Source organism: Apus apus, chromosome 1 (genome assembly GCF_020740795.1).
Source record: "Apus apus isolate bApuApu2 chromosome 1, bApuApu2.pri.cur, whole genome shotgun sequence".
In the NCBI taxonomy this organism is placed as follows: domain Eukaryota; kingdom Metazoa; phylum Chordata; class Aves; order Apodiformes; family Apodidae; genus Apus; species Apus apus.
Genome location: NC_067282.1, coordinates 183,044,617 through 183,188,795, shown reverse-complemented (window position 1 = coordinate 183,188,795; position 144,179 = coordinate 183,044,617). Strand labels below are relative to the sequence as shown.

At 40.8% G+C, this 144,179-nt stretch overlaps 2 protein-coding genes, 2 long non-coding RNA genes, 1 other non-coding gene and 1 pseudogene across 6 annotated transcripts; 2 read left to right on the top strand and 4 right to left on the bottom strand.

Annotated features, from left to right (window-relative positions):
* Nucleotides 1-7,152: 7,152 nt before the first annotated feature.
* On the bottom strand, nucleotides 7,153-31,363 carry LOC127386464 (hyaluronidase-4-like; annotated as a pseudogene).
* On the top strand, nucleotides 17,644-17,715 carry TRNAC-GCA (transfer RNA cysteine (anticodon GCA)). Its single transcript has one exon. It is a non-coding gene; the product is annotated as a tRNA-Cys (tRNA).
* Nucleotides 31,364-33,549: 2,186 nt separating the features above from the next.
* Nucleotides 33,550-43,997, bottom strand: LOC127386503 (hyaluronidase-1-like). The gene is made up of 3 exons (XM_051623642.1): nucleotides 43,080-43,997; nucleotides 36,722-36,811; nucleotides 33,550-33,978 (listed from the first exon to the last, which is right to left on the bottom strand). Exons 1-3 carry the CDS (start codon nucleotides 43,995-43,997, stop codon nucleotides 33,550-33,552), a joined length of 1,437 nt encoding a protein of 478 aa, XP_051479602.1.
* A 19,854-nt stretch (nucleotides 43,998-63,851) lies between these two features.
* On the bottom strand, nucleotides 63,852-67,183 carry LOC127382632 (uncharacterized). The gene is made up of 2 exons (XR_007889009.1): nucleotides 66,895-67,183; nucleotides 63,852-65,513 (listed from the first exon to the last, which is right to left on the bottom strand). It is a non-coding gene; the product is annotated as an uncharacterized LOC127382632 (long non-coding RNA).
* An 8,673-nt stretch (nucleotides 67,184-75,856) lies between these two features.
* Nucleotides 75,857-78,162, bottom strand: LOC127382630 (uncharacterized). The gene is made up of 2 exons (XR_007889008.1): nucleotides 77,613-78,162; nucleotides 75,857-77,515 (listed from the first exon to the last, which is right to left on the bottom strand). It is a non-coding gene; the product is annotated as an uncharacterized LOC127382630 (long non-coding RNA).
* Nucleotides 78,163-78,663: 501 nt separating this feature from the next.
* On the top strand, nucleotides 78,664-128,007 carry WASL (WASP like actin nucleation promoting factor). 2 transcript variants are annotated; one of them, XM_051614491.1, is made up of 12 exons: nucleotides 78,664-79,138; nucleotides 104,661-104,795; nucleotides 105,915-106,001; nucleotides 106,540-106,636; nucleotides 111,609-111,632; nucleotides 116,410-116,578; nucleotides 119,788-119,830; nucleotides 120,229-120,382; nucleotides 121,195-121,212; nucleotides 123,543-124,060; nucleotides 125,457-125,565; nucleotides 126,989-128,007. In XM_051614491.1, exons 1-12 carry the CDS (start codon nucleotides 79,019-79,021, stop codon nucleotides 127,048-127,050), a joined length of 1,536 nt encoding a protein of 511 aa, XP_051470451.1. In that variant the 5' UTR covers nucleotides 78,664-79,018; the 3' UTR covers nucleotides 127,051-128,007. The 2 variants fall into 2 exon arrangements, with proteins under 2 accessions (XP_051470451.1, XP_051470459.1); XM_051614499.1 differs by lacking the exon at nucleotides 121,195-121,212 and having other exon boundaries at nucleotides 78,665-79,138.
* The last annotated feature ends 16,172 nt before the right edge of the window (nucleotides 128,008-144,179 follow it).

Here is a 144,179-nt window from a genome sequence, read left to right as displayed (position 1 = left end):
GCCAAATGCTCATCTCCATAAATAGAAGCTATTATTTATTCTCTATATTTTGCCAGCCAGAACTGGAAGAAATCTTCCAGGTATTGAAAAAAAAAAGGGTAAATGTGTGTTAATTAGCAAATCTGGCTGCCAATGCACCAGCCAAGGACTTATGGCAGCAATCAAGTAGCCCTACAATTCACCTAGCAGTGCTTCACCCCACTACAGTACAGATGGGACCCCAGAGGTCACATCTCACCTTCACCTTCTCCTTTCCGCCAGAGCTTTGCACTGGTCAGACACTCCATCTGGACACAGCTCAGGTGTGTGTCATGACCATTCCTTCCCCTGCCCAGGGGCTGACCAGCACATGCAGTGTAGCCGTGTTGTTGACCAGAGTGTGGGCAGACCAGGGTGCAGGCAGCCCCGGAGAGCATAGCCTGCCTGCAGGGCTGCACCCAGTATTTCTCCTTTCCCAATCTCTCAAAAGATGTTTCTAGGCAAAACATATACACAAAGTCCCAAATAATCAGAGGACCAAAAGTCTGCAACAACAGTTAATATCTCATTTCTAAATACTGAGGAAGTCATGTTCAGCTGAGGCTTCATATTCTGTAGGGAGTTTGTAGGGTATTTCAATATCATAGAATCATAGAATCATAGAATCTTAGGGATTGGAAGGGACCTCAAAGATCATCTAGTCCAACCCCCCCTGCTAGAGCAGGGTCACCTAGTGCACATCACACAAGAACGCATCCAGGTGGGTTTTGAATGACTCCAGTGAAGGAGACTCCACAACCTCCCTGGGCAGCCTGTTCCAGTGCTCTGTCACTCTCACAGTAAAAAAAATTTTTCGCATATTCACCTTGAACCTCCTATGCTCCAATTTCCACCCATTACCCCTTGTCCTATCACTGGTCATCACTGAGAAAAGCCTGACTCCATCTCCCTGACACTCACCCTTTACGTATTTGTAAACATTAATGAGGTCACCCCTCAGTCTCCTTTTCTCCAAGCTAAAGAGACCCAGCTCCCTCAGCCTCTCCTCATAAGGGAGATGTTCTACTCCCTTAATCATCTTTGTAGCTCTGCGCTGGACTCTCTCAAGCAGATCCCTGTCCTTCTTGAACTGAGGGGCCCAGAACTGGACACAATACTCCAGATGCGGCCTCACCAATGCAGAATAAAGAGGTAGGAGAACCTCTCTTGACCTACTAACCACACCCTTTCTAATGCACCCCAGGATGCCGTTGGCCTTCTTGGCCACAAGGGCACATTGCTGGCTCATGGTCATCCTCCTGTCTACCAGGATTCCCAGGTCCCTTTCTCCTACACTGCTCTCCAGCAGGTCAGCCCCCAACCTGTACTGGTGCATGGTGTTTTTCTTCCCCAGATGCAGAACTCTACACTTGCCCTTGTTGAACTTCATCATGTTTCTCCCCGCCCAACTCTCCAGCCTGTCTAAGTCCCTCTGAATGGCAGCACAGCCTTCTGGTGTGTCAGCCACTCCTCCCAGCTTAGTGTCATCAGCAAACTTGCTGAGGGTACATTCTATACCCTCATCCAGGTTGTTGATGAAGATGTTGAACAACACCGGTCCCAGTACCGACCCCTGAGGGACTCCACTGGTCACACACCTCCAACCAGATTCTGCCCCATTGACTACAACTCTCTGACTTCTTCCTTTCAACCAGTTCTTGATCCACCTCACTACCTGATCATCAAGCCCATACTTCCTCAGCTTGTCTACAAGGATGCTGTGGCAGCCAGTGTCAAATGCTTTACTGAAATCAAGATAAACCACATCTACCACCCTACCATCATCTATCCGCCTAGTTACTTCCTCACAGAAGGCTATAAGATTGGTCAAACATGATCTCCCCTTGGTAAAACCATGTTGTCTGCTCTTAATGGCCCCCTCATCCTTGATATGCCTGGAGATAGTGACAAGAACAAGTTGTTCCATCACCTTTCCAGGGATGGAGGTGAAGCTGACCGGTCTATAGTTACCCGGGTCCTCCTTCTTGCCCTTCTTGTAGACTGGAGTGACATTTGCTACCCTCCAGTCCTCAGGCACCTCTCCAGTTACCCATGACTTACCGAAGATGATGGAGAGTGGACTAGCAATGACCTCCGCCAGCTCCCTCAGCACCCTTGGGTGCATTCCATCCGGACCCATTGATTTATGGATGTCCAGATTACTCAACTGATCCCTAACCCAATCCTCATCTACCATGGCAAACTCCTCCTCTATCTTGACTTCTTCTGGGGCTATATGAATCTGGGGCTCATGGGGAAAGCCTGCAGGAGTAAAGATAGAGGCAAAGAAGGCGTTCAGCACCTCTGCCTTCTTTATATCCTCTGTCACCAGGGCTCCCACCTCATTCATCAGAGGGCCAATATTGCCTCTAGTGTTAGATTTGTTAGCTATGTATTTGAAAAAGCCCTTTCTATTATCCTTAACCTGACTTGCAAGGTTAAGTTCCAAGGAGGCCTTAGCTTTCCTAATTGCCTCCCTACATCCTCTGACAACAGACCTATATTCCTCCCAAGTGACCAGCCCCTCCTTCCATGATCTGTAGATTTTCCTCTTCCACTTGAGTTTGCCCAGTAGTTCCTTTTTTAACCATGCAGGTCTCCTAGCTCCCTTACTAGATTTCCTAACCATTGGGATGCTCTGATCCTGTGCTCGCAAGAAGTGGTCCTTGAATGCTGACCAGCTATCTTGAGCCCCTTTACCTTCTAGCTCCCTGTCCCATGGGATTTCCCTTAACAGTTGATTAAGGAGGCCAAAGTTTGCTTTGTGGAAGTCCAGGGTTCTGATCCTGCTGGGTATTCTGTTCCTTCCACACAGGATCCTGAACTCCACCATCTCGTGATCACTGCAGCCAAGGCTGCCATTGACCACCACTGCTTCAACAATATGTGGAAAGTAATCTGAGTAAGCAACACCATCGTCTAAATTCACATAGCAGAGGAAAGCAATAATACCTTTGAATCATTTGGTTGGTTGGTAGTTGTTTTTTTTTAAAGATGGGCCTCTTCAGAAAATCTTTCATTAAAGCAGGAGCCCAACAGAAAATTCAGGCACTAACTTGGCAGCTGAGGGTTCAAGAGAAATTAAGATTTACATGTAATTCTGCAATTTTCAGAAAATTACATGTCAGACTTCCACAAGCGACGCACAAGGTGGAAGTACATGCAAAAAGATACAAGAGATCTGTCATTTGTTCCACTGTTCTCAAATCAATAACAGTGGTGAATATTCAGTATAAACATAAAATAACTTGTTATATAAAATAACTTGTAGATGAGAGTACTAGTTCCTTTTTAATCCCCTCTACACAAAGATGAGAATAACATAAAAAACCTCTTGACTATTAAACTGACTCATTATTTGTACTTATGAGCCCTGTTCCCATCCATTTCAATACCAAATACAATTTAAAATGAATGTGCAATGTAATCTGTACCGTGTTTAAAATGCTGTATTTAACAACATTATTGCTATGATTTTAACCATCATTTCAGGCAGTTAAGCACCTGAATTTTGCCAAGGCAAATCTATTTTGTGTTTGACTGTCAAGCTGATTTGCAGCAAAGCCCCAGCCTGGGATTAAGATCAGCATCTAGACATTTGGAACTGGTTGAGTGGCAAAGAAAAAACCCTGTCTGTTAGATCAAGCAGCAGAAGCAGGCAAGAAAGTGCAGCATTACCCTTCAGCTGCCTCCAGGCTAATGGGAGTAATACTTTAGAACTGATAAGTTAGGAAGATTGAGACAAGGGTTGCCTACATCAGATCAAAATTTCTGATTTAATTTGAAACATTAACTTAACCTTGCTGTCAGTTGGATCTGTATCTCCTAACTGGCTGCACATGCCAATGGGGTTTGCCCAATTGGATCTAGATGAAGGAACAAGGCCATGAATTTTACAGCCACTTCATGGTATGACTGCAACCAGGTGCCAGTTTCAAACATCTGTCTTTTGCCAGGGTGATAGTAAATAGAAGCAAAAAGAGAAGATATCAACATAAAGCCAGTGGGAAACATGGTACAACACGTCAATACCAGAGGATACTACAAATGGAGGCTCCAAATTACCTGAAATTCCTAAGTAGTGTCCGGTTTACCATTTCAAAGTGACACAAGGAAGAGGCTAGGAGGATGATCAGCAGGCAATAATGTCAGAGCAGTTTTCTTTATGTCCTATTCTCATTCACAACCAGAAAACCATTTCAATGGCCTTGGCTGCCTCTGCTATAATACTAGATATGCCTAAAATTGTACATGGCTTCAATTATTAGTGAGATACATACAGATTTTTAACTAGCTCTTTGTTAAGTTTTTGGCTAGGTGGAAGATTGTTCACATACCTCATCCCTCTCAAATATTGCTCAATACTAAATCAGGTAGGATACTTACTGGTTACCTAAATACTTAGCAGCTTATGAAAACGTTTAACAACTTAGAAAATAAGCTCTTTTAGGTATCCTTTTTATTTAGGTGTGCCCTGGCTCGAGAGCACCAGGACAAAAGCCACCTGCAGCCGCACGGGCCTGAGGCCAGAGGGACGCAGGGGCTGAGGCCCTGCCCAGCACAGGTCATAGACCTCCCGGTAGTGCCTGAGCCGGCAGAGCAAGATGTGACTTTGAAGACCCAGCAATAGCATAAATATTCCAGTGTTTGTTATCAGTCCTAGCTGGGACATTTACTGCTAGTTAAAAGAGAACTTACTGAAGGAAATAAAAATCAGTAACAGTAGCTTCATCCTGGCTCACACCAGGACAATGCCTGGGTTGGTCCTGCAGCAGGACCTTGGACTCTCTAACCAAAACTGCTATCTCCAGCAGTGACTGCCCAAGTGTTACTAACCTCAAAACCTTCAAAACCCCACTGCTCCTGAAACGGTCCTCAGGACATGTCCTCCTTCTAAAAGGACTAGCTTCTAATTTGGTTGTCCCAGTTGACCCGTGAATATGGATCCATGTTTGGATACCAAGGTTTATCATGACGCTTATATAGTACGCATTAATGTATTATAGGCAGTTGCTAATTAACACATTCACAGAATAATTCGTAATTTCATCTTATAAAATAATGCTGTCTTTCCCATTTAGTTACTATAAGCAGTAAGAAGCGACCTTAACAAAGACAGCAAGAAGAGTCAAAACATTTAATCCTGTGCTGCTAAGAGAACATTAAGAGACATTTGGTTTCCTGTTAGAGTGTAATTCATTCCTACAGCACAAGCAGAATGTCAAATGAATAATTTTTACACCTTTCTCTTGAAAAATCCACCACAATCAGCACTTTCATTTTAACAAACTGCATTTTTCTGAGAAAGCTCTTCCAGGGAAAAAAAAAAATAAAAAAAAATTCAACCACAATATCTTTGGCTTTCTTTACTATAAAAATATGCTTTAGAAAATGTGTAGTGGTCTCCTTCATTTTATAAAAAATAAATAGCTTGTCCTTTTTTTTTTAAAGAAGAATAATTCTAAATTCAATTTATTTCTTATTGATTGGATGTGGATTATTCATAGCCTCCTCTAAATTAAATGGAACTGAAAATATTCCTTTCTGCAGTGGAGTTTTGTCAAAAAAATTAATGAAATTTTTTCTCACCTGCCTTGAAGAGCTCTATTAACATAGTGTTTGTACACCTTACAATCATTTGTTTAACATAGTTATTACAGGTTAGATATGAGGATAATAGCATATGTTTAAAGAATGAAAAACTGCTAAGGGGTGCAAAATCTCAAAGGTCTAAGGCTGATGGGTTCTTTAAGGTTCTAGGACAAAAGAAATAACAAAGACCAGTGGGATGGTATGTTTCACATGTTTGCCTGGGTCAAATGAAAAGAGCACAGAACTCAGCACAGGTCACTTGTTTGTCTTACAGCTCTTTGCCTGTTCTTTTTCCAGTTACAAAGATTCTAATATAAATGCACAATTATTTCACATATATATCATATGTGTGCATATGCATATTTTCATCTATAGTATTAATAACCACATGGTTTGTAATTGTTTCATTTATGTAAGTTCTCCTTCAATATTGAACCTATGTGAAGCTGAGAAGCCAGAGGTTCTCAGAGTGCCCTGGAGATGTGCCAGATATGCTTTCTGCTCATGATTGCCTCTAGAAGAGCATTCTTCTCCCTGCTGACTGGAAGGAGACCCCTCGAAACCTTTCTACCCCTTCCAGAGAACAGATCTTAGAATGGCAGCTGGGGCATAGGTAAGTTTTCTGTTGAAGATGATAAATTTGACTGATCCTTGTTGATTGCATCTCTGTAACAGCTGTGGGATGCTTTCATTAGCTTTAAATTTAAAAGTCACTGGAGTGTTATCATAGATTGAAGATGGAAGCAGACCAAGCTGAGATGGAACTTATTAATTTTATTTTAAATTGTCATGTTGTAAAAAAACCACAAGGAAACTTTTTGTTGTTGGATTAGACTATATGCATTGGACCAGATGATCCTTCAGTTCCCTTCCAGCCTGGCATTCTATGATTCTGTGATTCTTTCTTAGTAAATATCCTCCTCAACAGGGTACAGCTTGTCCTTATTTGTTTGGTTGGTTTTGTTTTGGTTTTCCCTGATCTCCTGACTCTTTTATTCTTTTGTATCTAGTGGAGAGCTCAAAGCACGAACACCTCCATCATGCAGGACGTGAAAGAGGAAAACATGGACTTGAATTCACTCATAGGGAAAGGTAACTAGAAACCTCCCCTCCCATCTTCCATTTTCTGGGGGGTGCTCTATCCAGTATGCCATCCAGTAAGAGACAGATATAAGTAGACTCTTCCTCTCTTTACATGGGGTAAAAGCGAACCTTGTGCTGTTTTTCTGTTTTTTCCAGTAGTAGTGGGCCTCTGCTGTCCTGGTCGTGGCAGTCACCTGTGCCTCTAGCCTCCTAAACAACCTAAACTTAAAAGCTGGGGTCAATACATGTTCCTATAACCTGTACGTCTTTAACTCAGCCTTAGAGGTGCCCCTCTCTGTGCATTATGGCCAATACGCCTCAGGTCACGGCTGCAGGGTTCGGGTTACCTCTGGGACCATGACATGTCCCAGCTGCAGAGAATGTGAGAATTTTTGATGTATCCAGTCCACCCACCATCCCTCTTGACCGACTGAAACCAGCCCTTTGATTAAGAAGCAGTTAGGAAAGATCTATCAAAGGCAAAGTAAGCAGGCAGATTGCTGCAGATCTTTTGGGTGAGACAGAGTCTGCTGGGCTCCCTGGATGGCCATCAGCAACTTTAACTGCTCCACAGTCAGTTCCTTCATAACTCTGATAACAGTGGCAGATAAATGTCTCTGCCATTATTTCCAGGGCTTTATTTGATGTTTCTGCTCTCACAATAAATCCTTGGTCTTCTGAGGCACCTACCTGGAAGCTCCTAGGATTCAAATGTAGGACTCAAATGTCAAGGCTCTCCAAGTTCTTCACACATATTCATTGTCCATTTTGCTGGAAACACACCTGCTGAGCACCTCAGCTGCTGCTGTGACATTGATAATGTAGGGCCCTAATTCAGAATCAACAGATTTTTGCATTTTTGTGCTCTTGCTTTTTAAATAGTAGAAAATAAATTTTAGCTGATGTGAAACAAACCACTCGATTTTTTCCTTTCTCTTTCAGAAAAATATGCAATATGTAAGCATCATTCGTTCATTCATTCAGGATAATTTAAATTTGACTAATATAAGGGATTATTTTTCATACAGAAAATATAACCCAATGGAGGTGCAAAGGGCTTTAGCAACCTGCAGTCCCTGGATAACACCACAGCCTGTAGATCTACAAAGAAGCCATGATGTACACTAGAAACTCAGATGGTGACAGCATGGCTGTGTGGCAAGAGCATGGGGGTCCAGAGCTGATGGAGATGCCTTTGTTGGAAGGAAGTCCACCCTCCTATTCACATTAACTCTGACAGAAACCACAGCTGAATATTTACAAAAATTGGCTGAAGTTATTGAATTTACTGAGGACAACTGAACACTTATTTTCAGCCATTCATTCTCATGCTGGATGTTTTTTTTATACGATCTGCCAGGAGAAGAGCAGCCCAGAACACTGATTTCACACAGCTTTAAGGACGAAGTAATTTCTCACAACAAAGTTTATGTGTGACTGTCTGAAAGCTCCAGGATGTGATGGAGCCTCAGAAATCAGTCTTTGATTGCAATGTGGCTAGGTCTGATATCACATAATACAAAGCTTCCATCTCCATCTGATCTCAACAGCCTGCTGCATTTTACTTGTCCACACACAGGCACAGAGCTCCCATAACCAGACAATTTCTGGGCACCACTGGTATACCTAATCTGGTCTGACTTGTGTGCTAATCAGGCTTTAGGTGATTTCCTGGTGTTTTATCCAGCTGGAATAGAAAATACTGAGAAGTGGTCTTCCAGAATGCCTGGTATTAGCCATTGTCTTCCTTCTTTGCCACTGGTTGCCTGTGAGCCTCAGAAAATCCTGTTGAGGCAGGAAGAATTGACCATGTTCCATGGTCATCCTGACTGGAGGACAGCAGAGATTGTTAATCAGTCAGCTCAGCTGGTACTGAGTACTCGGAACCAGTGCAGTCAGGTGGTGAGTATTAGAAGGGTAAAATGAGAATCTTATATGTTGCATTTAAATCAGGCCCAGGCTTACTTCTGAAGAAGTTGAATTCATATCTCACCAAACAACAATACCTGCAGTTCCCAGGCACTCTCCAAAAGTGTTAATAAGATCTTGCTACAGTGAAAAGGGTAAAGACATCACTGTCAGGATGATTCAGCATTTCACAGCCTATCTGAAGTAATTCAGTGGTTTGCTATGTGGCTGTCCCTTGGACTATGTTTTCTTTTCATTTTGGTCCCTATGTGTTGTATTTTATTGTGGCTAAAGGTTTGCTGTCTGGAGTACAAAGATTATTAGTCATAAGCTGTAAACATAGGTACTGCCTGAGATGTTAATAAGCAAATGAGCAAACACTGGGATACAATTTACTTTGATGCAAAATGTAATTATTTTGTATCTCATAAATTGCTAGAAACAACTAAAATATTTTCATTTCAGTGGGATTTTTAATGTAAGAATTCCCTAAAGCATTCCCTCAGTTCTGTTTTTGCTGATAAGGGGAAGGAGAGAGCCATTCTGCCATGTCAATCAGCTGTTTTCCCCATCCCTCTGCAATTGGAAAGCTGTGATTCCAAAGGCATGCATTGTTCTTTCTGCTGTCCCTAGGAGCTCACTCAGTGTATTGTAGAAACCTTAGCAGAAGTGACTGCAAATAAGCCCACACTACAGGAGGGTGAGGTGGGTTGATCCTGGCTGGACGCCAGGTGCCACCAAAGCTGCTCTATCACCCACTCCCTCAGCTGCACAGGAGAGAAAATGCAACAAAAGGTTTGTGGTTCAGCTTAAGGACAAGGAGATCACTCAGCAATTACTCTCACTGGTGAAACCGATTTGACTTGGAGAAATTAGTTTAATTTATTACCAATCAAATCAGAGAAGAGTAATGAGAAATAAAACCAAATCTGAAAACTCCTTCCCTCCATCCCTCCCTTCTTCCCAGGCTCAACTTCACTCCTGATTTCTCTGCCTCCTCCCCCTCACAGCAGTGCAGGGGATGGGGAATGAGGTCTGTGGTCAGTTGATCACACGTTGTCTCTGCCGCTCCTTCCTCCTTAGGGGGAGAACTCCTCACACTCTTCCCCTGCTCCAGTATGGCATCCCTCCCAGGGAAGACAGACCTCCATGAACTTCTCCAATGTGAGCCCTTCCCACAGGCTGTCATTCTGCATTAACTACTCCAGTGTGTGTCACTTCCACAGGATGCAGTCCTTCAGGAACAGATTGCTCCAGCGTGGGTCCCCATGGAATCACAAGTCCTGCCAGAAAACCTGCTCCAGCACTGGCTTCCCATGGGGTCACAGCCTCCTTCAGGCATCCATCTGCTCCAGCATGGGGCCCTTCACGGGCTGCAAGTGGATGTCTGCTCCACTGTTAACCTCTATGGGCTGCAGGGGGACAGCCTGCCTCACCATGGTCTGCACTACAGGCTGCAGGGAAATCTCTGCTCCAGCTCATGAGGCGCCTCTTCCCGCACCTTCTTCACTGACCTTGGTGTCTGCAGAGTTGTTGCTGTCACATATTCTCACACTACTCTCTGGTTGCAGACGTTCAGATCTATTTTTTTTCACCCACCATTGCTGATGGGCTTGACCTTGGCCAGCAATGTGTCCGTCTTGGAGCTGGCTGGCATTGGCTCTGTCAGACATGGGAGAAGTGCCTTGTCACAGAAGCCACCCTTGTAGTCCCCCTGCTACCAAAACTTGGCCATGCAAACCCACTACAGAGAGAGAAGGTTGACACTGTGCAACCTTAAATGAAAGGGAAAATGCAACACTTGCTGGATCTTCAGAATTTCAGATTCAGTTTTTGTGCTCTTTCTAGATTTGTTTCAGAGAGATGCCTTTCAACTGTACCTTTTCCTCATGTCGAGGGCTATAAGGAGAAGGTATTTGGTGCTTGGATGTTTATCCTTAATTGGAACAGTGATTAAGGATCAGCAACAAGTTAATTACTATGCCACAAGCACTGAAGATAAAAGAGCATTGATATGCAAGGGATTTCCTAGACACCATCATTGATTTAAGGGAGATTGAGGGCCACAGCACATCAAGAATCAAAGGAGAAAAACTTCACAGGAATTAGTTGCCTGAAGGGAAAAAGAAGTGGAAGCAGGTCATAAAATGGCAAAGGGGATGCACACCAGCCTGCAGCAGTTATTGATATTCATCCATCTTTTTCTTGCAGAGCAAGCTGGATAAAAGCACCAAAGGAGGTGCCTACCCTCCTTTAACGCCTAGGAATAGGCATTTGCCTTCAAGCCAGAGAAGTGCAGCCCCCAGAGAAGTGGAGCCCCTTACTGGGAATTTAGTGAGTGACAGCAGTGCTAGGGTGGTAGTGGGACCTAATTCGAGAGGGAGCTAATGCTCCTTTCCAGGCCAAGGTATCAGCTTCAGACTCTGTAGCTTGGCTGGAAGACTCAACATAGCCTTTAAAAAGTGAGCACAGCACACTTGCTAAACTCTGAAACACAGAAATTGAGACCTGCTGGTAGTGCAGCCAGTGTCTCCAGGGGAAAACTAAGCCAGGGCTGTAATAGATATGTCACGTTCCTTTTTACCAGGAAACATACTGTCTTCATCCAGTTTCTGTGAGGATGTCCAGAATGACATAAAGAAGGACTAGGGTAAAACACTTACCTTGGAAATACTTGTGTGTGTGTTCATGTGTGTTCAGCTGATGGGAGCAGTACTCCTTGGTCCTGGTGCACAGCTTGCCTGCTCTGAGGTGGTATGGCACTTTATTAAACATTTTTGAGCTGGGGGCAGAAAACCTGCTAGTTTCAGTTTCCTATTCTGATGTAACACTGAGCAAGTTGCTAGCATCTCTGCCTCAGTTTCCCTTCTATAAAGGTGGCATCTATCTGGGGATTGGTGATTGCATATCTGAGCAGAAGGTACATCAGAAGGATTAATGTATTAACCACCTCCTACATACTACATCAAATTGCTGAAATCCTTTTAATCCGTTCAAATACATGTTTGAGTGTAGCATAGTGATGAACTAAAGCAATAAAAATAGGTATTTGATACTGCATTTTTTCTCCAGAACACTGAGCTCTTTAAAGCATGTGGACAATTAACATGAATCAGCAGAGCTTGCCCAAGTAGGAGGTTTTCCATCCTGATGCACCATATGCAAGAACAGTTAAAGCATAAATGCAGCCCACATTGTTCCAGCAAAAACTTGCCATAGGGAGAAATAATAAAGGTTCATCTCTATAACCTAGCCAAGCATACACAAATCTGGGCAATGCATAATCTTGGGATGTCGTGGAGTAAACCCTTAGGATGTATTCACCCGAAACTGAGAAAAATGCCAAATGTTTTTACTGTTTCCAAGGATTTTCTTAATGCCAGTGGAAGGATACAGGGCTGCATTGCCATCCCAGAGCCAGGAAAGTTCATTGCTAATCAAAACTTCACTTTTTGGGCAGAAACAAGTGTAGTTATGATCACGGAAACTGTAACTGGGACAGTTAGGGTATAAATAGCATTCCCAGAGGCCCTTTGGTCTGCTTTTCATTCCTGATGCAATTGTTTTCTTAATAAAAGCTTTTACACTTTCTTCAAATGGAAGTCTGGCTGAATGTTCAACAACATTTGCTAAACTAATCCCTTCCATTTCAGTTATGAGTTTCCTGGACTTTCTTCTGTAGACATCTTTTGCATGCCAGTTGCAGGCCCACTGAGGTCTCTGGTGCTTCCAGGCTATGACAACTAATCTACTGATGTCCTTAGCTGGGATGTAAGAGTTAATGTCACAGCCAGCTTATTCCAGATGAGTTCGCAAACTGAAGTGCTGGGGTAGGCCATCATTAGCAAGAACTTCCTGTAATGTGTACCAAGGATAATAGCCGAGCCTATTAAAACAAAATATGGTCATGTTCTGCCCTCTTGCTTTAGCTAATGGGCTTCCAATTATATGGAACATTTCCAGCTCCAGTACAATGTTGTACCTTAGGGAGCATAGGTCTGTCAGCTATTTCGGGTGGCTGTGAAAGTTTCCCTCTCTGAAACCAGTTTGGTTTGATAGCAAGGGAGGTCCACATTTGTGCTATGCACAGCCATCCCAGGGGCTGAAAGGTGAATGATGCTTAATGGTATGCCATTGTTAGGCAGCATTTTAATTATTTTTTTTTCATGAGACAACATTAAGCAGATATCCCAGATTGTCTGTAGAACATAACAGAGGAGACATTAGTACTCATTCCATATAAAGCTGTAGAAGTTGATATCAGCCACTTCTAATTTATCTACCACACTGACACTGAAGAAGCAAAGTGGGTGCAATCTAATTCAAACAAAGGGGCAGATTCCCAGCTGAAGTAAATAAGCATAGGTCTGTGGAACAGAGTGCGCCCACAGCTGCTTGTCTCATCAATCCGGGTCTTACTGAAATAACCAAGGACATTGCCATCACTTCAGTGGCCCCCAAGGTGTCGTGGTGGCTGTAGCCATTAAATTAGAAAAGTTGATGAAGAATTGGTTTCCTTATTCTTCAATCTCTCTCCATAGTAACAAGGGTAACTGTAAAATCAAACCTTAGCTTTTGTCATCATCTTGACAGCTTCATGAACATCCCTGACTATCTAGTGCAGTGCCAGCTAGAGATACTCCAAGTAGTTCTAAACCTGGAGAAATATTTCAATGTAATTTTGCAGTACCATGAAGAGATACAAGTTCATACCCTGACAGCAATAAAGCAGATCCACAAATGCTTGCTCTGAGCTAGTTATTAGCCTGGCTGCATTATCACATGGAGTTAGTGCCTTCCAGTCCAGCTCCGATAGCTCTGCACAGCACTGCATTATGCAATGTGGACTTTGATGCTAAGGCCTGTGGCCACTGTTAAGAGCAGAATCATGAGTCACAAGCAGAAGAGAAACCAGATGTACAGCAAAACCTACATACTTTTACTATATGTAAGAGAGAGAGTCTTGCCCACACTGCAACTCTAGGATCCTCCCCGCATTGAAAACCCTGGGTAAATCCCATGCAGCTGCACAATCGGCCATCAGGGATGATTATGGATTAGTATTTGAGTCCTATGTTTTCTTCTTCCCCAGTCCTTGCCTACCTGTTTCTTTCTTCTGGCACTGTCACTTGCTGGAGGTGAGGATCATGAGTTTCACATGGGCAGCCAGATTGTTACGTGTACTACTGGGAGTAGCTCATCTCTGTTATCCTTCCTTTATCTCAAAACAGAAAAAAAAATAAATATCTGACATGGTTTTCCGGACCTCCCCACTCACCGATTTCTTTGCTATTTTAGGGTAGAACTAGCATGACCTAATTTCAGGTAAACGCAGCTAAAGTACCAACATCTGAGGTAGCCAACCAAGGTACTTTTAATAAGCCATGGGTTCTTTAGGATGCAGTTATCTGACAGTGTGACATAGCAGAGTTTTCTGAAGTATCCAAGATGTGCCAGGTCCTCCTGCTGATGAGGCAGGCAGCAGGACCAATGCAGTATGGTGTAGACGCTGCAGAATTCAATGTTTCATCAAAGCAGTCTCACCCTGTGAGAATCACAATACTTTAATTCTAACGAAGAGGAGGTCCAGGTTTTCAAAACCACTATCCACATATCCACAAGAGCTATATCAATATTAATACCTTTTGGAAAACTGTATTAATGAAAATTAGCCAAATTTTATGAGTATCTCTGAAAAAGTGTATACCATAACAATAAATCAAACTCAGCAAAGCCACTCAGTGCTTGTCAGCATTAGAGGCCAAATTGAAGCTTCCTGCTAGAAGAATATACAGCTGAAGCTGGAAGATTGCAGGCTTGCTCTCATGAGGACACAACCAACCAGAGGACCTGCTGTAGACAGTCAGGCTTGCTGTCCCATCTTCCCCAGAAGGATGGAAGAAAGAGATGAGGGGCTTCTGCCATTGCAACTGATCTCCCCCTTACATCAGTCCCTGTCTGGGATCAGCATAGGCTTTCCAGGAGGGCTGCAGGGAGGCCAGTGGTGCCCAGCAGCTTGTTCTGTGTTGCCTACAACCAACTGGGAAATAGAGAAATCTTGCCATGCTGTAACATTGTCACTGAACACTGCTGTCAGAGTTCACAGAGAATCAGAGCTGTAAGAAATTCCTGCAAGAGGGCAGCAAATACCTACAATTAACTTATTTTAAATTGCAGTATATGATTCTAAATTGCAGCAGGTTCAGTTACCCCTGTGAGAGCTGCACCACCATCCTGCCCCTCTGCTCCAATGTCTGGCACAGTCTGGGTGGGGAGATGTCACAAGCTGGGCCGGACACATTCCTCTGGTGTTTTACCCCAGCTTTTTAGGGAGCACTTCCACTGTAGGACCTGTGTCATGTGGCACAAGGTGCCAGCAGCGTGTGTGTTGTTCACCCATGCCCTGGGGCTTAACTCATGGCTCATGGCACCGCCCAGTGCACCACAAACCCATGGGCAGACAGGCAGACAGGCTCTGCGCTGCCCAGCCAGGCTGCACCAAACCCCATGGGCTCACCAGGGGCTGCTCTTGCTGGGCTCTGCCTGCAGGTGGGAAGTAGGGAGGCTCAGCACGGCCTGAGTGCTGGGTCAGCACATGCCTCCTGGGGCAGGCCTGGCAAGGGTGCAATTAGCCCTACGCTTTGCTGCACGCTGCATATACTGATTTACTGCCCCAAAAACTCTCTGAGCTGAGACTTGGGAAAGGCAGTATTAGCAAGCTGGAGGAAAAACAAACAAGCAAATAGAACCTCCCAAATAACTACAACAATATCAACAACAAAACCAATACTAATATCACTAGGTTATTGAAGACTGGGGAAGTGGTGGATCAACCTGCCCTCTGAGAAAAACTAGTCATGGGGGGGAGAAAAACTAACATGGATAGATTTTTGTAGTCACTCTGTTATTAAGGAGGAAACAGTTATATTCTGTGTGAGGGCAAATCACTGAGATGTGCTGACTTCTGATTTTGTTCCATTTAGTGCATTAGTCATCACAGAAGCACACACATGCTTCAGCTGGGGGCAAGCTTTGAAGGTACTTGTTTGCAGCATGCAGAAAAGTTGTCCCGTGCCCAAACTCTGCTCAGTACTTTATCCAAGCTTTTCAAATTTGCTTCTAGTTGTGCATTATTACAACACGCTTACAAGTTCTCCTCTTTTTGCTATGTATTTCTTTCATTTATACCTGTCATAGATGACAAAAACCAGGATTAATGTATCCAGTTATACCTGTTCTGCTAATTATATTTTCCTCTCTAAACTGAGGCAACATGGGAGCAGCCCTGCCTCTTGGTGTCCAGCTGACAGTGAAAATGCACAGTGGGCGGTGATTCCCAACAGAGAGAAAGCAGAAACCGAACATCTTTACTAGACAGCAAACACCTCCAGGTAAGACTGAGCAAAATCAGCTTAAAACAGCCAGTTCTGAATTGAATAGACATAGAGAGTACTTGAACCAAATCACAGGATATTGCTGAAAAAAAAATAGCTGGCTAAGTGATAAGAAAAAGACTAAGCATTCACCAGATGGTATACATCCTGAATCCTTCTCCCCCAATTAATCTAGAGCTGATAATACTAGTACTTTCAAGCATTTATCTTGTAATAAAAATCCTCCTCCAGCAATGTTGCACTCTTCATATCACGGGATTAGAAAAATTGCAAATGAAAAATAAAGACTATGAACATTTCTCCTTTCTGGTTACCATTGTTACAACAATATGACATTGATGTAGCACAACCTTGATGGGCTTAAAAGCTGTCTCGACAGGCAAGCTGGTCACCAAATACCCTTATCAAAGACGTGCATGGTTTTAAAAATAAGAAATTTCACACCCACAGAGATACAATAAAATCCCTGGATTTTTACAGGATAATCCTTTTGTTGACTTTTTATCAGCAAAGCTAAAGCTGATACACTCAGAAGTCTGATGAGCTGGAACAAGTTTTGTCCAGCTGAAGTCATACTGTCAGCAGCAAACCTGGCTCTCTGTGCTGGATCTAGATTTGGAAGCAACGTGCTTAGAGGCTGGTGAATGACACTGAGAGCCTCAGAGCTTTCAGCAGCATTAAGGAGAACAGTATGGGAGGATGCACTGGGAAAAGATCATGCCCCCATGACTGTGCAGAACAAACACCCACACGCACACAGGACTGATTACAGCTTGCACCCAGTACCAGCAGAGTTGGATAACATTCCTTTCTTCCCACTCCTACAGAATAGCTGTAACAAAACCACGAAAGGCATTTGATTTCCTCCTCCCTAGCTGAGTATTGCATTAGAACTAGATGTTATTGTTGGAGGAAATACAACAATTCAGTGTTGTCAGTCTAAGGGATTATTGCAATTATTTTAAGCCAGGGGTCATGTAAACCTCTGTAAGCCTTATGTGTGGATGGAGATTTTGAACAAACCTAATGAGCCTCTCTCAGTGCCTGTCTCAGCAACACCTCTCCATCGAGCTCTTAGCAGCAGCTGTATGACCTGCTGCTTTCCTGGGAGCACAGAGGGAACCTTTTGAGGAACTGTTGCTGACTCCTTTTGAAGCAGCTGGTGGGTGCTGGGAACTAATGGACTAATGCCTGCCTAACAGGAAAAAATCTAAGTGCAAACATAGCAAACATGAATATTTCATGCCCAATTTTCAGCTTCTGCAAATCAATAAAAATATACTATCTTAGATCAAAAGAGGTTGTGCTCCTTTAAGAGCAGAGAAATCACAACAAAATTAAATAGGAGATTGCATTCTGGAAATCACAAATCAAGTGTTTTCTGTCAAAAGTGGGATAATTCTAACACTTAAATTATCATCTTCACTGCAACTGGGTCAGTTTATTATCAGGTTTTTAGCCAAGTATACTCAGAGCTGAGTATTGCTGCTGAGATATCAATGCAACAGCAGTGCTTACACATCACATATTTCCAATTCAAGGTGCATCAGTGTCTGAATTCCTACAGATGCCAAGGGAGAGTTTGTCTTATTTCTTTCTACTTCTAGGTTTAGAAAAATTGTTATTTTAAAAAATGTTTATGACAGGTGGGGGTATAGCTCAGTGGTAGAGCATTTGACTGCAGATCAAGAGGTCCCCGGTTCAAATCCGGGTGCCCCCTCATTTAGTTTAGCAATCTGGACATCCGTAAATTGATGGGTCCAGATGGGATGCACTCACAGGTGCTGAGGGAGCTGGTGGAAGCTATTGCTAGGCCACTCTCCATCATCTTTAGTAAGTCCTGGGCAGCAGGAGAGGTGCCTGAGGACTGGAGGATAGCAAATGTCACTTCAGTCTGCAAGAAGGAGGACTCCGGTAACTGTAGACTGGTCAGCCTCACCTCCATCCCTGGAAAGGTGATGGAACAAGTTATTCTTGACACTATCTCTAGGCATATCAAGGATGAGGGGGCCATTAAGAGCAGACAACATGGTTTTACCAAGGGGAGATCATGTTTGACCAATCTTATAGCCTTCTGTGAGGAAGTAACTAGGCGGATAGATGATGGTAGGGTGGTAGATGTGGTTTATCTTGATTTCAGTAAAGCATTTGACACTGTCTGAAACAGCATCCTTGTAGACAAGCTGAGGAAGTATGGGCTTGATGATCAGGTAGTGAGGTGGATCAAGAACTGGTTGAAAGGAAGAAGTCAGAGAATTGTGGTCAAAGGGACAGAATCTAGTTGGAGGTTGGTGACTAGTGGAGTCCCTCAGGGCTCGGTACTGGGAACGGTACTGTTCAATATTTTCATCAATGACCTGGATGAGGGAACAGAGTGTGCCCTCAGCAAGTTTGCTGATGACACTAAACTGGGAGGGATGGCTGACACACCAGAAGGCTGTGCTGCCATTCAGCGAGACCTAGACAGGCTGGAGAGTTGGGCAGGGAGAAACTTGATGAAATTCAACAAGGGCAAGTGTCGAGTCTTGCATCTGGGGAAGAACAACCCCATGTACCAGTACAGGTTGGGGGCTGACCTGCTGGAGAGCAGTGTAGGTGAAAGGGACCTGGGGGTCCTGGTGTACAGGAGGATGACCATGAGCCAGTAATGTGCCCTTGTCACCAAGAAGGCCAATGGCATCCTGGGGTGTATTAGAAAGGGTGTGGTTAGTAGGTCAAGAGAGGTTCTCCTCCCCCTCTATTCTGCCCTGGTGAGGCCACATCTGGAATATTGTGTCCAGTTCTGGGCCCCCCAGTTCAAGAAGGACAGGGAACTGCTTGAAAGAGTCCAGCGCAGAGCCACAAAGATGATTAAGGGAGTGGAACATCTCCCTGATGAGGAAAGGCTGAGGGAGCTGGGTCTCTTTAGCTTGGAGGAGACTGAGGGGCGACCTCATCAGTGTTTACAAATAAATTAAGGGCGAGTGTCTGGAGGATGGAGCCAGGCTTTTTTCAGTGATGTCCAGTGATAGGACAAGGGGCAATGGATGCAAACTGGAGGATAGGAGGTTCCATGTGAATATCAGGAAGAACTTCTTTACTGTGAGGGTGACAGAGCACTGGAACAGGCTGCCCAGAGAGGTTGTGGAGTTTCCTTTGCTGGAGACATTCAAAACCCCGCCTGGACACTTTCCTCTGTGATGTGCTCTAGGTGATCATGCTCTGGCAGGGGGGTTGGACTAGATGATCTTTCGAGGTCCCTTCCAGCCCCTAGGATTCTGTGATTCTGTGATTTGTCCAAATTCCACAAAATAAAATCTGATGCCGAGATTTAAGAAAAAAGTACTTATCCTTGGAGCAGTCCAAAGTTTTCAAAAGGTTTCAGTTCATGCTTGTGCTAATCAGCCACATGTGGGTACCTGTAGGTACTGAAAAACTTTGCAGGTTCTTTGTGCATGACTCAATTTCACCAAGCTTGAAGAAGCACTTTGTTTAGAGCAGTGGAGTGACACACACTGGCCCTGCATCCATCCTGTCCCCCCAAAGGCCAGCTTGCATCTCACTAAAAGTTAGTGCTCCCTCATGGCTCCTGCTGCAGCCCACTGAAGGTGAGGAGGCAAAAGAGGAAGACCAGCATCCCCAGCAGGGCAAACAGCCGCCACCAGTGCCTTGGGTCCTTCCCATGCCAAGGCAGCCCAATACAGGAGAGGCGATGCCTGCTGTGAGCCTGTTGTAACATCCCCATGGGAAACCTTGTGCAGGAATGGAGGGACAGATTCCCTGAGCATTAAAATGCTGATATTGAAGCTCACTTCCACTCCCTGCGGGGAGGGCCATGAGCAGCTGCACATGGGGAACAGGGGTACCAACACAAGGTGAACACAAGTGTCAGCTTAAGAATATCCAGCTGTCCTCTGTACACAACCCACTGCAGCTGAGGAATGAGGTGTCAGTCCCAGAGGGTTTCTACAGGATACTTCCCTCCATCCAGTGGGAAATACAGGGTGAGAGAACACAAAGCCAAAGTGAGAAGCAGCTTCAGTAAAGGAAAAAAGCTAAATACTTTTTTGTTCTGCCCTGGAAACCCAGCATCTGAAGGCGCAATATAAAAAATTCTCTTAATAATCAGCTGTCTAATTGACTGAGCAGGTTATTACTAGCACAGAAACAAACATAATTTTTTCCAAAAGCTGCCCACAAATGTCAGACTGCTTGACTGTCTGAGGAGAGAAAGCAGGACCAATACTCTGGGCTGCTTTACTTCTTGCACATATTGGAGAGCATTTTAAATAAAAGCCAGGAGAATTCTTGTTGTAATAAAAGAATGTGAAAGGAGATTAGACTCTCTTGTAGAAAACAGGCTGCCAGCATGTTAAAATATTATCCTAAGCAAAAAATAAACAAAATGTCTGAAGAGGCTACATTTATTGTTGAAATAGGAGCAGCCGCATGAGCAGTTTAAAATGCTGTCCTTTGAAATTATAGAAGTCTGCTTATTTTTAGCTTGTTAGATGCTGTTATCTTCCTGTGTAAACGTGGTTACGTAATGGACATAATCCACACGGCAGCCAAGGCCGTACGTGCCAAGCTATAGGGTTACACAACTGCCTCCCAGCTCCTTCCACCAGGCAGAACACACAGCCTCGCACCCTCCTAACTGTGCTGCTGCTTCTGCATCAAACTGAGGTGTTCTGACACGTGTGTTACAATATACCATGCACAGCCTCATTCTTATATACACATACACATGCCCTTGTTTTCTTGTTATAGATTCAACAAGGTTTTCATCAAATCAGCAAAATACTACCTTGGAATTAATCTGGTGACATTACACAAGGGATAAACTGGTGTGTTTTAACTATTAAAAGCAGCAAAGTTAAATCTCGAGCACATGCTTACTTTGGGAAGCTACTGAAAGAGCTCTCCCTCTTTTCTAAAGTGACCTCTAACTGCTCCTGACTGCTTTGTGCTTTGGTATGTGGAAAGAATGTGGTGCCATTGCTGAACGAGAACAACTCAGAGGCTTTAAGCTTGTTAAGCCCTATGTGACATCATTGTTTTTCCTTGGATTTTTTTGAGACTGGACTTCTGCTCCTGAGAAGCTGTACTGTTTCCAGCCAATATCATTCTTCGAAGTGTACGGAACTATCGTTTCCAACTTATTTTTAGAGTAACCCGTGTTTGCAAGCACTCCCACTCTCTAAGTCTGGCTCAGATTGACAGGAAATTACTTTTCCTGAAGCATAAACAAAAAAGTTGTGGCTGCTACAGCACCTTAAGTGTATCAAAGTTTCTTTCGTGAAGCCACTTGTATGTCTTCTTATACATAATGTGAAGTTTTAATTCTCTTTCAGTGCAAAACTGAGGCAATTTTTAATTCAAGCAACATTTTTTTACCTTAGCAATTTTTAACAGAAAGAAGGCACACACGCCTATTTATGCACAGTGTTACAAATCCAAACTGGAGTGAGTTTGCATTCTGTTGGTTTTGTCCGTGAGAGTTGTTAATACTTTGTTAAATAAGAAAATCATTCCTATTTTTACAAAGTTACTGACCCTAGCAGAGAACTTTTTATTTGGAAAAAGCTGATGAAATACAAAAATGCCAGTACGACTATGCTCAGCCAGTGAGCCTTTCTCATCTTTTTTCTCCTTTAAGACTCAGTGGCAAAAGGAGACTTCAGAAAATATGTTAAATATCGATGTTCCCAAGTTGTGCCTCTCCAGATGAATTTGACCTGCCCTGCCTTTGGCATCTGGTGAGGCACCAAAATCTGGGCTGGCCACCTCAAGCATCCTTCAGCTTTGGGAGAGCCCAGCAGGCTCCCTGGCATGGCAGTACTCCCCATCCTTGGACTGTCCTCTGTCACCCACCAAGGCACAGCAAAGAGGGGACACCACCAGGCACTGTCTCTGCCTTGCCACATGGCCCTGGAGGACAGGTTGGGTGAGCTGCAGCCCATGCTGCCAGCTTCATACCAAGGCTGCCAACTCATGATGTATCTTCAGTGGCAATGCTCAACCTGTAGCTTTGCTGCCACTTCCCTCTTGGTTTTACCCACTTTCTTGGCCCTGGCTCAGCTGTGTGAGCTGCAAAATAAGTCAGACAGAGGAATTAATCTGACTTCAGGAAAAAGCATTGTGAGGGGCATCTTTTTTTTAACACAGCAACTTTTGACCTGGATGGTTTCCCAATCCAGGTCAGCACAAAAACACCCAGACTGTGTGCCAGCACAAAAAGGGGAGACCACACCATGATACAGGGATGGGGGTGAAAGGAAAGGTTTGGGATGAGAAGAAGATGCTAGTGGCTAGTAAGACTGCAGCCCCACACATCTATCTGCCAGACTGAAGTGGATGACACAAGTCCCAGCCTTTCCATACATTTTTGAGTTGCTAATATCATACAACACCCAGCACTGGTGAGAGAGAAAAGGAAATGAACACAACATTTCTTCAAATTTCCAAGTTTTGGAACGCTAAATCAGCAAATTTGAGAAAAGCTGGGAACGTGTCAGTCATGCTTCTCTTGGTATGGTTTATGCTCCAATGAGAAACAGAGGATTAGAGGACTCTACAGCTCAGCATTTGGGAAGAGTAAAGATTTAGACTCTGAGTCTGCTATCATATTGAAGCAGAGGTGGATCAGATTAAATACTGCAAATCCTTGTTCCTATTATCTCAAGAAACCAGTGCCCACTTCCCAGGATCAACAATGCTTAAAGAGCCTGTTCTAGCTAAGGACACCATCATAAATGTTATAGCACAGTTCTCTGCTGCTTCAGACTCTCTCTCCTCCAAACAATTCCAACAGAGATAGAAATTGGATCATGTCTCTCAAAAGGCTGAAACATACAACTAGACCGAAAAAAAAAAAAAAAAGTAAAATTTTGTGTAACAGAATTATCAGGTAGGACCTACAATAATATTAAATAGGCTGTAATGTAAAATGCACTTTGCAAAGCTTTCTCTACCTGCTACTTATTATGTGTACTACAGTAGCATTTGGAGTTTGGTTTGATCCAAAGCACCATCCATATTTTAAATAAATAAATCATCAAGATTGTAAATATATGATACTGTTTGGGAGGATTAATGAATCAGGGAAAAAAAAAATAAATTAAAAAAGAGACATATTCCTTGCATTCCAGGTAGCTGGTCTTTGCAGGAGAGCCTATTGATCTGAATTTGGTTTCAGTGTTCAGACCTGGATTAAGTGAATCGATTAGTTCATCACTTATTTTGAAGACATACTCATTACCATGCTTCTTACTGCATTTCACATTTCTCCATAGGGAAGAAAAAGAAAAGATGTCAGTAAACCCTCCACTGGATGAGTCCTGAGTTCACCAGTGAGTGAAAAGCACCCACAAAAGAAGGGAAGGGAGCAAAGGAGCCTTTGGACTCCTTTGCTTTTGTGGCAGCTGGTGAACTGGCGCTGCAGGGCGGTGCATCCTCTGTGGTCCTGCTGAGCATTGGGCTCCAGCCAACCATGCATGGTCCCATCCTGCACCCACCCTAGCACAGGGCACTGATACAGCATCACACTGTGACCTGATAGGTGGTCTAGGGTCTATGTAGTCACCTGTGGAGCTAAGGAAATCAAACATATCCTGATTTTGGTACTGGCCAGTGTAGATAGTGGTCCCACATGGAAGCACATAAGATGTGGGAGCTCTTACACATATCCGTGCAACCTCGGCAGCACAGCTGCCTCCAACCACGCCGCTGGCAGCTGTAGCTGTACAAAAACTTCCAGGGACACTGTCTAATAGTAAATGTTATTTTCTTTACAAAAGGGAGTGTTCTAACTACGTGGAAAAAAAAAAAATCTGTAAAATTACTTTCACTTAGATGCTTGGTGCCATCAATAACTATTAAGAAGCCCGGACCAAATTCTAGTTTTGGCCTGCTACATAAGACAAAATGGCAACGAGGATGCAGAACTGGGCTTGTAGTTCTTCACAGATATATGTGAGCCAAATTCAAAGACCTTTGTTTCCAGGTAGATGTGCTACCACAGACACTCATACACTCCTCCGTGTGAAGTGGTAACCAAGACCAAAGAGGAACCACTGGGCAAATATACACCTGACACAAAGTGAATTTTTGTAGGGCCCTGTCATTGTACCCTAATAGAGAACATCACAAACTGAATCAGGAATATTGCCACTTCACCCACAACATTTGTAGGTTTTGTATAAACTTCCCACAAAGTACCAGAGCTTTAGTAGGACCTTATGTAATTTTAATTGAATTTATTCTATAAAATAAATTGTGTATAGAAATGTCTACAAAGGTTATTCCTATAAGCTTATAGAAATTATGGAAGCACTTTACAAAACATCACACAACATTTTAAAAACACATTTCACTGATACAATGCATGGGCACTACAGGATTTTCACATCACCCTCGATTTCAGCATTACACAAAGCAGGGGTATCCAGTTTAAATATACATCTGTACTAGTGACAAGTATTTAGCAAAAATGGGCTAATCATTTCTATGCTCTTAATATGCTGAAGTATGTGTAAGTTCCCCTTGAAGTTTAGCAAGATCTGAACTCAGTGCAGGAGATAAAGCAGAATATATGTTATCAGTAAAATGTATTTGAGAAGGTAACCACCCTGGCTCCAGTCTGAAAGCATAGTTCCTAACAACTGTCAGTCTTTCTAGACTTTAATCCCTTCTCTCCCAAACCAAAATAATGACATTTTTTACTTTAACTTTTATTGTCATCCATTGCCATTATGCACTACAAAGCAAAAGGTCAGTAGCAAAGTTCTCCTGTAGCTTCTCAGCACGTCATTACAGAGTGACTCACTATAGCTAGTACTAAGTCTCTGTTTAACTGAAGTCACTCACATTTCTGTGTCTAGGTTTAAAGGGATCATTGCAGCCTTAACACATCCACTGCAGGTCAGTTATGAGCTGGCTTGAGTGAATCTGAGCATTGCAGTTCACACCAGCTGTGAATCTGGTTCCGGCAAAAGAAAGAAAGCTTTTTTGTGGGATTAGCATGAAGAAATGTTCAGACATAACAGGAGATTACAAAGATCATAGGACATCCCAGCAGATTATAATGCATAGAGACTGTGGCAGACACATGGCTGACAGGAACCTTACACTTCCTTCCTGTTGACTAACAGCTTCTGTTTACACGTTCTACCTTGCTCTATGATAGGCTACAAGCTTCTTACATTTTCTTACAAGAATGTCAACACACATCTGTATCTCACATACCTTCATTCCCTCAAACTTGTTTATCTTTAACTGTCAAGGGCACAGCTGTAGTTTGTCGAGATCAAGGCCACACACAGCCCATAGCTGATTGCCCACAATTCCTCCTTTTAGTTTTTCAAAAACAAAGGCTGTGTTTACCATCGTCTGCAGGGCCCTTTGCAGAGAAGACAGCAAACACGGCACTACCAACAAAATTACAGTGACGATACACAATATTGACAACCCTGTTTGCAACAAGCTCTTTACCTATCCCGATACATTCCAACCTTCCAATCATTTATTCAGTCCAAGAAATCCATTATCTTCTATGATCTTCTTGGTGGTTTCCATCAGTTCTTGGATCCGTCTGTGTATTGGTTTTGAGTTGTCTTTCAAGTCCGTACAACACATTCTGTCAAAGTCTTCACATCCATGTCCATAAACTAACAATAGAAAGTCAATACCAGTGTGATTCTGCAAAACAGCACGGCGAAGACTATCCACATCAGTTGCTAAGGCACTCAATATTTCAGAAGTCTCATTGGCCCTTTTTGCTACAAAGCATGCTAATTTATTCAACTCTACCAAAGCTTTTGTGGCTGCAAGCTGAAGCAAAAATAAACAGCAAAGCGCTCCTCAGCATTCTATGAATCTACTGTCAATAAAATTTGACGTCATCTGTTGCAATCCTCTTGTTTGCCTGTGGTGATGGGTATGATTTAATATCGATTTCATGCTGGGGGTTAACATACTTAGTTTCCCTACATGGACCTACATAATGACACCATGCAGAGCTGTTCTGATATATTGGGATACTGGGAGCAACATTTTGAACTCCAGTGCCATTCCTGTCCCATTGATCAAAGCCTAGTCTATAGCTTAGATAGACACATCCTTCTGCTGACAAAGTTCCCAAAATATCTAATTCTTGTGGTTCCAGTGCTTGAACAGGTAGCCAATCGTCCCACATATCCCAAGAATCAAAGCAGCTTTGTGCAGTTTTACAGTTTACCTGGGAGCTAAGCTTTCCTCTAGTTACATTCTGCATTATCAGAGCGCTTTCAGTGCCATTCAGAGGCACCCCTACCAAACATGTATGAAAAGGATGCTCAATCTGGGCCATTGAAACACAACATTTTGTTTGATTCAGGGCATGTAACAATGATACAATGAATATTTCATCTGTTCCATGGCATCAGGCGAGGTGCCTTTTGTTCTGTCGTCCCTACGGTCAGCATCCAGGACAGGGCATACACACCTGGCGAATCCCAGTATCTGTGGAAACACAAGCATAACCTCACCCCCAAATGACAAGGTCCCAGGGGCCTTCTTAAACTCAAGTCTGAAAGTTGTGAACCCAAACAGGGGCACGCGATCACACTAGATCCCTGTCAAAATGCAAAGAAGAAAAATGAGTTATAAGAGTAGGTACTGTGCTAGGAGGAGGAATAGTTAAATGTTTCATTATATATACTGCTTTCCACACTCGTGCTTGTGGAGTTTCACCCAACATTCCCCCTTTTTGTTTTTCAAGCAACGCCTTGTGGGACTGTTGTGTGTGCTCTAGAATGGCTTGACCCGTGGGAGAACGAGGAATGCCAGTAATATGCTGGACACCCCATAACTGCAAAAACTGTTGGGTCTGGTTAGCAGTGTAGCCAGGGCCATTGTCTGCTTTTATGGTGGCTGGGATGCCTAGGGCAGCAAAAGTGCTGGAGCCAATGTGCTACAATATCCCTGGCTCATTCTCCACTATGGGCAGAAGCCCAACAGGCTTTAGAAAATATATCTACAGAAACATGGACATACTTTAAGTGACCAAACTCAGCAAGATGGATCACATCTGACTGCCACATTTGCAAAGCTTGTAAACCACGGAGATTAACACCTTTGGCTGGGAGATGATATGCTGCTGACAGTCTGAACAGGAGGCCACAATACCCTGTGCCACTGTGGAAGAAATATTTAAACTGATGTTGAAGGGCATGCGCACCTTGGTGAAAAAAGCTGTGTGATTGTACAGCTTGTTTCACGGTACCTGGTACAGGGGCTGCCCACTCTGGGGCAGTTAACATATCTGCTCCGGCATTTCCTTCCACAATGAATCCTGGTAAATTAGTGTGGCTGCAAACATGAAAGGTATAAAACGGTGCAGTTCTGCACTATAAAGCATACCATAAAGCTTTCAAAAGATGAATCAATGCTCTGTTATTTATTTATTTAAGATGGCACAGTCAAGCTGTTGGACAATTTTGCACACATACTGAGAATCTGATATCACATTGAGATTTTCATGTGGACAGGCTTCAAATGCCATGATAACTGCATGCAACTCCACTAGTTGTGGAGATCCATCTTGATGCCCCGAAATGTCATGCCATTGGCCATCCTCTTTCCAAGTAACAACTGCTTTCCCTGTTTTCCCTGATCCATCTGTAAATACAGCGCGTCCTTTGAGGGGTGTTGGAGAACATAAGGATGATTCTGCTAAGGTCAACTCTAAGTCCATCTGGACAAATTTATGTGCAGGATGGTGCAACAAAACCCGACCAGGAAAATTTAACATGGCCATCTGCAACAGAGCACTATTGGCTAAACACATTTCCAAATATTGAGAAGTGAGAGGCAAAGTGAGAATTGCAGGATCTCATCCAGACAGTTGGATGCAGCGTTGCCTGGCCTTACAAATTACCTGTGGAATTAGATCAATCTGAGTGGTTACAGTTTTCTTTCTCTGATATGGTAAAAAGAAACACTCCAAAAAGTGTCATGGATCTTCCCACTCTTCAAGCCGTTGAGCAATAAGCCCAACCAGATGATCATGAGACAACAATACATACAAACTAAGAGGAATAGCAGTAACGACTCTCCAGGCCTTCTTTTCTGAAACGGCAATTTCCACTTGCTTAAGTGCTGTTTCAGCCTCTGGTGTGAGGCTCCAAGGAGATAATAGGTAATAATAGAAGTAATAGGAGATAACAGTATCTCCTTTTAACAGTTCAAATAATGGAGCTAGCCAGGTGTTAGATAGCCCTAACAAAGGCCTTAGCCAATTGATAGCTCCCAACAATTTCTGTAAGACATTCAAGGTTCGTACTGACTGCTGGGTGGCTACAGTTTGTGGCTGCACAGTTTGATCTAATATTTTCAAACTGAGATATTTCCATGGAGCCTGTTGCTGCACCTTTTCTGGTGCGATTTGCAACCCGTATTTCCTCAGACCCTCAATTACACCAGGCATTACAGTTGTCAACTTGTCAACAGTGGGTGTAGCAATCAAAGTATCATCCACGTAATGGTAACAATATACGTTCTGAAATTGGTCTCACACACCCGACAATGCCTGTGCCACATACCACTGGCAAAGAGTGGGACTATTTTTCATGTCCTGAGGTAGAACAGTCCAACGAGATAACTTCCCTGGCTCACGGTGATTAACTGCTGGCACTGTAAAGGCAAATTTTGGAGCATCATCAGGGTGCAATGGAATAGTAAAAAAACAGTCTTTAAGATCTATTATACAGATGTCCCATTCTGCTGGAATCATAGAGGGGGAAGGCATTCCTGGCTGCAAAGACCCCATACTGTTTATAACATCATTTCCCAGATTTCTTTTTAATTACAAATACAGGGGTATTCCAGGGGCTCTGTGACTGAGATGGCTGTGGTGACATCCACTCCAGCGCTCCCCTTTGCCCAGATTGTAGTTGACTGCATAGGCTTGGAAGGGACTGCGCGGATGTATTTGTGTCTGCGTGCGCATCCCCAGCGCACTCCGCTTCCCATTTTCCAGAGGTCCTCTAGGCGGGAGAGCTTAGCCCTGCTTGTTAAACTTAGATCGACACAGTTTAGCAAAATGTCCTACTTTCCCACACCATGAGCAAGAACCATTTGACACTAATTTACCATTTTCTCTGGCTGCAAATGGACATTGCTTTTTAACGTGACCTGGTTGCCCTCATTGGAAACAGTTTTTCATTACTTTTACTACAGCAGCAAACATTTTTACCAATTCTGACATTTGATGTGCTGTGGTACCAACTTTACTACAAGCTTCTATCATGTTGTCCTGGTTTGAGCCAAGATGAAGCCAGTTTTTCTTTTGCTGATTTTTTTTTCTTTTCAGTGAGCTTTCTTCAACTAGCAACTGTGTGTTCTGCTAGGTTGATAAGGCACTGGAATGTTTTTATAATTGCTGGGCCCTCAAGGCTGTGCCTTTGCTCTGCCGGCTCAGACCCTGCAGGGAGATTTGTGGCCCCCCCATGGGAGGCTGGGTTAGATGGACAGCAAAATGGGCCAGAGGTATTCCATTCCATATATCTACATAGGCTCAGGGGGAAGGTCAGAGATGACAGAAGACAACTTCCTTCCTTCCTTCTTCTCTCTCTCTTCTCTTCCGTTCATGGCCAGCGTCTGGGGAGAACACCATCTGTCCATCATCGTCGACCCATCGACCTCAAGCCCTCCTGACCCTCGTAACTCTCTGCCTTTCTCCAGCAGCAGCTCCGGGATTCCTCAGAATTGTCTCATCTGAGCGGAGTGCTGTGGGAGTTGCTGGGGGTGGGGGGAGGCGAGAGGCTTTTGCCCACACCTCTGTAAAATCACATATATATTCTCTCATATCACCCCTTATTATTCTAATTAAAGCTGTGCAGCTCAGTTTTCAATCTAGCCAAGTCTCTCTCTTTTTCTCTCTCTCCTTCCCTACTTGGGTGGGAGAGGGAGGGGATCGAGAGCATTGTTGTCAAACTGAGTCAAACGGTGACACATGTCTACCAGATTTGGATTTTGTAATGGCAACAGTACTTGTTTGCAATCTGCATTAACATTATCTTTAGCCAGCTGCAGCAACAAGGCCTCTTGAGCTGGAACATTGTTCACCTGTTTTGCAATTGCATCTCTGAGTCTGTCAATAAAGCTTTCATAAGATTCATCTGGCCTCTGTTTTATAGATGTCCATGGCTGTTGAGGGGTCCCTGTATCAGGGTCGTGTTGCATAGCCAAGACAGACAAATCTTTTCCTTGTTGTAAAATAGATGAACACAGGCGGGCTTACAGTTGCGGGGTATTTAAAGGAGGATCACCCATCAACTGCTCTGGCCTGGCCCCAAAGCCTGAATCGTCTTGAGAACGATTCAAATTGGCCACAGCTGTTTCATTCACTAGTCGGCGCCATCGCGCTTCAAATAAAAGTAACTGTGTTGGTGTGAAGCAAATCTGTGCCATGTTACGACACAGTCAAAGGGATTTAGTTCATTAGAAAAAAACATTTGTAATAATGATTGAGCATAGGGCGACGTAAATCCATGTTGCATAACCGTAGTTCTTAATTCACGTATAACACTCCAATGAAACGGATCCCTGCCATCTCCTTCCTCCTGATTACCAGGAATAACAAGGCAAGCCAAAATATCACCGGCCAGTTCCACTTCCCCTGCCTCTTTAGCTTGCTCATACAGTTTTTTCCAAAATTTGCCTCGGTCTGTGCCTTTAATTGCTACAGAAACAGGCTGTAAAGTTAGCAAATTCTGAAGGGGGGGACCGGGGGGCCGACACGTCACTCCGTCATTCCCTGCAGGGGCTGAAATCACGGACTGTAGAGTTAGGGAATTCTGAAGGGGAGGGGCAGAGGGCAAACACTTCACTGCCCCATTCTCTCCGAGGGCTGATGGATCTATTAAATACGAACTCAGAGGTTCCTTTTTTGCCGCTTCCTGAAACTCTTCCTCTGATTCGGGGGTCAACGGGGGTAACGAGCACAATTCAGGAGGTGGAGGGGGTGGGAATGGCATGTCCATGCATGCAGGGGCCATGGGAGCCGATTCAAAAGTTGCTTGCACTAGGGCAGGCAGCGCTGGTGCCGCGGCTGCAGCTTCCCAATCCGCCTTAAGCTGTTTTAACAACTCCAGCACAGGCCGCCAAGTTGTTAACGACTTTGTGGCCATTTCATTCCCCTTTGTAGCTGCATCCCAAAGCACACGCCCCGCCTCCTCCCATGTCTCTATAAGAAAGGCTGTTTGCACATCAGCCTGCACACCGTTCTTCTTGCACCAGACAAGCAAAGTACGTAGTGCACACTCATCGTATTTTATGCCCCGCTTTTCCAGCATTTGTAGCAGAATGGTTAATATAGACCTTTCTTCTGCTAACATCTGCATCCCCATGTTTCTGTTCCCAGATGCTCACCTTTTCTCCCCAAACGTGTCTGTTTCTTCTGTGACTGGACTAGGCTCTCGATCCACCGTGTTTTGCTCACCTGGGCTCCGCCGCTGGTTTATCTCAGGTTTGCAGTCACCGATCCCTTTCACAACAGGGTCACCATTTGAGATGGACACACAGCTGACACACCATGATGGTCACGAGCACCAGCGGTTTATTAAGGGTTGCACTGCATTTTTATAATTTGCTCTCCTGTCCAGGAGCCTTACACTTCCTTCCTATTGGCTAACAGCTTCTGTTCACACATTCTATCTTATTCTATGATAGGCTACAAGCTTCTTACATTTTCTTACAAGAATGTCAACACACATCCGTATCTCACATACCTTCTTTCCCTCAAACTTGTTTATCTCTAACCGTCAAGGGCACAGCTGTAGTTTGTCGAGATCAAGGCCCCTCACAGCCTGTAGCTGATCCCCCACAAGAGACATGTTAGGGGTTAAAGTTATTTAGGGGAGTATCAAGAAGGGGGCCTGGCTAAGGGCCAGATTCAGACTTCCTTACTCAGCTGAGTATCCTTTCCACATAACCTTGCTGATTTTAACCAAACTGCTACATAACCTTGCTGATTTTAACCAAACTGCTACAGGAATAGGATACTGTGTGATGTAAACACTGAAGTCTGAACAAAATTATCAGTACAGATACTAGTCAAGGTATAAGCCTCATTTTAGGCCCACATGTGGGTTTCTTACTAATTTCTGTGTCCATGCTCTGGAACAATACTCAGTTCAACACATCACGCAGAAGTCTCAAAGGAAAAATATTGTAATATATGCCGTAAATCAGGCAGAAATGTAAGTGATTTATTAGCTTTATCATCAATTTAGTGAAGATATTCCCTGTTTGTTACATTGAAAGGCTGTGTGGAAGACAGATAGTTCTTTGATGGACTACATTTTCTCACACATGAACATGGATCAATGAATCGATGCAACTGGACATGCCACAACCTGACAGGATGGCATGTTATGGATGCTATGTTAACAAGTTATCAGTGTTTGTGTAAGTGACACCAACTCCAAAGAGGTCCCCATCTGAAGTGGAAGGCTGCAAGCCAAAATGTTGCCAGTAAGTGGAGTTCTTCATCTTCCCCTTCCCTGCATGAAGGAGATGCATTTTGGCAGTGGAGTTCCCATTTTCTGGTTGCTGACTTGCCAGCTAGGTTGGGTGACTGCAGAAGAGCAGCAGGAGAACAGATCTGTGTTGGCAGAGCAGAAAGCAAAGACCCTCAGCACCCCCAAAGGCAGCAGTGATGCCAAGCAGCAGGGCTGCCTGCTTCCCAAGGGGTCAGAGCAAAAGGAAAAGCTTGTCACCTGCAGGAGAGCTGCAGGGTGCCAGCTGCCAGTGCCACTCTCAGAGCTTAGGAGTCTCTCACCAAAACACACACAAGTTCTGCTTGTTGGCTGCCATTGTGGGAAAATCAACATTTGACCCATTTACTGGCAATTGCAGAGGTTTTCAGTCAAACAGCACCTTTGAGACGGATGGCACAAAACTACTATGCTGGAAATACTGATACCTCTAGAAGTAACATGAATAAAATTAGTTTTCGAAATACTGAAATACATGTTTTTTTTAAAAGTGTGCACTGATGTATGACTCTATACTCTTCACGTTGTCTATGCAGAATCAGTGGGATCAGTGAGTTGCAGTGAATGTGGCTTTGGGCACACTGCTGCTGCTCACACAAATTGCCATTTGACTTCAGCAAGAACTGCAGTGAATGGTTTGCTATCCCTGGTGCACTGGAAAACTCCTTATGCCCTCATGTTAAATCACCCAGCCCTGAAACAAAGAGGCTCTGTGTCCTTTTCTAAGCTTCTATCTGGGTGAATCCTTGTACAGGTTTGTTCAACTTTTTACTCAAGTAAACTTCCACTCTTGCAGCAGCAGATTTATCTGTTGAACACATGATTAAAACACGAGTTAAGAGTAAAGGAGCTGGCAAAAAAGAGGGGGCTGCTCTCAATATGTTTAATGCCTGAAACAATTCCAGGAGTAGGACATGAAGAAAACAGAACAAAACTATTTAATCAATGATGTGTTTTCCCTTCATAATAAAAACTTGCTGAGGAACAGAAGTCTTAGTGGCACCATTTCTTATTTCTTAGCTCTGCCTCAGAAGACTTCAGTGTGCAGTATAAAGAAGACGAAGCTGCAGAGCTCCTAAGAGGAAGACATAAAACTTTTCTTTTCTAGATCTACTGAACACAATGTGAACCCAGTGCTCCATTAGCCTTTTGTCAGGCAATTCACAAAATATCCCCGTCCAGCCCTGGTAACACTGGCACATGAATCTTTGCCTCATGCTTTCAATACTCTCCAGGCTGGGTTCACCAGTCACCTGGAATCTGGTACCCCTCTCTGAGTGATGTGCTTGGATCTTAAAATTAGTGGGTGACAAATGGAGGTAAGCGGAAGAGTCACTGTTTTTGCGGATACATCTTCCGTTCTTCTTACACAGGACTTTGCTACAGAGTTTGGCTGCTGAGGTCACATTAATGACGTAATGTCCTAAGGGTCCATCAACATACCTTTTCACAGTTGAACAGCTCTCCTGTAGAAAAGAAAAGACCATGACATCTAAGAAGATGCTAGTACAAAACTGTTCTTGGCTAAAGTAACCTGTTGAGATAAATCCTGGTGGATTTACATACTGGAGTAACCTAGTGGTATAAGTGAATTTATCTCCTTGGTTAAGGTTAGCAAAACAAGAACCTCTGCTCTATTGTCTATTTGGGTGGTTGGTAGCGACATGTAGTGTTAGAATAGGGAGAAGCCCTAGTAAACAGAAAAAGAGTTTATAAGCTAACCTGAGACTAACTAGTTCCCTAAGTAGAGATTTCTAGTAACTGCTGGCAAGGAGCAGTGCATGGGACTCATGGGTTTTAAAGCACATACTGAGTCACTCCTTTGGTCCTGATCTATCTCCTTCAGCCTACAAGGAGCCACACTGTTTGCAGAAACCAGCACAGAAACTGCTGCAGCTGGGGCTAGGAAGTTCCAGTTCATCATTCCCTTTTCTTCTGCCTATCAGTGGTGCTTTGCTAGAGCCTTCAGGAAGAGGAGAGCAGACTGCATGGAAAGCAGAGTGGGTACCAAAGCCTAGTGCAGGTTCAGGTGTAGGGGCTTGTCTGCTGTGCTTCCTGTGAAACTCCTTTGCAACCTCCTGCCTACTCCATCACTTCAGGAAGGATTATCTGTGAAAGCCTGAAGAATCTGGGAGGATGAGCTAGGCCTTCTCATGTGGTAACATTATTTTCCATGTGTCATTTCAACATTAGTGACCAGAGAAAATATCCCCCCTCCAGACTCCATTCCTTCTCAGTGGATCTGTACAAAATGCCTCAGCTACAAAGCAAAACACTGTAGAACGAGTTGTGCTTATATTTGTATGGTATTGCTTCAAAAGATGTCTGTTTTCTAACACGGGCTCATTATTCCACAATGCCAAAATCACCAGTGGGGGTCGTGATGGCTTCATCTAGCTAAGGCTGGACTTTGGGGGATGGATGGCAACATGGTAGCCAAGGGCTGTCTGGAACAGTGACCTGGACATCTAGCTGGTATACAAATATAGCTATATGTCAGTCATCTTACTCTATAAATAGTGTGTAGCCCAGGCCCATTGGTCTCTCCTGAAGTGACAGTGGGCTACAAGCCAGGATTTCCCCTTGAGGAAAGGACACCTCTTAATGTTACTGCTTGAGATTGAGAGAATCTTTATCACATCAGATACTCAGTAAGTGAATGGGGAATAAGCACTGAAACTTTGAAATCTTATCTAAGTGATATAAAGGATTGATTGTGAAGCTCTGAGCCCGGCAAGATCATGGAACAGATCCTCCTGGAAAATCTGCTAAGGCACATGGTGGTTTGTGACAGCCAGCATGGCTTCACTAAGGGCAAATCATGCCTATACAATTTGGTGGCCTTCTATGACAAGGCTACAGAGATGATGAATAGTAGAAGAGCAAATTACATCATCTACCTGGATCTATGCAAGGCATTTGACACTGTCCTACATGACATCCTGGTCTCCAAACTTACATGACATGGATTTGACAGATGGACCTCTCAGTGGACAAGTAATTGGCTGGATGGCTGCACCCAGAGAGTTGTGGTCAAGGGTTCAGTGTCCAAGTGGAGGCAAGTGACGAGTGGTGTTCCTCAGGGGTTATTTGGACCAGTGTTGTTTCACAACTTTGCTGGAGACATGGACAGCGGGACTGAGTGTATCCTCAGCAAGTTTGCTGACAATACCAAGCTGTGTGGTGGGGCTGACACCCTAGAGGGAAGGGATGCCATCCAGATGGACCTTGACAGGCTTGAGGGGTAGGCCAATGCCAATTTCATGAAGTTCAACAAGGCCAAGTGCAAGGTCCTGCACCTGGGCTAGGACAATCACAAGCACAAATAAAGACTATCAGAGGACTGGAGCACCTCTCCTATGAAGGCTGAGACAGTTGGAGCTATTCAGCCTGGAGAAGAGAAGTTTCCAGGGAGACCTTATAGCAGCCTTTCAGTACCTGAAGGGGCCACAGGAAAGTGGGGGAGGGGTCTTTCACCAGAGAGGGCAGTGATAGGATAAGGGGTAATGGTTTTAAACTGAAAGAGGGTAGATTTAGGATAGACACCAGGAAGAAATTCTTCACCAAGTGAGAAATTCTTCACCAAGAGGGGAGTAAGGTGCTGGAATATGTTGCCCAGGGAGGTTGTAGAAGACCCCTCCCTTGTGTTGTTTGAGGCCAGGTTGGATGACGCTTTGTGCAGCCTGGTCTAGTGTGAGGTGTCCCTGCTCAGGTTAGAACCTGATGATTTTTAAGGTCCTTTCCAACTTTAAGCATTGTATGATTCTGTGATTCTATCATTCTCTATATAATCCTTTAGACATAAACTGTTTACCAAGACTGGGAGTAGGATTGGATCCAGCCACACCTAAGCTACTCTCTGAGAAGGACTTTAGAAAGCAAGGACATTCTTTCTCAAGCTGGTGACTCAACAGGAGGGTCTCCCTGACAGTTTTGTCTGACCTTGTCCTCTGTACAGTAAATAATCAAGTGTACATTGTCACATTTACTATTTAACTTCATTAAAGCACTATTTTATATAAATAAAGTATATCGTTGCTTCTCTCTTACGAGCAAAGTGCATCTCTCACTCCATGACAAAATAGTACTGAGCCGTCACCCTCATTCACTGACTGACAATATTGATAAAGACAGGTGCTGCAGAGGCTGTGGTGCAAGAAAAGAGGTATTGAGGTGATTCCTAAATACTAGTAAACAGATGCAACCTACCTTTGAGCTGGCATATTGCATACTGCCCCAGAGAACAACTCCAGCTGCTCCCAAGGCTGCACTTTCACCAATGGTACTGACCAGATCTGTCTGAAAAAGAAGGCCAAAACAAGACATCAGAAAACCAAAGACAAATGAAGGAAAAAAAGCCCTAGGATATGGGCATCATGTTGTTTCTTGTTTTGTTTTGGTTTTTGTTGTTGTTGTTGTTGTTTGGGGTTTTTTGTGGTTTTTTGGTTGCTTGTTTTTGTCTGTGTTTTTTTTTTCTTTTCCTCAGGGACAACATCAGTCCTGTGGCGCATTCCTTTGCAATAAAAACACTATTTAGTTTAGAAAGCTCTTCTGTGTATCTCCAAAGGTTTGCATAGGTTGCAATCATTAGTGGGACTACTAAAAAATGAAATCATTATAGTTTATTCACCAGAGGTCTTCCAACCAAACTGATGGAGTAAGAGCTGAACAATCTATTTTGTCTACCAGTTTTTGAATGACTGCCATGCCTACATGGGCACCATTTTTGGCAAGTGATGATAAAGATGATCACACACTGCTGTGTCACCCTTACAATGTCTAATTGCAGTTGATAGGCATTAGGCAGGTGTCTAACCTGTGCTGCTTTAGCCTTGCCAATATAGTAATAGCCATGCTACTCCTAACAGTGTGAATGCCATTATTCCAGGAAACACATCTTTGAAAAATTAGCTTCTCCCAGTGCTACCTAGTGCAAAATGGAAGGGGAGAAAAAAAACACAGATTTGCCTACTGACTTAACCATGTCTACTTTTAGAGGTGCACCAATAAGCAGCTGAGTTGTAATGATCATCAGTAAAGCAGTTCTACCAATCCACAGACTGTGTGTAGAGCAGGAGTCACTGGTGTCTGGCCAAAACCACAGCAACATAGCTTGCAAGTGTCTTAAAGCCATTCCCTGAGACTGTGAATATTGCATGAAGAGAAATGCAATGAAATATTAGAAAATATGGAGGAAGGATATTCTTTCCCCCTCAAATTTCAAGGCATGATCAATTACTGCTGTAATAATTTCTGTCTACAATCACTGATAAGAAAGTAATTCCCTATTAGTGTTTCTAAGGACAGATATTACAATATTCCTCAATGTGATGAATAAACTGCAAATACCTTTAAAAAGTTAGTGGGTCATGATGCAGTCTTTTCACCTTTTTTTAGGAGGGGAAAAAAACCCAAACAACAGAAACCAAATAAAACCCCAACCAAACAAAAATGAAAGACCAGCAGATTATCACAGTATGGTGGTGGCACCTTGGAAATGTAAAATGATAGAGTGGAAGAATCATGTTATTATTCTTAATTACTAAGAAATACTGTATTTCACTGTGTAAGTGGGCCTGTTGATTTATCAATGCATAGTTAAGGAGTCACTGCTCCTGAAACATTAAGGCCTGACAGATATAGAAGGTGACATAAAAATGTTTCAGAAAAGTGAGAATCTGCTGAAGAGCTGAAGACAACTAGAGAGAAGTCAGAGAGAGCGATGATTTTGAACCTTAACTAAAAGGTTGGACAAAACAGTGCAGACATCTGAAGGAGTAAAGATTGTCTATGGGCTCTTAGTGTAGGGTTAAGAGTGATATAAATTATGTAATTGGTCTTGCTTCAAATTTGTGTTGCTGCTTATCATCCAAACAGTCCTTTAGAGTGTCATTACTCTTAATAGTATATAGTCTGGTGCTCATTTTATAAAAGGATAGTGGCTTGGGCTGCAGTTGTTTTCTTTCATGTGGAAAAAGGTTGGTGGAATTTTTTTCTGTGGGAATTAATTTGTCAGTGAAAACCCACCACAAAACAGTATGTGAATTAAAGATCAAAATTTCAGATGTCAAGAGAATGTGAAATCCAGCCTGATCTCTTGGTAATTAGTGTTCCCAGGCTTTCCTCATCAGCAGAGCATTTTATGAAGATTACCCAAATACAAACACTGGGCCGTGATTCTATGTTAGCCTCATGATGGTTGAGTTATTTAGATCCAATTAACAAATTAATGAAACCTTTTCAAACAGTCAAAATAAATAATCAATAATTATGTATCATTGCTGAATGAACTAAGACCTGAGCAAAACTCAAAAAATATTTTGTTAGTAAAATGCTTTAGGAGTGAGGGTGTTAGTAAATCCAGGTTTTATTCCCTCATATTCCACAGCTTTCTTCTTGTAGAAATAACTTAGATGCAGATCCCCAAAGGGATTTCAGCACTACATGTCTGATTCACATGAGTATAAAATAGTCAACTCCAAGAGCATGACCCTTAAAGTTCACCTAGTCCTCTGGGTGTGTGAACTCCAACGGCAGCAATAAGTTCACAACTGAAGTTCCTGAGGCACCCATCTCCCACTTTCATGCACACCTAGAATCACCACCTTGTCAATGCTGAGAAATTCAAAATTTTCTCAGGCTAAGACCAAAATCTGCCATTTGATTTAAGAATATATTCCCCCAGGGATGCCTAAAAGGGACTTTTAGCACCTGCACGGATGTTGGATACTGGAGAAAAGAGCAGCCCACTGAAAAAAAAAAAATAATAATAAAAAAATCCTCCTGAGAACAAAGGAGAATTAGAAAGAAATGGGCTGAATTTTTCTCTCTTCCCCCATGCTTAGAAGGTACATCACCTCTAGGGAACCCTTCATCAGGGGTTATCTTCACCACAAGGTTACAGATAGCTTTGAGAGGGGTGCCATTTCTCTTTCTAATGCCATTTCACCTTGCATCAGTTCGATGAAAGTTCAAAGGGAAACAAGACAAACAAGTGGGAACCAGACTACAGCCTATGATTAATTCAGCTTAGTTAGGTAACTTGCTCACAACGAAGGAAAGAAGATTTCTGACTCATTTGTAGGCATAGTTGCATCTTTTACTGAGTATGGCAAATCAGGAGCAAAGATAGGGAGGTGCATCCTTGAAGCCCCAGGTGAGGCACAGGAGCTCCAGCAGCCTCCTCAGACACAACAGTCCTGGTTTGGGGACTGAACCTAGCACCACTCCTTACAGAGCACATCCAGGCATTAAGGGGGCTCACTGGAATGGCTCTGTCGTGGGAGTACCTTATGGTACCGTATGAAGTACCTTATATTGAAACATATATGCAAGTTTGAAAAATGTTATTCATCACTTTAAATATAGCCATCTTGACATTTGTCTAAGAGGGAATTCTGTTTCACTCATTGTATCAGATCCTTGTCCATCCATGTTAGAGGACTGTCCTAAAGAGACAGCTTTATGGGTAAGCTGTCACTTAGGCATCTGATATTTCTCCAAGTCATAAAAAAGTCAACAAAGCCTCGTCTCTTCTGATGCTCATTCTCATTCAAGCTTTTGGGGGGAGTGTGCAACAATCAAAGATCCTTAAGATCATGCTGGACTATCTCCAAGCAAACAGCTGATTTAACAGACATGGGGAAGATCTGGTTCCTATTGATGCTTCTCCATATTTTGCTCAGCCAAGTCACATTGGACACTAAATAAATGAGAGTTGAGCTGTTTCAGTTTTGGAGCTTGAGAGGAAACAGGACAGCCAGTTCTAGTTACATGCTGAAGAAAGAAAAATAAGTGCATCTGTAATCTTTCCTTTAACTTTTGAAGAGTGTCAGTTTCATGCATATGTTTTCTGTATTCAGAAATGGTAGTGAGAGCCTGGCGTGGCTGCAGGGAAAGGTCTGTCTACATCTGCACACTCGGTCATCAGAGAAGACTATGTGTAGGTGAAAGAAAGAAGTTTTTATCCATTATTCATCATTTTTTAGTTGTCATCTTGCTATATTAATGACATCAGCCATCTAGTCAGGAAGTACAGATGCTACTGTGCAACTTCCTTCTCCCACACAGTTAGTAGGCAATTGTCAAGGCAGATAGTTTCTAAATGCTCTACAGATGGCAAACTGTTTATGTGCATTTCCACCAGATACAGAAAGTTCTCCTAATGATTGGGATCCCAATTCAGAATTTCTAAGCCGTTCCCAAGAAAAAAAAAAAGCAGGATTAATTTCTCAGATATCTTATGCACAACCCACCTGATTTCCAGGTGCAGGCAGGATGAAAGGTACAGAAGACATAGAGTTACAGTCAGCTTGGGTCTTTCATCTTTCTGAAGCTCTGCTAGACATGTGTCTCTCCCTCAGTAACTCTGACTCACAACCATTCTTTCTTTTTAATTCCACAGTGATATTTACTGCATTTGTCATACTGTGTGCAAAAGGGCTCACACAGAAGGCTTGAATGTATCAGCAATTAATTCTGTTCAATCAGAATGTTACAGCTCTTGCACAGCTTGATGGAACAGGACAGTGATTCTCCTGGCTCAGTCTCTGTCAGGGCTCAAGTATCTATTAGGCTGCTATCCCAATTTTTCTATGCCATTTAGCCTGGGTGTTATTGTACTATGCTGGCTCTTTTTCCTGTCATATTTATGCACATTGTTGCTGGAGCTGGGAGATTTCATGCCTTGAATGACAGGTTTGTGAGCTTCACTTAGAGTTATGTCATGGGTCAAATGAGGAGCTCCAGTCTAGTCTAAAATCTGAACACACAAACCCATATTTAAAATATTTTAGTGGCTTCAGGGCTATGAGGGAAAACAAGAACATTCTTTTCCTCATCATTCCTATTTAAAAGTGCAACCCTGCAAGTCCCTGGCAGTCTCCAAACTGTTCTCACAGATGATGTGTTTAGTCTGGAGACACATCGAACTCTGTCCCCATGGCTGCCTGCAGGGCCAGGTACTGTCATTAGAAAATATGCACTGCAGCTTAACCAAAGATGTTTCTCTGGCTGTGAGTGGATATTCCCTGGCTGTGGAGTTGTAAAATGATCTTTAATGCATCCAAAAGTAAACAGCTGCATGCCACCGAAAAACAGGCCAATGACTTCAAATTATAACTTAAGAAAGTCACTCCAAGCTACCACTGATTGGTAACAGATTGAGGTAAAACAGTAAGTTTATACCATCACATATTTTGAAGTAATATATAACATGCTGGTTTTCATAGATTTCAGTGATATTTGTGGTGTTTTTATAGGGACTGATTTATATTATAAAAATGCATTATTTCAGCCTGTATGTTTGAAGAATGCTCATTTATTCCATGGCCTGAGTTATTCAGTGGAGGCATTTTGGATTAAATCCTGCCCATACCAATCCCAGTGGCTCCTGCCTTCAGTGTTCCTGTCTGGTGTTGCCTATTTGTCCATGATATCTGAGACAGCTAGGACCTGCAGTTTCCACATCACACAGAAAACTGCTCCAAAATGTCCCTGGGGCTCCACCAGAGCTCTTCAGCTCCAGGCTGAAGCCACATGCAACCTAGGTTTTGCTAGACTGACCACTGTATTTTCCCTTGCCCCTTCTCTCCCTTTTGCTGTTCTGGTTAGAGTCAGGAAGTCATCCCTGGCAGCAGCAGAAGTGAACTCTCATGTAAACCAAAGGGATGGAGCAGCCTCAGACAATCCTTAGCCATCCAGGGGTTGTGTCCATGAGCTTTCTGCCCCGGATTTCGTCCCCTCTCCCCTCTCACGGAATTAATAGCAATCAAAGGAAAACTTTTGGTACTTGGGACAACTACTAGAGAAGTCAATGATTATTTATGCTCCCTCCTGTGTGCCTGGACAAAGTCAGAGCCATAATCAACATTACTTGTCCAGAAATCCCAGACTTGGGATTTGTAAGCATATAGCTTTACTGTCTATATATTTATTGAGCTTTATCATTGGTTAAAGGAACATTGTGTGACTCAAAACCTTAGTTTCTTTATTTAAAGGACTGCACAATGTTAGCACTAAATGTTCCATACAGAAATATGTGAACATGTTGTACCTCTGAAAAGCAAGATGGCCAACGCTCATCATGCATGGAGTTAGGAACGCCACCCCAGACTAGTTAACTTGATTGTTTATTTCTACACAGAAAAAATTTACATTTGAATAAAGAAACAAAAAAAGCCCTGAGGCTCCTTTCTCATGAAAGTTTATCTTTCCATTACAGTAAGTAGTTTTAAAAGTCATGTACATTTGTGAAGTTCATTTCACAATCTGCCCTGAGGAATTAAAGTATCAGAATGAATTACTTCTTTAAGGAAATTATTTCTTTGTACTTTCTTTCTAAATTACTCTCATTAAAAATATACAACATCATCCTACAAAAGTAGGCCAAAGCATTGCAACATTAACTATAGAAAGGTGTAGTTTCGTACTTTTGTACTGTACTGTGAGTAGCATGCCTTAAATTTGAAAACCAAATGCATAAACATTTATACAAGAAAACTTTTAGAAAATACTTTTTCTAAGACACTGGTTCTAAATTCTAAATTTCTAAACTCTGTCTGCTTACCTCTGTTAAAACATGAAAAGTATAGGCATAAAATGGTCTGGAGTAAACAAAAACAGGCAAAACGTAGTCTTTTCTAGCAATGGAGGCAACACGAATGGCCTCCTTAACCCGATAGTGAACAAACTTTAGTGCATTTGGACTTGACTTCAGTATATAATCCAGGTATATAGAAGGATAGAGAGCAGTGCTTTCCTTCCACAGCCAAAGCAGGTGGTCATTGCGGGAAGACTCAATGGCGGGACATTTCCCTGTATATGTTTGGGGATGTTCTTTGTAATCGTAATTGTAGCAGTCTGGGTAAAGATAGTAACCCCACAAACCGTTGGGTCTCATATGCTCTGCCAGGAGGATAGTGCTGTTCATAAAACTCTTGCCAGCATTTTCAAATTCCTCTTTCGCCACTTTCCTAATTTTGCCCTCTGGCCACTGAGGATGTCGTGCCCTAACTATCTCAAGAGATTTATTTCTATAAATGCTTTTATTGCCCCAGTTCCTATCCCACTGGGGTCTCCAGTTTTCCCAGTCAATGACTGCAAGTCCCTGGAATTTCTTCATGGGTATGCAATAGTCAATGTCAGACTTGGCTTTGTTTAAGTGTTTGATAAGACTTTCATTCTGGGGCACCCCTCCATTGACAGGATCTCCATTATCTGAGTAGTAGGGATAGTATCCTAAATGAGTGTGATAGAAGATTGTCACATTGGACCCGCTCAGAGTCTCATTGGTGTTGGATGCAATGTCGAAAACACTGAGGTCCAGGTCCACCTTGTACCGTAGCCTGCACTGCTCCGTTGGTGCATTCCAAACAACTATGAAGGGCTTGTGCAGAGCCAAAGGGGCCCGTGCTGGCTTTGGCAGCTGAGCATCAACCATAGCAAGCAGCACTGTCACTGCTAACTGCTTGACCCAAGCATCCATGGTATGGTTTTGTCCTGGAAAATTGTTATGATGTATCCTTGAAAACAAAAATGAGAGAAGACATGTTAGAAGAGCAGTAGCGACCCTGGAGGCAAATAGGATGATAAAAGGATGTCTCTGGATTCATTTGCTTTTTAAAATTTTATAACAAGTGCAAACAGAGAAACATGCAAAGTTCTGGTCTTGGTCTAATTTCAAACACTTTGAAAGACTTTTTTATAGATTTTGCTGCTTGGAAGTATGCTCTGATGCTCAGCTTTTTTGCTTTCCTCCTCACCCAGACACCTCACACAGTTGATCCAGACTTTTCCATAACTCTTATTTACTACTTGATGTCTTAAAAAAATGAGTTTATAAAATAATAACTTAAAATAACAGTATAAAAAAGAACATGCTGCTTATTTGAAGTTTCAGCATCCAAGCATGGTCACTCTAACTTGCCCATAACATCATCACAGTGGGGCATAGGGCTTCTTTTCTCTTTGTATGTGCTAATGGTCACAATAGGAAAGATAATTTAAACAAAAGGCAGAAATTTCTACCTCATACAGATGAAACAAGAGAACTCAGAAATCCTACTATTTTCAGCACATCTGAAAAAACCTGTAGTTACCTACACCTGAATCTAATTTCATTTTCTAAATGAATGGATGCAAGAGTGATAATTAATCTGCAGGCTAGAAGGGTGATACTATTAATGACTTAGTGGCTTAAGCTACTTATTATACTGAAAGCAAATTAAACATCAATATGTTAAAGAAAATAAATTATGTTAAGTGGCCCTGAACTGGATGGAGAAGCATGCTGAATCTCTGAAAAAGGGACCTATTCTGTAGAAGTGGGGGCTTATTAGTATTCATCTTTCCTTTCAAGGTCTTCTCTTTTCCCTGAGTTACAGGCACACTGGCCTTGGGACTACTAGTACTGTGGAATCATCCAGAGCTGCTGGCACCCACACCCCCACTTTCCACCCCATAGGCAGATGTTCACCTTCTCCCTGCAGTCAGCTACTCCAGAATGTGCTCCTGCTACTACCTCTTCCCCAAGAAGTTAATCTCAACCCTGTCCTGAGTATGTCATTCAAGTATCTTTTCTGGGGAATAAAATCATTATTATCAATGCTAATCTGCGAACACTACTTGTTGGGGTCCTGCTGATGTACCAGCTTGAATCCAGAGGTCATAAAAATTGTTTGCCGTTATGAACATGTATAGTATGACATGGTTTATCCACTCATTTGTTATACCTGTCAATTTTCTCTCTTTACTCACATGTTAAATATCATTAAGTTGCCATTACTGTCTGCAGTGCAGGTTCAATTCACGCACTGGCCATATGAATGTGAAATGTCCTGAAACTGGGTGTTTCCCTGCATCAATTTTTAGTTATTTCAGTTTTTTGCCTGTAAAGTCAGACCCGAGTTATCCTATCATAATTAGCCTAACTTCACTTGTCCCTAGTATTTTGTCACTCAGTTTATGTCAATTAATCATTTAACTCCTTTCCTGGACGAGGAAAGCTCTTCACACCTGCTCATCCACTAGCTCACAGCCAGGATCTCTAAGTTTCTTGCTTTCCAAACCAGTATAGTCAACACACTCTCTACTCTAAATCCCAGATTTGGATATTGCCTTTCAGTCTGTCATGGAATTCCAAATATACAGGAAGGCTGCAGGTGTTACTGATAAAATCTGCCAGACTTATCAGAGAAACAACTTTCCACCGTTTGAAAGTTTGTTGGCTCTCATTTCTCCTTCCTTGCTGTTTGTCCATCCTCTGGGTTTGGTGTTTCTTTTCCCATCTGTCACATCTCTCCTGATCCTCTGCCTTTCCCTTAAGTCACTACTTTGTGATTATCTCCTTCAGAGCAACCTTTCTCTCCTCTATCCCATCTTGTGTTTTTTCACCTTCAGTCCCAGAAAAGCATTTAATCTCCCTGACCAGTGGTCTAGTACAAGAGAACTTTCCCCAGAGGTGGAGGAAGGAAATTTGCATTAAGCCATGGACGTGGTCAGGGAGGGAAGAGCAGGACTGCAAGAAGCCATAGGGAAGGGCTCCCCATGAGCCAGCCCTCAGTAGCAAGCTAGAAATTTACACTCCTGTTGTCTCCTCATCTGCTCTCTGGCTGCTTGCTTTGCATGCCTAATGATAGATTTAGCACCCAAGTTCTAAAGTTACTCAGAATCCTTTAGATCCCATTCCAAATAACATCCTTGCATGAAATTGCTACAGGCCATCAGGCTGATGCCTATTGGAAAAGGATAGCAGGTTATTTTCATTCTACTGACCTGCTGGAAGGAAGTCTTATGCTTGCAACTAGTATATTTTTCTCTGTTTCCTGCAGAGTCTTGCATAAGCATATTTGTAATGTCATAGGCTGGCGGGAGAAAAAAAAGCCACAAAAAATGCCTTTCCCTTCCTGTTCTTTACGAACTGCTGAATGCATCTCAGTACTTCGCATTCCTTCTTTGATGCACCAAACTGACTTGGTACATTTGCAAGTGCTTTTTCATTATTTGGACTGGGTTCCTTTGCACTATGTGAGAACAAGCCTATGATATAAATGAAGATTTTCTCAAAAACTGGCAACTCAAATGAAAAAGGAAGAGCAACAGGAAGGAAAGAAAAGACCTTTAGTGAATTTCTGGTTAAGAAAAAATACAGGAAAAGATTCCAGCTGTCTATTCCCACAATCCAAATCCTGATACTGTTCAGCCTTGTGTTACTATGAACATATAATTAGATCATTTTGTCATGTATTAATGACTAATACAGTACGGTTTTTTGTCTAGATCTGACAGCCCTGGGCATTACAACACTGCAGATAATAAATCATGACAGAAATAGGTCTGGAAATACATTATAGTGCAGGATAACTTGAAGTTACATTTTAAATTCCTAGCCAATTCTTGTCGCTGTCCTTGACAGCTTTACATCACTGAATCATGGAATCAGAAGAAAGCTGGGGTCGGAGAGGACCTCTGGAGGTCATCTGGTCCAACCCCCCTGCTCAAGCAAGGCCACCTAGATCTTGTCACCTAGGACCATGTGCAAAACACCACAGGTGGCAAAATGAAAATACTTATCTGAGGGCATGTTGAATAGTTCCTGTGAGTCTTTTGACATGATAGACAAATCCTCATTTAATTAGTCACCATTAGCTATCTTTGGTAGCCTAGAAAAGGAGCCTTCTTTTAGATGGCTATAACTACAAAACATCTCACTTTTCCTGCAACTTTCTATTGTGCACAGGAAACACTCTTGTTTGTACAGTTCCTTAAAGGGGAGACAATTCCCAATAAATTGTTCTTGTGAAAAGATTCCAATCCAGTTACATTAATCTGTGATTTTTTCTGATGTTACTGACACAGGCTAATCCAGTCACGGACACTTAGTTTTGCTTTAAAAAGTCATGTGAAACCAAGTAAAATTAGTTTCCAAAGAAACAGGTAAGCCTATAATTCTGAAAGAGGGGAAAACAAATTAACTGCTGTTTCACAGATGACCAAAAGAAGCTCTAAACAAGAACAAAACATCTTTCATTACAATTTCCACTACTGTATCTTTGGACTGTGGCCTTTTTAGTGTCATGCACAGGCACTAATTGCATGCTTTAATCCTTATTTTTTAATGAGCACAGACACTAAGGATTAGTTCTTGAAGCTCATTATCAACCTCAATTCAAATCCTCCTGTTTTTCTGATTCAATAACATATTGTCATGGTTAATTTCCCTTCCCAAATATGCACATAACTTTCTGAGGCACTATGGTGTTTTCATAGCAGAATCCGTATTCAGTGTTTCTGCTCTATATTCTAAAAACAAAAATGAATTATTTTTAAGTGAAAGAAGAGAGGCCCTGATCACAAATCCACTGAAGTTGATGAGATACATTTTATTGTATTCAGGAAATTTTGGATCATGCTGTCACTGGACAAAATAGTATGTAGCTTTCTGTGTGCGTCAGTTTCTGCAATGCAGTGTAAGATGAAGGGTCCTATGACTGTATTTCAATGTATTCTTCAGTAAGTGTGGTGAAATTTGTCATTTCTTGAATTAAAAAAATGAGTTCATTTCTGCATGTTCCTTTCATCAATTTTGGGAAAAGAAAGAAGAAAACATTTTTTCCAAGCAAATGCTGTTGACTTAGTCCAACTTTTATTTCGACTGTGTTTATTGGTCAGAATTCCACTGTATTTCCATTTCAAAATAGTTAATAACAGATGAACCAGGCATCTCAATTGAGAACTTCTATTCCAAAATAAACAGCTGAAAATTAACAAAAATATGGACTCTCATGATAAAGAAATCTTTTTGCACACCATGTGTTCCGATGGAGCCCAATGGTTTTCTCCAGGTGGCCAGTTCTGCTTCACTCCTGTTTTTATTGATTATCCTGGCATTCTTTGCACTGTAACACATGATGTTACAGCTGGTACTTTTGTTATGATTCATATATTCGTCATAAAATAGCTAGTAAATTCATCCTCTCATTTTATGCTCCTCCGTATGCTGACTTTTCAAGGAAGTGTAATCCATACATTTAGCTATAATACCATTCTGTGGTTTCATTTTCTGCTGAGTTCAATTGTTCTTGATGCTCAAGGCTTTCAATCTCTTCTGGACAAACAGCTCACTTATATGGGCATGTTTGCTATTCCAATTCATCTTGCAAGAGCGGGACATTTTAAGTGTTCTGACTGCCTGTGCAGTTTAATGCCAATGGGCAACAAGTTAAGAATCTTCGCTCAAATAAGGACTTCATAAAACTTAAAAAACTTTCACTCTATATTTTATTTAACACTTGATGTTCTGGAGGTTTCATTTAATTATCATTCTTTACCTTTCAGGTGAGAAACTCACAGGATATTTATATCATTTTTGTACTAATTTTGAATAAATAGATGTAATTTCTTCAGGTCTATAACAACAGGTCTATAACCTATGACATAAGGGGAAAGAGGTTTTAAGCAGAAGTTGCAGTGAAGCAGAGAAAGTATGTAGATTTAGACCTAATTTCAAGCAGGATTAAAAAAGGTGGTGTAGCTGGCATTTCAGTCTTTCTGAAATACTATAAAGATGATCTTAAAAAATAAATCACATAATTACTTTAACACCTAGAAGCTCATATCCTGTGAGTAATTTGGGCTTATCTCACTCCTTCAGTTCAGGCAGAGAAGGGAAAACTGCACTTTTAGTTTCAAGGCTGCTGAAATGCTCACAGCGTCATGTGCAGTGGGAAAGTAAGAATTCCCAGAGTTGTGTTTTTACCTGTGAAGTATGAGTTTGGCTGCACATCTTTCATTGAATTCCATCATTATTTCAGAATTTAGAAATAAACTTTGGGGAAAAAAAACAACAACAAAACAAAACAAACCAACAACAATCTGAAGTTCCTACAGTAACAGACACTTCAGATTTCCTCAATAAGCAGTACCTGGCTAGCATAGCTTAACATCCAGAATAGGAAAGATGTACAGATAATTCATAGAGAAAAGTTGATTTTTATGACTTATTTAGCAGAAAATAGTCATGCTTTGTGACCTTAAAGTAGATTTGCAACACTTTACCAAGCTTGCTTTCAGTCTCTCACATGCACTGTTGACTTCTGCCTTGCAACTGCCAAGCCTAGTGCTGCACTCTCATTGTGGACATACATTTATCTTAACTAATATTTTGCATCTCTGCAGGGAAGCATTTTGCTTGTAAGAGAAATTATATGACGACACATAAAAAAGAAATTAATGTAATTGGATTGTTTGCATTCCACTGAGGAATGTGCAAATTTGGCAGCTGAAAGACACGGGGTTTTATGAACATATTTGGGACATACATTATTATTGTAGCTAAGAAATACAGATATTTCAACTGTCTTTAAGCTTAATTTTCCCCTATAAAATCCCATTTTAAAGTAGCTTGCAAATAACTTGAAAAATCTTGTGCATCAATACATGATTCTCTATGATTTATATGTACATAATATGCATTTACAAGATACTTTATTTATCTACACATATATGTATATTTCCCTGTTTTCTTAGGAAATACAGAAAAGACCAAATCTGTCCATCCTGCTTCTGTCCTCTCTGCTGTTATTCTTCTGCTTCAAAATTATGTAAAAATTCTTGCTTTTCCTGGTTTTGTTAAAAAGTGGCTTGAATTAGATAAGGGGTAAGGTGGAAGTGGACTGCATATCTGTCCTGAGAATACTTCTATGGTCCAGAAGTGTAAAACTGCATGAGAGAGAGATGAAGTATTCTCTGTACCCTCACAACTACCAGTTTTCAGTCTCTTGGCTCATGTAATCCTAATTCTCCAACTATATTTCTTAGTCTAGATTCCAAGTTAAACAGTATAGAGAGGAAAAAGCATAGTAAAATGTTTGCAGTCTTCCTTACAGATCAATACAAGTACACAGACTGATAAATAATCAACTTTTTCCTTTGCAATTCATATTACAGTTGACTTCCAATAGGTGAACAGGGATACCAAGTTGCAAGGTATGAAGAGGCATCCCTTTATTTTTGTGCAAAATATGTGAAAAGAAATTCAAAGAGAGGAGACGGGGATTTAAGCTCATGCTATCACTGCTGACATTTTTGTGAACTGTGGATTATTCATTTTAAAGCAAATGGAAAATTCCAGAGGACATTCTTGGGTGCGTATCACAGTTTTACAGTAAGTTATATTTGGGCCAGAGATCTGCCTAGGCATTTCCTGTTTAGCTTTATTCCTTCTGTTATGTGCAGTTTGTGTCATGCCTTAAATTGAGAGAAAAGACTGCAAGAAAGCATGGGAATGAAAGAGAAAGAATTGGTATTGAAAATATATTCTTCCCGTGGAACCCATAATTCTCCTCTTCTATTAAATAATCTTTTCAGTACTTCATGTGTCCTGGTCTACCCTAGCTACCCTGTAATGTCTTTGTCAGATAGTCAGTAGGGATCAGCCTCTTACATCTGTTTCTTGTACTAAGTCATCACATTAGTACCAACAAGATGAGGGCTATTCAGAGTGATAAATAGTGGTGTCATTTCACCTCACCCTTGGCCATAGAGCTGGTTTCACAGAAGGACAACTAACTCCTTAAACTACTTTCACTCCAGTATAAACCTCAGCAAAACCAGTAGACTCATAACTTCCCATTTCCAGTTTAACTTTTCATTTTTGGAATCACAGAGGTTTTAGCTCTGTTGAAAAGTGAGAACCAACTGCTCAGGCCAGCAAAGGGCAGAAAGGCCAGGCTACCCTGGCTCCCCAGGGCAGAAATGCTGGGCTACCCCAGCTCCCCAGGGTAGAAAGCCTGGGCTACCCCAGCTGCCCATGCCGGCACCAGGCCTTCAGCATAGCCTGCAGGCTTTGCCATCAAAAATGCTCTTTTGTCCAGTTAAAGCTTGGGTTCTGGTGTCCTCCAGATCTCACAGACACAGACACCTGCAGCTGCCTGTTGTCACCAGTGCACCACTGATAAAATGTTTGACCTCTTCCCCTTCCACCCTAAACATCTACTGGCCAAATACTCCAGGTTGTAACAACTCTGTAAATGGTCCCAAATGCCTTGTCATCCCATTTTTGGATCCTGCATCCTCTTTTTGTTTGGATCTGGCTATTCAAGGCTGATACAGCCTGCTCAATCAGACATGGACATGCTAGGGTCAGCTTGTCCTTGCTTCATGTTTCCACAGAGGGAATGGAGGCTGCCAGAGCCAGGGATTTCCTTCCCTCCTGGCTCTTCTCCCTCACTGTCCCACTGCCTTTAACACAAGGACTTCAAACTGTTTTTCAAATGTTAATTCTTAACTTCCTGCTGCAGGGAAAAACATTCCCTACTGAGACACTGAAACTTCTCAGTGATTTGCTAGCAAGATACAGGTCGTGGTTCCCAGTATGGTTTTAGTAAGAGACTGTCTTGTCATTTTAAATCACTGCAGTTTATTGATGACACTTTGAATACCAGGGAAATGTAAAGTAATAAGGTTTAAAACTGTCTGTGCAGTGGAGGGAGATGAAAAATATATGTGTCACAAACAATTTTTCAATTTCTGAAGGACTGAATAAAAGAAGTATTGTTTGAGTGAATTAAGCTATTAAAAATCTAAAGTATTCTATTATACATTTTATGTATGTAATACACAAAGGTAGGTTGCATCTAGTATATGAAGCACTAACCTTTATGTATTGTTATTTTCAATTCCATTTCATCTGCTTCTATTGCATTATAAACTGGAGACAAACGTATTTTAGAAAAACAATATTATCAGTATTTAAAGTTGTAAAGTTAATGTTAAAAGTATAACCTTTTATATGCAATTTCAGTATTTATTTCTTCCTCATAAGCAAATAATAAAGGGGAATATAAATTGTATTTTTTTTGCCTTCTCTGGGAACCTGGGACAAAATTGATTGTTAGAGCTGTTAAAGCTTTAATTCCCTAAATAATTAAGACTAATATCCTCAGGAGTGTTCAGTACATGATCTTCTGGCTTTGGCCCTTGATGGGTGAAAATAAAAGTGCCTGCTGACAGTATTCCGGAAAGAAGTCCCTATAATTTTATAGATCTTCCTTTTAGGTTATTACTAAGTATTTTTAACTGAAGATCATGGACATTAATTGGCACTAACAGAGTACATCCTACCTTCTGGCATGTAATTTTAATAGCTTGTAAGAATGCATGAATGGGTAATACTGTACAATAAATAATACATAAATTACATTGTTGCAAAGCATTTACAATAGTTTAGCTTCTTTCACACCATCTGCTTAATTTACACATTCATTTTCTGAAAGGTTTATTGTTATTATAGGCACTTGCAAAAGAGAAAATTAAGTCAAATTGATAACATGAGGAATTCCTACAATCAGGCCTTGGCTTATTCCTGATAAGATGCTGTAAGCTAAATTAACTTTAGCTCTCTCCAAGATAATTTCTGCTTTCAGATAGTGTAATTCAAGAAAGTTCAATTGAAATTAATTGAGGGGTGTAAATCTGGAAATATTCCAGTTGAATTAATGGAGTTATTAAGCATTTATAATCTTGTGAGAGAAAAAATGTGTCCTTTAGGCAGCTAAAAAAACCCTAGTATATCAGCAAATGCTTAAAACACTTGTGTATTTCTACTGTAAATCTCTGCTTGCAGTATATAATCTCTGTTCTTTGGATAACACAAAAGGAAATATTATGCTTTGCCAGACAAAATTCAGGACAATTTGGAAAACACGCACACAGCATTTGAGGTGAAATTAACTTCAGACTTTATGTGCATGCCAATACACAACTCATCTGGTATCTAGATTGTTTCAAATAAATGAATTAAAAATACCTCTAACTCTACAAATACCCAGCACAACATATTAAAACAAATGATGAATAAACCAAACTCCTTGTCAAAAAACATAACCGCATCCTCTTTATGGCTCCTTTTGAGATTAATTTAGATACACTGTATGCAGATGATGAACTGCATTACTGTGAATCATACTGAAACAATGACCTTGAATGTTTTTCTTCTAATTAAAGAAATATTTTTGCATTTTTTGTGTGGCATTAAATATATGACCAACATATGATTAGCTGCTTTCTAGGTGTGTAGTGTTGCATGCATAGCCCAGTGTGCTTAAGTATTAAATGGATTAATCAGAATCTGAAATACTTTTAAAGTAAAAAACATTAGTCTTGTTTCTAAAACAATAATTTTATTCACAGGTACCATTTCAAGATCAGTTTTCTAATTTAAAATTGTTGTTACACATCAGAGTGTAAACCACCAAATAGCTGTTTGATAGAAAAAAAATAAATGAAAGATAGCCCAGAATTGATATGCTACCAAAAAATACACAGAAAGCCTTCCTAACTGGCAGGCTATAAGCAAAAGGGAAAACTTTGCCTTTAGTGATTATTAATTGAGTAAATAACATGGCACTTACCTCTATGAAATCAGTGAACAGCAGAAAACTTTGGTGGAACCATTTAGACCAGCTAATGTGTGTGTTCCAGGAATGTGCTCTTCCTAATGAGTGGGCTTTTAACTAACGAGAAACGGAGGGCATCTGAAGATAAAGGCAGAATTTTATCTAAACACTCATCATGTCATTGAAAAATAAGTAAATAAATTTACTAAAAAGTTAACCAGAATACTTGTAAGCAGCCTGGCTCTTGCTATAATGATTTTGCTTTGTCTAGTTTTATGGCCTGAAAAGGGAATGACCGGAATAGTGTTTGGGAAGAATTAAATGATGTTTGGAGAGCTACATGCTCTGGACTCAGCAGGGACAGCATTAACAGCAGGGACAGCTCGGTCACTGTGGCACAGGGAGAAGCAGGGATGGTTGCAAAAGGGGGCAAACAGAATAGTTCAGGAAGAGCTATTTTATAAAACTGGCTGGAGTCAAAATGTTGTGGTGCATGGAGTTAAATCCACCGGTGTTCCCTGGGGCTCAGTACAGGGGCCAGCTCTGTTTACTATCTTTATCAATGATCTGGAGGAGGGGATGAAGTGCACCCTCAGTGAATTTGCAGATGACACCAAGTTGGGCAGGAGTGTTGATCTACTTGAGGGTAGGAAGGGTCTGCAGAGGGACCTGGACAGGCTGGATCAATGGGCCGAGGTCAACTGTATCTTCAACAAAGCCAAGTGCCTGGTCCTGCACTTGGGCCACAACAACCCCATGTAATGCTACAGGCTTGGGGAAGAGCAGCTGGAAAGCTTCCCAGAGGAAAAGGACCTGGGGGTGCTGGTCAACAGCTGGCTGAATATGAGCCAGCAGGGTGCCCAGGTGGCCAAGAAAACCAGCAGCATCCTGACCTGCATCTGGAATAGTACAGCCACCAGGACTAAGAAAGTGATTGTCCTCTTGTACTCGGCACTGGTGAGGCAACACCTTCAATACTGTGTTCAGTTTTGGCTCCCCATCTATAAGAAGGGCATTGAGGTGTTGCAGCATGTCCAAAGAAGGACAACAAAACTGGTGAAGGGTCTAGAGCACAAGTCTTAGGAGTGGCTGAGGGAGGTGGGGCTGTTGAGCCTGGAAAAGAGGAGGCTGAGGTGAGACCTCATCACCCTCTACAACTACTTGAAAGGAGGTTGTAGTGAGGTGGGTGTTGTTCCCTTCTCCCAAGTAACAGACAGCAGTACAAGAGGAAACAGCCTGAAGTTGCACCAGGGGAGGTTTAGATTGGATATTAGGAGAAATTTATTCACCAAAAGGACAGTCAGGAACTGGAAAAGTCTGCTCAGAAAAGTGGTGCAATCGCCATCTTTGGATGCATTTGGAAGACATGTAGATGTGGTGCTTAAGGACGTGGTTTAGTGGAGAGTTTGGCAGTGTTAGGTTAATGGTTGGACACAATGATATTAAGGGTCTTTTCCAAACTAAGTGATTCTATGATTCTATGATTTGGGCATAAACCCCCCTAAAACAAAGTGCTCAGTCTTGCTATTCCCTGAACATGACACCTACAGGGAGACCCCAGGGACCACCGGTTCCTGTTTATGGTGGCTGGGCACAATGGGATGGTGTGAGTGACCAAAGCAGGACAGCAGGGACCACTAATATCACAGCATCCTAGTGTGCTAGTCTAAGAGGCTTTTAAGAGCATGACAACAGTATAAACAGTTACATCTTACCCCAATGACCAGTCAAAACCCCATCAGATGTATAGGGGTGGGTAGCAGGAGTCCCTACATACAGAGTGTGATGTTCAAGGGCATTTGCGTATTGTAACAGTGCAGACAAGGAGCTCAGAAACATCCACATTTCCGTGTGGGAGCTGCAAAGTGTAAAAGAAGGAAACCCTGTGTTTCCTCATCTTGTCAAGTATGACTGTTGCCATTTAAGTATTAAATTTGAAATAAATACAGGAAACAAGTACAGAGAGTTATTGGAACTGCTACAAACAATTTTGTTGTTGTTGCTGCCACATTTGTCTCCAAATCTGCACAACTATTTGAATTAAATAGGAAAGAAGTAACTCCCTGAACCCTGGAAATAATAAAGGCAAGTTTCCTATGGCCCTGTGTCTCATCCTTGACTGAGCTCCAAACTGAGGTTTCCCAAGGCTGAGGCATGTACAGAGGATCTCTCCTGCACTGGTTCTCAGGCTTGCAGTGTGACTCCCTTCTTTTCTTGCCTTTTGTTCACTAGGTCATTTCCATCAATGGGTGAAGATGAGGTGCTGGTCTCTTTTCACAGGTAATCAGCGACAGAACAAGAGGGAACGGTTTCAAGCTGCAACAGGGTAGGTTTAGACTGGACATTAGGAAAATTTTATTCACAGAGAGAGTGGTTAGACACTGGAATAGGCTGCCCAGGGAGGTGATTGAGTCACCATCCCTGGATGTGTTTAAGAGTCATTTGGATGTGGTGTTGGTAGATATGGTTTAGGGCTTAGGGGAGAACTTTGTAGAGTAGGGATGATGGTTGGACTTGGTGATCCCAAGGGTCTTTTCCAACCTGAATAGTTCTATGATTCTATGAGCTGCCTCAACCGGCTTTCTGTTTGGACAAGGAAAAGTCTGGGATGCTAGTAACAACTGTCATCTGCCTTTTTGACAATATTATCACCAACACCTTTTGGGGAATTGCATCCTGTTGTGACAGCCTTTCAGTGAAATCTGGATGCAGGTTAGGATGCTCAGGTCACCTCTGCCAGAAAAGCACTTGGCCCCATCATTAGCACCCAAACTCTGACCCAATGTCACATCCACCTCCCTCAAGCTCCAGGACCAAATCAAAACTACCTCATTTTTTATCTGGAAGATATCAGGCTGCCTGATGCTGAACTGCCAACACAACCCACAAATGCTGAATCATATCTCTCTCTCTCTCTCTCTTTCTCTGTCTCCTTCTACATCTACATCTATATCTACACACATATATATATGAACTATTTCCAGTAGGAGTGTCTCTGAATAACATAAGTGCAACCTGTGTGAGTTGCAGTTCTGCAATGCAGGGGAGGACAGTGGCTGTTCACAGCTTCAGGTTGAAATAAAGGCTACACCTGTGAATGCCAAGGAAATTATAAATGAACCAACACCAATGTGAAGTTGGGCTAGCGATGTAATTTCATCAGGAGAAAGGTAAGGTATTAAACAGTGTTACAAAGAAATTTTGAGATAAGATTAGAGATTCTAGCCAAGGAACAACTAATGTTCCCTCTTAGCCTTGTGCAAAATTAAAGCTAAACCCCCTTTGCTTTCTTTCTGTTTTCTAAGGAACCTAAAAATCGGTGTAAGTCAGAATCTCTTCCAGCAGCAGCTCTGCATCTCCACAAATATTTAATTCTGTGGACAAATGCAAAAAGTGTGCACTTCAGTAACATTCTGTGGATGTATCCAGTTGTTTGGTCAATCTTAGATTTTAACTATCCTTGAGAGGAGTTTATGAGATTACATTCAGCACGCTAGGCCTTTGCACTTAGATAGCTGAGATCTTACTCTGTTGATGGTTAAGTTTACAATACAAAGATAGAAAATGTGTTTAAAGCTCAAAACCTGCAGAAATTTATAACCTTGTCACACTTATAGCTTTGGAGAGATAAATTATTTAATTACAACTCTTACAAAATCAGATCTGTGGCTCCCCAGCTTTTGGTACATTTATCAAACAGAAAAGCTGGGCTGACTCACTGAACACATTTACCTGAAGATAAGAGTCATCAGGTCTGAGATGCTGCTGTCTGAAGAGATCCTTTACTCAAAGACTTTTTCCTATCTTTTTTTATGATATTGCCATTATTTTGGTGCTCCTTTAGGAAAAAAAAATAAAATGTGCATTCACTTTTCTCTGAACCTAGATGAATTTTCATTGTCACACCAAAGGGAGTTGGTAATGTCATCACACAGGAATAGAATAACTAACAGACCTCGTTCCTGGTTGAACAGAGGAATGAAGTTATATTTAAAGTGCAAGCAGGAAGAAATGGAATTTATTGTTCAGCGTCATGCAGAGAAGTGGCTCTGACTCACAGGCCTGCACAGCTGATGGTACTTTCAAGCAACAGCAGGAGATAAATGAATAAGGAGACAAAAAAAAAGTCAATTTATGTTGATTAAAGACAAAGCTAAAGAACAACCATGACTTTCCACATACTTCTCTAAGCCAATTTTCTTCTGTTTCTATTGTATAGCCAGGAAGCAGTAGCTGTGGTCTGTGCCTAAATCATATCTCCACTATCTTTGTAGACTTTCTAACATGATATGAAAACAAGCAGGATCATAGAAAACTCATGAGATCAAGTTATTCCTCCATATGGAAAAATATTTTTCTCTTTCACAATAAGTACTTTTGGATGCTAATAAAAAAAGAATTAGATAGCACTTGAGAAAAAAACTTTTTGAGGAAAATAAGTCTTTGCTTATCTATATACATATACATGTCCATCTATCTATCTGTATATATGTATACTGAAATCACAATCAGTACCCACTGCTCATAAAACACACTTTACACTGATTTTCTGAAGTTTGTGCTGTGAAACAGAACTTGGATAAGTGGGAAGGGTAACAGTAAGCTATTGATAAAATGGAGAGATTTGTTTTTCTGAAATTATTTAGCTCTTTTCTTTGTTGAACACTCAAGCTCACGAAATGTTGTCCAAAAGTTGTTTGTCAGCATCTAGAAAGTTGATAGTTACTTGCAGAAGTGTTTGCTTTGGTCATGCCCCTTGGTCTTTTAAAGTTGTTTGTGAAGGAGGAGTGAAAGAGGAAAGACTAAAAATGCTGGAGATGAAACGGGGATGGGAGAACTGTGAACCAGGACCCAGCCCCTACAGGGTTCACAGCACCCTGGGGCACCTGCAGCTGCAGGGGTGGTGATGTTCAGCAGCCCTGGCACCAAAACCACAGCAGCAGTCAGCCATGGACAGCAGCCATCTCATGCCTCTGACACAAGCCCTTTCTAATAACCAGCCTGTTAATGGATGAACTTCCTTTCCAGCTTCTTTTCCTTTGCATTTTTTTTCCTCAGTTCTTTCTGCTTTTTGTGTGAATGAGAATCCCATCTTAGCCCAGCAGATCCCCTTAGCCCTGCTACATTTAGCCTAGTGTAGCAGGCTAAAAACCAGTCCCAAACAATCAAATCTAGCTCTAAAAAAAAATATAAATAAAATAAATAAATAAAAAATATTTCCATCAATTGTAGAAAGGAAAATAAGAGCAAAAAGGCAAATGTTTTTCCTGGCCTGAAAAACAGTTTGGCTCATGTGCTTCAAAAGCTTCCCAGACACTGAAGCTATATTTTCTTGTCTTTGCTATTCCTTCTTCCTTCCCCTTCCTATCAGAGGGCTTTGTTTTGCTTTACAAGGAAATATGATTCAGTTTTAACTGTGAAACACAAAAGCCGCTGCCTGAAATCAGCATGTGTTTATTTTATTCACAGAAAAGGCATTAGTTATGACTTTAAAGACTAACAAATGAGAAGCTTTTGTCCTCTAAAAAGATGGTTTAGTAATAAAATGTGATATTATAAAGTGGATCTATTTAGAAATAGGATGTACTGAGGTTTCTAATGCAATTTAACCCAAATTATATCCACTTCTTCAAAAACTTTAACCTTAATTTTGAAGCTTTTTCGGTTGTCTTTCTCCTTTCTCTCTAGCAATCCTTTTTTTGGTCATTTTAATAAAAATGAAATGTAATTCTGCTTCTTAGATAACTAGTAATAATCAAGGTCCTTGCAACATAACCTCAAATCCAGATTTTTGTGCAAATCAAGGAAGCAGTACAGTAATTTTCCTTAAGAGCTTGTGTTTCATCTTTAAACTAATTTTCATTCTTACAAGCACATGCATGTGCATATGGGGAAATCCCATAAGGAACCGGATTACTTAGGCATGGCAGAAACACCCTGCATGACTTAGCCTGGGACACATCCTTAGGCTTCCAGGTTACCCTGAGTCATGCAAAATCCCACACTTAGGCAATTCAAAGTCAACATTCCCTTTTGACACCTATTGGGATGGTAACGTGCTTCAGGTGGTGAATAACCTGTTCCCTCCAGAATTAGGGATTACAGTGGAGATGATTCAGTGTCACCCAGGCCAGGCAGAATCTGGGTGTGAGTGGGGAATTACCTTGAGACAACGAGACTTCCTTCATGGTTGGAAGGTGAATTCATGCTTTGTCATCCAGCTACTTGTACTAGGGTTTCTGTTTTTCAGAAGAGTTCTTTGGACAACAAAAACACTTGCAATTTTTTCAAGCTGTTCCTAACCGGTCTGTTCCTGCTGCTCATAACTATGTGAATAGAAACAGGTTTGGATCATGCTCTCAAATAAGACTCCCGAGACCCCCTGAGAGGTGTAGCAGCCTACGTGTTTTGACATTCAGCAGGAATGAGGCACACAATTAATTTGAATAAAAGGTTTATTTTTCCACAAAATACAGATTGGGATTTTTATTATAAAACACAAAACTACATATCTATCCTTAGTAGATGAAAATATGTTATCATGTATTGGACTGGCAATTATGCGCATGGTCAAGTTTGCCCAAGGTTAGCACACCACTAGATGCTGTTTTCGAGGTACTTGAACCCCAAATAAAAGCAGGGAGACGCCCCGTACAGTTTTGCTCTCCAGAACTTCTTTGACTGCCCTACAGAAGAAGCAGCTATAAATGAGTGTGAAGGGAAGCAGAGAGGGGCAGCAACCAGGGAATCAGGTAGGAGATGCTGCAGTAAGGATGGAAGAAGAGGGCATAAACCCAAGCATCCAGAGGAACTGGAAGGAGATGAGCAAAGGGCAGCTGAGGACAGGGACAGATAGAGCCAAGGTCCTGCCTCTTTTGCCATCTTCTGCCATTTCAGTATTTGACTTGAAAATATTTTTACAGATGAAGGTGTTGTACAAGAGAATAAATCAGTTTCTTAATCTTTCAGGTTTTCACCCTTAGTAAGGTGACAATAATAATCAAGTTCAGTTACTATCACAAAAGGTCCTCTGAAGTGACTATAAAAATGATAATGTGAGTGTTCTGCTTTTTTACTCTTCTTATACTTTTAGTTTAAAAGTTAGCTGTGTTTTGTTTTCTTTTTCTAAGTGCCAACTCTGGAAACACAGCAGCAACCTAAAGTAGAACTGGTAGCTTTCCGCTCAATTAATCATTCCTGACAACAAAGGTCCTCAGAGGTGTTCTCAGCCACACACTGGCAATCCCACTTTTTTTTAAATTGCAAATCACCCAGGTTCAGTACCTCTCCTTAAATATAACACTGTGAAATTTGCTAAATGATTCTTTTTACGGTGCATGGAAAGAAAGAAAAACCCACTCAAACTGTGTGTCTGCAGACTTAGCAGTGAGAATATGCACCAAAAGGATATTTCTGTCACGCAGATTAGCAAGTACATCCCTGAATTCATGCAGGATGTATCTTACTCTAGTGAAGAGGGCCAGCATAAGGACCATATGTCATTTAAATCCCATTTAAACACTATTTTAAAGGAACTACTAGGGCTTCTGCTCTCCATCACCCTTTTCATTGGAATTCATTTAATAAATGTCATTTTTATATTGTTTTCAAAGGAAAATTGCACTTTAAGCTGAGGGAGCAGCACCATCTTGTGGTGAAAAGGAAAGTGTTGTTTTCTTTAGTAAATTCAGTCGGTTTTCTTTTTTCTCATCCCTCTCCCACCCCGCCCACCTCCTTCAGTTCTCATAATTCTACAGAGTAGCCTTTAACTCGAAAAAATAACCATTGTTTCAGGAGACTTTAGAGCAGAGCTGTGCCTTATTATGTAAAAAGTGCACAATATTTTGATAACTTACCATGTTACACAGATTTCTGAGATATTGGCTGATGTCTATGAATGTTTTTTGAAAAACCTTTTTGAAGTCAGCCCTAGAAAATATTAATTAAAAAAAAAAATCCACCAAAAAACCCACCCCAAACCAAACCAGCAAGCTAAAACATGTCTATCAAGAATATAATGGCTACAGTTGCAGTGGCAAGGTGTTACTCTCAGAAGTGAGGCAAAATTGTTCAAATCCACATAGAGAAGATTTCAGTTTGCTTAAAAACTGAGACCTGTGCCTTTACTCTGAGAATTATCAAGATAAAGAGTCATTTTCCTCAGTCTCTTTTTTAAATCCTTCCATTTCTTCTACTTTTAAAGTACTAGTTAGACTTGTCAGCAACCTACCATGCAGAGAGAAAAGGGAAGACCAAGGATACTGTTGATGATAGAGTATTACCGGCTCGTTTAATATGCAAAGAGCTGTAGGGCTAAAAGTAAAATGTCTAGTGCTTGAATTTTTGTATTTAAATACATGCCCATAATTACTGTCAGTGGAATTCATCTCTTTAGATATCTCCAGTACAAATGTCTATACCTGGACACAGGTCACCAAGGCTCCTTTTGAAGTCACTAGGGAGTAACAGTTGCTTTTAAGGCACAATTCATCTCATCATATGCCAGGTATCTGAAATAGATCAGCTGACTCATACCCTTAAAGTGCTTATTTCTCTTTTTTGGTTATAAAGGGAAAATGATGCTGTAGAGAGCTCCTGGAGAGATTGCACACAATCAAATCAATCCCACCCCTTGTGCCTCATATAAATGACATTATCAGGATTTTTTGAGCCCTGTGGATGACATTTAATTCAGTGCTCCAAATGACTTAGTACAGACTAACTTAAATATGGATTTCAAGAACAAGCTCTAAAGATCAAAACTGAAATAAGAGCCATTAAAATAGCTTAGTATAGGGCCATACACACTGCATCAAGAGGTTGGCATGATCCTTTGTTGTGAACCTGTAAGAGGAACTGTATATTATAGCACCGGTGTGCTATACATTTAGAGGTTTTTTCCAATTCTTTTTGCCTGTGGTGAATGTACATAGAAAGTGGCATTCACAAAAGTTAATCTGTGAAGTAATAATAACCACTCTTTTTAACCACTGAAATACAAGTTTACCTTAAGATATTTCTTGTTAATTTCCAAAATCCAAGTGCCAGAATGCGAGCTGGGCTGTAAAGCAAAACCTAGGCAAGAATTAAAAACTCCTGCAAAAAATATGGCCCTGTGTTGACATTATGGCTTGTGAGCAAAGATCAGAGGGTCTACCCTTGTTGCTGAACAGGGTACAGCTCCTTCCCTTGACCCCATCACAGGACTAGCCACTTCAGAAGCATGAGAAGAAAACGGGAAGGCTGGTCGGTTTTGCTGCTCAATGGTTCCCCTACACCTGCAAGGTATGGAGATCCTCTCTGGTGAGAGGAAGAAGTGGGACAGGTCTTACCCATCTTCCCAGTGTGACACAGGACATTGATTCAGAGCCTTCTGCTGCCCAAAGTTCATGTGGGAATACTGACAATGTCCAAGTGCTTCCATCTTCACCCCTGTGGCTGGACTCACGTGGCACCCACATGTTTCTGGACACAGATCTCAGAGTTTCCAGTTCTTAAGGGTCAGGTTGCTAGGGGATTATTCACTGGGGCTTTATGCCACACCATACCATCAAGGAGATGAAGGTCTCCATTTTGGAACTGCTGACTCAGAAAACACCTACAGAGATTCCAGATGGGATATCTGAGATCTCTCCAGATACCTATCTGAGATCTCCTTCCCACGATATTCTCTTCTCTTAAGAAATGATGTTCCAGGACACTACATAGATGCATGTTGTAAAATAATGTTAGTGTTTAATCCTGAAGAAGCAAAATAATACATGTTAAAAAAAACAAAACACATATAAAATTGTAAAGGTAAATAATAAGAAAAATCTTCCAAAAAATCTTAGCAAAGCCACAATTAGCCACTTGTGAATTTGTAGAGATTAAGCAAGAGACTTCAAAAATGCATAAAGCAAACCAGCTCAGTTATTCACTTGGTGAGGAATGACATCAGAACCTTGTACAAACAAGAACATTTATTAGAAAATCAAAAAGTTAAAGAAACTCACTACAGATGTAATTCAGATAAGACACACTGTCTAGAAGTTTAATGTCCAATGTTTAAGGCAAGAAGAAAATATCTAGCCCAACACAAAGCCCTCAGCAAATTTAGGAGTTTGGGTAGGCTCTCCTGCTCCACACTTGTAGTAAGCATTTGCACAGACCAAAATCATTATGGAAATACTGTCTTAGGCAAGGCAAGAAACTGGTTGACCCTCTGGCCAATTCTTGGACTGAATCTCTTTTCATGTTAGAAACAGTCTGGCTCATTTAAATGGCAGCCACTCCACCCACCTTTTAATCTCCTGCTCTGTTTCTTGTGTTGAAAATGTCACTTAGAGTAGAAACTGTTCCTGCAGCACCCCAGGCCTGACGGCGAGAGTGGTGCCACTGGAACATTTCCTTAAATCTCCTCTCCTGCCACTTGCAGCCCATCATTGCAGAATAAAGACAAGCATGTGATTTCAATAGGAAATCCTCTAAACTTTGCCTCATCAGTTTAAATAAAATTTGGAGTGAGACTGAAAGAACCCAAAACTGGGTTTATAATTGCAGAAAGCCCAGTCATCATCATTCATCATACTGATTACTGTATTAATTGTCATATTCTGTGCACTTCCTTGATCTGCCTGTATTAGGCTGGGCAACAACTGACTAGAGTTTCTCTTTTTCAGCATTTGTTACAGGACACAATGAGGGAGCATTAGAAACACTGGAAGTGAATAAATTGTTATGAAATGGAAGACATCAAAAGATTCATCCAGGTTTATCATCAGCAAGACTAATCAATAAAAAAATGTACTTAACATTCAGATAATAATACAAGACACAACAATTTTGGAATTTCTTCATTCAATAATAATATATTTTAAATTCTTAATACTTATTATTAGGTCTCTATACTTTCATTGTCTGCCATTAAGCTCAAGTGGGATAGAAGTCTTTCCAGTAGTATTACTGAATAAAGGCTTTGATAGAATAGTTTAGGACTTTGAGTCTTAAAACAGGCAGTGGCTGAAAAGTGAATCCACAAGGACTGAGCTCTGAGCTATGGCTGTTAGGATTGTTACCATACCTTTCATTAGTGAAATTCTCATTTACCTCACTGCAGATAAGACTGCACGCTGGAGAACCTCTCAGGTTCACAGTGTATTTAAATTCTCATACATCCATTGAGTTCAACTTGCACACACTACAGATCTCTTTGATTCACTGTAATGTTTACCATAGGAGGAGGCTTACCAGCTGCTGACAAAACCTGCAAACCCATCAGCACTTAGGGAGCAGGAGGCTTTTCACATTATTTTATATTCAAATTATCTTGGATGACCAGCAGCAACTTTAAAAATCCATGTGAGGAAGCATAGCTATTCAAAACTTTCTAAGAAAAAGCTCTACCTTATTGGAAGTCCTGCCCATCCTCAGGCACTGGGCTATAAGATCTTAACCAGACAGTACAGCCACATTAAAAGTTCAGGTATAGCCTTAGCTGGTGCAAAAGTTCCAGTGTAATATGCTTTTGTAAGGCCAAAGATAAATTATGCTCTTCAAGATTGTTGAAGGCAAATGGTTCTTCTCTGGTGAGACTTTTCCATTACTCAAGTGGCCAGGATGCATCCCTGTTGGAACAACAGTGCAGGACAAGAAAAATCAATGATAAAATATGCACTAGCACACACATATATGTATCTATATATATATACACACATGCATATATACACACACAAATGCTCCCATCTCTGCAGTACATGGCAAGTGTAAATGAACACGCTGCGTTCCAGGTGGTGGGCTATCATGAGACATGAAGTACTGATGCATTACAGACTTGTAAAGTGCCTGTTTTGCTGGGGGAAGTTAGGGTTACCCCCTGGTATGAAAAGTCCTGCTAATCTTTAGAGAGTATATTACAGCTGATCTACTTTATGGACTGCATTGTTTAGTGGACAATTTTGATTCCAAATGATTTAAATCTGTGATTGCTGGCTCAGAAGCTTGTGTGGAAACACAACTCACTTGTGTAGATTGTTTACTGGGCTTTGTCTGTTTGCATCTTTAAACTTTTGGCATAACTTCAGCTATTCAGTTTCATCAAGAGAAAAACAAGTACAGCAAAGCACAAACGTTGACATTTTATTAGTAACTGTGCTTTTAAGGGAGAAGGGAAAGTTAGACCAGCCAACCCCTAACAGTAGGCAACTGTTTGCTTTTAATTAACAGAGAAGAAATAACATGTACAAGTGGAGTTGGTGAACAAAATTATCTCTACAAAAAAACCCTGTCTCTAACAGCAGCACACCCTCACCACATTTCTCTTTTGGCACTCCTGTCTTCTGACAAGCCCAGTGCTGAACTGTACAGGGCTTGTGTCCACACATATAGCTGGCCATCACCTTGAGATGCCCTTCCCCAGGAAGCCGACAGCAGGGCCATATCTTAAGTGATCTAGAGGCTGTAATAGCAGAAAGGTGAAAACATGAAATTGTGCAGCAGTGTGTGCGCGACCCGCAGAAGGGATTATGTAGGGAGTGGTGGGTTTTAAGCTCATGTAGCTGTGTAGGCTTTGAGAACTGCTCTGAGGAGCAATGTCTGTGTACAAAGACTTCACCACAAGCTCAGCCCAGCAGCTAGGGGCAGCTTCACAGAACTGTGATCATGTGCTGGCAATTATGAGTTTTAGGATTCAATCAGAACAGGATTCTCATGCACTCCCAGCCTGCTCGTGTTGTCTCCTCTGCTGTTCCGGAAAGACGCCTAACATCTTCACACCTTTTTTCAACATTCTTCCTTTACATCAGTACAACATCATCTGTGATCTCTATTTTTGCCTCGGTGTGTATGCTTATCATAATCCTGAGTGGGTTGACTGGCCTTTACATTCACCAAACTATTATTTTTAATACTGGAAAAATTAATTTCCCTTTTCATAATTTATTTTTCTGTGACAAGGATGGTCCTTGATTTTTTATTATTATCTTTTGCACACTAAAATTTTTCACTTACGGTTAGCTAGAGGTTATAAGGGTAAAATCTGTGGCCAAATTCTGCAGCTGCAAGAGAGTGAAATCAAAATTAAGTTAAATTCATAGTTACGAGAGTTAGAGCAAATGTTGATGAATCCAAAAAGTTCAGAGGACATTGTTTGTCTAATTTTGTATGCTTAAAATACATGCCAGGAAGTATTGTGATAGTTATTTGCATTTTAGTGATAGAATCATAGACTATGCCGAGTTGGAAGGGACCCATCAGGATCATCAAGTCCAGCTCCTGTCCCTGGGTAGGGCACCCCAAGAATCACACCATGTGCCTGAGAGCATCACCCAAATGCTTTTTGAACTCTGACAGGCTTGGTGCTGTGACCACTTCCCTGAGGAGCTTGTTCCAGTGCTCAACCAACCTCTGGGTGAAAAACCTTTTCCTGATGTCTAACCTAAACCTCCCCTGATTCAGCTTCCTGCCATTTCCCTGAGTCTTGTCATTGGTCACAGGAGTGAAGAGATCAGTACCTGCCCCATCACTTCCCCTCATGAGGAAGCCATAGACTGCAATGAGGTCACCCCTCAACCTCCTCTTCTCCAAGCTGAGTAATCCAAGTGACCTCAGCCACTCCTCGTAAGTCATCCCTTCCAGACCCTTCACCATTCTCGTGGCTCTCCTTTGGACACTCTCCAATAGCTTGACGTCCTTTTTATATTGTGGTGCTCAAAACTGCACACAGTGCAAACAAGATATACTTGTTTCAAATGATGCTTGCAAGAACAATGTCCAGCTCTAATGGGATATTGAAAGAAAACCCAACATTTTTTTATTTATGTGGTTGTTGCTTTATTCCTGTGGGCAAACACCATTTAGATAATTGGTGCTGGCTGGTGGGTCCTGTACCATTAGATAGTCCATCTTCCTGATGGGATGCTAGAGGTGCTCTAGCCAGGCAGTTCCCAGAATTACTGCTTTTGCATAGCTACACAAATTCTCTACAACTCATTTTTCAAGATCCTGCAGCTTAGTGCACCTGCACCCAGTGAAAGAAATCTCTCCTTCAGCATTTATATAAGTGAATTTTTTATTAGGATTGTGTTTACCTTTCTATAAAGGTAGTCAATCCAATGCTTATGACTCAGAATGGAAACTTCTTCCCACAGAGACTTTATTTAACTACTGACTTCTAGATGTAGAGAGTGAACAGTACACTCTGCAGAAAGGTTATAAACTTTTTTTGCTTTAAACTCACCAGCAATCAGCTCTGACTTCAGAAGTTTTATTACTTTTTATTTAATGCAGTAGAGATTATCTGTTATTGGAAAGTGCTAAACAGGATGAAAAAAGCTTTTTGACAAGATCCATTAGACATTTGATAATGTATTTTCTATTCAGAGAAATTTCACTGCTGCAGACTAAACAGAGACTTAAATTAAGATTTGACAGATTTGTTTAGAAGCTACTGTTCTCCAACAGACACCAAATCATTTATTAGTTTTATGCAACTTAAGACAGAAGGATTCTGAATTCCTTCTATAGCACTGAATGGTTTTATTACTACTTCTTAGATTGTAAGTTAACTGAAAGACAAATATGAACAGAAAAAATGAAGGGATCTTCTGAGTTACTGAGACCTGTCCTTTTGATGTTACAAGTAACAATCTACAGAATCACTTTGATAAATGTCTCAAGCTTCAGTTTAAAAGCAGTTCAGTTTTTTGCCCCCAATTAGTCCTGCTGGAGACACCTTGCCAACTATCTTCACAATTAGTAACCTGTGCATTTCTGTCTAAATGCATCCACTGCTAATTTCCAAACATTTTTCTTGAAACAATGTTGCCTTTTCTTTTAAAAAAGATATTTCCTCTCTGATGTGTTGCTCATAAAGTCCCTCATCACCTGATACATGAGGATGCAGTCATTGTGGATTGCTTAGAAATTACATATATGCACAGAAATTATATCCATGCAACAGAAATTGCATCTATTTAGTGATCAGGAAGCACACTATATTTACAGACATCCCTTCTCGGGTCTTCTGTCATTGCGTTTTGCTGCGATACCCAATTTCTTTTTCCTGTTCTCCCGGACATGCTGTCTTTCCTCTGAACCTGTTCCAATCTAAATTCATCTTCTACAAAATGGGCACCTCATTTCTGATAAGGTGGATTCAGGCCTTGCACTCATATCTCCCTGGCTTTAGCAGGAATGGCTCCCCCCAGGCCCCTGGCACATGCATTCACTGCCCAAGGCCTCATTGCCAGGACTGCTCCCAGCCACTCTCGGGCCTTCCCCTCGGTCGTTCTCAACCGAAACACCAAACCACAGTGCTTTTTACCACTGAATTTCATCTTACTCCCATGACTCATCCTCAAAGTCACTGTGCTCCTTCTGTCTAATATTCTGATCCTCCTCCTATTCTGAGAAAATAAATAATGGATAAAGACAGCTTATATTGAAATTATTAAGCAGGCTGCAGGTTATGGATTGCATCATATTTGAAATAAACCACACATGGTTATAGAGACTTTGGCAAACATTCTATATATTTAAGAACTATATTAAAAATTGAGTGGGTTATTACTTAATAAAAACCATTTTTTCAGAGTAAATATATAACTATTTTTTTTCTTATCTTTCGGAAGTTTAGAGTTTGCACGCTTATTCCATTCCATTTGCTTTACATCATTCCTCAGACAACCAAATGACACCAAATGATCTCAGTGTGAAGGACTCTCTGTGTGACACAGGCCTGTGTAATACTCTCTTTCAGCCTTGACCTTGCACACAGTGATAGCCAGAGGAAGGAGAAATTTGCATACAGTGCAGTAGTTGAACATACCTGAACCTACTTCGAAGAATGGAACTGTTTCAGCTATATTTCATTAGAGATTTTGGGTTACAGAGCACCATAAGCATTAAACGACAACACCAAGCTGTGTGGCGAGGTCAACATGCTGGAGGGAAGGGATGCCATCCAGAGGGACCTTGACAGGCTTCAGAAGTGGGATCATGCAAACTGCAGGAAGTTCAACCAGGCCAAGTGCAAGGTTCTGCACCTGGGGTGGGGCAATCCCATGCACAAATACAGGTTGGGTGGAGAATGCATCCGTAACAGCCTGGAGGAGAAAGACTCGGGGATGATGGTGGATGAGAAGCTCAACACGAGCCAGTGATGTGCACTCTCAGCCCAGAAAGCCAACCATATCCTGGGCTGCATCAAAAGCATCATGGCCAACAGGTCAAGGGAGGTGATTCTTCCCCTCCGCTCTGCTGAGACCCCACCTAGAGTACTGTGTCCAGTTCTTGAGCCCCCAACACAGAAAGGACATGGAGCTGTTGGAGAGTCCAGAGGAGGGCCACAAAGATGATCATTGGGCTGGAGCACCTTGCCTATGAAGACAGGCTGAGGGAGTTGGGGTTGTTCGATCTGGAGAATAGAAGGCTCTGGGGAGACCTTAGAGTGGCCTTTCAGTACCCAAAGGGGCTACAGGAAAGCTGAGGAGGGACTTTTTACAAGGGCTTGTAGTGATAGGATAAGGGATAATGGCTTAAAACTTGAAGAGATTAAGATTAAACATTAGGAGGAAATTCTTCACTATGAGGGTGGTGAGACACTGGAACAGGTTGCCTGGAGAAGCCCCATTCCTAGAAGCGTTCAGGGGCAGGTTGGATGGGGCTTTGTGCAACCTGATCTAGTGGGAGGTGTCCCTGCCAATGCAGGGGGCCTGGATCTGGATGATCTTTAAGGTCCCTTCCAACCCAAACCATTCTATGATTCTATGATATTCCCACAGAGTCACCCTATAGATTTATAACTATGGGCAACCTAGAAAAGAAAGTGAGCTTAATTTTTGTGGTTACACATTGGCAATCTAGATGACATTGACAAGCAGGAGCACATAGTAACTAAAGGCTGTCTCTTCTGCCACTAATAACAATTGTCATGTTCCCTTATTCTGAATTGATCACTGTAGCTAGTAGAAATCAAAACACTTATCCAAAATAATTGTCATAATGTATCATCATGGAGTTAATCTTATACTGCCAAAATATACTGAAATATCATACCTCATCCTACTGCAGTGCATAGGTAGTATTAAAAATAGTACAAAAATCATACTATGCCTTATTCTATCTGATCTGTACACATTACCTTTTACCACAGTTAAAAATGACTTAGCTTTTAGGAAATTTAGTGAAAAATTAACTCCTCCCTTAAGCAAACACTCTGCCGGCTATGCTTATGGAAAATTATTCTCACAGTAATCAGCTGTACATGCTGACAAACTTGTTCTTTGCTGGTTGTCTGTTTACCAGCCTCCTCTGGCTCCCCTCCATGACCTCTGTGAAAGCTGCTCTAGCAACAGCAAGTATTTTCCCAGAAAGCCTTATTGACTCTGCTGTAGGTTTCTAGTTTTTGAACAGCAACTCATCATACTGTAATTATTGTGAGAGTATTTTAAAGATGTATGGTTTCATCTCTTTAAATAGATATGAGAAAATGCAAGGCCAAGAAACTAACTGGACAAAGCAGCTTAGCATTGCATGTTATGCTGTTGCAGCAAACATTGCAAATAAAATCAGTCTGGCTCTCTTAAAATCCACAAAAATATCCTATCACCTGAAAAAGCAGTAGGTGTGAGGCTGATATATATATACACATATATATTAACATGAGATGGTAAGCTTGAATAACCATGACATCTACAAAAAAAGTTACATTTTTTCCAAAATTTGTCACAAAGAAGTAAAGAAAGAAAACTGATTAAAGGAACTTGTCTGAATTTGTCTACTTGAGCTTATAGCACACAGAATCAATGTTTATTCAAGGATGGTTAGCTCTAGGAGACAGGTTTTCTTCAAGTTTAACATCACTTCCCTCCAGATCAGCAGCTGGGTTGTTTTATGTGCTTACAGGGCACCTGGGCACCAGATCTGTACAGGGCTCCAGGCACTGCTGTGCTATAGCTACAGCAGTATTTTAGCTGGAAAAAGAAAAAAGAAAAAAAAACAAAAAAACCCCAAAAAACAGCTAGATTAGGACACCTTCCTCTCCTTCAGGTTGAGCTGATGAGCATGAGTAAAGCACAGAATCACAGAATCCTGGGGGCTGGAAGGGACCTCAAAAGACCATCTAGTCCAACCCCCCTGCCAGAGCAGGGTCACCTAGAGCACATCACAGAGGAAGGCGTCCAGGCAGGTTTTGAATGTCTCCAGTGAAGGAGACTCCACAACCTCTCTGGGCAGCCTGTTCCAGTGCTCTGTCACCCTCACAGTAAAGAAGTTCTTCCCGATATTCACATGGAACCTCCTATCCTCCAGTTTGCATCCATTGCCCCTTGTCCTATCACTGGACATCACTGAAAAAAGCCTGGCTCCATCCTCCTGACACTCGCCCTTAATGTATTTGTAAACATTGACGAGGTCGCCCCTCAGTCTCCTCCAAACTAAAGAGGCCCAGCTCCCTCAGCCTTTCCTCATCAGGGAGATGTTCCACTCCCTTAATCATCTTTGTAGCTCTGTGCTGGACTCTTTCAAGCAGTTCCTTTCCTTCTTGAACTGTGGGGCCCAGAACTGGACACAATATTCCAGATGCGGCCTCACCAGGGCAGAATAGAGGGGGAGGAGAACCTCCCTTGACTTACTAACCACACCCTTTCTAATGCACCCCAGGATGCCATTGGCCTTCTTAGCCTCAAGGGCACATTGCTGGCTCATGGTCATCCTCCTGTCCACCAGGACCCCCAGGTCCCTTTCTCCTACACTGCTCTCCAGCAGGTCAGCCCCCAACCTGTACTGGTACATGGGGTGGTTGTTCGTCAGATGCAAGATTCTACACTTGCCCTTGTTGAATTTCATCAACTTTCTCCCTTCCCAACTCTCCAGCCTGTCCAGGTCTCGCTGAATGGCAGCACAGCCTTCTGGTGTGTCAGCCATAACACACGCCCACATAAAGCACTGGTATAATTTGTGTGTGCCATCTTGACATACCATGGGAAGAGTCCTTAATTGAAATAATAATAGGGTAGCCAGGAAAGTACCAATTAAAATAACTTGGCTGGCTGTGCTAAATTCTAGATATTCCTAAGGTCTTAAGGAAATTTGATAATATTTACTTACTAGGATGCAATCAAAAACAGAGGTTTATTTTTAGACTTATCTCTGAGCTGAAACAACTGGACCGACTGCAGATTTCCTTGGTAATACATCACACGCATGATCAAGCCAATTGACTGCACATATACTTTTGAAAAAAAAAATAAATAGTTGGTTTTCATCCATCTTCTCAAGCCAGTTTGCAGCATGCTCAATTTAATTTTGTTTATAGTTGTTAAAGCTCCTACAGCATACATTTATTAAGCTTCTAGACTTGTCAAGCATATTCTCTTTCTCTTGTAAAAACAATATAGTTCAACAAATGGTTCTAGTTGGCCTGGAGCTCATATTAGTAAACTCCCTGAACCCAAAATTCAGGTTGATCAAGATATGCATGTTCTTAATCTTGTTTTATGAGGTGGAGCCATACACCTTCAAGAACACTGATGCATAAAGACTGCTCCTTTTTTTCTCCCATAAATATTTGCACCAACTAGCCAAAAAACATAGAAGCAAGACAAAAGAAGCACTAACACATAAGAGACAGTCTGATGCAACAGTGAAGCCCCAGGTCTGGACCCATCTGTCAGATGAAGGCTGACCTCTGATGGGATCTCACTCTGGCCTCCTGGAGGGCACCAGCAGCAGAACAGGACTGGCAGGACACAGCCAGCCCAGACACACCACAGAGCTGCATTAAGGATCTGGTAGCATAAGCTCCAGCACAACTCAGACAACAATCAAGGTGCAGTTCATGACTATTTCTTAGGGTTTTTATATGCTGGATACAGAAATAGAAGAGAGAAAGTGAGAGAGAGAAAGAGAGAGAGAGAGAGTGCACTTGCTTGTGCTCCCCTCCGCTCAGCCTGGATGAGGCTTCCTGGTCATGCTGGTCAGGGTGGGAGGTCAGTCATGCTGCTGACAAGAACTGACATTTCAAAGCCAGAGCAAGATTTCTGTTGTTAAGGAAATGTGCTTTAACAACAGATTTGCAAACTGCAGTAAGGAAAGAACATGTTTTTCTTTTCTTTTTTTTTAACTGGTGAAGTTCTTGAGCTTTATGGGGGCTGATTAATGGCTGAAGGAGACTTCATTACATTGAATTTAAAAACTGTCAGGAAACTTAGAGGAAGGAAGGAATGCACATTCCTTTTAATATCTGTGGATAAATCAAAACAAACTTAATTTATTCCACTCATGATTACTGTTGGGTGTAAAACTCAGAAGTCAGACCTCTGCTGAGATACAAAACGAGCACAAAGACTAAAAAGAATGTTTCAATAAACCCCGTGATATACAATTTTGAAGACAAGCTTTGAAGCAAGGCTAGATCCTAGCTGGGCTGGGGAAAGAAAAATGTTTTCCTCCAACTTGCAGAGCAGCTACAGAATGGTTCCACAGTTACTGGAGGCCATGATCAATAAATACATATTAAGAGGAGAGGATGCCTCAAATTCCAGTATGTTGGTCCATCTTCTCCACAGACCTGAAAAAGAGTGATATAGTCCGATTCTTCGGGCCACAAAAGAATTGTAGAGGAGCTCTTTAAAAGAGCTAGATCTCCCCATAACTGATTTCAAAGTTCGAACAGAATTGCTCATCTTACCCCAGCATACTCAAAGTACAGTTCTACATCTAAAGAAAAATCAGTGCTTATAATTCACTGAGCAAAAATGGAAGAGCATCAATTACTATTCTTCAGGTAAACAGTCTGAGCTTGAATATGAGGGCTAGAAAAGATAGGCCAAACAGAAAGACATACATAACAGGCACTACAGAAGATGTTCTAGCTGGCACCCAAGACAGCATGTGTGCAAGAAATGAAAGAACTTGCTGTCCCGTGGCATTGGTTCTCAGGCTGCAGCCTGCTCACTCTGCAGTGAGGACGCTTTGCTGCAGGGCCAGCCCACAAAAGGAGAGGGCTCTTCCTACTGTCACTATACTGCCACTACACTGTCACATCCATATGGAATTAGCAGAGGCTTTCCTGACTAATTAAAATAAAACCTGTCAGCTTCCCGAATTCTGGGGCTACTTCATGTCCTTCAGTAACTGAAATCTAAAGAACATAAATTCAATATAAAGAACCACCACGTACTCCAGAGTATTATCCACCTGAAACAGGTAATATAAAATTTCTGTGAGAAAGGAAATGCAGCGACTGAATCTGAAATTAGATGTAATTTAATACATGATTCAGTCACCTCCAGAGCAGGCTGGGATTCCTAAATGTTTAAAGGTTCAGTGCACAAAAATGAATGAGCCTCTTGCCATTAAAATAACTGTTATTTGCTATTGCTTCAGTAACAACACAAACCCAGTCCTCTTCAGTGAGGTCTCTGCTGAGACAAACAACATGGTTCATTTAAAAAAAAAAAAAAAAGAGAACTTTTGTCTTCACAGCTCAAAACCCACTTCCAAAAACACACAGTTCCTTTTTTTTGGTTACCACAAGCAGTTTTGCAGTGAGTGAACTGGTATTTTCCACAGGCCCAATGAAAGAAGGATGTTGAGGGAAACAAGCCCTTCCTTCCTTTTCTTCATTCTTGGGTTGCCCTGCTGACATACCCCTCCCATGTGGTGACAGTAATGCCACACTCTCACCCCCAGCCTCCACCAGCCATCTGTATGTGGACACTGCAGCGAAGTTTGCACTTCTCCCAGGCTGCTTCACTTGCCACTGAGCACAACAAGAGATGGCAGAGAGATGGTAGGAACTCCTTCTCCATGGAGAGCTACGTTCTCCATTAAGCCTGCTTGTTCTTCAGTGTAATCAACCGTCTCTTCATTTTATGGAAAATTAGAAATCCAAAGTGTGTGATATAAATTCAGCTCTGGGACAAAACATAATAAACCCATGGAGAACAAACTTCTTACATTTAGATAATTCAGGCTTTGAAAAAACCTTTAATATATGATTCGTAGTGCTAGAAAAATTAACTTTAGGCAGAAAGTTTTCCTTACCTTTTAACTCAGTTTTCAATTGCAGAATGTTATTTCTGAAATTGTGTGAATATTTAAACTCTGAAATTCAAACTATGAAAGTATGAAAAATTACTGTAGAGGTCAACATTTGAAGATAACAATAAGAGGTACATCTTTTCTGTCAAAGACAAGCCTGAGAAGGATAAAAAAAACCCTGTTTATTAAATTAGTATTTATAATTTAAATCTTTCGAATTGTTACACTTGCTTATATCAATACCAGTGATGTCAATTTCAAATGTCAATTGGTGCTATGAGCTGGTATCCTGAAATGGAAAAATAAAAGAGCAGCTTCCCATAAGGCTGGCAGATATCAGCAGTGGGTAACACACCTCGAACCCTAAGGATGACAGTGACAAATTCAGAGGAAAACCTCAGATAAATATTGACAGCAATTTCCCTATGAGGGTTCAGAAAGAGCACCAGTTTCTTCAAGCTATAGACAGTTAATTCTAGCTGATGGCTTTGCTTGAGAAAACTGCTTGAAATTGAGTATCTTATGCAGGAATAGCAACTCTTTCCTGCTATTACTGCAAATGTAAATATCTGTTTTTCAGTAAGTCCCTTGGACTTATAACCAGACACTGATATTTCCACTTCCCTTCAGGACTCACTGCTTTGCTGTGATACAAAGACAGAAACAGCTTTTGCATAATTAATGAAATACAGGGTCTGAAAATAGACCCTTTTTCTTCCCTTTCCTGCCTATCTCTATTTAAAAAGCAAACAAAATCCTAACAACAGAGCCTTAAGGTTAGAAGGTCCTTACAAATAGCTACCAGCCAGGTGGTGTGAGAAGAACAGTATGAAGCAAAATGTACTGCCTGCAACACTCAGAACTCTCTTTGAATGGCAAGCTCTGAACAATAAGGAATAAACAGTGAAAGTCAACAAAAATGAGAAAGGGCAAATCATGGAAAATAAGTGGCCACAGAGTTAAGGACAGTATCAGCACATACCCATCTATGGTGTTTTAGTTATTTACACTGTGACCACCCACAGAGTATGTAAATTTCCTTGAAACAGCTTGGGCTATAAAATAACTGTTTGCTTTATAAAACAAAATCAAAACAAAACACCAAGTGTCTTGTAAAGTGCTTCCACAGGTTTTGGGTTTTTTTACATACATTTTCAATGAGCAAAATGCTGCGGATACCCTTCAGCTAAAATACTTCACCTTCCACTAAAGTATGTACATATTTATGCAAGAAAGGAATAAAACCTGAAGAATCTAGGATTGCTGAAAAGTACTTTGAAAGCATTGGTTCCTACCGTTTCTCCTTTACAGAAAAGGCTCAAGCCACTTCTGTGAGAACTGCAGATTGAGGAGTCCTGTATACACTTATATTCTGAATACATTTAATGCCGGAATCTCAGGATTTTTCACCTTATTCTGCCTTCCTTATGCTTTTGGACACAGTTACAGCGAAAAGGGCCTATAAGCAGAGCAGAAGGGGTTGCCATCTGCTCCCGCCTGATCTTTTAGAAGATACAAGAAGTCAGCACAGCTTTGTACAAAGACTGATTCACAGGGTCTCCTCCTGTGCTTCTTCAGTTCTTTCCTACAAGATAAAGCACATCACCATGGATGGATCAGTTTAGCACCTTCCAGATGGACAATCGATTTATCAGAGGATGTGAAGCCAACGCATTCTTTACCTAAAAACACTGAGGAAACTAGCAAGGTGCTCACTTTGACATCTGTTTTTCACCTTTGTGTGACAGAAGCAAAAGTATCCCTTTCGCGCAGCTGAAAGCCAGGCAAGGCGTAAGGCAGCTGTGCTCAGGATCTTCAGGGTCCGAAAGGTCTCCCACCTCATCCCAGCTAGCTGCTGCCACGTGGAGACACGCAGGGGAAGAGAAGTCTAGCTGGCAAAGGCTTCTGCACGTATACACGGTTTCTCCTCGCTGGCTGCCCCCGGGCACCCCAAGCTCCTGCTCCCACGTTCAGGCACTCCAGCTCCCGCGGCAGCAGCGCGCCGGGCAGGGCTCCGCGGGCCCCCCGCTGCCTCCGACCCGGTAATTGCTACGGCGAACCAGGAGGGAACATTCTCCTTTTTGTCACTAACGCGGAAAAGATTTCTGCGCTACAAACCAAACCAGGTTTCACAAAAAAAACCCAACAAAACAACGACAAACCCAGGGCTTCCCACGCACCCTCGACCCCGCGGGAGGCCTGCCCGCCCCGCGTCCCGCCCCGGCAACGAGCCGCCGCTGCACGAACTGAACGTTCTTCCCCAGGCAGCGGCCTCCCCCGCCCCGCAGCGCACAGCTCCCCCACCCCGCAGGGCACAGCTCCCCCACCCCGCAGGGCACAGCTCCCCCGCCTCGCAGCTCCCCCGCCCCGCAGCGCACAGCTCCCCCGCAGCGGCACAGCTCCCCCGCCCCGCAGCTCCCCCGCCCCGCAGGACCCCGCGGCGTCCCGGGGTCCGCGAGCCGCGAGCCCTGCCCCGGCGGCTCCCACGGCCTCCGGACAGCGCCCAGCCGGGGCACGGGGCGGCGGCGACGGCTGTTTCCTCTTCTTTCTCTTCTTTTTCCCCTTCTTCCTCCTCCTCTTCCTCCCCGCTGCCCCCCGCCCAGCAGCCGCCCGGCCGGCCCGGCAGGTACCGCGGGCAGAGGCCGCCGGGGCGGGCCCCCGCCCGCCCCCTCCTCTCCTCCTACGGCGCATGGTCGCGGCGGCCGCGCGCTCGGCTGCCTCCCCCCCGGCTGCCGCGCGCTGTGGTCTCGCCCGCCCCCGCTGCCATGTTGGATCGTGCGGCAGCCGGAGCCGGGCCGGAGTTGGAAGTTTAGCGCCTCTCGGAGGGGCGGGCACGATCGGCCGCCGGCTCGGAGCGGCCCCGGCGCGGCTGCCCCCCCTCTCCGGCGCCCCCTCCGCGGGCCGCCGGCAGCTGGCCGAGGCCCCGCCGCCCTTCTCTGGCTCCCTCCTTCCCCGGCCCCGAGAGGGAGGCTCCGCGATGCGGCTGCTGTGAGGCCGCGGCGGCAGCGGAGGAGGAGGAGGAGGAGGAGGGGGCCGCGGGTGCCAACGGTCGCAGGGCGGCGAGGGCAGCGCCGGGCGGGCCCCGGCCATGAGCGGCAACCCGCAGCAGCAGCCCCCGCAGCCGCGGCGGGTCACCAACGTGGGCTCCCTGCTGCTCACCCCGCAGGAGAACGAGAGCCTCTTCAGCTTCCTCGGCAAGAAATGCGTGGTGAGTCCCGGCCCGAGTCCCGGCCCGCGCCGGCGGCGAAGGAGGGAGGGAGGGAGAGGGGGGGGGAAGGCGGCGGCCCACGGCGCTCCCGGGCCGGAGACCCCCCGTCCGTCTCCCCCCCGGGGCGCGGGGGGCCGGGGCTGGCAGGGGGCGTGTGAGGACAGGCCGGCCGGGGCGCGGGGAAGTTGAGGGCTGCGGAAGTTTCGCCCGGCTCGGCCCGCTCCCCCGTCCCGGTGTCCGGGAGCGGAGCGGCCTCCGCAGGCCGCGCTCACTGGGCGCCTCGCCCGCACCACCCCGAGCGGTGCTAGCGGAGCCGGGGCTGCGGGGGGCAGTGAATGGCGCGGCCGTGGCCCGCAGCGCAGGTGACCGGGCCCCTCGGTTGGCCTGGCCCGGCGGAGCTGCCTGCCCTGAGCGGCGGGGCGGGCCTCGCCCCCTGCGCCGTGCCGGCTCCCGCTCCGCCTCGAGGGCTCCGTCCGTCGGCTTTGAGGTGCCGGGGCGGCCGGTGGGGCTCAGCCGTGCCTCGCTGCTGAGCCGGGCTCTGCAGGGGGACCGGCCGGTGAGGGAGCAGCAGCGAGACTCGGGGGAAAGAGTTCAGTTGCTGGACGAGGCTGGAACGAGCCCCGGGTGCACCTGCGGTACAACAAAGCGATGTTGACGAAGTTGTGGGAAGGCTCGTATCAGTCCTGGGTCTGCCTTGGATTCAGTCTGTACTTTTGCTAGCCTAAATAATAGGTTCATGTACTCAGATACGACTCAAATACTGTATCTTTTTCTGTTTATATCTTTATATAAAAGGCAACATGATGGTTAAAAGAAAATTCCCTTGTAGTAAACGCCTTACCAAGTATATCAGTAATTCCTTAATTTTCAAAATACCGTCTTGCATGTTAATATAAAACTATTACAACTGTACTTATCTGTATCAAAGAACTACTTGACAGTTTCAAAAGTTAAACATTTTCTTTAGAAGCAGGTTTTCCAAAACTCATATTTTTGAAAAAATGACAAGGACAAATGCTTCTTAAAAAAAAAATAATTGCCATTTGGAAACCATTGAAAATTGTATTACCTGTCTGTCTTCTGATGCGTGGTGTCCAATACCCAGCATACTACTGTCAGGTACTGTAAAGCTATGAAGAGTATTTAATGGACTTAAAATTATTATTTAAAGCAGGATATCCTTGCAGTCTTATAGTTCCATAACTCTTTGGACTTTGAAATAGTATTGTTGATCAAACTGAGTGTTGCAAGGAAAGTGTAAATGTAGTAACTGAACAGGAAGTAAGTGATATTTACATTTGGGTGGGCTAAATAAGATGCCACTGTAGTAACTGTTAAGTGGGTCAGAAGGTGTGACTATAAAACATGCTTTTTAAAGTAAAAATTTGTAAGTATCACCTTCAATTAATTGAACTTCTTTCAGGCACCTATTGCGTTTAGCTTCTTTGTAAACCCCCCCCGACTTTTCTCTAAATTTAAGAAATAGAGCAGGAATTTGTACGTGTTGATTTCCTGTTTATTTTTCTACAAGGAACTTGCATTTTCTTCTCAAGTGAACACGCTTTTTTTTTTTTTTTGTAACGCTTAGCTGTAACACTCACCTACTCAAGTTTTCAACTTTTCTGCATAAATAGTAAGTGGAAAGCAGATTTTGGAGGTAAATATCTTCACAGTATCTGGGTGTTGTGCCATTTGTGACAGGTTGATAGCTTCACAGACATGACTTACTTTGTATTTTTCTTGTAACTACACATTCTTGTGATTTACACTGAGTCTTGGATGATGTTTCAGTTGAAGTTTTTCTCATTTTGTCTCATTCTCTTCCCCTTTTCCTCAGTCCTACATGCTTTCTAGGTTAAGCATAGGCTTATCGTGCTGTAATTTAGGGTCTATGATCAGTCTTAAGGACTTGAGTGCTGAAGCTCTAGAGATACTTAACCAGGCTTTTTTGGCTTACTGTGACATGAACCAAAAATGATGACAATTCAGAAACTGAGTAATGAACAGATTAAACATCTCTGTCCCTTGGAGAGCAATGTCTTATCAGAGAAGTGGAATGGGCACCTGGAGAGCTTCTGTTGTCTGACTTCAGTCTGTCAGAGCCCAGTAGTCCTTGTGTAACTCTTTGACCTTATAGCCTGACTCAGTGTTGGCATGTTGTGCTGATAAATGCCTTTTTACTGTACATGATATTTGATCTCTTAATATCCATGTCTGAATTATTAATTAGTGAAACTTCAGACTTAATGCTGCTTTTTAAGAAAGGAAAATCTTGTGAGTTTCTTAGGATGCTACAGGCTTGCTTTCCCATCAGCTGTATTGACTGTGCTACCTGACTGTTACAGGTCATGTTTCTGTCAGTGTGGGGCATTGATATGCATCTGCCATATCGACATAGTTTTGGGTTTTCTTTACATCACTAGTGAAATGAATGCCAGTGGAATAGTTGAGACATTAAAGTACATAGGTACTCCTTTTGTAGCAGTAATTTATAGTGCTCTTATGGAGGGCATAGTGCTAGTATCAGTCCTGAGGGGCTTGGTTAAGAAAGCCTGTGGCTCTCTGGACCTGATTTATTTCAAGTCTTTCCTTTAGCTCTGTTTTTGACTGATAACAAGGCAGCTGCTTTGAAGTATCATTGAGGATTTGACTACTCGGTTTTTGTTCTATCGAAAAGCAAAGGAATTTGTCAAATAGCTTAATTTTGATTGAGTACTTACAAGCTATGAACTTTAATACTGATATAATTTCAATGGCATCTTAAGTAATGATGACTGGTCGACGCAAAAATTACCTGGGAGTGGGGGAAGTGGTAAAGAGCCATCACTGTGTTTTTGTTGCTGAGGCTGATACAATTTTTCTGGCCTTTACTAATACTTTGGGAGTCTCATTCGCTAGTAAGCAAATGTACAGAAGGTTACTGATATTTTTTTTTTATCCCCTCCCCCCCACCACTTGCTGAGGTGTAAATGGTTATCTGAATGTATAAGTAATTAAAATACATTTGTCCATGGAAGATCAAGTTTTCAAAACCAAGCCACTGGCTAGCAGTCATAGCTGCAGCTCTCATTAATTTATTTGAAGTATGAATCCAAGTGTAGAACTACTTGCAGGTATCCAGTGTAATTTATCTTTTTAGGACTGTGTTGATTAGGCTTGTAACTAATTGTCATTCAGGTACATGACATTTGTTACCTACACTAGGGGTAAAATTTACTATCTGTAGAAATTTGTCAATACATTTTTTTATCATAATGTAGAAAAAAAAGTCTATATGAAGTTATTCTGTGGTGAGCTATGAGATTACTTTTGTGCATATTAGTTAAATATTTTCATGCTTTTGCCAAACTTGAAAGTTTTTGCTTAGGTCTGTTTAGTTACAAATCAAGTCACTTTAAATTTGACCTAAGAAATAAGAGTGAGTTTTGTCAGGAAAAGCAGGTACTAGGTCTCCCATTAATAATTTTTAATAAGGTACTTTTATAATTTGCATTATTAATATTGGTGAGTGATGTCACTGATGAAAACTTAGTTCATTCTGTAGAAATAATTTTAGATAAGTGAGAGGCCTTCGGAAAGAAAACATGAGAAGTAGGTAATGGAGTAATGGTATTTTACACTGCTTAGAAGTGGGACTCAACACTTGGATAAGTTGTAATGATTAAGTCTAGGAATGGTTTGTTATTTGTAAGATCTTGCCATGGCTTGTATGGTAAACAGGAACTGGCAAAGAATGCAAAAGGAGAAGTGACACACCAATAAACTAAGAAAACTGTTTTGGATGCTTTTAAAGTACATGTGACCAGAATAAGGTTGTATGTCTGAGCCAAAGGACAAATTACAGTAATCATTGAGATAACCCAAAATAAAAACCTGAATAGCAGTTCTAGCTCTTAACTGACAAAGAGTAAAGGTTTTTTTTCAAGAAATGACTTGTAAGATTACTTGTGTCTATGAAAACAGCATGAACTAAGACTTGGTGGACTACAGTTCTGAGTAATGGACAACTTCATGTGGGTGAGAAACGTTGGGACTCTTCAATTAGTTTAGGCTGTACAACCAAAAAAGGTTGAGATTGTAGTTTGAAAAGGGGTTAACTCTTGAACTGATAGGAAGAGCTGAGTCATCAGTTCAGTGGTGGTGATCTCATCTTTGCACGTGTTTTTAAATTAGATTTTTAAATGAGGGAGACACGAAAGTGTAAAGGGTAGGATCTTGGGGAAACAGGAGAATATTGAGAGTTATGCCTGGCTTTCTTTTGAGGTCTGTCCTGTTCTCTCAAAAGACATGTCACATCTTCAGGTGCCTCAATAACATCCATTGGAGTCCCCTCCCGAAGCAAGTTGTCAGCAATAATCTTCCCTTCTAGAGGGAATTACCTTGTTTTTTGAAAGTTCCACTGAACCAAACCTGTACCTACAAAACTGATTTTCACAGGAATGGGTCAAATCAGACTCTTCAGAGCAAGTGGCTTAGCCATTGTCCTCAGACTGTCTCCATGTATCTATAGTAGGGTTACTTATCATGAGGTATTTCTTATTCTGCTTTTCCCCTCAGAGCTTGCTGTTAAGGTAGTCAACTATGTTGTAAACTGATTATTACCCATGGATGGAAAATGTTTTGGGACCATATGTGAATGCCCTGCAAAGGCATTGCATCTGGTAGCTGTATGTATTTGAGACAAAGTATCAATGCACAAAGTGTGGGTTTTGGTTCCGGAGTAAGAGACAGAAATTTAGGTGTTAAAATCCCATTGTCAGTAAATATCACTGGCTGTTATCTTAATCTCCAATTTACCTTAAGATAGAAACTTAAAATTATCATCTGAATGTCCGTCTTTGCTTCAGTGACTGTAGTAGTTACATCTCTCCTGGCCATGCTTGTATCTCATGTGCTAGACACATACATTTGTGCCTTGACATGCAAACATGAGTCCTAATACAAACTTCAGTCACTGTGTTTCTCTGTTATGAAGTGTTAGGTGTTGCTAAACAGAAAACGATCTAGTATTACAGGCCTGGAACCAAGTACCTCAATTACTAAGGCTTCAGCCCTCTTGAGTTCTCTTCTGAGCTACTTTATAGATCTTTTCTCTGTTTTGGAGGTAGCCAAGTGCTCAAAGTCTCTTAACATCTCTGTGGTTAATCAGCTGGCCAAGGATACCACTCATGCTTCTGATAAGGTACTCTAGAATCCTGTAGTGTACAGACACAGCAAGTTGAAAACAATCTGTAGTCACAAGCCTGTGGTGGTGTAATTTACCAGCTCTTCACAGCTAAGAATCAGGTGGAGGAATTTAGAAAAGCGCCAAGTTTTAATGTAGGATTCAGATAAGCAGTCATATTTTGACTACAAGGTTTTCACCAGGTTGTCCTGATACCACTTGTTGAAGAGAACACCTAAGGAAGTGGTAGTTTCTTGCCAGAAGATAAAGACTGAGTTTACTATTTCATGCAGATATGTAAATGGAAAGACTCTACTTTGTCCTTCCTTTAATGGAGAATTTACGCGACTTCTCTGCATTGTCTGACCATAATTACTGATTTAAATCTGTTATCACTAGCATGTTTCTTCTGGGGTTCTCACGGGTTTAATATAAGCCAAATTTGTAGCAAATAAGAGCGTAAAAGATCCATCTTATACCATGCAATTTAAGGCTAAAAAGGTGATAATGGACAATTCTCTAACTTTAGATGTCAAGTCTCATATTTCAATGGAGTTCTTGTACTTCCACCTGAAATAAACTTCCCTGTCTTTTCTGCAGAGCTTCTTATGACCTTTATTGTTCTACTGTTAGTGTTTCTGGTAGTGCTGGAATTAAGGACTTTTTTTACTGCTATTCTTGGTAAGTAGTTGCTGCAGGTGCCAGCAATGGCAGCAATTGCCACTGGCAGTTCCTAGCCTAAGTGCTGGAATGGATGGAGTGAATGAAGCCTTGAACTGGTTTGTATATGATGAGAGAGTGTCATCGAGGAACTTTGAAATAGCTTATATTTCATTGACCTTTTATAGGCAGAGCTGTCTGCACTGGAGATGGGGTTTGGTGAGCTTTGCAGTGCTCTGTTTATCAGAGAAGGTTTGCTGTTCACTTAAAGCTGTGTGGTAAGATTTATGATGGCCTCTCTTCCAGTGAGCATGTTTCATAGGCTTGTCTCATGAGGAGTCTTTGTAGTACAGAAATAAAACGTAGAATAGTGCAGGAGACTTATGGTTTCATGACCTAATACCTAGCTAATAGGAAGTAACAAAAATGTGTCATGGGCACAGACAGAGTTGCTTATTGGAAGGCTAGGGTACAATTTCCTCAAGACAAGTTGGCATTATCTGTTACTTAGGCACAGAGGGATTTTTTTATTATTATTATTGGCCAATTTATTTTCCTTGTAACAGTAAATCATGTAAAGTGGATTTAGTGGAACTAGAAGTGTATCTTCCTGGGTGGTTTTCAAGAGCCCACTCTACCATGTCATGACTCAGTCAGATGCTGTACACGGTAGGGATTTTTTGAACATAATCGCTTGAGTACACTGCCACACTAACCTCTGTGACTTCCAGACATATTGCTTATGCCTGGATAACCAGTAAAATGGGCACAGTTGGTTACCTTCAGGGGCAGTTGCAGTTAAATTCGAAGATCCTGAAGTGTGCTGTGATATCCACATGACAGGAGGGGCTAGATGTACTAGAGAGGCCCAATGGAACAAGAAGAGATGTAATACAAACGATCATATTAATACTTTCTTAGAAAGCTGCTCAGTTGCTTAATTCTTCAAATTCAGTAGTGTATTTTCAGCTACCCATGAGTTAAAGGTAGACAATTTTCCTGACACCTCTTGAGTTTATGCAGTGAATGACACTTCAGGCATGTCAAGTTAGAACGCCTGTGTTAAGAATATGTGATTCTGGAAGAAGTTTGTAAATTGATTACTCAGTTCATGTAGACTTAATATTCTGTGGAGAAGATCATTGCTGGCAAGGAAACTCTTGCTTCAGAGCTCCGTGACATACAAGCAGATTTGCAGATTGCAGCTCACCTTAGGCACTTGCTTTCATACATGCATCTCCACTTTGGTGAGTCTGTTTTCCCTGTACTGTTTATTTTGCTATCCTGAAAATCCTCACTCTAAGGCAGCCTGTTTTTCTTTTCAGTTCTTTAAGGAACAATGTTAATGCATTTCTAGTTCTCCAGTGTGCCTATCTTAAAGCTGAAAGATCACATTGAGTCTTGCTAATCAAGGTCATAAGTGTTTCCATTTCTGTAAAATGGTTTCACGCATCATTTTCCCCTTCAGAGCTTTCTGTAATTCAGAATTCCCCTGTATTAATCTCATTTCCCTTCAAAGGGAATACGTTATTTTGCCTTTATATCCCCTTGTTAATTAGCCAATATTCAGCAGTAGAGTTGTATAGTTTTATGGAACGTATTGTTCTAATCAAGCATATTTTGTGTGTGGGGTTACTGTGCCTGCAGTTTGAGAAACACTGACCTAACGAAAGAAAATGTGGCTTTTTTCTCTTCAGATAGCCAAGAAAACTGTATTTCATTATTTAAACTTTTTCCTGCCCTTCTGTCCCAGCAAAAGGGTTTCCTCCCCATATTTCTGCTTTCCACCTTGTACTTAAGTGCTTTCAGTATCTTCCTTTCTCTGGCCATCTGTAATTTGCACAAAGATCTCCAAATAGAAATAAGTGTCTCTCTCTTCACTGTTCTTCCCTCTGCTCCCTTACCCCTTTACTTCTCAGTTCTGCAAGTGTTTTATTCTTGCTGCTGAACTTTCTATATCATCAGACATGTAGTCATATCTATACCCACTTATGGTAGATCTGTGAGGGGAAAGCAAAAACAAAAGTATGATATTCCTCAGGCTTCCTGCACTGCTCCGCCCTTCACTGCTGCTTCTCCAGGGACAACCAGACTCTCCAGTTTGTAAGCTGCTATATTAAGAAACTGTATACTGGAAGATACAGCTTCAGCAACTCTACAGGCTCAGATTTGAAACCACAGAATTGCTTAGTCTTGCTTTGAGTGAACTGTAAGTTATTTCCTGCTCCTCTAACCATGTGACAACTTGCTCTGAGCGCAGCTAAGATGTGGTCATTCTGTGTAAGTAGGCATTTTTTTCCCTTACTCCCCTTCAGTCAGCCAAAGCAAATAGAAACATCACTTGACTTAAGACAGTAAAGATACACAAAGGCATCCAAATAGGCTCCTCTCTGTAAAACACTGCTTGATTTTTGTGGTTAACTGAAAAGAGGAAGAAAACTATGAACATCCTGTAGTGGTATGTGTTCTGTGCAATACCACAGGCAAAAGCTTCCCCTTGCATTTGCAAAGAAGGAAGCAGTAGTTTCCAATAAGTAAAACACAGGACTTTTTTTTCTTGTATTTGCCTTTAATCTGTAGTTACGTGTATCAGATACGAAATCCAGTTTGTAACTGGGCACACAGAATTATTGCTGTTTATATTTTTAGTAACCTGGCAATTAACTGCTTAAAACTGGCTTGGGGCTTAATTCTGTGGAATTTTAAATCAAATAGTATTTTTTAGCCATGTGATAAGTAGTGTCATTTTGACCTTTCTTAAGCAATTTCAGTCACTGTGTTTTACTGCACTGGTAGCACTGTTCTCAGTTTGTGTAGCTGGGACTTAAATTTAAATCTAGAAAAGGTTTTAGAATGTCATTGCAACAGAAAATGCTGGTTACACTCTCAGTGCGTCAGCTCTCCGTTGACAGTCTTCCCGAACAGTTTATTTGAACCTTTCTGGCTTTTTCTGCCTGTAAAGAACAATTCCTGTCTGTTCCTCTCTCCTCTGTTCATATTGTTTGGATGAGGGTTGCTTATTGAACAAGTGTTCTTGCTGCTGCTCCAAGTTTGACACTGTGTAACCAAGGGGTCCATCCCTCTCACTGACCATACCTGTCTGGACTGTACCTTTCTGACCCTGGCAACTAGAACTGACAGGCTCAAACTGAGATACCCAAACAGAGTACATTAAAGTTCAGTGGCAGAAGGATACATCTTGTCCTTTCTCTTGCCTCTGGTCTGTCAGCCAGCTGTGCTAAAATAATGATGCTAACAACTTTAAGTAGGGCAGTAGCATGAACTCAGGCACTGTGACTGTTCTTGGTTTTTAATTTGTTGGCAAACTTCCTGGCAAAAGTTTGTGTGATGATGGCTAGTACTTGCCCAAATTAATGAGTGTGGTTTTGGGAATAGCATGGTGTAAGCACAGCTCCTAATAAATGATATGGGTGGGGCTGTCCTTACCCAATTTGTTTTGTGTTGGGAGGCAAGAGGGAGTTCCTCTGTGCAGATGTGCATTCTGCTGTACCACTTGCCCTTCATCCTAGTTACTAATATTTGCAGGACCAGTAAAAGCAACGGTAGTGCTGGGGACACGGAGACAGAAGTGAACTCTCTGTTCTAGCATTGTCAGTAGCATGTACATTGCAGGGTAAGGGTCAGCTCTGCTTCTTTTCTCTTAACTGTCCTCTTTGACAGCAAAGCAAAGTCAAACCTAGTTTTCCTGCCAGCGACAAAATTGGCTTGTCTATCTACTCCTAGAAATTGCTTTTGGAAACCTAAGAAAATGTAAGTGACTCCTAAGTTTGCAGCAGGCAAAGGTGTGTCTGTGCATGTAACAGCCTATTGCAGTGGACAAATTATCAAGTGCATCTTTTCTTATTAGAAGTTTGTAGGTAATTTAAGAAAAGTTCTGTATGTCTTCAGAGACTTAAGGGATATGCTGAGGTCTCTTGGAATCTTCCCTGCATCTGCATTTTGGAACATTTAAAAGTTTTCTGTCAGTTGAGATGCAACGATTTGTTTCCCACTTGAGCTCCAGAGACAGTTCCAGGGCATGAAACAGTGTAATTAATGATAGTTTAATAATCACATACTCTGCCTGTTCTGATGTCTCACCTTAATTGTTTCTGTGTGGGATGTAAAGGTGTGAGTTCAGAAGTCCTTTCAGTTCTGTCTTCTACATCCATTAGGTCTGTTAGTGTTCAGAAGATCTGTTAGCTTGTGTTTATATGCCTTAGTTCTTTAGACACCTGAAGGTTTTTATTATTTTTTTTTCCCCCTTCTAGTGTCCTGTGACCTCCTCATCCTCAAACCTTATTTTTTCCAGTGTCTGCTTTCATAAGTCATCACTGGCAGGAATTGGACCCCTGGTGATGCTTGGTGCTGTACAAGCAGTTCTCCCACAGCAGGGGGCCTTTGCTTCAGAGCAGAAGGGAGATAACAATCCATCATAGATCTAGAAGCTGAGTACTTTTAGTTTTAATTTCAGGATGGTGACTTGCATATCAATTCTGGCTGCAGTAGTTGCTCTGGCAATGAAGTGACACATTGCCAATACCCGCATCACTGGGAATAACTTCTCTGAGGTCACCACATACAGACAACATCACTATCATGCAAGCCTGAATTAGCAAAGGGTGTTATGTAGTTGGCTTATTCCAAATAAACAAGCCAGTCATAAATAAGGATGTCTGCCATGCATCAAGGGTGGTTTCTTACTTAGATGCTTTGGGCACTTTGTTGAAGTGCATCATGGTGCCCTGGTTTGTCAGAGTAACGTGATCTTGAAGTGAGATGACTAACACGTCACTTCTTTGACTCTAGGATTCTTCAGAGAGCTGTAGTGTTTATCACAGAACTGAAGCTTTTCCATGGGAATTGGCAGATTTAGAGATCTTAGTTCCACATCAGCTAATAAAAAACTCTCAAATTCTCTATCTTGTTGTACAACACATGGTGGATGGCAGAGGTCTTCATCTGCAGGATGCACTTTGGAATAACAAATGTTCTATGGGACATTTTCATCAGTGAAGTTGGATAGCCTTCCAATTTATTCTGTAAATCTCCTTTATTTTCAGTAAATAGTTGATGTGCCCAGAAGTGAATTCTGGACTGCAAAGAAGTCAATATGTTTTTCCTCAGCCTCGCTCCAGGTCTAGCTGTGTTACTAGCACATTACCATTTTCCTGTAGGAAGATGATCAATGTTTGTACCACACTGTTGGAAGTTTCTGGCAAGCAAATTGATTTTTATATCTTTTGAGGACCCAGTTATACAGACATTAATCTGATGTCCATAAAATTTACCATGCTGGAGCTTTAGCAACCTATTAATGCATTGCTATTTTGTAGGTCCCACTCCTAAGAGAATTTCTTCCGGGAGTCTGGAAGATATATCCTTTTTCTATATACATATCAAGTCCTTTGAGTAGGGTGTAATTTTTCTTGAAGTCTGTCTTAATCAGGTAATCAGCTTGTTTTTTTCTAAACTCCGTGCTTCTGGAACTGATACTTTCTTTCATATCCTCAACACCAAGAACTTTCTGTGCTAACAGACCGAGGTTATTTCAGGTGCTCAGAGCAACTGATATGAGTTAGTTGATCACACAGGACTGGAATAATAATAGAAAGTGGAAACCCAGTGTGTGCTTTGACAAGGGGTACCTTCTTCCCACCTTTGGGGTTGCATCAGTGCCCTTACGGAGGAATATCATAGAATCATAGAATCCTAGGGGTTGGAAGGGACCTCGAAAGATCATCTAGTCCAACCCCCTTGCCAGAGCAGGGTCACCTAGAGCACATCACACAGGAACGCGTCCAGGCGGGTTTTGAATGTCTCCAGTCAAGAAGACTCCACAACCTCTCTGGGCAGCCTGTTCCAGTGCTCTGTCACTCTCACGGTAAAAATTTTTTTTCTGATATTCACCTTAAACCTCCTATGCTCCAATTTGTATCCATTACTCCTCATCCTATCACTGGTCATCACTGAAAAAAGCTTAACTCTATCTTCTTGACACTCACCCTTTACGTATTTGTAAACATTGATGAGGTCACCCCTCAGTCTCCTTTTCTCCAAACTAAAGAGACCCAGCTCCCTCAGCCTTTCCTCATAAGGGAGATGTTCCATTCCCTTAATCATCTTTGTGGCTCTGCACTGGACTCTTTCAAGCAGTTCCCTGTCCCTCCTGAACTGAGGGGCCCAGAACTGGACACAATACTCCAGATGCAGCCTCACCAGTGCAGAATAGAGGGGGAGGAGAACCTGTCTTGACCAACTAACCACACCCTTTCTAATGCACCCCAGGATGCCATTGGCCTTCTTGGCCACAAGGGCACACATACCTTGTTTCTGAAGAAGTTACTCATTTGAAAAACTTAATCAGTATGTCATTAATAATGTTGGAACTTTTTTTTCCTGTTTAATGCTTACAACCAGTGTTAGTGGACCTTTACATTCTGCTAATGTGGTGTAACAATATACCTGCTGTTTTTATACTGTCATAAAAGCTCTGTAACTTCTCATTGCATAAGTGGAGGATTTCAGAAAAGTGACGAACACTTGACCCGACAGTAAGGCTGTTGCCAGTTCTCCAAAGCAGCAAGAGCCAGTGACATTGTGCATGTTAAGTCTCACTGTCAGCTCCAGAACAGAGACTTGAAGAAAAGCAGTTCAGAAACTGAAGCATGTAATGCTTCAAATCTGTTGCTTGATGAGAGTAATGATACTGGCTGATTGGACTGCCAGTGCAATACAGACTGATTGTCTTCTGTATATCTTAAGAACTTTTCATTAAAGTTATTATTTTGGCTCAACTTACTGTATTTCAGTAATTCAGACAGTACTCACCAAAAAGAGTAAAGTCCAGTTTCAGACATAATATTTCTTGTAAATTTTATTTGAAACAAATATTTTGTGTCCTAACCATTTAAAAAAAATCAATAAACTTATGTATTCATGTTATATTGGGGTGACTTTGTGGGTTCTAAGCTCTTGTCTTGATCTAATAAATACTGATTTTCTTTATTGTAAGCTTTCCTTCTCACAAAAGATCTCATGCTACTTCAGTACTGTTGTAAGTCAAGCAAAATAATTTTTATCTGTCAATTCAGGCTGATACATACTGTAAACTTTTCATGTAGTGTATCTGTTATTGCTGCTGAACAGTGTTCACAAATAGTAAACAGAAGCACAGCAGTAGCAGAGAGCTAATTATCTTTTTTTTTTTTTTGTGGGGATGCTTGTGTTCTGACCAATCCCCTTGTTTAAGAATAAAAGATTGAAAACAGTATCTTTCTGTTTCTCAATTCTGCCTATGGTTGCTCATTGGAACTACTATGTGAAGTTGTACTACCCTCTCTGCACTAAAGGAAAGAGTGAAGTGTTGTATGATATAAACTGGAAACTGGTGAGTGGGCATGGACATCAAAGGGTTGACTGAAGAGGAAAAACACATCCTGCTGCCCTCTTTCTACAATGTTTTTGTTGTATAACTAAGCACTTTATCATTAACTGTAAATTACTTGATTCTTTAGTTTTTGCTGTTCTGGTTGTGCATAGTAGAGCAGGTAACTTCATGCTAAGTAACATTCTGGCACCTTACGGAGTAAAGAGAGGAAGAATTTTAGCTACGGAGAAGGAGCTTTCCAGTTCAGCAGACCTCTGTGTGTTTATTTTTGGGTAGCAACTAGTCAGTTCAGAAAGGAAATTGTGGTCTCCATCATTAATATCCAAGTTTCAAAATTGTTCTTCATCTGAACTTTTTTTTTAAGCTCTAGCTTGGCAGAAGTCAGTTGTATCCATTTCTTTTTTTTCACCTTGCAAATTGAGTATTGTAAACTCAGCAATTCCTTACATTTTTTCCATCAGTAAACCACACTCAGATATTACCTTTGTACTATTAATTTAGATAATCCAAGGAGAGAGTGTAACAGAAACACAAATTTTACAGGGGAGCTTTTCTAAGTAGAAATCGAGGGTTTGTAATGCCTGGCCTGAGAATTTAAATACAAATCTTGAGCTGCAGAGCCATGCTACAGGATATTGCTGAGGGCAAGCTCTAATGCAATTTCAAAGAGGCATAGTAGTAATGCCAAAAGCTAAGCTACAATCTCTAGCATTTTTTTATTGTGTAGCCTTAATCCCACATAAAAGAACCTAGGTGTATGGGTTGATTACCCTTATTGAAAGGCTGTGTTGGAACTAGGATAGAGTGCCTGGAACTACTTTTGTCCGGCCATTATCTAGTTCTTCTGGTATTGCCAACATCAGATTATATGGTGGGGTTTTCTGGTGCATGATATCATGCTTTTCTCAGTCTTGAGGGGTTTTTGATGCTCAGGGGTTAGGTCTATCACAGAAGAGAAAACTAAGAAATGTCAGGTAGGTAGGAAATCACTATTGTTTCATAAAAATAATTTTCCTTGTGTCTTTTAAGTTTTGAGTCAAGCCTTGTGGTCTTTATTCTTCCATCTTAAAAATCAAGTGTTAACTATACTGTGTAAAAAATGTGGTGATATCTTACAAAAACATTAGCAAGTTTGTTACAAAGAATTTACACCTGTGAGTCATCTGAAATTGAGATAGGTGGCTTACCTTAAGCCTGAGATATACATGAGATTGACCATACAAGACTACCATTTTGCAACAGTGCTTCTGAACTACTGAAGTTCATTTACATATGGGTCAATTTAAGTGGCTTTTGGTCTCCACAGTATATTGGTAAATGCAGTACTTTGGACCTACAAAGGAAGGGCCCAAACAGACAGTGACAATTGTACCTGGTAGCGATAATAAATGTCACTTTACTCAAGGGGCATCCCTCATGGTAATAGAAGATTTCAATTTCCTTTATGCTTGTAGCTTATCTGGGACATTCTAAGACAGTCATTGATGATCAGGCTGGCATGTATTCATTAGTGTTCATGCATTGGCATTGAGGAGAAAACTAACACTAGTGGTGTGGAGACTGTCCGATCTTGGCTATTAGCAGAGAAGATAGTGTAGAGACACACACTGCATATACCCTCAAAATGAATGGATTTCTGTCTGTGGCAGCATAATGCTTTCTTTTTATTCATCAGTAGTTCTCAAAAGTCTTTACAGAGGTAGAGGTCCATATCCCCAAATTACAGATGGGGAATCTGAGGCACAGGGGAAGAATAAATGCAAACATGCAACAGGCTGTTGCCAGTACTAAATAAAAAATAGTCTTCCAAACATTCACCTGACACTTTCACTATTAGGTACATTTTCTACTCCAGAAAAGCATTTAGCATTGTATCTCTGGAATGAGCTTTGAATATGACATGGCATCATACAGCTACTGTGTCCTCATGTTATTTTTTCCTGTAGCATACCTAATTTTTAAGACTTAAAACTGAGAATAACTTTTTTTCATAGCACACTCAGTTATTGGTCTAAAAAAATTATCTTGCATACAGTTGTGAGTTTCCTTCTATCTGACTTGAATTACCATAACTGCTCAAATGTGAACTGCTGAAGTAGGAATTAAAACATGTTGATTTGTGGCACAGTGTAAATGTGAGGGGGATTGCATCTCTAAGTACTTTTATATAAGTGGATTGAGTCTGCTTTGCAGGACAGGACACAAGTTGTATACGTGATTGTGGGACTAGTTGCTGGCTATTATTCAAAGAGGTTTTACTTTTAATAGCCTTTTCTCAAATTCGTTATTATTTTGAAGGGGGTTCTTTGTTTTATATTGGCATGAAGTTAATGTTGTCTTATAAAAGACTTCTTTTAAAACAATTCAAGCTGTTTTATATCAATGTTCTTGAAGTATCTGAACTCGAAATTCCATGTTTTTTTCCTCGATCATATGAAAAGTTCTCCTAAACCTCATCTCTGCAAAGTCATTTTTTAGTGGGTTTTTTTTTTTTGGTTTTTTTTTTTTTTAGTCAGGACCTGGGAGTACCAGTAGATACTAAGTGTAATTTTCAATTGCTTCTTAGTGAGTGTTCCAGAGATGGGATAATTCAGGTATTCCTGAGGCAAACAGGTTTGTTTGGGGTTTTTTAATGGCTGACAAAGATCTGAATTCTAACGTGTTTTCTACAAGCACACTCATATGTTCAAAATGGGTCTGAAAATCAGCTTATGAGAACCTGCATTAAATACAGAACTAGTATTTAGCTTCTGGAAGGACAGAATCATAGAATGCCTAGGGTTGGAAGAGACATTAAAGATCATCTAGTTTCAACCCCGCTGCATGGGCAGGGACACTGCCTACTAGACCAGGTTGCTTAAAGCCTGGTCCAGCCTGGCCTTAAACAGTTCCAGGGAGTGGGCATATATTTTTGCATAGAAAATTAAATGGTTACTGAAGGAGGATCATAGTGTGTGAATGCAGTGAGTTGCTGGTAGAAGAGAATGTTGAGTCAAAGGAGCTGGTTTCCCTTGTAGCTGAATAGACAGTGCAACAGTACAAGACAATTTTGAGGTCCAGTTTTATCTCGTGCTGTGTGAAATTCCTCATTCTTGCCATGATTCTGCATGTCTTGAAACACCAGTCTGCAATTTCCGTGTGTGAGCGTGAAACAGAGTTTTGAGAAATGGTTAATCTACGTGTCCTTACCGCACTCTGTTTGTGTAAGGATCATCATTGTCCTGATTAATATAAAATAGCTCAAAATCAAAAGATAGACTTTAACATTTCATCTAAAAATTCCCTGAGCTTCAAGAAGGAACAGTCTTCTATGTCTTGATTCTGAGTGTCTTGGGAGCTTGCGGGTGGGAGTGGAACTGCAAAACAAAATGTCTTTCTTCTATAGTGAGAATTTTTGCTCCATGGCAGTGCGACAGTGACAAATTTGTGGATGGCCTGCACACAGCCTGCCTTATGTTGTTCTGAAAGTAACTGAATGTATCACTTTAACATCAGAACACAAATAACTGTGTTTTGTCATGTGTCTGCTGCTTTCTGGCCAGCCAAGATGTCAGCAGAGTTAAGCTGCGAAACACAGCTGAGTGAGCTAGTAACGATGCTGTGCAGGTAAACAGGAAGTGACAGTGTTCAGTTTGCTCGTCAGTGAAAACCCCAGGTTGTATATGTCATCTGGTAAATGATCTGCTAAGCTGAGATAGCTTGCAGTGTTATCATCTGGAGCGTGCTTGTGGTTATGGTGATGTCATATCTCTGGAAGGCTGAAGTCTTGCATGTGTTGCCTGAACTGAGGTTGTAGGATTTAAAAATATTTTTATTTCATGTCTGATAAAAGCATGTTTCTCTTAATTAGTCATGTGCTATTTCGTTTTATCTGCTGTGCTGTTTACCCACATCTTAATTGTTGATCTGCTGTGATCCACAGTTGAGCAATGAGTGAAAAGGGAGTTGGTCAGCTCTGTCTAGCTGAATTTGAGGGAGGTACTAGAAATGTGAGTGAATTTTAATCTGAAGACACTCAAAAAAGAGTGAGCTGTCTCTAGCTGGCTGACTGAGGATTAGGAGTTAATGATTGCTTTGCTAGAATACTGCAGGCTTATGTTTGGACAAACACTTCTATGGTTTAGATTTATTAAACAGAAATCCTTTCATTCCTTTTTTTGTTGAAACATCACTTAGTGATTACTGATACCTTCTCTCTATCACTAAAAGACCTTCAGTGAGGGTATTGCGGCTGACTTGGGTGCTAATCTGAATGAGGCAGGGAATCTGTTCTTTGATATCAACTTTTTTTTTTATTATTTGTTTTGGTCTCCTGATTCCTTAAATGTTTTTGGCTATGCGTTATATGGAGCTGTTAATTTAGATTAAAATTTTCCTGTTTCACCAAAGCATGGTAAATACTAAAGTGGCTTTTTGCTATTACAGAAAAACGTTGTCCCTTCAAATAAGAGAAAAGCAGTATCACTTGTACTGTGTTTTTATGATCAACATAGCCTAACTTTGTGTTAGTGCATTTAGCCTAGCACACTTCTAAATCAGTGGGCAATCATGGGAAATTAAGAAATTAAAAGCAAACTTTAAGCTTAAAATTCAACACTATTGGTTATTGTAGCAAATTATTTCACAAGCAGTAGAACTAGAGAGGCCTCAGTGCCTTCAGTTGAGTAATTTTTCAACTTGAACCAAATAAAGCTTTTCTCATGTGATTGTGTATTTACAAAGGCTCTCATGTCAGTTCTGTCAAATAATGTGAAATCTTGCTTTAGTTTTCCTGTCTGTGAAGCAATCAGTCTGTCTTCTGAAAAGGGTGTCCTGTAAACGGCATTAAAATTAGAAGATAGTTTCCAGCTGCTTAGCTTGTTGAAATCTGCCAGCAAACTTCAGTAGCTTTGTATTTCTTCTTTCAGTGGGAAACTAGTTTAAAATTGTCTGTAGCATCTGAAGAGAACTTTTTTCTGCAGTACAAAATTGTCTTCAAAGGTAAAAATATTCATAATTTGTTTAATATACCCTTAATATTAACTTTAAAAATTGCAGTAATCACAGTTTACCCAAATAAAGAAGTTTCCTCAATGGATAAACACTGCCACATGTTGGTCTCATTTGTGAAGATTCTGGAGGCAGCTTGGTGTAAAGGCATAGATTATAAGCCAATATGAGAGTTGCAAAATCGAGTTTACTAAAATGTAATTTCGTAGTCCAAATATTGTGGAGTCCTTGAAAAATTGTGTGGTTTTTTTTTTATAAGATGCAGTAACCATAAATAACCTGATCCACTTTTTTAAGGGAAAAAGGTTGAAAAGACAGATGCATCTATTGTACTTATTCTTCTGTCATCTGGGGCCATAATCCTTATGGATTTTCAGATGAAGGTGTCAGCAGGAAGCAAAAACAGTCTACCTTTATTGTCTTTATTATTTTCTCTCTCATTGGGCTGTTTCTTCGTATCTCAATCCTTTCCCATCTAAAATTGCAAAAGTAGTAACAAGTTGACACTTGTAATACTTAATTACACCTTTAAAATTTGGTTAAAGTGTTGATTTGTATTCATATTTCTTGCTTTTATGCCTGAATTGCACCTAAACCATCATAATAGACACCCACAAATAACAGCATTGAATTACCTACTGTGTAGAGCTAATAAATATTTTAGAGTTTTGAACCTAACTAAACTGTGTAAAGTGTTCGGAAGTGTTTCTGTGGAAGTGTTAGGAAATATTTGTCTACTCTAGCAAAGGCCTCTGCTACTTATACTGTGGAAATTGTTAGGGAAGCATACTTGTGTGGTTTTTTTATGGCCTAATTAATTAGGGATCATCTGAATAGTGGCAGGCTTACTCAGTTCACTTAAGAGCACTGTTGGAGGAGATTGGAGTGCATGCCTTCTGTAGGATTGCATGGTGATGAGAACATTCACCCAGGAAGTGGGTTATCAGCCTTGCCTAGCAGGAAAGGAACACACTGTTTCCACATGGCAAGAGAGGCATCCTCAGTGCCAAGAAAATAGCTACATTTTCTCTTGAGACGGGGCCACTGTGCAGAAGGGAAATCAAAGTGCCAGAAAGAGCGAGCAGAGCTTGGTTGTGTAGGCCACTGAAAGTCTTCCCTTGAGAGCGGGAGTAGGTTCCAGTGCCCAGTCCCTGCAGCAGGTTTTCTTTATGTTTTTGTATTAAGAGTGATGAGATAAATACATAGCTGTATTGAGCACTAAACAAACATTTTTGGAAGCTCCATCTTATTTTTTGCACTGAAGATAAGGTAATTGCACACCAACATGAAGGTATTATCACTGTCTAACTCAAATTTTGTTTGCTTTGATTAACATTAATGCATAGACAATTAAATGTGTAATTGGTTAAGCATAAACTTTTTTGAGAAACTAAGATTTCAAGCAATATTTCTGCTTGGCTAGTCTGCTAATCTGGTGGGTTTTTTCTACAGAATGCTTGTAATCTAGATAAAGAAGTGTCAGCCACTGAGTTCTGTTTAATTGCCTAATTTTCTGTGGATTAGTCTTGCTTTCTTATAGTTAGCAACACTGCATTCTCACTTCTGCTTCTTGTCTTTCTCATTCATGAATCTTAATGAGTTTCCATATCTTTTTCCGTGACTCAGATAATGCTAGGCTATTAGAGAGTGGCTCGCGGATGCTTCCTGTCCCCACTGTGGTCAAGATTAGAGTTACACCTCACTAAGTGTTTTCCATGGTGAAGTGGTACTTGTGATTAGCACATCTCTGTTCCTGAACCCTGCCATTTGAGGAAGACTATTACTTAACACTGTTTCAATGTCGAATAGCAACAGCCCTTTTTTGTTGAACAGTCATTGTAGAAGCAAACTGCAGGCTATCCTTCTGTTCTTGCATCAAAGAAGACATTAGTAACTCAGGAGCATCCAGCATCGCTTGGTTGGGCTTGAGCATGTTGGCTTAGCCATAGTAAGGATTACCACCATAATGGGTCTTAAAAAATGCCTGCCACAGGTACCTTCTCACTAGCTGATGACCAGTGATAGGACAAGGGGCAATGGATGCAAACTGGAGCATAGGAGGTTCCATGTGAATATCAGGAAGAACTTCTTTACTGTGAGAGTGACAGAGCACTGGAACAGGCTGCCCAGAGAGGTTGTGGAGTCTCCTTCACTGGAGACATTCAAAACCTGCCTGGATGCATTCCTGTGTGATGTGCTCTAGGTGACCCTGCTCTGGCAGGCGGGTTGGACTAGATGATCTTTCGAGGTCCCTTCCAACCCCTAGGATTCTATGAGCTGTAGTATTATTGATCAAGAAAACTTTTCTAGATACGTACTTTAAGGAGAAGATAATAGAAATATTTATTTCTATTCTTACAGGGTTTGGATTGCACACAACTATTTACCATAGACTTTTTTTTTTCCCACAGAAATCTTAAAGTAGTTAGTTATGTTCACTGTGACTTCCAGGCCAAAAGTCTTCAGACTGACTTTGCAAAAAAGCCACAGTCATTGTATCAGCATAGTTTTTTTGAAGAGGTTACTGTGCTTGGAAACAACTGCTGCTGCTTTTATGTTATGTTACAGGACAAGGTCTTTTGTTGCTGTTGTTTTTTTTTTTTTCCCCAGTGTTATTTGTAAGATAATTCCAGAGGCTGGGAAGGGTAACTTAGAAAAGCAAGCCTGTCATGTGCGATTAAATGATGCATGTATGCAGGGGTCTCCACCTTTATTGGCAAAACTGACTCTTAAAATTGGAAAAATATTTAAAATCACTGCTAATGTGTCTTCAGTAGAACTGTCAGCATGTAACACATAACAATACTGAATCATTAGAAGAATACATTAAACTTAGCTGCATTTTTACAAGCACTAAAATGGGGGTGATTAAGCACTGGAACAGTTCCCCAGAGGTGATTTGCAGCCTTTAAAGTTAACTGGACAGGACCTTGAGCAACTGGAGCTCTAGGCTTTTAATTGCCTTTGCTGTGAGCAGAAGGTTGGACTGGAAAACTTACAGAGGTCATGTCCAACCCAAGTTATTTTATGAGTCTTTGATCTTTGCACCACAAGCAGTTGTCCACTCTACATGAGCACTACAAAAACCATCCCAATAGGGCTTGAAATGCTTTCTGTTCTGGTGTATACTGAGGTGGCTGAACATTCTCCTACAGCCTTAATCTTGCTGCTGCTCTTTGTTGTGACTTTTGACCCTCTGTGTTTTAATGTCGTTTCCTGTTATTTCTTGGTTTTTCACAATCCATGTCAACCATAAGGAATCTAATGTGATTACTGTTTCTTGTAAGGAGATGTGCCACTGTCTGTTTTGGCTTTACTGTTTTTGAAACACTGAGTTACAGCAAGTAATTGACTTGACAAGGTACTGCAGCAGATATTCACACCAGAAGCTGATCGAAGTACACGAGTATCTGCTGCCCGGTTGGAGAGTATCAGTGGCTGCTGTCATCACATTTTACAAATGTGTGATGACTAGTTGTGGGTACCTTTTGCCTGCAGAAGGTGTTTTCATGAGCCTTTTGTTGATATCACATATCCTGCAGTATGTGTGTCCAAGGATGAGACCAGCTCTGCCAGTGAGGCTGCCAGTGTGCAGTTGAAAACACCAGACTTACTGCTTTGTAGCTCATCAGATTCAGGGGTGTGACAAGTCTCTGGAGTCGAGCATGACCACTTCCAGTTGGAAGCTGACTGTAGGAAAAATACAGAGAATGGGAGTTTGATTCTCATCTCCAGGACTTATCAGTAGTTGATGGGCTACCTTATTTCTTTCCCCTGTGCATCTTTTCCAAATATGTAGGTATACAAGAAGGACAAGGTCCTTGCCAAAGCAGTTACACAAAGCAGTAGTGCCAACTTAAAAATCTTTCTCCTGAAAATACAGTAATTAGTAACTTAAGGTATTAAGTAGCAAATCAGCTTACTATATAAGAGAAAATAAGCTAATTACATTGAGTATTTAATGGCAGGTCTGTTTAATTCTGTCTCTGAAATTACAGAATCAGTGATGTGAACTCTTGTGAAGAAATATTTATATATAATTTTAAAGAACTCATATTTAAATGCAACATTCTCTGCAAGAATGCTGTGAGAAACTGAGCTGGGTATATTCATTGGCTTCAAAGTAGACAAATGCTCATTCAGAAAATACAGTAGAATACTCAAATTATGATGTTTATTTAAATGTTCTCAGATGCTGCAGTTCTGAAATTAAATTTGAATATTCTTTTCATTGAATTTATGTGGCTAGCATTCAGAATGAATAGCAGTAGATTATGGTTCATATATTTTCTCAAGTTTTAAATTTTGCTGATAATTTTGAAAGTTTCTGAAGCCTGTGGATGATTAAATATTTTTCCACGTGTCTGTCAGAAGCTGAATAGTATGAAGCACAGCACCACTGCTCTGTTTGATGAAAATGAACAGTAGCTGAAATAAAGGGAGTTGGATTTTGTCCTTTCCCCCCCAGAAATACACTATGTATTTTTTCCTGTATTGTCCTTTTAGTAAAAAAAAAAATGGAGATAATATTGTAACAGTGGGATTTGTAATTTTATGTTCTAACATGGCAAAGTCTAATCACAGTCTGTCAACACTAGGAATTTGCACAGTGCTAATGAATAAGTTAAAATATAATTGAACTCTGAGCTTGGTATGCCTCAAAACAACACCTACTTTAGATACAGTGAAATGGTTCTCTAGCTTGTAAATTAAGCTATACTCATAAGGTACCCAAGTGTACATTAAATCTATTATGATTGTACAGAATGAGGACGCACTCCTTTTGTGTAGTATTTTTCTGTCTACTCAAGGGTAGGTGCTAGTTCAAGGTTTTATATGCGGTCATTGCTGAGTTATGACAGTTACTGGCTTACCCAGATAATCCAGTTGGTATTTTTGCTGTTAAGATATGATAGGAAGCATCCTGTAGGGAGCCCTTTCTTGACACAGTTCACTGTCTCCTGTGCTTTGCATTTCAGTTGCACAATTCCTGCCTAGACCACACCTTTCTGTGGGTAGTCCTGTTGTGGAGGGTTAGGGGAGCTGAACTGGTTTTGGAGGGTTGAGGCTTCTTGCATCAACAGTGGGAGAGATGCTGCATTTGAATATGATGCCTTCATAACAACTATAGAATGGCCCACCGGTGCTGCTCTTTGTAGTCTTGTGTCTACAAGATTATCAATTTAACAATGAGATTTCATTGGAGAAGTGAGAGCAAAGGCGGTTAGCAAGTCTTTGAGTAAAATTTGGCCAATTGTGCCCAAAATTAAGTCTTTGCAACATAAGGGGGGTAATGGCATCTCTTACACGTGTAACCTAAGTCAGCTGTTTCATTGTGGTAGTACAGCTAATACAGGGGTGCATTTTCACTCATCTGACAAGTCCAGTTAAGATTAAATAATTCATATTACTCTAAATTATAGGGAGTTATGTTTTACTCTGTGTTTAGTGGTAGAGCATTTGAGAAGGCAACTTCAAAGCTTTCCTTTCGTCAGTCAGTCATGTTTTAATTTTTTCTGTAAGTTACCAGAAAGATAGTAGTTAGTCTGACAACTTCTGAAGAGGTGGTTGCAAAGAGGAATAGAATTATATCTTGACTTCTGAAAGTTACATCACAGTTCTTGGGCAAAGGTTATCAAGCTTCCCCAAGGAGTAGCTCTCAGTCTGGTTACATTGACTCTATTTTAACAGAATAGGAAGGCTTTTCAAATAAAAATAACCCATGAAACTTGGGTTATTTTTTTTTGTTATTTTAAACCAGTTGAAAAGTTATGTTGATATTTGGTAGCTAATCTTATAATACAAGAAGACATGCCTGCGTTCTAGATATCCGCTGTTTCGACAAGTAGTCAGTGTTCATGAAAGCAAAGTAGTACTTGGAGAGTGGGTGGGGAAGACCTAATATGGAGCTTGTTACTCAGACTAGATATGATCCCTCCAGAAAGGTTTTGGAATCCTCAACAGATCTATGAAAACATCTGCTTAATATTCCATAGTGCAAAAGGGAATAAAACTCTTTGACTTATAGGGAAGAAATAGAGAACAAAACAGAAGACAGTACTATTGTGACCCTATGTTCCAAAGGCTGACAAACTGGATTCATATAGCCTAAGTCTCATCCCCCATCAAAGAAGGATTTATTAGGACTAGGTAAGATTAAAATGAGAGTGACAAGGCTAATCAGAGTTTAGAATGGTGTGGATTTTTTTTTTCTTGATACAAGAATGACATAAAACTAGTACCACTTTCTAAACAGTAATGAACTTGCAGGGCAAAGAAGCGTGACAAAAACCTGTAAAAGCATGTGTAGCATGGAGAAGCAACTATGAAGCCATGAAGAACAGTGATTAGATAGAGCACATGTATGATTTTTCCTTTGTGAATTTAAAACACATAATGCTGACTCAAGAAAGGTTTGAGCTCCAACATGCCAGTTGCTGGGGTATACTCTCATGGAGTAACAGTGCACTGTTGTATTTTTACCTAGGTATCTGGTGCTATTGGAGATTAGATCTGGACTAGATAGCCTCTGGTCTGTCCCATTACAGAGTATTTAAGCTTTATGTCTTTATGACTTGGTTGCTAAATATATATTCTTTCAAGGCTCCACTTTTCATTCCCTGCTAGGACTCCTAAGGTAGGGTACAAGTTACATATATGCTAGAAAATATGCTTTGGAATACTCTGAGTGACTGAAGTGATCTGATATGGAATAATCTTCATCTCTTATTAAAATATCTCAATTTAAAAACAGGACTATGTCAAGTTGCCAACTGGGAACGAGCCTAGCTCATGTGAGTTCTCAAAATATGCCCAAGAATTTTAGGAGCTTGCTACTTGGCATAGGCAAAAATCATGCCAGAGATCATTTGAACAATTAAGCAATGTAGACAGTTGTGTTCCAGTACCTGGAAGTGTTTCCAGGCACTGGGTAATTAACAGTTCTAGCCTGAGTATTGCATTTCTATCCAGTTTGAAGTACTGAACAGAAAGATGTTTAGTTGCGTGGCTGGGCTCCTCGATGTGAAGAAGTGTAATTTCTCATGGTTTCTGGTCTGCCTCTTAAAGGCATAGTCTCTTTGATTTTATAAGCAAGAACAAATTCAATTGGGTTCTTAAGCTGTCTAAATCTTCTGTAGACGTTAAAATCCGAAGTGTAGGAGTAATTTGGGGTCATTTGAACTTTACTGTGTTACCACCTGGGAAATTGTCAAAGTTGCCACCTAGAACAAGTAACAAAATTGAGATGCTTTGATAAAAGGTGAGATGTAGAATTTCTGATTTTTACCTTAAAAGTAATAGCTACCTTTTCTTTTTAGACCATGTCTTCAGCAGTTGTCCAAATATATGCAGCAGATCGCAATGTCATGTGGTCGAAGAAGTGCTGTGGTGTAGCTTGCCTTGTAAAGGACAATCCACAAAGGTCGTATTTTATCAGAATATTTGACATTAAGGTAAGCGTCTTTTTTTCTTCTTCAGACTCTTTGAGCTTGAGTTGTATTAATTCTCCAGTTTGAATTGAACAAGTGTAGGCTGTCATAGCTGCAAACTCATAGAAATTCTGAAGTAAATGGTTGTGCTTTAAGTGCTGCAATTACAGTGCTTATTAATAGGCAAGTGTGACTTTCTCAGGTATTCTCAATTTAAATTTCATAAATATCAGCTTTTATAGTTGAAATCATGATCAGATATTGTTTTCTTACATCTCACAGAAGCTGTCCTCAACAGATCTGATTAGCCAAACTAGTGAAAGTTAGCATAGTGTCACTGATATGGATTGCTGTTGAAATTCTAGCGGGCATTACTACTTTGGATGATATCAACAAAATAGATGCTGTTTCTGTAGTGGTGGAAATCTTTTTGATTAGTGTGTTGATGCATGTGAAAGCTGCAGGACAAACAAGTTTTGAGGTTTTTTTTCCCTACAATATATGCATTTGTTCTGAAGATCTTTGTCCTATTATAATATTTCACTCAAGATGGTGGGAACTAAGAGATTAAGTGTCCAAGATGTGTTTTCATAACAAAAATGATACTGAGAAGCATAATTCCTACTGACTTGGCTGACATTTTGGAAAGCTTCCCATTATCTCTGCAAGCCAGGAACAGTTCATTATCTGTCAGCAATTAATGTTTGAAGTCTCTCAGATTAGTTCAGGGTTACCAATTGACACTTGCATTTGACTTTGTGATTTCGTCACTTGAGTGTTAGACTTAGTAAGAAACCTGTTCCTTGGATGCTGAACTATAATGCCATTTTGATATATACAACTTCTTAAAAAGGTGAGATTTTTGTTCTCTTGGAGTTAACTCTTCTCAAGTCAAGCCTGAAATACTATAGCTGTTATCACTGTATTCCTGTCACTGGTCAATATTGCTGCTCCCAGGATTGCTATTGCGGGATTTTAGAATTTGAGGTTCCAGTACGTTTTGATTGAGCTCATTTAGCTGGTGAATAGCAAGGCAGATGCTTAACACTGTGCATCTTTGAACTCTTAATAGGTTATTTTGTGAAAGAAGTTAAACCCTGCAATTTTAAAGTTTTTGAAAATCTTTTTATTTGCTCTTTTCAGGATGGGAAATTATTGTGGGAGCAGGAGCTGTACAATAACTTTGTATATAATAGTCCTAGAGGATATTTTCATACCTTCGCTGGAGATGTGAGTCTCAACATCTTTGAATAGCTATTTTAAAATGCTTTTTACTTGATCAGTAGCTTCTTTAATATAACTGAGGTTTTTATTTCCTTCTGTAAGTTACTTATAGAAGTAAATCACCAGTGTTCTTGAAACTTTTAAAAAGTTTATTTATAAAAGCATATTTTTGGATATCAGCTAGAAAACTGAATCCACAGGACAGAAGCATTAAATACCGTTCTTGATTTTCAACTCCCTTTAATGAGATTACATTTTGACTTGCAGACCGTGTTTGTGAAATGTCGTATATTCTTAAAGCACAAATGTTCTCCTCCCTTTGATTTTCAAGCTAGAAGACTTTGCTCAAATCTTCTAGCCATGATCTCTATAACCTTGATTAGTAGACAGACATTCCTAAGTTAGAATATTTCACTAAGACTTGGTTCAAAATTTACAGTAATGATTTTTTCTGATTATACCTTCAGAAGGTACAAGACGACATATAAGAAAGCCTTTAAAACATTTTCTTAGTCATGGGTGGGGGAATATTAATGTTTTTCAGACATGTCAAGTTGGTCTTAATTTTGCTAATGAAGAAGAAGCTAAACTATTCCGCAAAACAGTAACAGATTTACTTGGACGACGGCAGAGAAAATCTGGTAAATATTCAAATTAATCTCAAATTCAGGCTTGTTTATGTTGTTCTGGGGGGAGGCAGGAAGTCACTGCTATGTGTGAAAGCTACTGGAGGCACTACAGCCATAATAATATTTAGAAGTAACTGTGTTATTGAAACATGCTTCTTTTCTCTTTTGTGCAAAAACAGTATTTTTCTGAAATAACTGTATGCTCCTTGCTGTAAGCTTCCTTGTAAGCTGAGACTCCAAGGTTGTGGTGTTTGAAAATATAGATCAGGAGAAAACAAAAATGGTAAGCTGTCAGAGGGAAAAATAGAAATCTTCTCTGTAAGCTCTTTTCACATTTGACTAAACCCTCTTTTAGCTCTGGGCTGTTTATAGCTGATGTGTTTAAATTCAGCCCAAGTGGGTTGTAACAAAGATTTTACCATATGGTATGTTCAGTAGTTCATGTGAATGAATTTTTGGCATTGGTCCAGTGTTTAATAGAGAAATATCTTTTATTCAAAACTACTGATCTTGGTGGAGGCAAAGAACAGAAGACATAATGTATCTATACTGTCCTTTGCAGCACAGGCCAGTCTGAAGCACATCATGCTTTTTGCCAGCTGCAAGATGCCTTAGGGACATGGTCAATGTTGTAAAGGGAGCGCAGGCTTCCTACAGATCTTGTCTTGGTCCTTTTCCAGGGAGCTCATAAGCAACTTGCCTGTCTGACAGCCTTATGCCCGTGAAGAAAGGATAAGGTGATATAAAACGTAGGCTGGGAACACATAGATGTGCTCAGGCTTGCTGTGAGCTGTAACACAGACTTGTGTCCAAGCTACAGGGTCTGTTCTGGAATTGAATTGCAGTGGCAGTGCAGTGTAGACTAATGTAAAGGGAGGAAGCTCTCATCTTGGAGTGTCATTCTTGGAAGTATTCATGGGAACCTACATGATCTATATGTATTCACTTGGATTTCATTCAGGTATGATGACTCGGGTGCAGAGCATATGTTCCAGCAGCTTAAGTGACTGCTTTAAGATTGCATCTTCTCAGAATTAGACTAAGTTCATAGGGTTTCATGAGAAGAAGTGGAGTCATTAGGAAGTAGCATTAATAATGTTTCTCATACTTGTTGCAAAAAGTAATCTTGCATGAGCTTGCATCCCTTGTGTTTGAAGTTGAACTCCATGATGTGTCTAAAACACAGTGCTACATACAGTGAACACACATGGCTTGGGAGGAAATACGTTTGCCCAACTGGCCATAGCAAACTTTGTTTCAAAACAGTGGTTCAGTCAAACCTCCTGCTCACAGGACAGATGTTCACTTCTGTCCTTCCACATAGAGGTTTTCTTCACAGGATCACATAATTTTTTCTTGTTTACTCTTTTGTTAACATCTTGCTTTGTGTTCTCAAACTCATGTTGTGGGATGTTTACTCCATACATTTTCTTTCAACAAGCAAACAACTCATCCCCAAACACTTAAAACTTGAAGACAACTTTAATTTAAAAAAAACACAAACAACAAAACCAACCAAACAAAAAAACCCCACACACAAATCCAAAACAAAAACAAATAACTCCAAGTGTTTTGTTTCTTGTTGAGAGCTGCAAAACAAAGTTGAAAACAATAATGAGATTCCTTAGTCAAGCCACCAGATGGAGTTCTGCTTTTGTCATTGATGGGACTATCTAATTGTGCTTCTAAAATAACAGCCTTTACATTTGCAAAGTCAAAGCTGATTTGCTGTTGGTGTTTACATGTGTAGTTTTTATAGGTAAATGCTTATATAATACATATACATTGATTTATATATAATACAAATTATTAAAATATATAGTATCTGTACTGTATATATAAATTGTGTGAGTTTATTATAAGGTATCCTAACTTCTCAAAAACAGAGGTAATAAGCTGTTAGTTTTGGTGTTTTTCTCTCTAATGGGATTTTTACTCCCATGCCTTCCAAAATATGTTTAATTTCATAGCAATACCACCTGACATGCTTTCAACTGAAATGAGTATTCCATATGATTACCTGCCTGTTACACCATTTAGGGCTTGCTAGGAGACTTTTCCAGGAGTCTTATGGAAAGCTTATGTTCTTTGAGGGTAGCAAGAATAGCAGTTCTGGCTCATGAAGCTATGTCTTGGTGCCAAAATTGGTACCCAAAATGCTGTCTAACAGATGCAAGAAGAGGCAACAGTATTCTACTCTTCCTCACTCAGCATGAAATGCACTCTAGTATAAAGACAACTCCTGAGTAAGTGCATCTGGAATTCCAGAGAGTTGAAAGTTTGCCTCCAAATAAAGTGTACAGAAGTTTGAAAATGTACAAATTATCTACTAGATAATAGATTGAGGGAGAAAGGCAGAGAGAGTATTATTTATGTGATGTCTTAATGTTTTTAATATTGGGCTGGTTTTTATGTAGATAATTTTTTTTTAAGTCAATTACATTCTTAACCTTAGGTAAGGAAGAAATTACTATAGTTAGTTAATTTCTCTGGTAGGCTTACTTAAATAGTCTCTTGATTTACTTCTTAAACTGATCCCAAATAGTTGCCCCAGTAAGCAGCATGAACATAGTGTTTCACTTCTCAGTGCTTGTCAGGGTCACACATCCCCATGTGTATACCATCAGCTTTTATTTTTATTGTCTTACCTCAGAAATGTTAATGTTTGTACACCCAGAAGCATCCTCTTCACATGCTGAGCACTCAGCCATAAAAAGCCAGCAGAGACTTGTGGAACAGACCTTGTTGTTAACTGCCCTTCTGAAGTGGAAGGCTTCTTGACTGATTTTTATGGGCCACCTGCAGCTCATGGATGGGAGTTGCTAGCCCTCTCTGAAGCTGTCTTTTTCCTCCACAAGCTTTTAGCTCCTCATGCCCTTTCTAATGCACTTCATAAGCTTCAATCTGGATACTTAATATGGAGAGCATTTTCTTGCATCTTTGGTAACGGCTTTTGTTTTTGCGGCCTAGGAGATGAGGGAATCTCTGAAGTGCTCAGCTTGCATTGGATTCAAGTGTCAGCTGAGATAATTGTTGTTTCCAGGAACACTTACTGAAAGGAGCTGTGTTTTTTGGACACAGGTAGCTGGTGAAGTTGATCTGATTTGGATCAGTAGGCGTCTTAATTTTCAAAAAAGGAGAAATCAGCTGCTTTCCAGTCATGTCATCTGTACTTCAGAACAAGAGTTCGTATTTTCCAGTGAGCAGTGGGAACCACAGAAACACAGATCTAGTATCTTGGGGGTCACAAATTAATGTTTTATACACACAGCAAAAATTACAGGAAGTGTTTAAAATGTCTTTCTTTGTTTTCCACTATGTTATCTCTTGAACTCCTTCTAACAAAAATGGTAAAGGATTCCCATGATTTGGCACAAGGCCACTTAACGCTTCATATTAATACCTCCTGCTTTTGCCAGCTTTCCATTCTGTGCCAAATGACTTGAAATCACTCCTGCACTCTCCTTTGCTGTCTGAGTTGTTGGATAAGATTCTAATTATAAAAGTTGAGTTCATGTTGGCTTTGGGTTTGTTTTTTGGTTTGGGTTTTTTATTATTTATTTAATTTTTTTGGCAGCAAAACATGAGTGGCTTCTTAAACTGAATATTCTAGGAAGAGAAAGCCCAATATTTGGCCAAAGATCTGTTGGGTTTTTTTTTTTCTTCCCCCCGTTACCTTTTGCTGAAGCACCTTTGCAGATGTTCTCCAACTCTTTGCCTAAAACTAACCTGCTGTGTGCTAAGAGGTGACTGCCTGTCTTCAGAAGCTTGCTCAGAAAAAGTTGATTCTCAAGGGGTTTTGGTCACCTTCTTTTGAATGTTTGATGACCTTGACAGGTTCTTTATTCCTACCTGAAGATCAGCTGACTGATAAGAGGCTGGCTTACTTAGGATGGTAAATATTTTTAAATATTGCTAGGACAAAGTCAGTACAATCTCTGGAGATACCTTCTCCCTTTTCCTTATGTTTTTTATTGGGAAAAATATAAGAAGTTAGCAGTTTTTCTGGGACTTGCTGAAAAGTGAAATGTCTGTTACAGATTCTTATTACAAAGCTCTTTGGAGTCCCTGTTAGATTTCAGATATTCCATACCTAAAAGGGAGGGATGTACAACCTTCCTTATAGAGCCATGGTTTTTGGTGTGATAAGATGACAAACTGCTTGCCCATGTGGGTATTGCTAAATCCAAAGTTCTTAACAATGTGTGTGTATAGATATATAAATAGCGTAACTGTTTTCTGAGGGTTTTGAAGGACAGTTGCAGGGTAGGTAAATGTTATTTGTGGAAGATAAGAATTAATGGTAAGTGAGGGAGAATTTACTATTACAGGCTAAGAGCACTGAGTGTGAAATGCTTACAACTACATTTTAAATCATCAAGCCAAATTCTTCATGGTCTGTGAAGCAGTTTGGCATTGCGACTAGAATATCAGATCAGTAATAATGAGATTCTAGTTTTGTTCTGTGTTCAGTTACCCTTTAGATACTGTAAGTGAAGTTTCTTGCCTTCTGTGTTCTATTTTTTTGCATAAAACTAGAAGTAATTAAAATATATTTTAGGCTCTGTGGGAGAACAATACTGTATAAAAGCACTAATTTTATCTCAAATAAAAATTAAGGAAATAGTATCCCTCAGTGTCAATCAGAAAGCATAATGCTTCAAAAATCTTGCTTTAATAGGTTGTAACAAAACAGCTGCTTTTTGAATATTTCAGCTTACTTTGGAGTCAAAATGTCTGAAACCAACTCACTAGCTATTTCTTTATGCTCCTACTCAGTTTGCCCTCTTGAAATAGATGCTTATTATCTGAGTTTTTCTTGTTCTGTAATGTTTTGTTTCAACTACATAAGTAGGCTTTAAGGATACTAATTGATTCTTAAGTGTGACTTCGAGGTCTTTGAAAGCTTCACTAGCAGCTAAAATTTATAATACTTTTTTACTGTGGTACCTATGAATAAATAGTTATTTTTCTTTTTCAACAGAAAAAAGACGAGACCCACCAAATGGTAAGTTTTTTGCATTAATTACTGCTTTTTTTTTTTTCCCTACCATAGTCATTTACTGTTTATGTATAACTTTGCCTTGGACTTACTCAGGATAGTCATGTGGTGGCAAAAGCAGTAAACTCTTATTGTGGTGTTTAGTATACTTGTTTCTGTTCTTTGAAGCTGCGATTAAACAAATACCAAATAATCGTGGCCTAACTGGCATTTGTAAATAATGGTTTTGGAGGAGCATGTTTTGTTGCAAATAGGACAGAGGCTCTTCCGCTTAAACTGAGAAAACTTTGTACCATGCATTTGCTGCTTGGTCTTCAGAATATGCCTATGTAGCATCACTATACAGAACCTTGGTGAGATTAGAAGTTACTCCATTTATCTAAAGGTAGGCATAATGACATATTTCAGTTGCAGCGTGTCCAACTAACTGTGTAACATAGCCTTTTGGTCATGTGTCGTGTTTGTCAACATTCAGCTTGTTTTTGCATGAAGATCTATTTGCCTCTCAGGAATGCATCTCACTGGTATAAAGATACAGGTTCTTCAGGAGATCCTCTCATTAAATTGATGGAAGGAGTCAAAACTATGTATCAACTTGATCCAAACATTTTTTTACCATCTATTCTAAAATCAAGTTTTAAAAGTGCATCAATGAACAGCAAGTTTGGAGTCTTTGTAGTTCCCAATTCACACTGAGGTTAAAAAGTGGTTTCTCTTGTGATATTTCTGTTGGTGATCCAGATCACTGGTCAAATCAGTGTGACTCTTGGTTTGCTGCTTGAGCAGGGGTATAGTCAATTGATCATCTGGGGTCCCCTTACAACCTGAGGAGGTAGTCTTAAATTTGTACTAACCAGGGCATTCAAGCATGTTGGTAGGTCACTAAAATAGGTAATCCTTAACTAATCCTGAATTATGGGTGCTACTGATGAGCTTTATACCCAAATAAAGCCTCCCTCATGCAGAGTACTTCTCCAGAAATTACTCTTTCTTGTTCATAAACATTAAGTTTTTAGGAAGTTAATGCAATAATTAGTTTAGGCCAGGAATTTTTTAGTATTGATTCCTTGAACTGAGACTAGGTAGTTTAGTTTTGAAACAATCAGAGTTAATTCCATCCATGATTGTTTTACCAGCTTTTCTGAGCTTGCAGAAGGTTTTAACTGTTCTGCCTCTTGAGTGATATCTGCTTCTGCTCACCTAAACAGAACATCCCTGATGGCAAAGTCTGCAGAGCAGATGGAAATTACAGCAGCAGTGATGACTTTGTAGTGCCACCTACCACAAAAAAGTTAGCCTTTGTCTCTCCTGTAAATGTTATCAAGAGTAACACAGTTTGTCTAGTTTGCTATCTGTGATTGGAATAATATTTAAGAAAATTAAATCTGCGAAAAGTTTGTGCTTAAAATTCTCTCATAATTCATCCCATAAGACTTCAAGCAACAACATGTTTTTGAGAAGAATGTTGCACACTAAACTTGAATTCCTTGATCCTATGCCTTTGTCTTGAATACTGTCTGGAATACATAGTCTTATGCCCAGTGTTTCAGGTTAATAATCATTAGTCAAAGCTTTGATATCTCATTTTTTTATTAAACTGTTTCACTGGGAATCCATGTACACTTTCATGACCTATTTTCCTTTTCTGATTCTGTCCAATTCTGTAATGCCCAGCTTCTCTGATGGCAGAGAGCCTGGTGTGTTTATGCTCTCTGTAGTTACAGGCGAGAGACATGCTCAGGACATGGTCTATAGCCCATGCATTTCAGCATTTGGAATTCACATTAAAGAAGATAAATCCTATCACCCTATAACTGGGGAAAAATAATATTAGATGTTTTTTGTTTTACTCTGCATATGCAGTAAAATTCTATTGGAGGGGTAAAAAAAAAAACCTGTTTTTTTGTTTTGTTTTTTTTTCTACTGGGTTTCAATGCATAATTACTTTTAAAACAAGAACAGTCACATTTCTGTACTCATGTGATCCATGCTTGAAATACTGTAGGGAATTTTGTTTTAGTGAGGCTTGTCTGGATTTTCTGCAGACATTGAAGCTGCATGGAAAAAGCTCTGTCTTTGTATGACGTTTTCAATGGCAAGGATTTAAGATATTTTTTTGGTAGAATTGCAGGATTAAAATCAAATTGGCATTAACAGTTATGTAAAATGTATTAGTCTGTAATTTCCTGGGATTTATATTCTACTCATTTGTAATAGCTAGGTCTCTCTATGCAAATAAAGAAGAGTTCTTGTGGTTGAACTGACCTCTTAGTGAAGTTCCCTATGAAACAAGGATTTGACAAGAATTAGATTTTATGGGAATCTTTAAGAACCATGTGGAAGAATTCTGTTTCAGCTGTTATCTAGAACAGTTTGCATTTATTGTTGACCTGTCTGTAGTCTAGGAAAAATGCCTGGAGAGGCTCTAAATAAAATACAGAGAATTTAAAAGAATTAATATTTGTTATGTTCTGTACTACATTTTCTGGAGCTCATTCTGAAGATGTCCCTGATATTAATAGCAGTGGATGTTTACAGCCACTGTACTGTCAGGTACTTCCTAACGATGAGCTCTATATGCCTCTCTCATCATCCTTCACCGAGCTGTGCACGCCTGATGGGGAAGGTGCATGTCGTATGATGGGAAAAATTTTACTGGATATAAACATGGCAGTTCTAGAAGAGTACAATCCTTTCCAGGGTTCTTTTATCCCTCGTGGACATCCGAGGTCTAGACCTGATGGTAAGAAAAATTTTCATCTTCAAGAGTTTACTGTGATCTCTTGTATGAATATTACTAGTATCAAGGAATCAGGCTGTCAAACCTTAATTTGAGCTCAGCTGCATAAAACTTCAGTTTGCAAATGGCTGCTGCTTTACAGGGTTAAAATCATGTATGGTTAGTGTCAGATTTTACATGCAAAAAGGTGCATTTTTAAAGATTGCTAGGAATTGTGAGAAAAATATCACAAACTTCCTAGTGTTGCGAAGGTGCAGGTTTCTTTTTGAACGTCAGTACAGCTGTTGAAACTGCTAATGTAACTATAATGGGTGAAAATAGACTATAATAGAGAAAATATAGTAAGTGATTAAAGTGCAAATGAACTGCAGAGTTTTTGGTTTTGTATCTAATAAAATTAAGGCTGTAATTTTCAATTCATCCTGAAGATTTTTCTCAACTCTACTTGTTAAGTTTTGGGTTTATAATATTTGATTATTAGTGAATTTAATGCAAACTTTAAGTGGAACTTTAACAATGCAGATTGCTTTGGATAGCTCTGTGTGGTCAATTTGTGCTTTGTATTCTCAAAGGAGAGTTGTTTAGATTATAACATTTCTAGATCAAAACACTTTTGCTTGGCAGAAAATGCTACAGAATTTTTTCCTGCAATTTCAATGTAGTTTTAAAGCTCATCCTTTAAGACTGCTAGAGGAATGGAAAAGCTGTCATGTTTTGTCTACCCACTGTTGTGTTTCTCTTGTTGTTTCTTGCACTAAGCACTTCCCACTGAGGTGTTAAACTCCAAATATTAGTTGTGTTATCCATTGTATTGTCTGCTTTGCCTGTTTTGGACTTTAGACTGCGAAACCAGAGGCCGTTGGTCTTTTCAGAATGCCTAGGAGACCTTTTAATTACCCATACAAAATGCAGTTATAAAAAAATAGTGTTAAAATAAGGTTAAGATTTGTCAAAGTCTGGATGCGTGAGTCTTATTTTAATTGATTTGCTATCTGTTCAGTAATAACTCACAAGGAAGATGAAGATTTTTTTTTTAAACTATTTTAGGCCAAGCTGGTCTTATTATAACTTACTATTTTTGCAGGTTTCTTTAAAAATATGTATGTCTAAACATACATACATATATATATATATGCGCATATATGAAAACTACATAAATTGACTCTTAGTATTTAAATACTTCTGTCAAAGTTAAAAACATCCAAGTGGAAAACATGTTAGGTATGTTTATTTGCTGGTATTACACAAGTAACATATTCCTGCCAATTTTAGCATTTTAGTATTATAATTCAGATGAATTTTAAATAACTAGAGTAATAGTTTAGATTTGTTTGTAATTAAGGACCAGGTTTGACAATGTAATTCATAATCTGAATGTCTTATTTGTGTTTCTCATGCTGTTTTTACTGTCACTACTCTGCAAGCTGTTTTTTATCTTGGACTTCAGTTATTTTGCAAACCTGTCAAAGAGTAAGGCACAAAAAATCCTGAATACTTTCATAGCTACTGTCCTCTGTTTGAAGACAATAGTGTGTCCAGAGTGGCATTCTAAAGTTCTTGTGATGTTCAGGTTCTGTGTGCAGGGGCATTCCCACTTCGGGCTTGCTAAGCCAAGTTCCCTTTCCTTTAAGATGAGCTGACTGTGCTGCCAAGGGAATGGCCTCCTGGGTATTACTGTTCATGCCACTCACTTCTTTGATCTTCTCTAGGATTGCAGCTATGGTGTACCTTAATATGTCTCATTCCATGTGTTCTGTGCACATGAAGACTCTTTAATTTAAAAATTATTTGTCAAATTCAGAAAAACCAAATTCTAGTTTATAAATTGTTTTCTGCCATCACTTTGCTCTTGCAACATTTATTTACTTTGCTTCAGCAAATCATTTGGTCTGGGCATCTGACATCCAGAACCCAGCCAGATGCATGTGGTATATAGAGCTATGGCTGCAGTACAAGTATTTTGCCACAGGAAAAAAAAGGTTATAGGTTAAATATGACTTTATTGAAACACAAAAGTAAAAATCTTTTACTTTACCTTCACAGGCCCAAATCTACCAATGGCAACTGTTGATATAAAAAACCCAGAAATTACAACTAACAGATTTTATACTCCACAAGTCAACAATATTTCATATACCAAAGAAAAGAAGAAAGGAAAAACTAAAAAGAAAAGGTTGACAAAGGCAGATATTGGAACACCATCTAATTTCCAGTAAGGACTTTTTTGAGTTTGGGTTTGATTTTGGTGGATGGGGTTTTTTTGGGTGGGTTGTTTTTCCTTGGTGTCAATTACTCTTCCTCAAGAATTAAATCTGTGACTGTTGTGTGTAACCTGAACTACAGAGAATGCTTGCTGGAATGCTGTGGGGTTTAAAAGCAATTTAGTTTATATACAGGTGAGGAGTTTACTGCAGCTGTAAACAAAAAGTAACTTGCTATCTTAAAACAGCTTAGAAAACAATGTAGCTGCATAAAAGGATGCCTTACTGAAGTAGTCAGCTCAGTGCACACTCTTATTAACCCTCAGTGGTCAGCTCTAACACTCTTATTCTTACAGCTGTGCCTGCTTAGCTTTGCTTTGACATACCATATACACATCTGGGTCCTGACTGTTGTCACAGCAGAAACGACATAGAAATATTTTTTCCCTGGCTTTCTGTTTACAGTCTTACTCTGATATGTGGACTAGCACCGATATCTTGTGGTGAAAGTCCAGCATGCATGAATACACCTCTTGGTAATGGGTTGTTTTTTTTCTAATATTGTTTCTTTTGTATTTTCAATATTTTAGAATAATTATGAGGCATTATTTTAAGTTTCACTGTCATGAAAACTTGGTTTTGGTCACTTTACTGAATTAATTCTTGTTTTCCTGAAGTATCATTTGGTATTTTAATCTTCTGCCTTTGAAAGTAAGTGTACTTTGCTTGCTAAAACAACAAGAATGTAAAGAGCTTCAGTTAGTTACAAAAAAGATAAGTTTCTGTGGGGTTTACATGCCAAGTGAATGTCTTGTTCTTTTGAATTGTTATTTTGCATCACTTCCAGTGACGTGCTTTCTCATAGTAAGACTCCATAGAAGTGCTGCTGGTATTCCCAGGTACAGTCATGTTACTGCACAGTGTTCGGAGACAGTGCTTTGTAGAATGGGACAGTGGACAGAAAGTAGAAGAACAGATAGACAAAAATGCTTCCTGAACCAGACTGTGTTTAGATGGTTCAGACATCAGCCATACTCTGAGGTATCATCAAAATGCTACACCTAATAATGCCCAACTGAAAAATGCGGAAAAGAAGGAAGAGTGAAACAAGGAAAACTGAATAGTGATTGGTAGCCAGTCAGTGCTGTGGCTCTGCTGTTGCAGACTTCAGCATACATGGACAAAATTGCAAATAATGATTTGGATTAGGGTGTCTTATCTCTGATCACAGTTTGTGGCAGGGGTTGTGTGGCAGCACAGATATAAAATGACTTATGTTTGTTTATAATGTCTGTCAGGGTCTGACCTAGAAAAGCTGAGAATAAGATAATAAAATACTTAATGAAGTTCAAACAAAAAATACATTATTAAATTTAACATCCAGTTGAAAGTGCTGAACCTTTGCAAATAAAGATTGGAAGTCTCTTTAGTTCAGCTTAAGATCTAGTTAAATGTCCTTAGAGTGCAACTATGTGTCATCTCACTGTGTAAGACACTTGGATTGCTGGTTTCATACAAATATATGGAAATTGGTGTTTGGCATTGTTGGGCAAATATGCCAGTAGGATAATTTGTATGTCCCTTGAGCTCTGATGCTGATGAAGACCAATACTGTCACTGTTTATGCCAGATTGAAGTTGCAATCATCACATAAAATTTTTAAATGCCTTCTGTTAAAAAAATGTGAACTTTCAGTGTTCTGGGCAGAAAAAAAATAATTGCACTCTACTTGGTGTGAATATAACTTACTGCTATATACATTACCTTAAGTAGCATCAGACTTGCATTTACCTGGCAAGGATGCATTTTCATTGAAAAGACCTCTGAAAACAAATGTGTTACAGTCAGTGTCTACAAGTAACCTATTTTACTCTAAGGGATGAAAAATAAGTGAGAAATAATGCTTACACTACTCCATATAAACTTTAATATCAATTAAGTGCACTAAGCTCTGACTTGTAGTCTCACAGCATCCTAAGAGAGTATCCTGAGTTGCACAGATGTGCAGAAGTATGTGGGTATAACTGCATTTGCTGGTACATTTTTGTCAAATTGTATGTGCTAGTTAATACATTACAATTGGATATGAGGCTATATTTTAAGAAATGCATGTCTAATTTATGTGAAGCAAGCTGTAGCTTAACATCCTGGACTGTACTCAATAAATCATCCTATGTTTTGTGAAAGGCATTTAAATTCGTAGGCAGAACAGGGAGGTTTCAATTTTTTTGCCTCTTCTGTAGTACAATGTCATTTAAAGCCAGATCTTTTAATTTTATTCTCGACCAGCAAGCTAAGTAGTTAACTAATCATAGTTATACAGAGACTAAAGTTGATCATTGAGCTTCAGTATTCTCATTAAGCCAGCTTGTGAAGTTGGTGGTACTAACAGACCCAAGCAAGAATATAAAGTCTGTTGCATTAAGCTCTATATAAGTAAAGAGAAACAGTCCTTGTAATTTCATAAGCTTAGCCTAAACTGGGTTGGGTACTAACAGCTTACCTGGCATTTTTAAACTTGTAGTTGGACTTCCTGAAGACTGACTTTCTACAACTGGCCATGGGCAAAAACAAACTCGAAATACAGAATGTTGGTAACATTATGGTTCTGTCTTCTATAGCCAGCAGCAGTTGCATGAAGTAGTTGGAGGGTCACAAACTCTTCTGCCTTTTTAAATGTTCTTAGCATTACATAAAATACCTCAGTGAAAAGCCACGTGAAATGGCTAGTAGAAGCCTAAGAAGATGGCAAATAAAACAGTCTTGACTTTTTGTCTTTGAAGGAAGGAAATGAGTGTGAGAAGGGTGATGAGAGAACAGTGATGGTAGGGAGGTGGTTTCCAACTGCATGACACCGAAAACCTTAGCAGTAGTTCCAAGTCCTGTTTCCATATAAAGACCAAACTCCTCCCTTGATCTCTGCACAGTCCTTCTATCATCATCCATGTGCATCACAGGGTGGCATGGAGCGTTCATGTTTTGCCACAGACCATAAGGTAAAGGGGGAAAACAACTTACTTGATCTTTTTGACACGAGACAAAAAGTGGGAGTAGAGGAAGTTTTACTGTTCCTTTCTCAGGTTGGGCACTTAGAATTGTTTAGTGTCTTATAAGCCTGGAAGTAGAAGCTGGTAGATATTTCTAGTTATCTTGGTGTCCTGTTATTTTAGTTAACAGGGTCCTTTTAATGCTAATTAAATGGACTTTTCTGCCTTTTTAGACACATTGGACATGTCGGTTGGGATCCAAACACAGGTTTTGATGTAAGTAATTTAGTATGTTATTAAAGACATTGAATAATTGAAAGCTTTAGAGGCTTTTTAATGTACATTGTGAAGACTGGTATTAAATTAACTGTATGTCAAGATAATTATAAATTATTATTTTAGAGTATGATTAAAACAGAGAGAGATATCGGAGTAGAAGGGAATAGGAGAAATCCATGACTGAGGGGAAAACATGTAAAACTTAAGTTGTTGTGCAAGGCGCTTACCTCTCCTAAAGCAGTCCTTTCTGACTGAAAAGTCAACCCAGAAGTATGTCCTTGGCTTTGCTGTTGCTTTTAACTACATGATTTGTGGGTTTTTTTCCCCATTACAAGTGATATTTTAAAACATTTTTCTTTTTCAGGGTACTTAAATCTAACGTATCTCACTTGCAGGTAAACAACTTGGATCCAGAACTGAAAAACTTGTTTGATATGTGTGGCATTTCAGAGGCTCAACTAAAAGACAAAGAAACTTCGAAGGTCATATATGATTTCATTGAAAAGACAGGAGGCGTAGAAGCTGTTAAAAATGAACTGCGCAGACAAGGTGGGATTCCTTTTATTTCCATGTAAAATTAGCAGGGTGTTTATTGCCTTAAGGATTAGAGTAGAAGCTGTTGATTATGAGCAATTTTTTATTCTCTTCTTAGGACTTTGTGTCATTGTCACTGCATTGGATTTCATAATGTTCCTGCATACCATACACTATGTAAAAATGTTCATGCATGACCCATGACAGTTCCCTAATGAATAAGGGTCTTCTCTATGTCCATTAAGTGATTTCCAGTAACAGTCTGACTGTAAAGCTATGTAGTATATTTCCTATAGATTTTTCAGACTGTTGCATAGTTATTTTATAATCTCACTCTTATAAATAAATTAAAATCTTAGAAGCCATGAAGCCATATTGCTGTTGTCAGCTGTAGTAGTAGCACATCTGACAGGTGTATGTGTGGTGCCCATTTAACCTGGCAGCACTGGGTAATGAACCTTGTAACAGCTACAGGCCTGCAAATTTTATATGAATATTTAAAAAAAAAATAAAATTTCCTAATTTAAATTTAAAAGTACTAGTTTTGAGCAGGCTGCTGCTGCTATAAAATTCTCAAATAATCCATTTCCTGCCTAACCTTTAAATGTGATCTCAGCTGATGCATTATCTAGTGGAACATAGCAAGTCAGTCTGAAAACTACATTGCTATTGTCAGACTTTCAAAAATTTGCCTAGAACATTTCTCAAGAGAAACAGGATATTAATGCCATTGAAATTAGAGCATTTTTAAACTAGTGGATAAATTGTTCAAGTGACTGAAGAGATACAGGTTCAGAGTACAATGACTTGTTGCATTTATTCCTTAGGTCCCCCACGGTGGAGTGGTATGTACTATGTGGCATCTAAGTGTATGCTTCAAAGTATTCATGCTGCTGTGTGATTTCTTTCCTAAATTAGAAACTTTAGTCCACATCTGTTTCAATACTAAAAATTATTGTCAAGCTTAGTTAAATTGCAAGAAAAAATTCAGTTATGATTTTTTTTCTCAGTAAGAAATCTGTCAGTTTCTTTATATAATCTTAACTCTGTTTAAGTGTTTGCAGAGTTGTTGATCCCAGATTGCTGACCATAAAATGAGATTCAGAAGACTTGCCTTGGAGTCTTGTGACTAGATTAAAATACTTCTAAAATGCGTATTTTTCTATTACATGTGTGTTAACTTCAAGTTAGGGCCATTTGCATGTATGCAATTGAAAGAAAAGCTGCCTTATCTTTAACTTGCATGATAACAATCTACCTCTGTGCTTCTTGGTAGAGGTAGATAAAATGAATCCAGTATTTCATTGGGTTTATCCACTGTTACGTTTTTTGATCTGTAGGCTTGACTGCTGTTTGAAGTGTTCTTTCTCAACTGAAACACATTTTTCTGTGGTTCATTGCAAGAATTTCTGTGCTTATATATTCATCCTGCTAGGATGCTGACTAGAGACTTGCAGGCAGCTTGTTCTACTCAGTTAGAAGTTCCTTTTTTGTTTTTTTTTCTTCCCTTCCCCTAGTTTTGGTACTGTTGATTGGGTGTTTTTTTTAGTGACAACACCATCAGTAATAACTTCTATGTACCTTTTTTAATAGCCATGTTCGGATTAATGTGCATGTATAAAAAACTGTATTTTCTTTCTTGTACCATCTGTTTGGGGGGAAGGGAGAGAGGATGAAGTAATGGTGCTCCCTTCTTCCTCTTCCTCCCTCATTTCACTCCAGCTGAGTGCAGACAACCTTATAAAAACTCCTGAAATCTATTTCCACAGACTCTATGTATCTCTCTAGATACAATGTAAATAAAATCTTTCCCCATAGGAAAATTTAAGCATTGTGTTCAAAATCTACAGTCACTGCAGACTCTGGAGCATGACCATGTTCTGTATCTTTTCAGTAATACAGAAAATCTGTCTGTAGTGCTTGCTGAGTAAATTATATTTAAAAATACTGGCCTCCAATGGCCAAAAAGGAAACTATGGTCATGTCAGTCAAGAAGTGGTGGAATTTTTTTTTAATCAAGAATTTTGGCAGTATGACTCTGCAAGACACATGAAGTTTGAGAGGAGAATCTCCTCATGTTGTTCTTTTGAAAGGATGGAAGAAAACAGAGCAGTTTGTGAAATTTAAGAACATAATTTTAGGATGGGTATACTTTTCTAAGATGAGCAGGGATGGAGGCACTGAGGCACTAGAATCTCTTACTTCCTCAAAATCCCTTTTTTTAGGGATGTCCCCCCTCTCTTCCAATGTAGACAGCCTACTTTCTCAGCATGTAGCTTTTTGATTTCAAAGTGTATACACTCAAATGAGAATTTCCTTAGTTGTATGCCAGCATCTGGATTATAAAGCAGTTATGTACAACAACCACACAACCTGAAGCACCATAAGCCATTAGAGGCTTAATGGAAGAGAAAATTTAACAGTGCTATTTAAAATGCCATTAGCGGAGTAGAGTACATTTCAAGGTTGTTTCCTATAGAAATGATCCTGTGCCTAGAGGTAGCCCTGAAGTTTGTTCCTTTCTGTGGTCCCTTCCATAAATACATTGTTGGAACTAATTTTCAGTACAAGGGAGTAAGAGTCAGGGTATGCCACATCATCATGTATTACTAGGGTTTTTGTTAGTTTTTGAAGCAGCATCTTCTGCTATTTGCCTCTGTAATTACCTAATAAAATAATGGATAGATCATAAACTGGAAGTTCTTATTTCACTTTAAGTGTATTTTCTAAAACTTCTTGCCTTCTGTCCTAGTGCAGAAAAATTTTAGATGACTCTTCTGACATTGTTCTGCTTTTTGTCATGAGAAATCGAAACACTAACAAATACACTTAGATTATAAAGGAAATTACTAGGACCAAATAGAACCAAACCAAAATTAATGACCAAGCTTATTCTGTGACTAATCTTTTTACATATGACACTTGCTTCCAGCAGTGTCAATTCTTTTACAAGATACACCACAGACACAGGGCCTATATTCAGCTCAGTTTTCATTCATATAAGCATAGCTTATATTCAGCTATATTCAACTTAATCCAGAATTGGTAAAACTTGCAGAGGCACAGAGATCCTTGCAAAAGGCAAGGCAAAGCCTTTTTTCTTTTTCTGCTAGTCTCTGAAAGACTTTGAGGTATGGAGCAGCATGTAATTGCAAATTGTTTTGTTTAATTTCAGCTCCACCACCCCCACCACCGTGCAGAGGAGGACCCCCTCCACCTCCACCACCTCCCCATAGCTCGGGCCCTCCTCCTCCCCCTGCTAGGGGTCGAGGGGCACCACCTCCACCTCCTTCAAGAGCTCCCACAGCAGCACCTCCGCCCCCACCTCCCTCTAGACCGGGTGCCACGGTGCCCCCACCTCCTCCAAACAGGATGTATCCTCCACCACCACCAGTGCATTCATCCTCTGCACCGTCTGGCCCTCCTCCCCCACCGCCACCACCAGCAAGTGGATCATCTGTTCCTCCACCACCTCCTCCTCCTCCACCCCCTCCTGGTCCTCCTCCACCTCCAGGCCTTCCATCAGAGGTTGATCACCAGCTTCCAGTTCCTGCAGGAAACAAAGCTGCACTCTTGGATCAAATCAGAGAAGGAGCTCAGTTAAAGAAAGTAGAACAGAACAGTCGACCAGTGTCCTGCTCAGGAAGAGATGCACTGTTAGATCAGATACGACAGGGTATACAGCTGAAATCCGTAAGTAAAAGCTTTTTCTTATCTCTTGGGACTTGGAAATGGCTGCAGTATGTATTGCAGTATAAACAGTAACTTGTGGCTCTGTTTTTGGCCTCATCATAACTTCTTGATTTTTTTGAAGTAATGCTTTGAACAGTCATATTGAGAAAATGTTTCAAACACATAGCTGCTATGGGTAAGTATTGGTGCATGAAATTATCCTTGATTCAGACTCATTTCTCACTTTTACTGAAAAGCTTTAAGCATAAAATCGGCAGTGATACCACAGTATTGTGGCTGTAAAGAACTTTTTCAAGAACTGTGAAAAATTGCTAGTCTCCTGATACTTCAGTAAAATAATCTAAACAACTGCAGGGGATGAGTTTGGCAATTATGGTAGTGGAAGGCAAACACCAGATTATTATTATTTTTATTGTTACTGTTTTTATTCCATCTTAAAATGAACCTGTGCTTTGCAAATGTTGGGGCTTGGAAGAAGATGGCTGCCTGTGTCTGGAAAAGTGCTGCCCTTGTGGGATGCCTCTGCTGTTCTGCTGCAGCTTAGGCTACTTGTATTACTGTTTCTTGTCAGTGAATTTCTTTAAAATAATTTTACTTGTAGGTAGAGGAGAGCTGTTAAGGTTGGGTTGCAGAAATGTGTTCACAGCTGTGTTGGCCAGAGAGCCTGATGACTGCCATCTAGAGGATGTTATACCTAGAAGGAGTTTCACTTCTAACCCTTCAGCTGTCATCTCTTGCCATCCCTCCTTGTGTTCTTTACACTTTTGGTTTAGATTGTTAGATTATGTGTTCTCATAGATGTCATCTAACCTGCAACTATTTTTTGCTTAACTTCATTTTACTGTTACAAACCCTAATCTAGACTCACTTTTGCTGTTTTCTGTTTTGTTTGGTGTTTTTAGCCACTTTTCTGCACTTGAGGCTTTTCACATAAAAAGCATGAGAGCATGTTAGTATTTATTTGCCATTACAGGTGTGCAGTATCAAAGTCTACTTGTTACTTTCAAAAGGTATTATCAGCCCAAATCAGACCTGGTTATCAAACAAAAAAAAAAGTATATTTTGTGGTATATATGAAGGATAAATAATGACTGTGCAGGCACACGAATCATGCCTGTACAGCCATATTAAGCAGCTTTCCTTTAGCTGAGCATTCACTGCCTGATAGAGCTGAAATACTTCATCTTGAGTATGGACTAACTGCAGTTGTGTTATATGCAAAAGAGAAAAGGTTGATACTTTTATAAAGAAAATTTTAGCTTGAGCTAAAGAAACAAACTGCATTTGCACTTTTCTTCTAGCTGAAAGTAAACCTGTTAATCTTTTAAGGAATGTCGAGAAATACAAAAGTGTTGTGCTGCTAATTGCATCTTTCTAATGTATCCTTTTTTTGAAGGTATCTGATGGCCAGGAGAGTGCACCACCTACACCTGCACCCACCTCAGGAATTGTGGGTGCATTAATGGAAGTTATGCAGAAAAGGAGCAAAGCCATTCATTCTTCAGGTGAACCTGATGATATTTTTCTGACTTCACAGTGGCAAGTTTTCAAACGTTAACACTTCTGTTCCACATGAAGTCCTGTTGGAAAAAAGCATGGATTTCAGCATATAGTCCAATACAGAACACTCCAGGCAGGCCCCTAGTGATGGGTTGAATGGTTTCTTTGTGCTGCTCTGAATTACTGATAGCTCTGAATTACTGATAATACTGAATTAAAAATTACTATTCAAGGTTAATATCCTTATAAAGCTTTTATATAGTTTTTAAACTACTGATGCATTTTTATCCACTAGATGTCTAATGAAACAAGTTGTCAAAATATTTTGAAAGGAAGGTTTTCAATGCTTTCTGTTTCTAGAAGCCAAAACTCTTCCAAAGATTCATGCTCTTAAAACTGTGGCTTCCAGTGTGCTTTGCATGCCACCTGCTGGATAATAATCAGATAACTAGTGTTACTTGACTAGTCCCGTATTAGTACTGAATCAACTTTTCACACTTCAGTGCTTGGAAAAAATAAAGCTGCAAGAGGATTTGCATTTCTCAAATACCAGTTTCTCAAATACCAGCTTCTAATCAATGTACTTTAGTAGCTGCAGTGGGGTTGTTTGGTTCTTCTGTTCAGGCTTTGGTATATTTTTCTCCCAGAGCTTGCCTTGATACCAAAACTGCACTCGCAGTCTGCAGACTCTTTGACCTAAGTGCAATGCAGTTTGTGGATTTGCTGCCCGATGTAGTAATCTCCAGTATGTGTACTTTACATAAATTCAGTGCCAGAAGAGTGCTAATTACAGCATTTTTCAAGGGAAGGAAATGACCTTGCCTTACAAATAAGTAGTTTAAAATTATCAGACTACAGTTTGTAAGTTATGAGACACATCAAAACAGTGGAAAGTTGAATATAGTTGACAACAAGCATTTATGTTGAAAATGATGTGCATTACACAGTGTAGGATATTCCAGTAACTGTAGCAGTCTTGAGCTCACAAACTTTTTTGTACCTGCTTCCACAGCAAACAGAAATTCCATTATGTAGTAAACCTGGGGAAGCAGTTCTTAAGTTTCAGAAATTAATCTGTCCCTGAAGTTTAAAACCCAGTCTGGAACAAGCTGGCCACTTACATTCTCTAAGAAAGCTAACAGTAGTGTGTGTTAATGAGAACTTCTGATTCTTTCCTTCACAGCAGAAAACAAGATACATTTTTTCCTACCTGGGTAAAGGAGTTAGAATGGAAACAGATTTAACTTTCAGCTGATACGTCTAAACCCAATGTCATGTCTAGCAATCTTTAAAAATAGAGTATTACCAAATGTATTGTCCTGACCTCCTTGAACTGACTGTTTTCAGAAAGCTGTGGGAGAAATCAGTAATGCTTTTGTCATGTTAATTTGCTGCATGTAAGTGACTTGCTCCTCTTCTGTCTTGCAGATGAAGATGAGGATGAAGATGATGAAGAAGACTTTGAGGATGATGACGAATGGGATGACTGATCATATGTTATTATATATATATATATTTTTTAAGGTGAATGATATACTAAACACTACTTTCTGTCTATGGATTCTGTAAAATTATCATGTAAATGTTCTACCAATTTGCTGTATATTTTTGTTGCCTTTTGCTTTTTTATTAATCTGTGCAATACCTCATTTAATCTGTAAAGGTTTGTCATAATCCTCTACAAAGCTACTCCCTGTTAATGTTCAAGTTTACACCTGGATGATCATGTACATGTGAATACTTTCCATTCCATCAATAAGGGAGTTTAAATGTAATATGTGAGACTGACAAAAACCTTAATGTAATTTAGTTATAATGCAAGAAGGAAAACACTATTTTCATACCCTACTTTTTCTGTATCTAAATTTTCTTATTAAAACCTAGTATAGCACTATGTTCTTTAAGTGATGCAGCTCTTAGTTTATTTAGCCCCTTTATTTCAAATGCAATGCTACATGAATGTTGAGGCTGGTTTATACTATTGCATGGTTTCAAATACATTACAACATTGCAGTTCAAATCTTAGCAGTATGCTTCACATGAAACAGAATCACTACAGCTAGTTGTGAAGTTTACCCTGCCCTAACTGTAGTAATACTGACTGTTATTGAACGGCAGCAGTAATTAAATCCTTCAATTAGGGAACTTTATCAGAAGTTAAACAGGGTAGCTTTTACATTGTAATAGTGGTAAAAGGCATCTTTGATGCTGACAAGTTCAGTCTTTTTCTTTTTTCCTTCCCAGCTCTTACTCTGAGAATGAAGAAGTGTAAATTACTGGGGGCTGTACCAGAGACTGGCAATTGCTACAGTTTGATTTCTTTTTAAAATCAATTTTATGTGGTTTTCAAGCTGAAGGGCTGCATTTAATGCTTGCTTCAATAATGTTTAATTACTTTTTAAAATTTGTAGGACATTGGTGTACTAATAAAGTAAACATAAGTGGTATTACTTTGCAGTCTTTGCGTTATGGTGCACAACAAATGCTGAAACACCAATCCTACATCCATAACGTTGGAAAGCCATTAACTCAGAATATTCACTTCAAATGAGTACTGAACTGTAGGACAATATTGTCTTCTTATGTTGGCTTTAAGACCAAGGGTTGTAATGAACATCAAGAACCAAATTCACGACAACAATATTTGAATAAGTGGACAGCAAATGGGATTCTCATTTCACAGCTTGCACATTTGTATAAGTTGTACTTTGTAGTGCAGTAAGCACTGCCATATCTGCCTATTAGAAAATACTAATCTATGCTATGTGGGTATTGAATATCTGCAGCATTAATTACTGTACTTACTGTAATTTTCAGGTAAAAAAATCTTTTTCAAAACCACATTATCTGACACGGAATGTTTAGTTAAGTAAGTCATATTTGGAGCCTAGTTAATGCATAGTGTCCTGGGTCTTTGACTGTAGCCAAGTCATCAAACTAAATTTAAGTTATCGGAACTGTGTTGACTGAAACCCAGTGTTGACCTGATCTTGACAGGCTGGACCTGCTTGGATTTCTAACCCAGGTATAACCTAGTCTTTAGCGAATTAATTTAGTCATATGAGAAGAAAGGAAAGTTGCTGAAAAGTAGTGGGAGAGGTAAGGTTGTAGTTAAATTATTCAGAGGATGCCAACTTCCTTCCAAGAGTAATTTAAGCACATAACTTGAGGGAAAAAAAATTTCAGGTTGTCTCACTTTCTTGCAGTAACTTGAGCATTGCCCTCTGCTGCTAGAAACAATTCCTGCTAGCTTTGTTGCTGTAAAGGCTTGTGCACTGGATCAAGTGCAAGTGCAGCCTGGAGTTGCTAATGGCAGTGGAGTTAAGAATTTTGTGCATAAGGAAAATACCTGTATGGCTTTCGTATAACTTCTGGCACTGCTCCCTTATTTTTTATTGCATATAGAGCATTTTAAAATTAAGCAGATGAGGCCTAGAGGTTTTCCTAACATGCTACTTTCTAGATATGTTTAGCTGTTATTTTCCCAGAAATGAAATTTCTGCAATGTAGTTAATAATTAAGCATCACAGTTCATTAATCAAACTTCTGTTCCAGGTTTTGGGAGCTCTGAAGTTACCTTATTGCATAAAACTTGGATTTGTAGATACTGGCCAAAGAGAGCTTTTGGGTTTTCTATTTCTTTTCCTTCATAAAAATCTACACTCATATTCTGTGGTGTCCAAGCTAATACTTACTTCGAAGTAGTGTTTGTACATGATAAATTTCAGGCATAAAGTCTCTGCAATGGCAGTTAAGTTAGTCATAACTGCATGCTTCAGCACTCCACCACTTGCACTATGAGCAGAAGACAGCATTTCATGATACTGGTGCATTGTTGCTAAACATTGTGATGAAGGCCTCTCTTATATATTCTGGTTAAATAACTGTCCAGATAGCCTTAGCAATTAACAAACTAGCATGAGGCTTTTGTATTTCAACACTCTATGTGCATAGACAATATCAGCTAGTGACTTGTACCTATGAAATCCGTAAGAACTTCTCAATCATTCAGTTTTCCATTTATCAAACTGAAATTTTTAGTATGTGAATTTTTGAAATGTACAGTGAATAGGATGTTGCACTGGTGGCAATTCATCATGGAGCATAATAAAATTAATTTGACCCAACTAGTGTAAAACTGTGTGGTTTTTAAGTGCTAATTGTGGCACAGCTTTTAAAATAGACCTGCATATTGATGACACTCTTTACAAGTAACTTTAGTTGCCTGGCCAAGTTCACAGAGCAGTAAATAGCTGCTGTCACATCCCAGTAGTTTTCATGTCTGGAAAGTTGGATTGTGCTAGTGAATAAACACAATGAGGAAGTATGTGACACCCTGTCCTCCTGGCAGATCTCACAGCTGCTCGGCAGCTTCTCTGGAAGCACCTACTGCTGCAGGCAAGTGCAATAATTCAGCAACATTTCAAGGTCAAACAAACATAGCTTCATTAATAAATACCCTATAAAAAATCCTAAATAGTTAACTCTTGTCAATTAATTCTGTAGATTATGAGGGTTTTACAGATTTAAATCTTTGTTTTGCATGTTGTGATGTTTGAGCTCAGGGCACAGTAGGAGTCTGCTTTCCTCCTCTGAATCAGCTGAAGAGTCCAGCATTTCAAATTTTTGTGTCTTGAAGTTTAGTACTTCTCTGATTTATAGGCCACAAGTGCAAGGCAAAGTTGGAATTGTTACTTAGAGAGTGTGTTGAGGTATATAATTATTTCTTCTCTACTTAGTAAACAGAAGCTTAAAACATGCTTTTGAAAGGAGGCTTTTATTTCCATTTTTTTTATTTGACAGTAATTACTTTGCCAAGTTAGATGTATGTAAAGAAGAAACAGGAGGAGAGATACTTTTGGTTTTGTTTAGGACTGTTACCAATCCATTGCAACAGCCTTTATCTAATCTATTAGAAGAATTCTTGGTCTAATTAAAGTTCCTGGAGCTTAAGTACAGTGATAAGCAGCTTTATTTATAGAAGAGTGAAAATGGTTTAGGGAGGCTTAGAAGATACTCAGCCTCTGTCTCTCAAAGTACTGGTGTTAGCGTCTAGCACTGCAGTTAGGCCTCCTGTCACAGCTTGGGAGTTCTCTTCTGAGTGAGAAGGAAAGAAAGGGTCGGGCAACATGAACTAGAACGTGAGCTGTGGAGGCTTAGCATCCATGTTTCAACTTGCTTGTCAGTGACACCAGCCTGACGCTTCTCTCTGAGGCAGTCTTTGAAAGCTTGAGGGTGTTTATACAGTTGTGGAGGAGACTTAAAAAAATATATTTTAAAAAATCACCAAACTGCTCTGGCACATTGTGCTGGTTTGTGCTTGGAAACAGAAACCATTAGATGTTCCAAGTCTCAGATTTGAAAGCAATGCAGATAATGTTGAGAAGATGATTAATTGCAGCAGCGTCCAAATACAAATAATGACTTGGTTCTTGACAGATTTTATTCTGTGCTGAAATTTTCAGTATTTGCAGGAAGAAGTAAGCTGAAATGAGCTAGAATAGTAATTTATCAGCTATTCAATTTTTTTTTCCTTAACATAGTTTTCGATAATACCTGCAGGACTTACCCATCTATAAACAGCTTAATAGACATCTGAAGCTATGAAGCTTGACATTTTAACATTTATTGTGCTTTTTATCTATTAGTGCTGACAAACATACTTAAAGGCCATTTTGCTAATACTCTGAAGAGTTTTTGGAGTCTCTTTGGAGTGAAGTTCTAGAGTCTTTACTTTGTGTGTGTTTTTTTCCTCCCTGAAGTTTAATAATCTTTTCTAAGTTTTGTTACTCAAGCAGTATGGAATTTCAACTTGTGACTTGAGGATTAGATGAGGAGAGGTGTAAGGTACAAGGTTTTCTGAGGTAAAAAAGAGAAGCTTTAAAAAACAGAGCAAGTTTGGAAACAGCCATCACCAGCCTTATATTTTTGTATGTGCCAGCTGGGGGACACAATATGGTCTCAAGTTTAAAGCTTAAGAAATATGATAATGCTTGTATCATATATCAGACACAAAGTTTTTGCTTAAAGGACAGCAGCAGGGATGCCAAATTGGGAATCAGCTTTTCTGGTTGTTGATGCCAAAAACCAGACAAGTGATGGAGCACTTGAGCTGGGTTTGGAACCCCTTGGTAAATGGGGCTTTCCCAGATGCTCAGGATACAAGGAGCACAGACTGACAATGTTGAGGATTTTCTGGTGAGAACAGTTTTTGGACTAAAACAGTGCTTATTTCATCTTCAAGGGAAGAAATCTTCAGCATATAGTCCTTGGTCAGGATTATGCCTGTTCAGCTGTCAGCAAAGAATCTGCCTAATTTTTAATTCAAAATGAAAAGCAGTCTAGACCCAGTTGACATAAAACACGTGTTCTGTGGTTGTCTCCTCAGAGTAATGTGTGTAAGCATGAAAGGCAAGAGATTAAAGCAGAATCTGCTGGGTCCTCTCTCAAGGACCTACATCAAGAATTAAGTTTCCACTGTAGTAGTTTTTAGTACCTAATCCTTACAGAACATGTTACTGAAACTTATCTGGTGTCCCCAAGACAGGTGAGAGGGAAGATAGCTGTGGAGAGCCAGCCAGCCTCTCTGCTGGCACTTGTGTTTAATAGCTCTCAGGCCAGGATTTGGTATTTTTGACCATGCTAATAATGGGTTACCTGGTACAGACACAAATAACAAGCTCTTTGTATCAAAGTTAGTGCCAAAAGCGCATGCCTGGGAAGATGCAGAGCATGATATTGCTGTTGGGTTTGGTTTGGAAGTAGTTCTCAGCATCCCATCTGGCTCCTGTCTAGGTTCTGTGCTGCCCTTTTCATAGGTGAGTCAATATAATGCCTGGATGAAAAGCATAGTGGGATGGTACCTGGACCTTTTCATTTGTATGCCATGTCTACACTGTGCCAAACAGAAATAATACATCTTTAGAAGTATTTCTAAACTGCTTTTCCAAAACTTCTGCCCGAACGGCATACTGTGGTTTGGAGAGGGAAATACTGATTTTCTTGGCAGGAGGTCTCCCCGCAGGCTCTGGTTCTTAGAAAAGTATTTGGATATGGTGCATTACACTGCTAATCTGCTCAGTAGCCAGGCAACACATCACATGTGGGTTACTCAGAATTCTTATCGGACCAGGAAAAAATAAAAGCTACCAACAAAATTTAAGACTTTGGTCAGCAAGATGTTGGATGGGGCTCTGAGCAACCTGATCTAGTGGACAGTGTCCCTGCCCATGCAGGGGGGTTGGATTTAGATGATTTTAAAGTCCCTTCCAACCTTAACCATTCTAAGATTCCATGGGAAGAAGGCACATCCCTACTAGGTTTTTTTAGTGACCAAAATGGAGATAAATACATATCAAGAGTGTTCAGAAACCTTTAAAAAAACAAAATATATCAGATTACAAGTTTGCAGAAGGACCAATAATGTCCAGTAAAGCAAGATAAAGAAAGGAAAAGATGAATGAAATAATTCTGTAATGTTTAAAGGATCACTTCTGTGCTAAAACATCCTTTGTGTTGGGCATATAGGAGCTGGGATACCCTTCTGACTCCTGCTAAATTAATATCCTACCCAGGTAACTGAAGTGTCTCATCTCAAAGATAGATTATTGCATCTCAGCCATTACTGCTGTCAGCCACTCTGGTCTTTGCTGCCTATGTCTTATTCCCAGAGAACTCTCCAAATTTACCTGAGAAATAAAGTTAGCATAATTTTCCTAACAAATACCTTCAGCAGCCCACAGCGTGTAGCTGTTGTGTAACACGAGCCATTTCAAAGATAACAAAAGTTTTGCCTCGGAACAAAAACATTAGGTAAGACTTCTTTATTTCTCCTAGGCCTGGTTTTCAGAATCAGCAGCCATTCTTAGTCTCTCAAAAAGAAAAAAAGCAGCCCTACACCTGAATTGTGTCTGTAAACCTGTTAATCTGAGCAATTCCATTAACTGTGCAAATTCTGTGTCACAGTCTAGAGTTGCCTTAAACAGCTTTTGAATTTAGTACCTCCTGTGTGATCAGAAAACTGGAAACCCAGCCACACTATGCAGTTCCCCATGGATTTAGTTTTAATAGACTAAAGTCTATAAAATTAATAAAAGTCTAATAAACTTTGTGAAATACATGAATTTTTGGGACTTCAAGTTACAGAGCAGTGGCTGAATCCCCTGCTTTACAAACCAGGTTTGCAGCACACTCTCTCACAACAGGTCGCATCGGGGGCACTTCACTCTGACTGACAGTGTCAGAAGCTTAACTGATCCTGAACAGGGAGTCCTGGCCAGGACGAGCCGCCCGAGCCCCGGAGCACAGGGGCTGCCAGTGGCAGCAGCTGTGGGAGGCCCTGCCACATGTGTGGCCATGGGAGCTTCCATGGATCAGACTTCCCTGCTGACTGGCCATGGACAGTCACACATTTCTCCCTAAACATATAAAGAACATTGGTTTCAGGGGTGTAAGGCATAAAATAATAGGAATTGGTGTCTCTTATGAACCCCTGCAGGTCTGCCAGACCAAAAGGTGCAGCGGTGCTGCTGCACTTTCAGAAAGCTCAGGGGTCTCAGAAGATACTAAGTACAGGAGACTTGATTGCAGCTCTGTGTGTGCTGGCTCCAGCTGGTTTTGTCTTCCTGCCTCATCTGTATCATCTTGGTTTGAAAGGAGCCATCCTGTTTTCATCAGGGTGCACGTTAAGGCTCTGACTTGGTTTGAGGAAAGGCAGCCAGTAGCTTTGAAGTGTGTGATAATATTTTTGCTGTGGGATGATAGTCACACTCTGTGCCCCCCCAGCCTCTCTGATCATCATGGGACATTAGGAGAAATTGTGACTGGATGTGGATGAAATCAGATTGATTTATGTTCCACTATTAAATTTATTTTTTATTATTTGCATTCAGCCACAGGGTAAAAACGTGTCAGCTATTTCAGTGGAACAAAGTGATCTGTGCTTACACGTATTGGACTTGCCATATATTATAAGATCCCAACTAAGATTTTATCAGTCTTTCCACATAATTTTCACTGAACAGCTGCACTGTGAACTTAGAGACAGAGAGGTTTTCCAAGAAACACAAGTGCAAATGTAGCTCTTTAAATCTGACCTCCTGTTTCATTACTATGAAAAAAGTTGGGTTCTAATTCAGCAGCATCTATTTTGCAGCATTAAAGAGGGAAAAAAAGAAACAAGAACTTGATATTTTGTGTTGCTGATTTGACTGAAATTGGCAAAATGTTTCTGTCCAAGACAACTTCTGAGGGGCTTGCTAAATGGAAGCTCATAGACATACTAAACCCAAAGATTTTCATTTTGTTTCAATATTGGTTTCTCTCTTCCTGCATGTGCCAGTGTTGTTCAGAACCTCTAAGCACTTTCCTAACACTAACCAGACTGGACTGCAAGAGGTTCTTATATAAGGTTCAGGCAATTAAATTACTGCTCAAGTTGCAAATGGGGAAGGTTCATTTCCTCAAGGCTTTTGCAAAAGTTTCTGGTTAACAGTATTGCTCTGCTCATTGCTTCTGATTTCCAGCAGCATTACATTTAATCGAGTCATGAAATCTTTCCACCAAGCTGTATTTAGAACTGCTAAACTGGAGTAAAGTCATGGTATGAACTGAAACTAACTGTTGGGATGTTCTGGAAATAGATGGGATGGGAGCTCTGCAACAGCAAACACTGTCTCAGAGAAGAGTATGTGTCTAATTGGTGTGATACTTCAACCATAGGTGTGATGAGGAGTAGAAATACTATTTTGTAGAGAGTTAGTCCCTACAGGGCTAGTTTTTATTATGTTCATTGAGCTGTTCTCAGGTACCATAGCTTTGTTCTGGGGACACATGCTGTGGGGTTGTATCTGCATTTCACCCCCATTTCCCCTTCAATGTGTGCTATCTCAGAGAAGAGTGCAGCTGATGTACAAAATCTGAGGTTACACTGGAGATGGGAGCATCTGAAGCAATCTGCACAGTGTGTACAAACAAAGCCCCGTACCTCTCTGTGTGCCATATGAGGGTTTGGCAGAACTCATAGAGCAGAAACAAAGACTGGAATTACAGGCTTGAGAAGGGATTTGTTAGGCTATCTGAGGCAGTACCCCATTACAGAGACACCAGGCTGTACGAGAATATACCTAGAGATCCAGGAGTTCATGTTACAGTTCTGGCATTTCTTGCAAGCTGAAAAACATTTGGCTGTTGTAACAAGGGTAATTGTTTGGCTGCCTGGAGGCTTGAGCTTCATAAAGGACACAACCCTCTGGTATTGGAGGAGGCATTTAAAATAAAAATCAGTTGATTCTGCATAGTGTATTTTATTTATAAAATCATTCTTATAGGAGTTTTTAATAACAGAAAAACTTCTTTTCCCCTCTGAGTTATAATTACACCTTTTGTATGTGGTGATTATGTAGCTGCTTTCCAATAAAATCTGTAAAAGATAGTTTCAGAGTACAGAAAAGCAGCAAGTCTACATTAAGAATGCTTTGTGGTTGGGTGTTTTTTTTTTTCTTCAGAAAAAATAATGCTGATCAACATTTATTTAGATCCATAGTGGAAGTTTCAGTTTTATATTCCTTTATCCATCAGAGAAACCTCCTATTTATCAGACTTCCAACCACCAGGACAGTACCCTTTATGTGAAATACATTCAGGGATTTAAAAGCCTGTGTGATACCTGCTAGGAAGTACTTTATTCATTGGTAGTGAGACATAAGAAGGAAAGCTATCATTCTTTGTTTTGGTTCAGAGCAGGAGAGAAAGAAGAAGCAGCTTGATGGAGCTATGGTTCAGACTGTCTTCGTGGTTTAGGCTTGGCTTTTCCTTACCTCGTGTACTTGCATCTTCCATGACCCATCACGTGCCAGATGAGGATTAAAGGGAAAGGCTGCAGGCTGTTTTTGTCATGACATTGTGGAGCCCAGCACAGAGAAGTGTGAGGAAAGGATTGACACTGATGAGAGCACCCTGAGCACAAGCTGATAACAGTTGGATCACACTGAGGATGTCTCTGAGAGAGTTATTGGACAAAAAAGTGTCCCAAAGGAAACATGGGAAAAAGCAGCTTCTATGCAAAACACTGAAATTAAGGGAAGGGGGGGGCAGGAAAAAATAGAAATTATGGAGCACAATTCCTCCATAATTTCAAAATTGGTAATTGGAGGAATGGGAAAAGTAATGAGAAGAAAAAAGAAAAACTCATCATAGTTAGACCCTTTTTGGTGCTGTGCAGCATGGACGCCAAGCTGGTGAAGAAGCCTTTCAAGTAGGAAGTCTGATCACCAGCAGCATAGTGCCCACCTCCATCTCACAGCAAAGTGATCCCTCACACACTGCTTGGTGGAAACGCAAATAAAGGGATATAGCATCCTCAGTTCCTCACATATTCTAATGTGGCCTTCCCCTGTGTACTGCAGTAGGAGGCCTGCTCACAAGCAGCTGTGCTGAGGCTGTACAGGATGTTCTGCCACTGGTTAGCTCAGCGTTGGCATTTTGAAGCATTATGGAATATCTGCTTTAAGAGGCAGGAGATCAGACTAGAGCTACAGCTTCAACAGCATTTCAAGACTAAATCCCTAATTTCACTTAAAAGCTGACTCTAATAAGTTGTGCAACTCCTGATCTGCCTTCAGGTCCCAGACGGTTTCAGCTAAATAAAGTGCTTTTAAAGTATGATGGTCTGTGTCAGAAATAACACTCCCAAGTCCAGTGCTTGCTTTTAAATGCCAGGAATGGCCCTGGAGACCTCCCATGACCTCAGGGCAGCAGGCAGCATCCCTTGCTGACAGAAAGACTGGAATGAGGTGAACACATCCAGATCTTCTTTCTCCTTTGCACAGAGATCACTGCAGTTCTTCAAGCCCAAATGAGAGGAGTGTATGGCCCTGTGGAAGTTTTCTGTCCCATGGCTTGTTGAAGAACTGAATGGTTTTCACCATTTGCTCCAGGAATAAATAAACCCAGCAGATTCCTTCATGACAAGTGAGAGAGACACCCTGAATCGGCCCCAAGAGACGCATTAACCTTGAATTTCAAAAAAGGAAATATCTTATAAACAAAGCTACAGTCAAACTGAAATTCTCTTGAGGCCACCACTCCACTTGGAGAGAAGGATGAATACTTATCAGCTCAGAAAGAGGCTGGCTGGGAAATGAGGCATTTAAGCATTCACTGAAATATGACAGAATGAAATTCATGTCTTCATTTTGAACAGTGTCCAGCATGTGTGCCTCACCACAGCAGCAGCACTCGAGACAGGGAAGGTCAGGCTGGTTCTCTCACTCAGACCAGAGATTCCACCCTGGCAGTGATGACTTGGCCCTTTCCTTATGAAAGAGCCACATCTGCACTCATTACCACTTACCCCAGGTGGCACTATTAGTGTCAATGCAATGACAGGACAGTATCAGAAAACTGACAGGCAAGGCAAGTGATGGGAGAGTGAGCTTGGGTCATGCAGATCCCCAAACCATGACCCCACATTTCCTGTTACTCACCACCATGTCCCTTCTGGTGGGAAATATAGCTGAGGAGCTATGGAGTGACACACTGCAGGGGGAACAGTTGGCTGCGTTGGGATTAATCATACTCTTGGCAGGATCACAGCTAGCTAACGTGCAGTGAGCTGTGGGATCTCTTAGCTTTCAAATGAATGACTGTCAGAGGACCCAATATCCTTAGCATTGAATAGGTCTCATCACTCTGCATTTAATTAAGCAGGAGAATGAGATACAGCATTTTATATTATAAGCATGCTGTACAGTCACTCACAGATGAGACCATGTATTGCCAGTCTGAGGTAACCAGACAACTACCCAGTGTGAATGGTCCTCCCTGACCAGTGTGGTTGATACAAAAAGTAATGGCTTACTTTCCACCTGAGAAGAAGATGAAGTGCTACAGAAGGCTTTCCAATAGATGGTTGTTTAGAGCCACTAGGAGCTCCACCTGTTATGCATTTTTAAGGTGTGGTTTAATTATGTTTTGTCTTCTCTTGTAGCAAAACCCCCTCTGGCAAATTCTTATGCTCTACAGACATAGGAAGCTGACACAAGGTGCTTCATGCCCTTGAGGCATGATGGGGCACACTGTGTCCCATCACATGGAGCTGGCAGAGCAGGATTAGAGTTTGGGTTTGTCTGACACCCAACTCTGAGCTCAGTTCTCCATGTGACCCGTGGGATTAATCTCAGTGGGAATTTGACAGTGGGAGCCAGTGGCATGGTGAGGTGGTGCAGGCTGCTCAGCTGTGCTGGCCTATCAAGATCCATGGTTCTGTTGTCACAAAGACCTTAAGGTACAGGTTCAGAACAAATTAAGCCAAGATAAATCCACACTGCCTAATGCTGTCCTCCCTCTGTTCCTGGCCAGAGGTTTTCACCACCTCCCCTGCACCAGCAACACAGCGCTGACACTGCAGTTACAGGTTTGGGGAACCAAACCAGCAGCAGAACAATTTTCCTTTTTGTTGTATTGTTCCTTCCCTTTCCCTTTCCTTCCTTCCTTCCTTCCTTCCTTCCTTCCTTCCTTCCTTCCTTCCTTCCTTCCTTCCTTCCTTCCTTCCTTCCTTCCTTCCTTCCTTCCTTCCTTCCTTCCTTCCTTCCTTCCTTCCTTCCTTCCTTCCTTCCTTCCTTCCTTCTTTTTCTTTTTCCTGAACTGACTGGTGGTGGGTTTGATGTCAGAGAGGGGGTGGCAATGCACAGACAGGCAGTCATGAAGCAGACAACAGGGACCACAGTGGTGTTGCAACTAAAATCCACCTATTAGGATGTTTGCAGTGATTTGATCTCCCTTTAACTATTTTTGGCCACTCTAAACTACAGCAGAGACTGAAAGTTTAACTCCTGACTGGCTAGACAGAAGATAAGCCTGGTATGGGATGTCAGAAGTCATGCAGAGGGGCTATTGACACAGTCAAACCTGTGTGATAAATGGGGACTAAAGGCAGGAGTATTTGCCCTGCCTGAGGCTGCCGCTGCAGTCACCCCCCACCTGCCCTGGTGCTGGTGCCTGTCTCACCCCTGCCCGTCCTACACAACTGAGACCAACCTGCTGCAGTCTGGGCAGACTTGGTGAAGAGGAAAAGGAAGAGCTGGAGTTCAGCAGAAGTATTTAAGAGCACAGGAAACATGAGCACTGTTGCCTTCCAGTCTGTTTGTGTAACACAGCAACACGTGCATGTATCGCTGATTTGAAGAGCTGTAAACTGAGACCAAGTGAAAAGGAGTGACCCTGCTCTGTGTACACATCAGCCCTTCCTTCAGGTGCCTGTGAAATTTGCTGCTTTGCCTGCAGCTCACTGACAGCCCTCAAAAACATTCAGGAGTATGTTAATGAAAAAATAAAGCTATAGCTCTGAATGTTTCAAGAAAAAAGCCCTGGAAATAAAAGCCCAGGAAATATTTAGCTCTCTATGGTTAAATTGAACTCATGCTCTCAGCAGTGAGGCATGATGGGGTGCAGAAGCAGCAAATTTCTATGGAATTGAAACTTCAGATTTCTCCCATGCAAGAAAAATAGTCTGACAGATACAGATTATATTTTGTTAGCCTTGTGAAATTGTCTCCTAGGAAACAGTCCAAATTTGTCCTCCTCAGGGTGTATAAGCATGTCTGACCATCCTTTCAGTTCCTATGTGCTTGTTTTTCAGGTGACTTAGTGATAGGAATATCCTGTCTTCCTTTTGATGGGCTTGTTGCATGGCCGAGTCAGCCTTGGGACTCCCATCCTCATGGCTTGCTGTGTCTGCACTTAGAAAATGTCCTGCACTGACTGGGTCATGGGCTGTGCTTCTCTTACCACTTAGAAATACAATGACACTCATCATATTCACTCAGCTGTTCAGCCAGTCAAAACATTTCTGTTAGCTTAAATTTAAAAACAAAACAAAAGCAAAAGTAAAAATAAAATAATTTTAAAAAGACAAACCAAAAAAACAACCAACCAAAAAAACCCAATCTAGTATCTCTTGATATTTGAGGATCCTGGAGTACATTTGAGTCTGTGTGAATGTAGCCTCGCAGTATTGTGAGGCAAATCAGTACTGATATCTCCAAGGCAAAGTAGAGGCTAAAGAAATTAAGCCACTTATCCAAAAGTACAGAAATAGCAGAAGCGCAGCCCAGGACATGACCCCCAGTCTTGGTTCTGGGATATATGTTCTGGCTTTTACCAGAAACCCACAGAGAATTTCCACTGTGACAATTTTTTAAAGAGAAGCCCCTTTCCCTGTGTTAGAATTCTGTAGAAAAGAATTCAGTTTTGCTATTAAAGAAGCTTTTTAAAAATGGTATTCATTTGAAGCTGAAAAAAAAAGTCAAATATTTCAGATAGAAAGGAACCTGAGAGGCAAAATGTTGCCCTGCTTTCAACAAGGGAAGATTTTTTTCATGTTTCCCTTTTTCTTTTGGACTGATCCTTTTTCACATGGAACAGTGATATCTGGGTATGATAATGCACAAGCTGTGCCACAGCTGCTTGGCGGTTCTGTTTTATCACCACCTGCAGGAAAAGAACAATAAACCCCTCAACTGCTGCATGATAACTGCAATTCACTCTTGTCACCTCCTGATTCCAGCTGTGGCCACCCTGCAGACCCACAGCAGAAGTGGATTTTCAGTCCTCCAAGTTCACACCTTCACTTTGCCTATGCAAGCTGCGATGGGATCCCTAACTTGCAGAGCAGCCAACACAATATTCCTCCTCCTTCACATCTCCAGGTCTTGGCAACTCAGGATGAGGCTGAGGACTGGGAAGCCAAAGTCCCAGATGAGAGGTGTGAAATTGAGATGTCTCCTCTCAGATGGTGAAGGTCTTTCCTGAGTAGCAACTCTTAAATATGAGTCCTCTGCACTTCCAAGAGCAAGAAAACTGTCAGATAAAATAGAATTACCAAAATACTGCAAAAATCACAGTTGAGTTCAGAAAATTAATTTAGAAGAGTCTAATTTGAAATACCAATAGCGGGCTGACATTTTGCTTGTCTGAAAAGAAAAATATCACATGCTACTTATAAAAGCAGACACTCTAAATCACTGGGTGCTTCTAAACACAGGCTCATCCTTGTGCTGAGCTTCTCCTCAGTGACATAAGCACACAATTTAATTTCCAAGCAAAGCTTTATCTCTTGGTTGCAGGTTTTCTCTTTGTGTGTAAGGCAGAATTATTACTATCCTATTCAAGAAATTTTAATTCAAAATGAAGTAATTGAACTGGCAAATCCAAGTAAACTTTTGTTGCAACTTTTGAAGAATTAATCTAAAAATTAATTCTGTCTTGAGCGAGGGGTTTTGGAAATGGAGACCTGTCAGACCAAGACAGTACACATACAATGCTGGGCTCATCAATATGCAAACCAAATTCTGCTCCCTCTTTCAAGTATCTGGCTCCAGTTGGTATCAAACATAGATGGTATCAAGCCACCATCTAGGAGAAGCCTTTGGCTTCCATGTGATAACTTTTTTCTGAAGTTGTATCTGACTTGCATGGATTTGAAAATAAAGCATCTTACCACAAATTTTTACATTTTTCAATACTCTTTCAGCTTCAGTATCCCGTGGAGTTAACACATCTAAGAAAATTAATATTATAATGACAGCAGCTTTTGTGTTAACCGTTTCAGGCTTATGCTGCTGAAAGCATCACACCATACTATGCTTTTCATAAGCTTCTTGCATTCTTTTAACAGTAAGTCGGGAAATCTGTGCATTCCTTTTTAAATGGAATGCTGTTCCAGGAACCTTCTTGTTCTAAGAGTTAAGAAATTTATTCTAATTTCTGATCCAAATGCAGTTATGAACAGTTTCTGTGCTTTCCCCCCTCCCCTTATAAGTGTCCTGTAGCTCTCTCCTCTTTGCAGTATTTATAGACATGAGCTGAAAGCCTTTTGAGCCTTTGTTTGGCTAGACTGATCCCACCACCTGTTCTCATCTCTCTTATAGGACAGCCTCTCCAGTGCCCCAGTTAGCCTAGCCATTTTCTGCCCCTCTTCTCATTAAAAGAAATTTTTCCTGTCTGTAAGTTACCGGAATTGTACACACTCTTCCAGATGCTGTTTCATTTGAGCCTGCACTTGGGAATAGCTCTTGGAGCTACTTCTCCCCTTGCGTGCAGGCATTGCAGGCACCCACTTCATGGCTGCCTCATGGTAGTTGTGTCACTCTCTAAACAACCTGCAGACAAGTCCTCTCTATGTTTGGCTCTGAAGCTGCTTTGCCTTAATCTTTACTTCCATGGATCTGATGGACTTCCGAGGAAATTGTATGGGTGATGGTGTGGAAGTCTTGAATACTCACATCCATGCTGGGAGGGTTGCACCTGCGTTGTGCTAGTGTGGGGGCAAAGGAGAGGCCTTGGCCAGAACATCCCACTGCCCTCCACCTTGCAGCCTCCCAGGCCACAGGACATCCATCCTCCCACCACACCATGCTGGACCATCTCCTCTGGCTTCCTGGTTGCATGCAGCACAGATTCAGGCCCCAGAAATGGATGTGGCTTTGCCTGGAAGGAGCCTCATTGGTCACCTGCCCTGTTTGGTGAGAAGGAAGCACTTGTGCAGGGCTGTTGGACCAGCAGCTCTGCTCCCAGCCAAGCCATCCAGCTACAGAGCAAGGTGGGTCACTGTCCAGAATGTCTAACAGGGGATCGAGCAGGAGGCATGAAAGTTCCAGAAGACCTGGAAATCAAATCTGATGGACTTTTATGTGCTCCTTTTCTTTCTATAAGTTCAGACACTTCGCTAGGTGCCAAGGCACAGACTGAAGGGCCATATACTGGAATTTCAGGTAGCAGTCAAGCTCTGATGTTTCTGGTGCATTGGTAGGTCAGCTCTTTGGCACCATGTTACATGGCATGGATGCTCACATGGATACATGTAATGGGGAAGGGCCAAAGCATGAAGCTGCAGTGGAGACAGTGCCTCCTTGTGGGACTATCCAGAGCCTGGGGCTTCACAGGGCAGCCCGGCCTCTCCCACCACACAAGGCTGCGGCGGCACCAGCAAACAGGGCAGGGAAATTTTGGGGTGGTAGGAGAACCTCCTGTCAGTCTCAGCCACAGTGTGAACTGTGTCTGGTCTGCACAGTACCCAGCCTTCCCCTCCCACCCCAGCCCAAATTTGGGGGAACACTCATGGGAAAGATTTAGCTCAGTGTAAATAAGGGAGGGAGGTTTGATTTTTTTCTTCCTCAGGATGCTACAGTATTTCTGCTTTTCAATGGGCTGGTCATTTCTGCAGCTCATGAGAAGACAGGTAAAGTTTTAAAGACATACAAAATGTTCCCAAAACATTATAACCTGTTGTCCTCACCTGCCGCTTTCCTTCTTCAGTGACAGCAAGCATTTGGTTATCCTTTGCAGGTCTTTTATTGCTGACCAATTTATTTTGACGGATTTTGGTGTACAGGTTTCTCTGACTGGCCTTGGAGAGAAAGTGGACATCCACCCACTGCCAGGAGCCCTAAGAGCAAAGGCTGTTCCTCACAACTCTGCAAACAGGAGACAGGCCTTGAAATGCCTCCAAGTGAATCCAATGCAAAATTGATGTAGTCAGAAGGTGATTGCCCAGATTAGACTTTGGCTAAGGCACAGGACTGACACTTTGCAAGGGAGTGTGCCACAGGATCTTAAATAA

What these genes read in the sequence shown, in the direction of transcription:
- LOC127386503 (XM_051623642.1), bottom strand. Translation starts at nt 43,997, where the DNA reads ATGGATGCTTGGGTCAAGCAGTTAGCAGTGACAGTGCTGCTTGCTATG. An exon ending in CTTTTCATGTTTTAACAGAG is followed by an intron (nt 36,812 to 43,079) that starts GTAAGCAGACAG and finishes CTTCTTTTTCAG; the next exon opens with ACAGATCTGGTCAGTACCAT. An exon ending in TGCAATATGCCAGCTCAAAG is followed by an intron (nt 33,979 to 36,721) that starts GTAGGTTGCATC and finishes TCTTTTCTACAG; the next exon opens with GAGAGCTGTTCAACTGTGAA.
- WASL (XM_051614491.1), top strand. Translation starts at nt 79,019, where the DNA reads ATGAGCGGCAACCCGCAGCAGCAGCCCCCGCAGCCGCGGCGGGTCACC. An exon ending in TTCATACCTTCGCTGGAGAT is followed by an intron (nt 106,002 to 106,539) that starts GTGAGTCTCAAC and finishes AATGTTTTTCAG; the next exon opens with ACATGTCAAGTTGGTCTTAA. An exon ending in AGGGTATACAGCTGAAATCC is followed by an intron (nt 124,061 to 125,456) that starts GTAAGTAAAAGC and finishes CTTTTTTTGAAG; the next exon opens with GTATCTGATGGCCAGGAGAG.